At 42.9% G+C, this 121,924-nt stretch overlaps 7 protein-coding genes across 8 annotated transcripts; 3 read left to right on the top strand and 4 right to left on the bottom strand.

The window, feature by feature from the left end:
* The first annotated feature begins 2,043 nt into the window (after nt 1-2,043).
* On the top strand, nt 2,044-9,855 carry pdk3a (pyruvate dehydrogenase kinase, isozyme 3a). 2 transcript variants are annotated; one of them, XR_011585863.1, is made up of 12 exons: nt 2,044-2,424; nt 4,172-4,313; nt 4,431-4,502; nt 4,954-5,138; nt 5,252-5,341; nt 5,713-5,790; nt 6,000-6,076; nt 6,199-6,300; nt 6,395-6,502; nt 6,651-6,764; nt 7,046-7,265; nt 9,207-9,855. XR_011585863.1 is itself a non-coding variant. In XM_070852658.1 (12 exons), exons 1-12 carry the CDS (start codon nt 2,322-2,324, stop codon nt 9,239-9,241), a joined length of 1,227 nt encoding a protein of 408 aa, XP_070708759.1. In that variant the 5' UTR covers nt 2,044-2,321; the 3' UTR covers nt 9,242-9,855. The 2 variants fall into 2 exon arrangements, 1 of the variants encoding a protein (XP_070708759.1); XM_070852658.1 differs by having other exon boundaries at nt 7,046-7,166.
* Nucleotides 9,856-11,611: 1,756 nt separating this feature from the next.
* Nucleotides 11,612-18,155, bottom strand: LOC139220843 (choline-phosphate cytidylyltransferase B-like). The gene is made up of 8 exons (XM_070852696.1): nt 18,117-18,155; nt 14,978-15,077; nt 13,688-13,804; nt 13,373-13,524; nt 12,643-12,721; nt 12,402-12,544; nt 12,042-12,230; nt 11,612-11,836 (listed from the first exon to the last, which is right to left on the bottom strand). The coding sequence occupies exons 1-8, from the start codon at nt 18,153-18,155 to the stop codon at nt 11,612-11,614; spliced, it is 1,044 nt and encodes a 347-aa protein (XP_070708797.1).
* Nucleotides 18,156-20,969: 2,814 nt separating this feature from the next.
* Nucleotides 20,970-69,867, top strand: pola1 (polymerase (DNA directed), alpha 1). Its single transcript, XM_070852695.1, has 37 exons — nt 20,970-21,046; nt 21,591-21,718; nt 22,136-22,232; nt 22,316-22,393; nt 22,503-22,618; nt 22,773-22,835; nt 23,077-23,178; nt 23,301-23,454; nt 23,539-23,704; nt 23,829-24,001; nt 24,121-24,233; nt 24,350-24,463; nt 24,571-24,645; nt 24,749-24,887; nt 25,025-25,179; nt 25,331-25,415; nt 25,594-25,655; nt 25,795-25,884; nt 26,019-26,135; nt 26,215-26,390; nt 26,598-26,727; nt 27,112-27,231; nt 27,314-27,404; nt 27,498-27,622; nt 27,712-27,861; nt 28,383-28,505; nt 40,426-40,458; nt 40,995-41,087; nt 41,173-41,378; nt 41,487-41,619; nt 41,718-41,849; nt 43,359-43,533; nt 44,153-44,334; nt 47,474-47,605; nt 54,697-54,813; nt 61,758-61,854; nt 68,812-69,867. The coding sequence occupies exons 1-37, from the start codon at nt 20,998-21,000 to the stop codon at nt 68,946-68,948; spliced, it is 4,428 nt and encodes a 1,475-aa protein (XP_070708796.1). The 5' UTR covers nt 20,970-20,997; the 3' UTR covers nt 68,949-69,867.
* Nucleotides 69,868-75,057: 5,190 nt separating this feature from the next.
* arxa (aristaless related homeobox a) lies at nt 75,058-81,014 on the bottom strand. The gene is made up of 5 exons (XM_070853134.1): nt 80,786-81,014; nt 79,947-80,505; nt 78,445-78,490; nt 76,419-76,750; nt 75,058-75,723 (listed from the first exon to the last, which is right to left on the bottom strand). Exons 1-5 carry the CDS (start codon nt 80,973-80,975, stop codon nt 75,462-75,464), a joined length of 1,389 nt encoding a protein of 462 aa, XP_070709235.1. The 5' UTR covers nt 80,976-81,014; the 3' UTR covers nt 75,058-75,461.
* Nucleotides 81,015-92,015: 11,001 nt separating this feature from the next.
* hgd (homogentisate 1,2-dioxygenase) lies at nt 92,016-99,134 on the top strand. The gene is made up of 14 exons (XM_070853186.1): nt 92,016-92,158; nt 93,362-93,433; nt 93,693-93,781; nt 93,865-93,970; nt 94,643-94,702; nt 94,783-94,874; nt 95,013-95,047; nt 95,173-95,252; nt 95,536-95,635; nt 95,902-96,026; nt 97,760-97,864; nt 98,040-98,166; nt 98,541-98,722; nt 98,852-99,134. The coding sequence occupies exons 1-14, from the start codon at nt 92,144-92,146 to the stop codon at nt 98,996-98,998; spliced, it is 1,335 nt and encodes a 444-aa protein (XP_070709287.1). The 5' UTR covers nt 92,016-92,143; the 3' UTR covers nt 98,999-99,134.
* A 482-nt stretch (nt 99,135-99,616) lies between these two features.
* ndufb4 (NADH:ubiquinone oxidoreductase subunit B4) lies at nt 99,617-102,325 on the bottom strand. The gene is made up of 3 exons (XM_070853097.1): nt 102,112-102,325; nt 100,791-100,934; nt 99,617-99,757 (listed from the first exon to the last, which is right to left on the bottom strand). The coding sequence occupies exons 1-3, from the start codon at nt 102,286-102,288 to the stop codon at nt 99,695-99,697; spliced, it is 384 nt and encodes a 127-aa protein (XP_070709198.1). The 5' UTR covers nt 102,289-102,325; the 3' UTR covers nt 99,617-99,694.
* A 7,632-nt stretch (nt 102,326-109,957) lies between these two features.
* On the bottom strand, nt 109,958-114,323 carry LOC139221289 (uncharacterized). The gene is made up of 6 exons (XM_070853227.1): nt 114,069-114,323; nt 112,489-112,536; nt 111,253-111,363; nt 110,863-110,979; nt 110,522-110,602; nt 109,958-110,435 (listed from the first exon to the last, which is right to left on the bottom strand). Exons 1-6 carry the CDS (start codon nt 114,189-114,191, stop codon nt 110,364-110,366), a joined length of 552 nt encoding a protein of 183 aa, XP_070709328.1. The 5' UTR covers nt 114,192-114,323; the 3' UTR covers nt 109,958-110,363.
* Nucleotides 114,324-121,924: the final 7,601 nt, after the last annotated feature.

Genomic DNA, 121,924 nt, shown 5'->3' with positions numbered 1-121,924 from the left:
AATGACCTGCGGTAGCGTTCCTTCTTGCAGGGTGGGTGCCTCAGCCTGCTGCTGAAAGAGCTGCTGAGGGCCCCCACAGTCTCATGCAGGGGGTGAGAGGGGTTGTCCATGATGGACTTGAGTTTTGTTAGTGTCCTCCTCTCACCCACCTCCTCTATGGAGTCCAGGGAGCAGTCCAGGACAGAAGCGGCCCTCCTGACCAGCCTGTTCAGTCTCTTTCTGTCCCTCTCCGTGCTCCCTCCTCCCCAGCAGACCACTGCATAGAGGACTGCAGACGCCACCACAGAGTCATAAAAAGTCCTGAGCAGAGTCCTGCACACTCCAAAGGACCTCAGTCTCCTCAGCAGGTGGAGACGACTTTGGCCCTTCTTGTACAGGACGTCTGTGTTGTGAGACCAGTCCAGTTTGTTGTTGAGGTGAACACCCAGGTATTTGAGGGTCTCCACCCTCTCAATGTCCAGTCCCTGGATGTTCACCGGTGCAGTCTGGGATGTCTTCCTGCGGAAGTCAATCACCATCTCCTTTGTCTTGCTGGTGTTGAGCTGAAGATGGTTTAGCTCACACCAGTCAACGAAGCTGGAGACGACCTCCCGGTACTCCTGTTCGTCCCCGTAAACCCAAGTAAACCTTGTTGTATTAGCAATTTATTATCAGAAATTTTTTTTTTTTGTGTATATAATTTTGTATTTTCTGCATACCTGCTGTGCACCGACTAAAAGACTAAACACCAACTGAAGAACTAAATCACTTTCCCATGAATTTACAGTTAAATATCAGTTCAGCTCTGGGGAATAACAAGAAGTAACTGAACCCCAAATAAAAAAGACATCGGCTATAAATAATATAGCCGATGTCTTTTTTTTATGAGGCATTACATGTACATTGTAAGCATTTTGTTGCAGTTAAATTTCAGTCCCTGTATGACTCTTCTGTGGTGTTATTTGTTAGTGTGTTCAGTTTTTTTCATCCTTGTGCCGCTAGGTGGCAGTAAAACCAAAATCTGTTAAACGCTCATTAGCTTCCATGTGTGACTGAACTGGAGCCATATTATCATCAACAGGTACTTGACACAATAATTGTCTATCTACCGTCTAAAAACGTACACATTAAGCTATAAATGTGTTCAATGAATTAAGTGCACAACACATCCCCACTGTCTGTCTGAATGTGACTGTGTGTGTGTTACAGTAAGTCGCTGCGGATAAACAAGCTAATGGAAAAGATGTTGATTGACAAGCCTCCGTCCAATTGGGTTGTTGCTGTTTCTCACTTCCTGGATTTAAGCCAATCACCGCAGCGCATCAACAAGCCTGGGCCAAGTGCGGTTGACTGGAGACCTCCGAACGTACGTGCAGCAAAACACGTCAAGACGCTCCAATGGGCCGGAAGTTCGGAGATTTAACTTTCAAGATAAAATGTTTTGCAGTTTAAATTTAAATTGGGTGATTTAACACCGGTCTGTGTTTTAATCCTTCTACCCTTATTAGTTAATATGTTCTTTCAAAATAACATTATGTCTAATGGCACTAGCAATACCAGGCTATTTGAGAAAATACTCAAATAAAGTACAAATACCTCAAAATAATTCAAAATCATTTCAGAACACTATAGAACAGTTATAAAAAAGAGGTTAATTATAAGAACAATTTATGTGTTGCCAGGTTAAGTTAGTATGTCAGCCAATTGTTTTACTCTTTTCTATCATGGATAGTATTCTGTAATTGTTTGTAAACTGAAGTTTGGAAGGGGAAAATGCAGAAAAAGGGCAAAAAAACAACACATTAGATTGATAAACAGAATTAGGATCAGAGAGTTTCAAGACATGGCAACCCAAACATTTTTCTTGTTAATGGGTTATACTGATCTAAAGGGGTTTAGCAAATTAACATTAAACAAAACATTATGCACCATTTACAAAGGGTGTCCTCTTAATAAAATGGTACTAAATTTTCTATCTGTGCCTCTTATTTATCGCCCCCAATACTTAGCCTGTTGTTTTATTCTGGAAAAACACAACCGGAAGTAGCCCTCAGATTCCGACTAGCTTGCCTGTTTTGAGCCACTCTGAGCGTACAGCGATGTAGACCCAGGAAGCCCTGCTGGGAGCATACAGTCGCTGTCCTATCATGTAACCTTATGGACATTTATTTATCTCTTCGCTTGGGTTCCAGCGGAGGCCCGCGGCCTGGGGCGGATGCGGACGCCGAAGAGAGAGAAGGACTGTCCGGGTGGCTGTCAGCGGTACCGCGGATGAAATGGTCGCGTTCTCACTGAATCTCACTCTCACGTTCACATCCAGGCATCACCATTAAACTCTCAAAATGAGGATCTTCGTGTCTCTGCTGAAAAACACTAATCCCAAAATCGAGTATTACTCCAGATTTTCGCCGTCTCCGCTCTCCATTAAGCAGTTTTTGGATTTCGGTGAGTAGCAGCGCGGGGCTGACATCTTAAAGGATTGACTAACTGATGAGGAGGACGAACAGGGGGCCTTCATACTTCCTTGTGTTTTCCCATTTTACGCACCATCTCTGTGCATCTGAAGTGTCACATGCAAGCGCTGGACTGTTATTAATAGTCAAAGTCTCCTTCAAGCTGCCAGGAAACGTTAGACTTTGTTATGATGGGATGTGGCATTTAAATGCGGTGTTTACTCTCAGTAGCTCATCCATAACAGCTCTAACTGCATGTGCATGAGCAGACATGTGACACACTGCTTAATGCATGCTGCTATTCTTTCTCTCTCAGACTGGCACAGCAGCACGTATGTCAGGAAGGATGGACGCCCAGACTCCTGTTACACCAGCTTTTCAATTGCTCAACAAGCTTCACTCACATGTTCACCTCTATGTCAACATTTAGGAGCTTGTTTCCGAGTTTGAGTCATTGCAGTGTAGGGTTACACACATGGATGTTGCATGCCATGAGTCTTGAAAGAGATGACAGTGTTGGTAGCCGCACTCAAGGCTTTTTTTTTTTCTTAATCCATCTCTGATTAAATGCAGTCATCTCAGTTACGTAATTTGTTCTACAGCTGTGGATGGGATGTGAGGCACAGGAAGCACGCAGCACTTGTTTGCATGAAGGAACACAGCAAGGATGCTAAGCGTCCATGTCAGAGGGACAGCGGGACGAAGCATGTTTGTGTGTTTCAAAAGGGGAACGAGTGAGACATCATTTTAAGGATGGTCAGCGTCTGCAGAGTGTGTGTTTGCTGTTCCAGAGCTGAGTCAGGATTTGGTGTTTTCACTACCCCACATTGTCCTTTATGAACCCTCCCTCTTGTATTGCTGAATCAGGGGGAAGCTTCCCCTTTGAGCAGAGATGATGAGACATTTCCTTTTATTCTGCCTGCACTTGAGGATTTGCACTTGAAGACTTAACCATTGTTCTGTTTTTAACAGCAGGGAGAACCTGCAAGCATTTCCCCAACAGATTTTCTCAGTGTTTAGTGTTTTTTCTTCCCACACATGCACACATAAGAGTCCGGGCTACTTGCAGACTGTATGTGTCACATTTAGGTTGAGTTAAGGATGTAAAAATGTAAGGTCTTTTTCCACAGAGTCATTTTCGAGAAATGCATTTAACTTTACGCTGACCGAAAACATAAATCCCACTAACCTCGCCATGAACCCCTCACTCCCGCCCCTCTCTCTCTGGTGGGTAACACAATTTATGATTTCCTTGTATAGTTCAAGCTAAAAGCGGCGGACGGTAAACACAGCTCCAGCCAGTTAGCAGAGTTAAAGGTATCAAATTAAAGGTTGAAAATTGAAACTGACCAAAGCTCCCAACCAGATACTTCAATTTAAACTGAGGCTGGTGCGTTCACTTTCTCTACCAGTCATTGTGGTACAAAAGTTCACATGTGAAATGGTTTTTAATCTGACAAATCTCTCATCACTGGGAAACCTTTTCAGCTCAGCAACTCTATTTGCTGAGAGAAAGGTTTGTCCAAGAGTTGTGGCAGTTTTCTTAGCTGACTAAAAGGATACAATAGAAGTTTTATAATAGGTGATTTTGAGCCAGTATGACTAATAGTAAGACTGGAAAAGGAAAAAAAACTAAATCCTGTCTTAACAGCAAAAGTGCCAGCGACACCAGGAGCTCCAGATATCCCGCTCACTTTCATTGGTGCGTCTTTGACAATCACTGCTCATTTCTCTTTCAGGCAGGGACAATGCCTGTGAGAAAACGTCCTACATGTTCCTGCGTAAGGAGCTGCCAGTGCGTCTGGCGAACACCATGAGGGAGGTGAACCTGCTTCCTGATAACCTGCTCAGCCAGCCCTCCGTCAGACTGGTGCAGAAATGGTGAGACACCTCCTGGAGAGATACACTTTATATGGCTGCGAGGTGATAAGGGTGACAATAGGAGGTATTGTTAAGAGTGTGTAATAGCTGCCTTTTGACCTGTGTTTGCTCCGTTAGGTACATGCAGAGCTTTGTGGAACTGCTGGATTATGAGAACAGGAAGCCAGAGGACCCTCACGCTCTGAATGAGTGAGTGGATAACACCTTAATTAGTGATTCATTAAGGAAATTAATACCTTTAGTACTCATAGATCTCTGCTGCCTGCGCCGCTAACGGCGTGTATTTATACTATAACAATGCCTGTGTGATAAACAGCCACACATGACTGATAAACAGACAGGCATGCGGATAAGGCAGTCTGTTTAGAGAACACATTCACAGGAATTGTTCAGGTCACTGAACAAAGAGGAGCAATATTAACCTTGGTATTCATCCTGACTGAGCATAGCAAAAACAATGTGGGTCCAAGAAAAGAGACGTAAGGCTTACAAATGACTATTATCTTGATTTTAAATTTGGCCCTATTGTTATTAAGCGATAGAAATATGTGTGTTCATGAGATTCAAGGCTCAATGTAAATTTTTAGAATATTTTTTACAGTATTTTCCTGCTCATTACATTTTTTTATTTTCTCTTCAGTTTCCTGGAGCTCTTGATTGAGATCCGTAACCGGCACAATGATGTGGTTCCCACCATGGCTCAGGGTGTCATAGAGTACAAGGAGAAGTTCGGCTTTGACCCCTTCATCAGCAGCAACATCCAGTATTTCCTGGACCGCTTCTACACCAACCGCATCTCCTTCCGCATGCTCATCAACCAGCACAGTGAGTCTAAAGGGGAAAAAAAAACCCAAAAAACCTGTTTGGCTTATTTGGATCACAAGCATACTGTTTCTCCCAGTTGATTCTTGTTCCTGACAACTTGTCTTTCCGTGCAGCTCTCCTGTTTGGCAACGACACCAACCCCGCCCATCCAAAACACATAGGCAGTATCGATCCCACCTGCAGTGTGGCCGAAGTCGTCAGTGGTGAGTTACAGGAGGTCCTACACGAAAATCACCTGAGCGCTGAAGTGTAATTTCTATCTGTGGGAATGTTTGGATATCTTTGTTGCAAATATTTGCATAGTTCTTACAGGAAATGGTGTGCTATCAAACCAGCCGAGTCACAAATCAAACAAACACAATCAACAAAGAGTTGATTTCTGCTTTATGGCATGTTTACATAATGATGGTTTCTAAAGAATTCCAGCAGCGTGGATCCAAAGCTGCACTCTCGGTGACCCCGTGAGGAACAGAAGCCGCTTTGGTGACCTGTCGCAGGAATCCAAATATAAACAGTGCACATATTCTGCTGGTTCTGCCCTCACTGACTCACGCTGTTTTGCCTCCTTCATCAGATGCCTATGACACAGCCAAGATGCTGTGTGAGAAGTACTACTTGGCCGCCCCTGAGCTGAAAATTGAAGAGTTCAACAGTAAGATATTCCTTTTGTTGCTTCATGCATTTGTGCTGTTTCTCCCTATAATCCGTCACACTGCTGTAGTCAAACAATGTAGTCTGTTACCAAGTCTATTCAGAGCATGTGGGTGTGGCTTTGGAGTGCAAATGTACTGCTGTGATGATTACAGTGTTCGCCATTTCTCATTAACTTCAGAGGAACCTGTTTTCTCTCTTGTCTTCCAGTGAAGGCCCCTAAAAAGCCCATCCAGGCGGTGTATGTGCCGTCACATCTGTTCCACATGCTGTTTGAGCTCTTCAAGGTGAGCAGAGCCGCTAACCTAGCTAGTTTGGCGCTCTTTAAATGCAATTAAATGGTAATGTGACTGCAATTCTGTAAGGAATTGTGCTGAGCTGAGTTGTTGAACTCTGTGGGTGTTTGTAGAACTCAATGAGAGCCACAGTGGAGCTTCACGAGAACAGTAAAGAGGGGCTTCCACCAGTAAAGGCCAAAGTCACTCTGGGCAAAGAGGATCTGTCCATAAAGGTAAGTCAGACACAAGCACACACACACAGTTTTTTAGAGCTTCTCGTCTCCCTCTGGCCTCGGCTCAAATCTCAAACCCACTATCCGTCCTCAGATCAGCGACAGAGGAGGAGGAGTTCCTCTGAGGAAGATAGACCGTCTGTTCAACTACATGTACTCCACTGCCCCCACACCGAGCCTGGAGCCTGGAGCTGTCCCTCTGGTACATACACACACACACACACACACACACACAATCTAATGAGTATTGACCCCTGTGACCATTTCGACCCTTTTTTAGCCAATGCATTAGTTACATACGGCATGACATCTGGGAAATTACATTCCGCCGCTCTCCCTCCCCCATCCAGGCTGGTTTTGGCTACGGTTTGCCCATTTCTAGGCTGTATGCCCGATACTTCCAGGGGGATCTGAAACTCTACTCCATGGAGGGCGTGGGCACCGACGCTGTCATCTATCTGAAGGTAAAGTGAGCTAGTCACATGTGGAGTGTGTTGTAATGGTTTGTCTGCCCTCCAAAGACATTATGCACAGCTACGTCAGAGTTTACAGGAATAGTTCCACATTTTGGGGAATTGTTTCCTGGCTGAAGTTAAAGTTAAAATCTGAGAACCTCTAAGGCTCAATAATTAACATGTTGTGTCTTGTCCTCAGGCAAATGAGAGTTGTTTTTTTGTTTAGATTTTAGACAGCTAAAAGTAAGTCCTTATTGGCTCATGTTTTTCTTTTGTTCCTCCATTTAAAGGCCCTGTCCAGTGAGTCCTTTGAGCGCCTGCCTGTCTTCAATAAGTCGGCGTGGCGGCATTACAAGACCAGCCCCGAGGCAGACGACTGGAGCAACCCCAGCAAAGAGCCACGTGACGCCAGCAAGTCCAAATACAAAGCCAACAGATAACTCTGCCTGACCCCCGCTGACCCAGCCCTCTGCTGGGAGCCGAAATGCCCGCACTCCCTGCCTAGAGCATGTACGATGAAATGTTGCCCTTGGGTAAACCGTCGGTTTAGGATGGGACCTGCTTTTACAATCCAGTGGTTAAAGTTTTGGAAAAGATGGATGACCTTGACTTGTATCTGTACCCAATGGCAATGACATTCATCAGCGTAGCTTTCGTTGTTGTGGCATTACCACTGCCTCTCCCAAGATGGAGTTTAAAATGAACCTCTTCCAAACTTACAGATCCTCACTGTTGTTTAGTCAGGTGACTCTTCGCATCTTTACCAGTGTTGACTCCATTTTCTCCTCTATCTGGCCATTAGTTCAAGCTAAATTCACTGAGCTACTCTTAACTCTCCCTCTGTCTCATGCACGGTTTGGCCTCGCTCGTCTTTGCTGCTCCCCGTGGCTGAACAAACCACAAAGTGGAGATTGAGTGTCTTTCTCACCAGTGAAGGCTCGTATTCTTTTTTTTCTTTTTACCTCCCTCAAACACAAGCAGAGTCAGGGGGGTTTGAGTTTCAGTGCAAATGGGAAGAGGACAAGGTTGCATTTCCTTCCTTTGGGAGACACTTTTCACTGAACGCACAATTAGGCCAGTGTGCCATTGGCATAGTAAAGACTTGGTTTGGACTCTGTTTATGCCTGGGAAAATGACAGAGGATTGCTAATAGATGAGGGAAAAAGCTAATTCCTTTGTAGAGATTATAGGGAGCAATGCATCATGAGTATACATTATTTTTAAAGATCTGAAGGTCAGGATTTCTATTTTATGTCAAATAGAGAAAGCCTTATTTCTGGGAACTTCTGGCATATTTAATGTTTTAAAAAGTCTGCCTTGGAGGGCTCTACTGGAACTTGAAGTTCATTTATAGTGGGAGAATGTTAGAAGAAGTGTTTTAAGAGTATTTTGTTTATATTTTACTACTTCAGTCATAGAGGTTAACTGAAGGCCCACCCGCATAGAATTGACCAGCAATACTGATCCTGACATTTCCGCTTGCAAGCCAGCCCTGCGCCCTGCTTTAACAACTGCTAAAGGACCAAAGGAGCGTCTGTGGGATGCTCGCGAAAAGGCCACCGTGCCAGCTTTGTCTGTCACTTTAGCTTCAGCCACACCAGCATGATGTACTGTATGAACCCTCGCAGAGAGGGAAGGACCTGCTGCACCTGACGACGACTGTAAAAGTGGGAAAACAAAAAACCATCACATCAGCTTTCCACCCCGCATCCTGCAAACATCTCACACCAGCCGCCGTGGAAACACGACATCACCCTAACAACGCTTCGTCCACTCAGCCTTGCGTCCGCCTTGTAGTGTCACTAATCCTCACGGCCCTCTGAATGAGTTTGAACAAAGCTTGTGTATTTTTGAAATGTGCTTTTATTTTTATTGTCATTAGTGAAAAGTGACAGGACTAGAAGATTCGGTTGAAATGTAAAGGATCTGATGCCCAATAGGTTTTAATTTATTTTATCCCAGAACAAACACAAACTTAAAGATGTTCATGCACTGTTTTCTTTTACTTTTAATCTTTGACATTGTGACAGGATTACTTTTGATAATCTTTTAATGATTTTTCGCTAATTATTATCAGTACAATTATTAATATAAGTATGTGGACAGTCCACTCCATTTGATTTATTTAAACTGTAGGAAATCAAGCAGCATTTCAGGAAGTCGACAGGGGAAAACTTGGTTAAAGGAGCCATTGCTTTCCCAGTGTATTGCGTCCAGCCAAGTTTTGTCACATGACTCATATTCAGGAACTTTAGTGCACTTTACCAACCTTACACGTCTTTTCCTTCCAATAACTTTCATACCATTCAGATCTCTATCAACAAATTCTTAATAAATATGAGATTAATTAGGACCAGGTCACCCTTTGACCAAACCTGGTACCATGTGTTAGCACCAGACGATGGGGAATTTCAATAATCTGATGCAACTTCCTTTTCTCATCTCCTTCAGCTCCATCTGATGTAAAAAGAAAGGAGTGTAAATGAAGAATTAAGCATGGAGGGCTTCTTCATCCTTTCCAGCCTCACTGTAAGATTTCATCACTGCCAATGCCTCCATAACCTGCCAGTGTCACTGAGTGATGCTCAGCGACAAACCTGCTGTAAAGACAGAGGCAGAGACGACGCTCCTCCTCATTTAGATGCCCCAGTTCACCATCCGTAACATTTGGTCTCACTGTACATCAGTCGTAATCACATGTAACAGCCGGTGACTGTGAACAAAATTCTTTGTCGAGGTTTCATTTCCAGCTGTGTGATTTAGAGGCCCAGGGAACTTCCATCTTCAGTAGTTGTCATTCTTCACTGTTAAAGACCGTCTCAGTACCTATGGTATTTTAGAAAATGTTATGTACATAACTATTATTGATGTGTTTGCTGTACATGCGGCCAGTGTGGAGTGATCGCTCTGTTTTCCATCCTGTTGTACTTCCAGCTTAAACATTTGTATGCATGAACTCCTCGTTGCGGGGGCGCTCGTGCAAAGATATGCAATTAACTCAGCATCATCACATACCAAAAAGGCAGTAGAGTCTAATGATGTGATCCAGCATGAGATCAACCTACACTGTCAAACCTGACATTAAAGGAAATTGCTGTTGTTTGCGATCCATCTGTGATTTTATGCATCCTGCCATTCGATAAGAAGGCGAGCTGCACTGTAATTCACATTCAGTTATAGATTTTTGATTTATTTACATATCAAGCCGTTTGACATTAAAATTTAGAAAATAAAAAAAGAAACACATTCCCAAAGTTTTTACATATAGTGCAGATTAACATGTAGTGCGTACAGGGCGTTAAGGTCTCTACGTTGCATTAGGGTAATTATTGTATTGTTGGTGGGTGGAAGAGAGGTCTGCTCCGGCCTGGCGCGAGTGAGCAGACCTGAGCAAGAAGATAAGTTATTACATACATTTTTAATAACAGCAAATCAAACGTTAGGGTGATGCTCCGGCTTTTGAGGACCTGACCGTTCACCTGGAGGGCTTCAGTTATTGTATATTTCAAGTATCATCAGAGTCCGAGAGAAAGGCTTCATCTCCAAGTTTTCCGGGTTTGATTAACAGCTGACATCATATTCCAAAGAGCAGTGTCCGCTAAACATTGATAGATAAAACATGGAAAACTGATAAGAAAATGCATGGCTTTTCATGCTGAAAATTCACAAATGTTTCAAATTGATTGGTTACTGTTAGACACGATACTCGTTTGGCCTACTGAATGGCTGTGGCGATGAAGGGTTTGTGTGTTTCTATGACTAGAAATGACTAGAAGAGTGATGATATTTGCTGTCTCTCAAAAACTCAGTTTACATTCAAGAAGCTCATAAATGAGAGGCTGTTTTTTTCTGTCTCATCACAATCAAACCTTTGGGGACTATCTGACAGTCATTTTAAAAATCAGGCAGATTTTAACGGGGCCAATTTTATTGTCTAATTTTATGACAGTTTGATATCATTATTTTTTTGCACCACATCTCAGTTTTGAATTTTAGGACATACAGGCTGCCATTTCCCCAGACTCATTTTAATTTCACATGATTCTCTTAGGGATTAGTTTTAATCTGTCTTAAAGTGGTCAGAACTGTAGCGTGGGTACAAGCGAATTAAAGATTGTGGATCGCTGAATTTTACATTCCTTGCCAATCGTTTATGCTAAAATGGTGCGAGCTAGCACTGACTATGTGTTTAAGTGCCAAGAGGTCGTCCAACGCCCCACCTCTGCTAATCTAGGGTGTGCAGTGTCTTTTTCTTTAATTCCTACCTCTCAGTGAAACAAGCACAAAATTACACAGTGATGGATGAATCCAGTCCCCGCTGAACTGAATATCACACACGGTGTTCTGTAACATTGTGCCTATTCACATCTAGTGGTCATAGTAGTTACAAGAAATCTTGGCATCTTAAAAAAAAATGCTAAACTAAAACAAAGAGGACGAAAAAAAAACAATGAGGTGATATTCTGAGCAGGCTGTTGCACAGTCTCTATCAGCACTGGACAATCCAAAGCCAAACGATGCTGCAAAAGCATTCTGGACCCTCTTACGATATGTGACACCATGTACTTAAATCCTCCCCCTGTGTCTTTCTTTTGTCTGCTTGGCTGCCCAGACAACAGAGACAGTCATGGCTTCTTGGCTTTGCAGCACAGAACTTCATTTCCCATGATCACTGTCTGCCTTGCATATTCTCAACTTCCTTGAGGAGAACTGTTTCAGTATCCAGCCAGTGTTCGTAGGAGTATGTGTGTATGGGAGCAGTTCTCAGGCAGTGTGCTGTGAGTGAATTTGTGTGTGTGTGTGTGTGTGTGTTAGTGTGTGTGTGTGTGTGTGCACATGTGTGTTCGACAGTCCGTCTATTTCTCATCTTCATCACCTTCACTCATGCTGCTCATAGAGGCAGACGCTCCTTTAGGGGAGGTTGGGGGCGAGGGCCGTGCGTTGTGCCAGCGTGCGGGGGGAGACGGGGGTGAGGGAGAGCGCAGGGGGGACAGTTCGCGGGGAGGACTGTTGCAGGGCGACTCTCGGGGAGACAGAGCGTAAGACAGCATGCGTCCACTGCGCTCCTGAAACACTTGTTTCTGTAGAGGACAGAGGGGAGAGAGAGTGAACGTTAGCTCATCCGGCACAAAGGTCCATGCAGAAGATACTCTCTTTTATTAACACTATCAGACAATTACTGCCAGTACTTTCTGGTATTTTTATGGAAAAACTGACAATATGCAACATCTAAAATCCACAGATGAAGATGATAACACTTACTGCCTTTATCAAAGAGTTACCTACCCAAGTCCCATCAGGTCCAAACAGTTCTAAGAAGTTGCCGATAAACTCTCTGGATTTCTCTTCCCACTTCTGAATGAGGTCGTGACTCTTCTCTTCGACACGATAAACAAAATGTTTGCTCTTCTCCTCAACCGTGCGAACCTTCTCCTTCATTCGATCCACTTGGTTCTGCAACCGGTACTTCTTTTCCTGAGGGGATTAAATGTTAAGACACATCACTGAAGAAGTAGAACCTCAGTCAGAAACGAGTCTTTGTACCATTCCAGTTAATGAGACAATGTACTCTGTATCATAATTAATCACCCCCAATTAAGTGGGAAGTATCAATCCAAAACAAATTTGCAAATTTGATTTTCTTACATTGATGTAGCTGACGTTAAGCTCCTTGGCGGTGTAGCCACGTTGGAGGTTGCGTCGGGCGTAGACGTCATAGTCTCTCACAATTCTGGTGATTAAGTCAGATGTTGAGATTCCCTCTGTCCGTTGTGTGGGCACAAACATCCCTGGTATACACAAGTACAAGTGATGTGAAAACTAGTGTCTTTTTAGAGGCCACACACACACACAAAGTGACTTTGTCTTCCTGGCATCACACACTGACCTGCCTCCTTGATGTGTTTATAAACGTCCTCGCTTCCTGCTGAGGAGTATGGGATGTCATCATGAGCCACAAAATCGATCTGAGGAGCAATCAAAGGACACATACTGCATGGCAGAAAACACTGCACTGGCACACAGACAGGAAGTAAAAAAAAACTCAATGAATTATATTAAAATTATATTACATTTGTATCATAATTATGTTTTAGTAAAACTATAAATACATTTCTATATTATTATCATTATTATATCATATATTACTATTATTATTATTAAAAAAAAAAAATTTTGTGACTGAGCTTTCTGCAGATATACAGATGCAGATGGCCATGAAATCAGCTTTATTTATTTATTTATTATTTTGGGTGTCAAGAATAATTCTCACAGACAGCTGAGATATTTCAAGTTCACCAACACCAACTGCATTTTTATAGTGTCCAAGTAGGGAAAAGTTGTGCAAACTGTCACTGCCACGTGTTATTGGATTGTTGGTGAGCTGATTTGTATTAACTGACCCTCCTCTAATTTCTCTCAGACGTAGGACCTACTTTTTGAGCTAAAATGCTCCAGCTAGTCCCAAAGTTAGGAGAGATCTGCCCTGAGTTTCTCCTAACTCACTTAGGATCTACTTTTGGCCTTAGGGTGATTTGTGACAGGCCCTGGATGACTCATGCACAGTCGTATACTGTAAAAAAAAAAAAAAACACACACATATGCACACAAAGACACACCTTGTGTTTCTCTAGGAACTCAGGCGTGAGAGTCCAGGGTGCGTCTCTCAAAATCTCGTCAACGTAGCGGCAGTGTCTCAGGGCTTCATAACGCTCGATCTCCGTCATGACTGTGAAACCTTTGTACTTATGGGTGAGCTCATCACTACACACTGTTCCAATCACGTGGGAGGGAAAATGCACAAGAAACACAGAAGCATGTAAATCACTTTCGCAATCAGACAAATGTGTATGCAGCGGCACTTCAGGGTGCATGCATGCATGTGTGTGTGTGTGTGTGTGTGTGTGTGTGTTGTCTCAGTAGGTCTGTCCTACCTCCTACTATGAGGTAGGTGTTGGGGAAGAGGTTCTTGGCTTGCATGAGAGCACGGGCGTGGCCAGAGTGGAACAGGTCAAAGATGCCATCTGCGTAGACTCTGACTGGTCGATCCACTGAAAACACACGGCAATACAACAGCACATTTATCAAATCTAACTGAAGTGGTTTCACAATGAGAAGAGTGAGACATAACTGAGCCGAGAGTCCATATGCTTCGACAGAAACACCTAAATCTCTTTTTGGGCTGTATTGATTTGATTAAAATGTATCAAAAACATTCTTAACTATTTTAAAACACAGTTTTAATTAAATAATTCTGCACCCATAAAGTTTTATTAGCAGTAGTAACGGAACCAGAGTTGTCGTCTTTTCTATATCATTCGTTCTACGTTGCCCACAATGCAACTCAACTATGAAAAATTCAGTTGAAGATTCAAGTGTGCATCTTGACACCCTTAAATAAACACAGTAAATCATGTCATTTATTGTGCTTTGGTGGTGAATATTACTTTAAGTAATGAGTGGGTACATTAGCAAAAAGCAGCTGATACACAGGCAGTCTGATGCCAGGCTGTTGGCCCATTGGTAATCCACCCTCATTACTCACTAGTTATTGTAGGATTATGTAGTATTCATCATTAGTTATTAGTAGTAGCACTGGTAATACTACTGTCATGAATGACTTTACTGGGGAAAACAGGAGCAAACATAGCCGGAGGGGTAGAATTTGAATAGTCGTGGCACCAGATAGTTCTAGTAATAGATCTAGCAGGAGGACTTATGGTAGTGGAAGCCATGGTAGTAGTTAGTAGTAGTGGTGATGATAGTGATACTGTAGTAGTTATGGTAGCAGACGTAACTTCAGAGGTGCTGGTAGTTGTGGTACAGTAAATTCCTAGAAGGAGTATCAGTAGTAGCAGTAGCACTTGTACTGGTAATAGTAGTAGTAATAGATGTAGAAGTAGCCTCAGAGGTTGAAGTAGAAGCAGTAGCGGTCACACTAGTACACTAGTAGTTCTGATGATATTGATACTGAAGGAGTTGTAGTAAGCAGCAGTAGAGGTAGTTCCACTGGAGGCAGTAGCAGCAGCTGTGCTAGCAGTAGTTGCAGTACAATGTAACAGTAGAAAAAGTAGTAGCAGAAGCAGTAATATCAGCAGTATCGGTAGAAAATGTAGTTAGAGAAAGGGAGGACTGTGTTGGGGAAAATGACAGAGATAAGCATGAAAGCTGGGAGAGAGAGAAGCTGGAGGAAATGGATCAAAGCGGGGGGAGGCCCTCCGTACCTGGGGTGCCTCTGCGGGCCTGAGCGATGGTGAGTTTCTCATGAGGGGCGCGACAATCACAACTGGTCTCCCTGGCAAAGATGGCAGGTTCTGTCAGAGTCTGAGACACGGAGGGGGAGAGCGAGACTGGGTTACAGACAAAACGCAGCACAGATATCTTATTTCGATGTTAGGTTTTAACAACATCTAAAACACCTACACACCTAGAAAGACAGCCACTCCTTCAGTGATACACAATATGTCTCCATTTCCACTCTCATCCCTCTTACAGCAACCTCCATTAAGTCACTGACCACCGTGGACGCCTGCTCCATACACACATAGAGCTGCACTCAGCATTATTGATCACTGTGTGTACGGGCAGACATTTACCTGTGTGTAGCCTGTGTGTGTGTTAACATATGGAGGAAAACAAGAACACAGCTATTGATCTGCTGTCGAAGGCCCCAACAAAATGAACTAAAACTCAAAGGGAAGGACAAGAAAAGGTCAAGATGCAAGACAGAAAACAAGCGGATTTCAGATTTTCAGATACATAAATGTAAATTAAGCAGGTAAAGAAAGAATAAAAATAGTGGGACATGGAGACAAAGGTAGACAGAGCAAGAAAAGATAAGTAGATTCAAAAATGATGTTGTTAGTACTTGTGAAAAGCTACATCAAGGTTAAAGTGTTGCAGTGTGAGCCTGCCTGAAAATTTGTCTTTGTGTGCCATCTGTTGACTGCAGGGAATATTCACAGAATCTCATTCACGGCGCTAAAAGAGAGTCAGCACAGAGCAGAAAAGCTGTGGGAGTGTGAGAGGAGGATAAAAAAATGGAAACATATTCAGTCTCTGTGGACAACTGACGTCAACATATCCTCCAGAAACAGCAACTGAACCAGAGTCTGGCATAACAACATGCTCCACGGACTCAGACAGGGACAGACCGACGACCATGAAGGGAGAGAGGAGAAGCTCTCAGTCAGAGACTGAACAGGTGCTTTTGTTTAAGAAAATGAGGTTTAAACACAGAGCTAAAGGAAAGAGATTTTACTAAATCTGTCTTTCAAATATTTTCTACCTCACATCCCGCTCAGGTGGCATCTCATGATGCAGACACTTTTGGTTGTATTTGCTCAGGTCGTGAGATATTTCATATATATGCCTCCACCCCAGTGCTGTGGAGGTGCTCAGGGTATTGAAAAATGACATTTAAAAAAATTAATCAGCAACATTTCGTCCATAAATAGTCCTCCCATTAATCCAGATATTACATAGACCTCATTGTCAGTGGTTTTCAAAGGGACTATTTCTTCAGGAGAAAGTCATTTCAATAATGGCTATTAATTATTCTGAGGTGTAAAGTGATTTTTCGGAAATTCTTACCATGGTGTGTTATAGCCTTTCTGATGGGGACAGAAACCTGCCACACTGAGGACAGCTCTTGTGCCCGTTAATACTGCTTGGGACCCTGGAGACCACAGGGCGTCTTTAGCAGCTCCAAAAACATATTTCACATTGTTTTGTCAACTTGATGCTTTATGGCTTTTACTAATTTCATGAGAGTTCCTTACAAACATGATTTTGAACCAATGACATGCTGCAGAAGTCCACTACACAAACTGACTCTAGCTGGGAAACAGGTTGAAAAACGGTGGATTTACATCTGCTGGATAAATTGGGGCGTTCAAAAGGCCTTAGACATGACTAACATCACTATGTAGGATAACTTAATGTACATTTCTCTGGCTGTGGATGACTTTTTGGCCAACAGAAGGAATATACGTTCATGCACAGCTCATATAACACAAAGTTACCCCTTATCTGGTGTAATTTAGCTAATTTCTGTATTTTGTCACCTTCATTAAGGGGAATCACTGGAAAATCACTGGTTTGACACCCCCAAACAAGCCAATGTCAGTGACACGTAATTGTTACAAGAATCCAAAGAATGCGGCACTATAATACAGCCAAAACTTTATTGTGAAATGGAGTACTATTATTTCCCATGCAGGATGCTGCAGCCAAAGTGTGCAGTTTTTTTGGAAAATAAAACTCTATCCACCAGCAGCTCAATTTGTTAGATTTTCATCACAATCATTTTGAGTTCTGCTGCTAATCTGCACTCATTAAACACCAAGCGTTCCCAAGTATAAAGATGATTAAGTCACAACATAATGAATTGCCTTTTCTCTTTCACTTCATTACATGAATCGCTGAAGAACCAGAGATGTGGGCAGCCATTTAGAGGTCTGGAAACAGGCTATTTAGTGTGGACAAGTGGATTTTAATTGGCATGCATGCAACTGGCTGTGAAAGGGAACGTCTGAAAGCAGCAGGTAAAGAACTACAGCTACAGGAGGAATAGAAGAATGGATTCATTTTTAACATTGCCATAGATGTGAGGCTCTTCTCTACGTCCCATTTACTTGCACATCCTTCCCCTGTTTTTGAACATTTTGTCAGGTCATGTTAAGCGTGTCATGATCTGTCCTGTCTCGAGGGACCATCCTCATCACCCATGATTCCTTGGGCACGGTGAGAACAGAGGGGTGACATACAAACACTTAGCGCAGAGCAAATGGCAAAGCTTAAACCAAACAACCGGGGGCACGCGGGCCTATCAGGACGAGTAAAGCCCTCTCTGGCACAAGCAAAGAACATCTGGCATAAGAAGGATTAAAGCTGGAAAAAAAGAGAAGCACAGGGACACGGGGCACGAGAAAACCACAATAGTAAAGATGAGAATGCCTCACAGGAGTAGAGAGAGCTTGGAGTGGAGATAGAGAAGAGGAAAAGGCAAAGATGGACCGGTTGGAGGAGACAGACATGAATGCCAGGATGAAGAATTACACCACAGAGGAAAAGAGAAGGAGAATCCAAACACAGGAGGCTCTCTGTCCTTACTGCCGCAGTGTCCCTCCAGCAGGACATTCATGCCATGTTGTCCACTGTGTGAACCCCCTCCTTCATTCAAACGTGTCCACTCAGCATTCTGAGCATACCCCACAGCCACATGCTATAGGGGATCTGTTTCGTAACAGGGGAGGAGGCAGGACCCTTTGTCTTCCTCCTTCTCCCTGTCACACGCACACACACACACACACACTGCAAGACATGGACACACAAGAAAACACACACAGTCAACTGGCCTACCGTCCGGGGATGGGGGCAGGTGTGCTCAAGCTCCTCCATGACTCCCAAAGACTCATGGGATGTGGCTGTGGTCCCACTGTTATGTGACTCAGCATCAGTGAGACGATACCTCTCTCCTCACCACTCAGTCTCTTTCTCCTTCCTCTGTTCCCCCGCCCACCCTCTGCTCTGCCTCTCTCTGTCTGTCCTCCTCTCTCCTCCTCCTCCTCCTCATCCTCTCTGATCCCCTGCTGCAGAGAGGAGGTAGTGAGGAGGTCTCACTCTGAGGCTATTGCTTGGTACCACAAAAGGGATGAATTATGCCCTTGATGTGATGCTGATGCAAATATGTTCAGTTTTATTTGACTTAACTTACATTTTTGCTTCTCTATAGATAGATTTGAACTTATTCAACCTATAGAGGCTTTGTATTTATCCTCCAAACCTCCAGACACATCTGGATTCAACGCAGGTGTTCAGTAGCAAGGGAAGTATGCAAAAACCAGGGATGGAGACACCTAAAGTTGAATGCCTTGGTGTCAATATATGTCTTAATATAATCATGTGGAATGGACAGAGGCAACACAGATGATTTGAAGTCATCAATCCTATCAATCAAAAGAAATAGTGTTTATCTGTATGGGATCAGACTTCTACAAAGTGTGAATGCACCATGTCTTTAATAGACGATCTTTGTTCGCAGAGCTGCTGAGCTCTCGTCATGGCGACGGAAAAGAGGAGAGAGCTCCGCAGAAAGGACCAATCAGAGAAGAGCTACAGCAGTCCAGCAGTATGGGGGGTGAGGATTGGTGGAGCGGTGCATAGCGCCATCAGAGAGCTGGTACTCGGTGTCACCACTTTGCTTTAAATTTGAATTGAATGTGGTGTGGGAAGATCTTTGCAAGGTTATGATGGTTGATAAACAGGTCTGATAGAATAAAATATCCTGGAGGAAAAGGCTATCGACATCTTGCAGAGCCAATTATGGACGATATTTGGCATGTTAGACATTTCATGTAGTACCCTGATGAAGATATAAAGCTTTTATAGTCTCATCCATATGTAAGTGGTCTGATGTCTGTCAGGATAGTTAGCAGGGTTAGGGTTGAAAGTGGGTGTGAGCTATGCTTCAAAGTACACCATAGAATAACAGTCCACCATAGGACAGTTGGCAACCTTTCTGTTGTCGGGTTATTTTGCTGCATACTGCCAATAAAGAGAATTGGATCGATAATTTTCTGTCGTGCATGCGCTGATGAAGGTCTGATAGACAGAAAACTTAAACCCTGCCTTGATCTAAGTATGTGGAAAGCTATTATATCCGTTGTCTTGTCATTAAAACACGCAGCACCCTGACTATGTAAACTACGAATGAGTTTGGTGAACAGGAAACGAATGCTCTGAGCAGGGATGTGGTGGATGGGAGCTTACCCTCAACGCTCCTCTTCTGCAACAGAGAGGCGCAACAGCTGCGCAGCAGGAATGCGCTCTGACGCGCCGCCGTTTCACCATACCGTCCAAAGCCAAACAGTTACATAAAGTTAAAAAAAAAAAAAAGTCTGAAGAGGAGAAAAGTCTGATTTGCTGTTTAGTCTAAAAGGCAGGAGTCTGCCTTTCTTCCAGCGCGGCGGGCAAGTGCAGCAGAGCGACCACAGCGCGTCTGTCCAGCCTGTCAGGAGGACGGATCAGCTGCTCACTGCTGATCAGCTGCGACAGCTGTGGGCCACGGTCCATTAGACCGCACAGTGCGGCCAATAGGCTATACATTCATGGGCCCTACTCCTATTCTACCACTGTGGATGACCTTATGGGTGAAATCTGCAACTTACAGCATCATTTAAAAAGTCTCTTACAAAACATATATGAGAAAACATTGTTAAAGCCAGACGTTAATACATATTCCCAAACCTAAACAGTTCATACTGTACACAAACTGTTGCATTAGTATTAGTATTAATTATACTACATTGAAGAGATACACAAACTGTGACCACAATGATAAAGATAATAGGATAATGCCGCTCACCATATGTAGTCCAATATGAGCAGGCTAATATATGAATAATACATGAATTACCACATTGATTTATGGCATAAAAACCAAAATAGGCTGTGGGGATGGAGGACAAACCACGCTTTGTGTTTTCATTGTTGGGCGCACTGTAGTGCCTCTGTGGCCCCAATCTGGGACAGGATCCCATTGTGCCCTCCAAAGTCCCGCCTGGTCACCATGGAAACGAGCTTCATCGGGATACACAGGCTTAGACATTGATTTTAGAAAAGGAGGGAGACTGGTGTTAGCCTATAATCCTGGAAATTGAGAGGATACGATTGTAATAATATATTCTCTGGAAAAAACAGACACCATAAGCTCATTATTATTATCTGGAACAGAAAAAGTACCTACCTTACTGAAGGTTTCATTGTCCTACAAGAAACAAAATCTAAGGTTGCCTTTATTTTTTGTTATCTCATCTGCATGCCAAATATATAATTATAACCAAACATACAAAAAAGCTGGACTCACATTTTAGCCAGTGGTTAAAATGTTTAATTACTGAGGGTATTTTAAAGCACAGCATCATCTTGTTTGTCTAAAATAAAATCTTGATTTACACAGTAATTTACTACACCTGTCAGATAAATGCACTAAAAAGTGAACATGCCTCATCTAGTGTATAAGTGTTGTGCTCATACAGTCTATGTGGTCAGTAAATAGCACGGTAACATTGTACAACACTGCCACCGCGCGGACAGAGCGCTTCGTTTTTATTGGCTGACAGCGCTGTGATGTCACTTCCGGCATATGACTTTCCCCGGGAAGACGATTTGGCGCGGAGCGTCCTGTTGTGGTGTTGAGCAGCTGTCAGTGAGCAAACGTTAAAGCCGAAACTTTAAAGTCATGGCTCCGGTATCAAACACAGACAAAGACATGGACGCTGCGGACTGTGGTGAGTTTTTATTTCGACTTTCGTACGAGCTGACTTTAGCGGACTTGTGCAGGAAGAGCGAAGATGTTAGCTAACATGTTAGCTAGCTCACACTATCATACTTCAACAAGTTAGCTTCGGCCATTAATACTGTATGTGTATAAAAATACGTTTACTAGCTAAGCTAACAATTTGTCATATGAGTCTAGTATTAGGTTTGAGAGAAGCTAATGTAAGCTAACTGCACCGCTGTCTGTTATTTTGTGATTTGTCTCTGCTGCAACATTTCTTGCCGCTGTGTGAAACATTTAAGCTAACAATGAAGTAACCCTCTATCCATTACAGAAATAATGTGTTAACCTCAGCAAACAGCCACTAAGTAGTAAGAAGTGCTCTCCTATTCAGAGAGCAGGTGTTCTGAGCAAAATAAACAATGCTGTGCGCCTGCGCTAATCAAAAGATTTCCCACAAATGTGACCTTGGTATCGTTTTTGTTGGGATAAACACCTGTAAACTAAGCTGTCGTGCTCATACCGTCATCATGTCGATGTGTCCTCCTCCTCAGACGACGGAGGGGATGCCTGCGGCCTGGCAAGGTCTCGCTCCAGACGGGAGAAGAGGGAGAAGGTGGGGAGGAAGTCTGCACTGGAGCAGCTCAAGAAAGCCAAGATGGGGGAGAAGATCAAATATGAGGTGAGACTCTTAAGTGTTGTGCATGTGGATGTGCACAACCAGTGTGACAGCTTAATGTTACCTTACTAAATGATACAGTTAATCTCGTAGCCATAGCAATGAATTTATTAGGCTCCATTAGCAAAGCCTGTGCAGCTTTGACCCAAACAGCCTCTTCTTGATTGACACTGTGCCTAGAGGAAGTTTATTGCACAGACAAAGGGGCTAAATGGATAGTTTTGATTTTTAGTTTTTCTGTGATATACACATATACATGTGAAACTATTTTAACAATGCATTATGTAATGGAAAAAGCAGTAAATTATATATGTCTTTATTTTTTCTGCTCTTATCCAACATTGCAGAGTGCCGTGTCTGATATTTATTCAGCAATGCTCGTTTCATATGTCATAGTCATCTAGTGTCAATGTTTTCCAGGTTGAGGAGTTTACAAGTGTGTATGAGGAGGTGGACGAGCAGGAGTACTCAAAGATGGTACGAGACAGGCAAGAAGATGACTGGATTATTGATGATGGTGAGTCTCCGTCTCCTGTATCCATTGTGGGAATATGAGGGATGGAGAGGTCTGATGTGAGAGCTTCCTCTGTTTTCTCTCAGATGGAACAGGATATGTGGAGGACGGAAGAGAAATCTTTGATGATGATTTGGACGATGATGTAGTTGAAAAGAAAAAAGGTAATCTTTCAGACAGTGTTGCATTACATAACTATTATGTGTAGTCTGAGTACGAGATGATGTACAGTAAATAGTTTTGACCAAAGACATTTTTTGTCTCTCTTTGCAGGAAATGCAGGTGCTAAAGGAGCAGACTCGAAGAAAAATGTGAAGAAATCTGCTGTAGCCAAACCCAACACCATTAAGAGCCTCTTCATGAACAGTAATGTCAAGAGACCTGCTGAGGTTTGTTTCTGCTGGCATCTTTGACTTGCTTTGATGTTTGCTTCCATTACAAATGCCCCCTAGTGCGCATTTTAACTGCAAATAAGCAAAATGCTTTACGCTTTTTTTCTGGTTCTTGCTTTAACCACAAGTTTCCTAATACTGTCTCTTGCAGAAAGACGTAGATCTGTCCAAAGATGATCTGTTGGGAGATATCTTACAGGACCTGCACTCTGAGGTTGGTACCATATTCATCTAGACAGGAGAACTTTAACATAGTAAGACACAAATTGACTTTCTCTGAGACAGAGATTTTTCCAGCAATTAACCAAATGATTCCAGCACATTGACATTTAGGCTTTGAGCAATGTTATGCAAAGGGATGAATAAAAGGGACAAAGTGCCGATGCAAGAATTTATTGTCCATATGTTGTGATATTTTCTGTACAAATGTGCATCTTGCTCTTTTTTCCCCCCAGAAACCAAGTCTTCTGACTCCTCCACCAGTGATCACTCTGAAGAAAAAGAAGTCTCTTGGATCGCCCATGAATCCCTTCTCCATCAAACCTCAGATGTCAAAGGTATCCTTTAATCTATTGTAATATTTTGACATAGGCTTCTGCATCTGTAGACTCACTGGCCAAATTTTGAATTTTTGAATTCAGTAATTTTAAAATATTGTATGTCACTTCTGTAACACCAGGAGTCACCCTCAGCTTCAGGGTTAAAGGCCAAAGTTATCAAGCCGCCGCCTTCTGAACCGACCCCCAGGTCATCAGCCCGCCTCCCTCCCACCACATCTGCTCCTCCCGTGGAGAGGCAAAGGACAAAAGTGGAGGAGCACGATGAAGAGGAAGGTAAGAGAGATAGATACATCTGTTCTAGCTTTAGTTTTCTCCATTCTAGCACCGACCTTTTTCTTATCATGATGTGTTTCTCAGCGAATGACGTTCTGGAATTCGATGGGGTTGACTTTGATGAGCCGATGGAGGTCGGGCTCGAGGAGGAGAAGAAGCCTGCAGTTAAAGATGATGCTGAGCCTAAAGCTGCAGCAGATGTGGCTGTTAAAGTGGAGCCCAAAGCAGAGCCTCAAGACCCTGCCTTATTGTACGTTATTTATCTTCTTTGTTTGCTTCTTCTTTATTTGAGCATATCGATACTTCTGTATCCTTATTTCTGTTTTTACAACAGTGTCTTGTTTTAGTATTTTCTTTCCTCTGTCCTCTTCCAGGTCCAGCAGGATTGGAAGCTCTTGGGGACAAGAGGAGGAAGGTGGAGTCAGCGAAGCTCCAGCAGAGGTACAGGTTGACTCCAGCCAACTCCCGCTGGCGGAGGGGGCAGACGGGGAGCAGGTTTTCCGCTTCTATTGGTTAGATGCCTTTGAAGACCCTTACAGCCAACCAGGTAAGGCACATTCACACCCAGATTGATTTTAGTGGATACTGTCATGTAATTCTGTCACCCAAAGGTCCTGTTAAGATCTGTAGAGCACACCCTGATATTTTAACATAAATGTGCTCTAGGTGTGGTGTACCTGTTTGGAAAAGTGTGGATCGAGTCTGCAAAGTCTCATGTCAGCTGCTGTGTTGCTGTTAAGAACATAGAGCGGACCATGTACTTACTGCCTCGTGAATATGTAAGTTATGACATGTGGAGAGAGGTGTCACCTCTGTGTGTTTTTGTGCGTGTGAATGACTTTACATACATTTTTTTTGAATTCTTTCACATGTTTGCTTGTTTTTCCATGAACAGAGAGTGAACACCAAGACTGGGGAGGTGTTGGACACTCCTGTAGGAATGATGGACGTCTATCAGGAATTTAACGAGCTTTCTGAGAAGTTCAAGATCATGAAGTTCAAGTCCAAGGTCAGCGGTAACCTTGGTTACAGACTGTACAGCATGAATGTCATTTTTTAAGTGGCAAGTTTGACTTGTTATTAACTGGTGCTCGTTTTCTGTGTTTCTGACTGCAGAAAGTGGAGAAGAACTACTCTTTTGAGATTCCTGATGTGCCCACTCAGTCCGAGTACCTTGAAGTTAGATATTCTGTGAGTAGACGGACACACATACATCCTAACTATAGTTATCCAGGCTGATGGGTGATTTTAGGTGATAACCTATTTGTCTAAGGAGTAAATATTGTAATTGCAGGCTGAGTTCCCAGCGCTGCCGTCTGACCTTAAGGGGGCAACTTTTTCCCACATTTTTGGAACCAACATTTCCAGTCTGGAGCACTTCCTCCTCAGCAGGAAGATTAAAGGGCCTTGCTGGCTCGACATCAAGACACCACGTAAGCTAAATTGTATTTGAGGATTTCAGATATTTAGAAGAACAACTCATTTCATGTAGGAACCTCTTGTTGGACATCTCTTTCTCTCTCTCTCACACTCTTGTGAAATTCACATGTACCTAATGTGTCTGTGTCAGAGCTGATCAGCCAGCCCGTCAGCTGGTGTAAGGTGGAGGCTCAGGCCCTGAGGAGTGACCTTGTCACTGTGGTCAAAGACCTGCCACCTCCACCCATCACCGTCATGTCCATCAGCCTCAAGACCATCCAGAACTCCAAGACGCACCACAACGAGGTCAGAACACTGACAGCTGTACACACAAACAAATATAGTGTTTCCCTTTTAGCAGGAAATGTACATATGGCCAAGCTGTTTTATGGTATCGCTTAGACAGGCTGAATTACTTAGTGAACAAGGACCTGATGATATGATTGTTCCTCTGCAGATTGTGTCCCTGGCTGCACTGGTACACTATCAGTTCCATATGGACAGAGCTCCACCTCAACCCCCTTACCAGACCCACTTTTGTGGTAAGTTGTTTATACTCCTATTATTGAATGTTTCATTGCAATAGAATGGAAATATATGGGAAAATACTCTTTTCACACATACTATATGTTACAGACCTTGGGCAGCACAAATGAGCACAAAGCAAGTAACTATGCTATAATTATAGGAATGATTATTATATTCTTTTTGTCTTTGCAGTGGTCAGTAAACCTTCTGACTGTATTTTCCCGTACGACTTCAAAGAGGCTGTCAGGAAGAAGGTGAGTGGCCTGTTGGTACCAGTCTTCTCCACAGAAACAGGAAAAAGGATGGGCAAAGGAGAATATATTTTAGTGTCACAGCACTTTCTTCAGTGTACATGACCACAACGCTGATAATGTGACTCCCTTTTTCTGTCAGAATGGAAAAGTGGAGATAGCTGCCACAGAGAGGACTCTGCTTGGCTTCTTCCTGGCCAAGATGCACAAAATCGACCCTGACGTTCTGGTGGTGAGTCGAAGATGTTGGATGGAGTGATTCCAAGCATTTATTGAATCGATCACAGATAAATTAATAGCATTAGTCCAGATGAAATTGCAGTTTTTTTGGGGATAAAAATGCTGATGCTTTTTCTTTTCTTGCAGGGTCACGACATCTTTGGTTTTGACCTGGAAGTGATACTGCAGAGAATCAATGTATGCAAGGTTCCTCACTGGTCTAAGATTGGACGCCTCAGGAGGGCCAATATGCCCAAATTAGGGGTAAGTCGAATAAAGACCCCTGCAGTTTAAGTTTATTTAGTTTCCATACCGTATTTTACATTGTGAAATGTTGTTGCAGGGCCGTGGTGCCTTTGCAGAGAAGAGTGCGACCTGCGGCCGCCTAGTGTGTGATGTGGAGATCTCAGCCAAGGAGCTGATTCGCTGTAAAAGCTATCACCTGTCTGAACTGGCTGCCCAGGTGCTGAAGATGGAGAGAGCCACAATCCCTCAGGAGAACATCAAGGATCTCTTCAGGTTTGTGCGTCCTGAAAGGGTCAATTCAGTTACATCAAACTAAATATAGTATTGAAAAGCTGTGTGGTTTTTCGTATATGCACACGTGTGTTACCTTCCTTGTCCAAGTTGGAGTTGTTTTCCCATCAAACTGTGGTGTGTGTTTTGCCACACTTGTGGACCCCACAAAAGTGTTTCTGCTAACGTGTATATTTGTCTGTGCATCAGTGACTCTCCTCATCTGCTCTACCTGCTGGAGTTGACATGGACAGACGCCAAGCTGATCCTCCACATCATGTGTGAGCTCAACGTACTGCCACTGGCCCTGCAGATCACCAACATCGCTGGCAATGTCATGGTAACGGGCAACAACACCTTTTCCCTTTACCGTTACTATATCCAAAAGCATCTTTTAAGGATGTGGTGATGAACGATCGTTGGGGTTCTTAAATTCCAGGCAGCAACTTTTCTCACTTATTCTACATGTTGAACTACAAACACAGGAAATCGAAGACAGAAGTAAAACAGTTAACAGACAAAAGCAACACTTGCTCCTCTTGTGAATGAACAGAATATTTGAAATTTTCAATCTTGAAATCGTTCATTATGGCTTAGAACCAGCATATTTTGATCAACCAGTGTGTTTAAAAGAGACCTAGAAAAAACAGTGCCGTTGGAACAGTAAAATTACATTTTAGACTTCAGCCAGAAGGGGACATGAAGATCTCTTCTTCCTCTACAGTCTCGTACTCTGATGGGCGGTCGCTCTGAGAGGAATGAGTTCCTGTTGCTTCATGCCTTCCACGAGAAAAACTACATTGTCCCAGATAAACCTTCCTTCAGAAAGGCCCAAATGGAAACGGTAAAGCCACACACAATCGCACACAGCTTCTTTTTTGTAATGTACAATAGTGACTAATTGTTTCTCTGTTCCTGTGTCCCAGGCCGATGGAGAAGACGATGTGGATGCAGGGAAAGGCAGGAGGAAGAAGAAGGCAGCCTATGCTGGAGGTCTGGTGCTGGATCCTAAAGTTGGTAAGTCTGTGATTTTAGTTTAAAGTCTTGTTTCCGGTCTGGATTTGTCTCACACTGTGCACATATTTCCATAACCTCCCTCTCTCTGTCTAGGTTTCTACGACAAGTTCGTGCTGCTGCTTGACTTCAACAGCCTGTACCCGTCAATCATCCAAGAGTTCAACATCTGCTTCACCACTGTGCAGAGGGAGGTTCACAATGCACAGAAGAAGAAAGAGGTGAGTGTGCTCACATTTACTATGGAAGCAGTTTGTGTAACTTCATTAATACATGAATAATGCTAATCTAAAACTATCCATGGTAACAGGAGGACGAGTCGGAGGAGATTCCCGAGATCCCAGATTCAAACTTGGATATGGGGATACTGCCCAAAGAAATCAGGAAGCTTGTGGAGCGCCGAAAACAGGTCAAACAGCTGATGAAACAGCAAGACATCAACCCAGACCTCTACCTTCAGGTACGCACGCACACACACAGTCAAGGTTCACACTTACCTACACATGCACACTGAAACACAGATGCAGCATGTACTGGATGACAGGTTTTTTATGGTAGTATGACGATGTCCACAGAAACACCTGCAGTATAATCAACTTTATACGCATTCGTCTGCATGCTTTTTGTCAAACAGTTACTGTTTTGTTTAAGTATGGAAAAAAAACGACACGCTGCTGTCATCCTTAAAATTCCAACGCACCACAGCAAGTAGCATGTTTACTTAGTCAGCATTAGTGAAAAAAGGCCATTTGGATACAACTGAGTGAACAGATGAACAGAAGTTGGATATATGGATATATATGTTATATGGTCTTCTGCTCTCAGGTAAGATACATTCAATATGCTCCCTCTGTTGTCAGCCATTTTTATTTACCATTGGGACAACTTGTAACTGATCAAATCCTCAAAACCGAAGAGTTCTCAGGACAGTATGAATCCCTCTACCTGTTTTGGCCTAATTTTATTCTGTCTGTCCATCAGTATGACATTCGTCAGAAGGCTCTGAAGCTCACCGCTAACAGCATGTACGGCTGCCTGGGATTCAGCTTCAGCCGCTTCTACGCCAAGCCACTCGCTGCCCTGGTCACACACAAGGGAAGAGAGGTGAGTCAAACACACATTAGAATCAGAATCAGAATCAGAATTCCTTTAATAATCCCCAGGGGGAAATTGCTTTTTGTTACACACAGCTCCAAAAGAATAAGAATAAACTTCAAACACAAAAGTAATAATAATGATAATAATAATGATACAAAATAATACCACTACTACTAATGATAATATATAACAACATGTACATTCAGAGTGAGATGTATTATATAATACTAATAATACTACTAGCTGTTAGCACATCTGTAAGTTTTATGGATCCCCAAAGTGTTGGCTGTTGCACCATTGATAGCTATTACAGATCAAAATAAACGGGCCTTAAAGAAACTTAAGATTAAAGTACACACGGTGCAAGAAAGCAGGTTATACAAAGAAACAAAACACTCATTCTCATGCTTTAATAATGAGGATGTCTTACAGTTTTTCGATTTCATTTCTGATCTTCAAAGTTACCATAATGCCAACAAAATACTTACGGTTTTCATCCACAAGAGGGCACTGTCACATCAATTTCCACACTGTGCACCACTATTCCATTTTTCTTTTCTGACTTTTTCTGTTTCTTTTTTCTTCTGTCTTACGATTGTCATCATTTCTATTCACAAAAGTATCTTTCTCCCTCACCCTGTGCCTTCCCCTTTCTAAACATGATTATTCCTTCAAGTTCATTTTGTCAGAGTAAGAAACCTGTTTTAGTGTCTGTGATAACAATAGCTCTGTGTAAGTCTTTTCCAGTGACAAAAACCCACAGGCACACACATGAAACTCGCGCTCCCTTCATGTAAAGTCTGATTGTGTAATGACTTCTTTCAACACACACAAATGGAACAACAAGGGCGTGCACACCCAACAAATTGGTGCAAAGAGGCATGTGTACTGCATGACATAAACGGCTAAATCTGGTATTGTAACTGAACACCACACACACACACTCTCCCACCATGTCAGCGGTAGTACTCAATGTTCATTTAATGAGCTCTAACAGTACACATCCTCAGCAGAGGCGTCGAGCTTTGCCTCAGGGGAGTCCTTCATTAAGATCCCCTTACACACTCATTGTGCTCCCTAATAGAGGGCAGGGCGGAAACTGTGTGTGTGTATGTGTGTGTGTTTTGTCAGTCCGTTTGTGCCCCCAGTCACGCTTGTTGTTTGTCTGACAAAGCTACATTGTAAAAGGTGCACATTTGATTCGCAGGGACAGGTGGGAGTTTCTCTCCCTCCAGACTTACTGCTTGTGTCTTTGTCAACAGCCAGACGTGGATGGGTTAATTACATTTTACCTCGTTCTGGCTTTATTTTATCCAGCAAGCTTAACTACTTTCAGCCAAGAGGTCAGCTGCATTTCCATGCTGAAATGGTGACATTGCTGCGCTTTGGAAGTTGTCTGCAGGTCTGTTAAACTGAATATTTATGGTGGAAAGAAATTAAGGTATATTAACCAAACACTTCTTTTTGGATTCACAGTTGTTTAGCAGTTGGGTTATGCTGCACACTCCTCCTACTTCAGTGGTTTAAGAACATGCTGACATGGATGTACTGACACTTACGTATGTTATTAAGTGACATTTTGTTTTGAGTTTTTATCAATCAAACAAAGAAATAAATATACATACAAACATGCATAAATAAAATAAAAAAATGTAAATTTGTTGTAGAAAATTGCAATGCAATGATTTACACAATACAATAAATTATATAGGAGCAAAAACTGTGAGTGAGATAATGGGCCTCAGAGTTGATGTGACTGGATTTCCGTTGTGAATGTAGGATGAAAAGCTACATTTGAAGGTTTCATGAGAAACTGTCAATCTCAATACAGACGCTACTGCAGCGGTTGTGGTAGAAGTGAAGACTGTAGACATAATAAAAGCTGTTTGTCCAGGGGGCTCAAGGTGAGCTGGGGGAACAAATCAAAGACCAGTGTCAAGAGTTCAAGAGAAAGCTATCTCACCTGACAGTTTCAGGTGATCACGTTGACTGGTTTGAAAACAAAAAAAATGTTAGGGTCAAAACTAAAAGGCAAATAAGGGGCCTTTTTATAATGGGTATAAATTGAGCATTTGCAGAGCTGACATGCATTTTGTATAATACAATCATTTTGTTTCTCTGAATGTACCAACTGCTTCATGAATAATGACTTTTGCCTTGACACACTATATTCTAATAGATGGATTTATTTAAATTGAAATGCGTCAATGATAATTTAAAAAGCTACCTTTAAAATCTGTCGATGGCCTACTTTGCCTCCAGTATTTTCTCAGCCCTCTGAAGTTGCTGATGGAACAGCTAACAAATTGGATTGTGTTTTATTAGGACTTTACTGGCGTGGGGAGTGACATGACAAATAGGAGAGACGTGCATGAAAAAGGTCATCAGTCAGATCTGAACCCACAGTGCACCGAGTACACAGTCGCTGAGGTAGCAGGAGATCCCACTTTGCACAAACTTAGTGTTTTGTTTACTCTGTATCTATGATCCTAGAAACACATCTATTTATACTGTAGGTTGTTTGGGGAGAGCACGGCATCGACACAACCAGGGAGTCCCACTGTAAATAAGACACCGTAAAAAATGTTGGTGCAGATCATGTAGTACTCTATATTTGGACAATTATTTGTTAGACATTCTGCTTAAAATCTTTAAATCAAAACCTCAACTTAACCATTCAGTATCTCCAAACATTTGTACTCAGCAGACTGTTCCCACTACATGGGTCATGGAGTGCGGCTTGCTTAAGACAACAACTGAATCATAATTAAGCAGTTTTATTGACTGAGATCTTAAGTTAGATAACCGTAAGCCAAGTAGTTCTTGGTAGTTTCCGACTACAGCGAGCCAGAAAGGCCAGCTGGCATTTATAGAGAGGTTTCTAGTGTATTTGTGGGTATTGCCGTTTGCACCCCTGCCCCCGTTTTAATCGTCACATTTGCACTCTACTTTCATATCATGATTTAGGAGGCTTTTTATTTTTGTAATTGTAACACGCACACCCACCACCACTCTGTCCGCAGTGTAAATCCACCCTCCCGCCCCTCAGCGCCTTCCCTTCATCTGTTTGGACGAGCGCGCGGGTGAATGTGCATGTGTGCTGTGTATTTATTGATTGGCTTAGCTCTCATCTTTCTCTCACTCTCGTTTTAAATTGAGGCCTAACCCCCCTGTGGCAGGACGGGTCAGACCGGGGGCCGCAGTGGTTTCTCGGCCCAGGGAGGGTTCAGATGAGGGCCTGGGGGCTTAGAGGGGGGATGACAGACCCTTGGCGGTTGCACTTCTGATCAAACTTGCCAAGTTAAGAGGGGAAAGCCCCCACTTATCTCCCCTCCCGACTCTCTTGTGTTTCTTGAGTATGTCTTGCATCTATCCTTGTCTGCATTTATGTGCTGATGTACATGTGTCTATGCGTGTGTGTGCACAAGTGCTACTGGCCGAACTCTGCCCTTTGTCGGGGCACCATTTGTTGTGGCCTTACTCTGTCCTGGTATGCGTGGGTATTAAGGGGGGGATGATGGGTATTAAGAGGAAGGTGAAGGTTTAGGATTACACAGCCACAGATTGATGTCCCCCTCAACCCCTCAGCGTTATTTTGGGTTCTTTTGTATGTTCGCCAGAGAACAGTTGGGTGCAGAGAAACAGATACATGAAAAACATACAACGTACACGCTTGTGGTTATAATAGGCTGATAAATGCATTTGTCATGCCAGGAAGACTTTTATTGTCTACAGATGAGCGGCTGCCAGATCCCTGACTTCAACTGATAAATAGAGAGAATTAAGCTTAGAGAAAGGAGGATTTTATGTAGACGCTCTTGTAGATCAGAGATCAGTTGCAGCATTTGGCCGGACGTTGGTGTTAATTTTCTATGCTGGTGTTAATGTTGCTAGTCATAGCAAATAGAGAAGTGACTGGTAACAGTCAAGGGCATCACAAAAGCTGTGCACTTCATCTTTCTCTTTAGTGTCTTTAAATGAATCAGAAGCTCTTTTTTCTATTCCAAAATGTCTTAATTTTGCCACTTTCATGAGATGTTTGATTTGAAAGTACGTAAACCTTCTCTTGTACGTGTTTCACTGTGTGCACGTCCTCCTAATCGAGTGATGTTAACAACAGAGGCCGCTGATTGTTGCGGAACGCAGATTGGTTTGACCTTTCACCCTTTTGCCAGCAAATCTGACAACCATTAGCAGGTGTGTGCGTCTCAGGATGGAGGGTGACTCCTGAAAGCCATTCTGCTGTAATTGAGTCTCTGTCCTTGTGTTTAAAAACAGCCTGACAGGAGCTCGTAGTTGACATTATTGGATGGCACGCAGAGTGAAGGATAGAAGCGGGCTTGGATAACAGAGCCGAGGGTGCAGAGAGGTCAAAGTTTGGTTTAGGTTAAACCTCTATGTGCGCTTGTGTGCGAGGATGAGTGTTCTTGTAATGAAGTCTAAGTAAATATTGTTGCCCCTGGTGTCCCTCATTCAAGTTCTGTATCATTCCTCTTGTCTCAAGAATCGCAAATCATTTCCCCGAATTAGACATGGGGATACTTAAACCACCCTATCATGCCATGTCTGTGTGTGAGTCTATGCTGTGATGATGTGTGAGTAAATGTTGCTGCCCCAATTTCTTTCATTCGGGGTCTCAATCGCTGCCGCTGTCATCTCAGAACCACAGGGGTCATTTTTACATTTCCCCGAATCAGACATAAGAATACATAAGCCTGCCTACGCTGATGTGTGTGTGCGCTCATGTCTGGGGAAATGAGGGCTGCATGTTTCCATGGTCCCGTAGTCCTCTTAAAGAGCTGGCTTTACTCCTGATAGGAGTGGACTTAACAAATAGTCACATGGGAGCAGCGCTGCTATTTTGGCTACATTAGCTTGTCTGTGACGGCTGACAGTGGACAGGACAAGGTTTCAGAATCTAAACTGCGACTTTGGTAACACCTACTAATGAGGCCATGTGAGACCGGGCTAATGGCAGGGATTATGATTTATTATGGATTGATCTAACACATGGTGTCTTTATCAGGGCCACTGATGGAGTTGTAAATGAGAGGATAATTAGTAGATGGTTTTAGCTGACATGGCAAGTAGGTGATACATGCATGTTTAGTTCTACTGAAACCTTAAAATTTCTCTATGTAAGACCTGATGAACTTGATCCTCTAATCCACTTTACTGCATTGTAGGGATGAGAAAGGCGTCAGCAAAATGACATCATGTAGCTGGAGATGGTAGTTTCTGAATCATTTCGCATTGGGTTTCCTGCTGTAATAATTAGTCAGTTGTCAGAAAATTAGTCAATGACTAATTGATTAACATTTTGTCATGATTTATCCAATAAAAATACCAAATGTTTTTTGTCTGCAGCCACGCTTGTGTGAGAGCTGCAAGTAAATGTTAATTTTATATCCTTTTTTTAAAATCGCTTGATTTATTTGCAGGAAAATAGACAGTTCAGACACAGTCATTTATAATATCAACTATGTCTCATAGCACAAAAGACTGGTCAAAGATGCAGTATTATCATATAAAGTTTTTCTTGATATGAGAATCAGTCCTATTTGAAACTATTTTAAAATATTTTCATGCAGCTTTAATGCTTTTCTGGTCATAATGACTACTATCTCATCTCATTAGACTGTTTCATCACGACATCCACATCTTATATTACCTTATAAATACCATCACTGTCTTTTAGCTCTGTTTTTGGTCTCCACCAACTCCTGAGGGAAATATCTGTCACCATGTTCACCAGCTAGTGACTATTTCTCCCTGACGTTTGGCGCTGAGCAGGTAGTGTACAGTGGATTTTCAGGGCTTTTTTCCTGCAAAGCGGTTCACAAAATGACGCTCTGAGAGTGAACCAAAACAGTAAAGTTGCAGGCCGGACAGCTGAACAATAAGCTGAAACTCACCGCAAACCTGAGTAAAGCTTTGGGAAGCTGCATATCCAGGTGGTAATTCTCTGTTTGTTCGTCACTACACGCCACCCCTTTCATATTTGACTACCTACATGTGCATTTGTTATTTGCCTGACAACGTTTTAAGGATTCATTGGGGACTACTTTGACTGTGCCAGGGGTGAAGTGACACACGAGCATGTGTCCTTTCCAGCTATTAAAGTACCATATTTTTAATTGACCAGACAGCAGGATGATTGTTGTCATTGTCGCATTATTTTCAATGAACGCCTCATTTGTGACCACAGCCGGTTGTATTAAATCAGACACAGCTTTACAACAGATTGACCCTCCCAGCGGCAGACATGAGAACACAGCTATGGCATCTGCCAGGACAGGTGCGTGTGTGTGTGCGTGTGTGTGGTGTGTATCTCTACTCATGCATTCTTGCATGCAAGTGAAATCATTTTAGTGAAAGGATTTTCGTTCTCTGTGGGTGTGTATGGAGGCGTGTGTACATGAGAGCTCACACTAGCAGAAGAGAGACCATAAATCTTTTATGCATCTTTGTGTGAGATTGTGTTGGTGAAAAAGTGTTTGTGTGTGTGTGTGTGGGGGGGGGGGCAGTCTTTGTATTTGTATCTGTATGTGCCTTGTGTACGTGTTATGCCCCTCCGTCCTCCCCCTGCTCTGACAGTGGTGTGTTCCTCCACAGGTGCTATTTCAGTCGGCCGACTGTCATCCCAAAATGCTTTTCAGCTGAGTGCTTTTCAAAACAATCGTCACTGGTGCCCCAGGCTCTTTTTACAAGGGCCCTCTGCCGCTCTGAGGTTTAACATGCTGCCTCTGATCTGCTGATCAGCGGAAGGGTGTATGGTGTGTGTGTGTGTGTGTGTGTGTGTGTGTGTGTGTGTGTGTGTGTGTGTGTGTGTGTGTGTGTGTGTGTGTGTGTGTGTGTGTGTGTGTGTGTGTGTGTGTGTGTGTGTGTGTGTGTGTGTGTGTGTGTGTGTGTGTGTGTGTGTGTGTGTGTGTTGGGGTGGGGGGACTTGGATGCCCTTTAGATGAGCAAATAACTTGGTCATTTGTTTACTTAGCATTCTGTCTGTATTGTCTTTATTGCTTCCTTCCATTCTATAAACCATTTGTCACTCAACAAATGCAGGTCAGTTAAGACCCACGTTCTGGCAAAAACAGACGGACAAAAGATATTTAGAGGAGGAGGCGGGGGGAAGTGGATTGAAATAAAGAATACACGAGAGCGGCAAGACAACAAGACACATAAATCCCTAATAGAAGAGGCAAACAAATGGCAGAGCAACAGCTGGGGAAAGGCGGATATCACAACAAGGCTGAGCCGCTCATCAATTAGCATGACAGGGTGCAATAATGCACAGCTAATGGGTACAACTCATGTGAAGGCACACAGGTGCACATGCAAAGATATGAGACATTGTTAAAAGCACTAAATTAAAAGTGATTACAAGCAGTGAATAGTCGGAGACAGTGGGTAACTGCATATTTTACTGTGACGTATTAGGACTTGTTATTACAGTGTACAAAATATTGTGTTAAATGTAAAAAATATCAAACCGCCAATCCATTTCACTCTGTCCACCTTAATTTCTGTTCTGAAAATCTTGATTCAGGTTTAGTTAACTGCACTACTCCGCTGGACAAGTGTGTTTTTTTTTGTTTTTTTTTTCTTTTATATTGTGCGTCTGTGCTCCTGCAATTGTGTCCCTCGGTCACTTCATGGCAGCTTTGAGTGTTACAGACTACGGTAGCACCACTTAACCCAACTACATCTTTTAGCAACATTGGCAGGGTCAGGGGCCCTTAAGTCCTCTGGTCTCAAGGCAGATGGGTTGGGTACATTATTATTTTTTTTTTTTAATGGGGAGTGCAAAGGGAAAATGTCACCCATAAGCTGTGCAAGTCAGTGTTGAAATACAGCAGGAGCTTAAGAACTCAGCACTCATATATACTGCAGTCAGATCTCCTGGTTCTTTTTAGTAGGCAGGGTTTTTTTTTTTTTTTTGTTAGATGCAATTTGTTTTAACAAATTAGGTAACAAATTTAACCTAAATAAGAGTTGCCCATATTATTGGTTGGCTTGTTTTGCATGAGTTCAGTGTTTTGTTAGAGATTTCCTTCCTTGCCTTACTAATGCATGCTGTATTTAACGTTCTGCATGTCAGCTTCATTGTTGTCTAAAGAAATGTGAGTAGCAGTATTCGTTGTGGTGTATATGTGTGCAAGCAGCACACGCTCATTTGACCTCAGAACCCCCTTGACCTCTCACAGCCCAAAGAATGCAAATTGACTCCTGAGCCCCTACAGTATCCTGGTATGAAAAATAGAGATGAGGTGGAACAGGGATTACAAGTGTTTAAAAAAATAAAAAGGTCTTAAAGTCTTTTCTTCACACATAATCTAGTCCCTTACTCTGCAGGAGCACTTATCAGTGAGCTGCTCAGTTTCTGTCCAGTCTAATTACGCTGTATTCACACCAAGGAGCTGAGAAGTGAGAGAGCTGGGAGCAGTAGGACACCTAGTGATGTTTTACGGTGTGAGGACAAAGAGGGAAATTGTAATAGGAAGATTTTACCAGATTTACTGACTCATTGTAGATTCTAACTTGGGGACAAAGGGGAGATTGTTTAACAATGCCTTACAGAAATGGAGAAATATATAATCTTCACAATTTAAAGATATACTGAAATAAGGTCAATCATTTGGTCTGTTTAATGTCAGCAACTAGAATAAAGACAGAAAGAATCATAAGTTCCTAAAAACCCACCGTGATGTTTTCAAATGTCTTGTTTTATTCCGCCACCACCTCAGAGCCCAAAAATACTTCACTAGATAATTCGCTAGAATTTGTGAAACAAATCATTTGACAGGCTGGAACCAGAGAATTTTTGCTGTTTTTAAAAAATATTTCTTCATTTATTACAAATAAAATTGACTAATTGTTGCAGCTCAACGTTAATCCATCTTCGATAATCTGGCTGATGTGAAAGAGTCAGTTATATTACTGAAGAAGGTATCACAATATAAATCGGGATAACGGTAACACGAGTCCTCTGTCGAGCTTTTTCAGTTGTTTGTCCCAGTATGAGCGGCATGCACGGTGGTGACTAGTGTAGTCATCACAGGGAAGATATACACACATTCTTTGTACCCCCTGAGGCTACGTGTTTGCATTGGTCCATATAATATGTGTGTGTTGGTATGTGTTTAAAGATGAGCACTCAGAAGCGCACACACAGGCACCATCAGTTGCACACATCTCCCCATGGTCAAATGACTTGCCTTTCACACGGTTCATTCCTTAAAGCAGTCGGTCCTGCTGGAAGTGACAGCACATGGAAAACCTGTCTAAATGAGTCCACACATCAATTACATCAACACATTCTCGCCTCGCTCGCCTCCCCTCCTCGCCTCACTTTGCTCCGTCCCTGTCTTTCCCCACATCTCTCTATTCATCACTTCTCTGCCCTTTACTTCTGTCTATTCTCTGATCATTTCAGACTCGGCCTCCGTCTCTCGCCTCTTCCAGAGCCTCTCTTTTGCCTTTTTATCAAAGTGTAAAGTGTTAGTGAAGAGCCCACTCTTCATAAGGAAGGCTAGGGTTTAATGCAGATTTGTCAATATTAGATTAGATTAGATAGACTTTATTGATCCCCCATAGGAGGAAATCTACATATATGATGATATACACAGTGTTGACAGAAGGGGTTGTGTTGTGTGGGCCTGCTGTTTAAAGTACGAGATAATTAAATACAATCCTGGAAGTTTGTTTCAAGGTCTGAGTCCAGTTAGAAGGCTTATCAGATGCTAAAACACAGTTAACAAAAGACCAAACAAGTCATTTTTACCGCCATTTTTTAAAATTGTGATCGGGATGAAACCAGTAAATATACAGTGTCCGCATTACAAAGTAATCTGCTAGGAGTGTGCACTTGTGTGTGTGTGTGTGTTTGATTTGCCACGTTGCAGCAAACGTTGAGCCAGATTAAACGTTTTTCTGCCTTTATTTTTTTTGCCAATGGGACCATGGAAGGGTGGCCTAGGCAGTGGTCCCATTGAAATGAATAAAAGGGCTGTGTGTTTTCCCTACACTGCTGTTATCTGTCTGAACACAGCTGGGATGTATTAGTGTTTTCAGGGAATGTTCCATATCAATGAGTAGGACTACTCTGTGGCTATTTTTTGAAGCACGACTTGTCAAATTTGGGCTAATCCGTCAAATCCATAAATACTATGTTAACTTAGATTTCCAGAAATATCCCTGTTTGTCATTGATACAGTTATATACTTCAGGTGCAGGTTGAATTGCTCAAGCTGCAGCAATGTACCTGGGTTTTTACACTTCCGATGACCCTGTACCTGAGATCTCTGGTTCTTTGGGACAATACATTTATTCAGTTATTCAACAAGAAGAAAATGCCTCCCAAAAAGTAGTGGGCAGTACATCTGTTAGCTCTCTGTTCGGCCAGGCCCAGACAAGAGCGCTCTGCTGCTTCTCTTTTCGTTTGTAGTGATTAAAAAATGCTCAGCCATTCTGGCCACAGTCTCCCCACTTTAACAGCGCGCTTTGTCGTGTGTGTTTTACTTGAAAGTGAAACCAAAAATTCTATTGGATATTTGCTCAAGAGTTTCTGTTCAGTATCTACAGCCCTGATTTTTCATAACCTGACATTTACTGTATTATATCTGTCAACGTTTGTGTCAGTATCCTGCTTTAGACTCCAGCCATTCTTAGTTGTAGCGTTTGATACAGCGTGGACTGGGAGCTTGTAAATTTGACCTGGTGTGTGATTGAATGAGTGCTTGTCTACTTTTGGCTCAGTTTTATTGTATATCGCTCAGCAACGATCGTTTCGCAAGCTTCTTCTTGTACATTAAATAACCCACTTACTCGATGCAGCTGTGATTCAATTTGTAACCTAGAAGATGAAGCATTTTCATTCAAGACTTTTATGCCAAAGTGCATAATTTTCAGCTTTTAGAGGTATTGAAAATGCCTCAGATCATCTTATTAGTAGTCAAAAATGATGGCAGTTGTGTGTGTGAGTGTGTGAGAGAGTGAGTGAATTGGTGGTGAGACCTTGACCTTGACTGTGGTCCCTAATGGAGTAGGCTGTTCTGTGAATGACTCAAACCCCCCCGCCGTACAGTGGTATGTAGCAGCCCATGAAGCATGCTTCAGTCCCACTCTGGTTTCAGGGAGTGGAAGCCCCCCCATCCTGCCGCTGCCCAACCCCGCCCCTTCCTCACACTCGCAAATAGCCACGTCCTTGTCCCCACACGGAGCACAGTGTGAGTCGGGTTGTGTATATATATGTGACCGCGGTTGATTGAGGAGCAGATTGCTGGTGACAGGTCACACTGCGTTCCTTCCCTCCGACCCCCCAGATTAGCCACCCAGAGCCCCCACCCTGCCCTCTCCTCCACTGGGCCCCCACCTGTTGGGATCCCTCTGCTACTCAGATCTCTAACTCTCTCTCTCTCTCTCTCTCTCTCACACTCACTCACACGCACGCACACGCACGCACACACACACACACACACACACACACACACACACACACACAGAGAGTGGACTGCCGCGTTAACAGTATTCTCTTATTTGTCCGTCACTCACTCTGCGGGTGATAAAGGCCATTACGAGTCATTAAGGTGAGTGTGTGTTGCCCAGCCGGGATGTGTGTGGGTTGAAAAGACGCCTGTCACAGCACGCTCTCATAATTGCCCTCTTTGCCAATTATCCCCCATTTAAAAGCAAGTCACCTGCTCTGCTCCCATGTCCACACAAATGTGTGCGCACACACGCACACACACATACAGACACACACACACACACACACACACAGAATAAATACCATAGAAACTTAATGTTTAATCATTGTTTGTTCCTAAGTGATATGTTTGTTTACTATGCTGGGATGCTGTAGGTGTTGAAATGCGTTCTGTTGTTTGTGTCAGTCCCTATTTATACAGTTGTCTGCTTCCCTCTTCAGATTCTGATGCACACCAAAGACATGGTTCAGAAGGTGGGTTATTAGCAAGCTTTTGTTTGATCTGATCTGTTAATATGATACAAAATACAGTCATGAAATATTAAAAGAATTTGAATACTTTTGAAGTACAGCTGGTTTGACTAGAATCTATATCAGGTTAAATTAGCTCAATAATGGGGAATGTAATGATAACCATTTCTTTTGATTCTTCTGTATCATGCTGAATTTTTCCTTCTATTAGATATTAGCTGATATAAAAGCTATATACAATTTATACATTACCTTAGGCTAAAATTAGATTGGACAATATTTGTTCAAAAAAGGCCAGTAGTGCAGCTCTGGCAGCCATGATGTGTGTGAGCTATGTGCAAGTATATAGTGTGTGTATGTATGTATGTGTGTGTGTGTGTGTGTGTGTGTGTACAGTAATAAAATAATAGTAATAAAACAAAGCTATGAAATGTATATTATTGAATAGGACGGGAATATCATGATTTAGTTGAAGCTAATAAATTGTCTTATCCTCCTTACATAACTTTTCTTTGTCATTTTCCTCTTGTGTGACTCAGATGAATCTAGAGGTCATCTATGGAGATACTGACTCCATTATGATCAACACCAACAGCAAGTCTCTGGAGGAAGTCTACAAACTTGGCAATAAGGTGTGTAATGGGAGAAGTTGCATTTTCCTTTTCTTCAGATATTTGCCGTTTTTTCCTAAGGCATACATGTATTTATTGTTCCCAGGTGAAAGCAGAAGTAAACAAGCTCTACAAACTGCTGGAGATCGACATTGATGGTGTGTTTAAGTCGCTTTTACTGCTGAAGAAGAAGAAATACGCTGCCTTGGTCGTGGAGCATCTTGGCGAAGGACGATACAGTGTCAAGCAGGAGCTCAAAGGCTTAGATATCGTCCGCAGAGATTGGTGTGACCTGGCTAAAGAATGTGGCAAGTATGTTATATGTCCCATGCTAGTGTTAGCGCTTTAACATGCTAACAATTCTACAGTGAAGCAGTTGCTATGCAGGATTAAATGTGCTTCTCTCCTCCGCTCTTGCAGCTACGTGATCGGTCAAATCTTGTCGGATCAGAATCGCGATGTCATTGTGGAGAACATCCAGAGACACCTGGTGGAGGTGGGAGAGAAAGTAGCAGGTGGCACTATATCGCTCAACCAGTATGAGATACACAAGGTGAGGACATGGGACTCTGCTCAGATTGTAATGATACAAAGCCAGTTGAAAGTCGGTAAATCTTTCTCTCTCCTGTTGCTGCGCACTCTTTCCATCAGGCTCTGACCAAAGATCCTCAGGACTATCCAGATAAGAAGAGCCTCCCTCACGTCCATGTGGCTCTGTGGATCAACTCCCAGGGCGGTCGCCGGGTCAAAGCTGGAGATACAGTCTCTTACATCATCTGCAAGGTGTGTGTATGTAAGAGAAAAAACATCTCGCCAAACACAGGTCCACTACTTATTTTAGAGTTTTTATAATAATATTTCAAACCCAATCACACTTTTTCATGAACACACAATGTTTCCCACAAATTGAACATTTATTTGTGGTGTTTGGTGGTGTCCGGCTCGGTAAATGAAGGTTGATAAATAACCACCTGTCAACATAAATAATATATGAAAATAATTTTTCGCTTTTCAACACTGTACACTGTATTAAAGACCAAAACAGAAAGATCTCTGCTTTGTGTGGAACATGTCAAAATAAAGATATATTGATAAATAACTATTAATAATAAAACACATTTAACATTTTTAAAATGCTGTATATTCTAGAGATCGAAACTCTTTAACTCTATCGGTCCAGAGTTTTTCTCCCAAGCCTTTCGCCATGTTCCTATTTGCAGAGCTGGCATTCCCTGTTGTAACATTTAATTTTCTTTGCTTTGGAAATAAACATTAGTAATGTCTGTCCGGATCATTTACAGTACAGCACAGTCCTTTCAGCTTGTTTCCTGGGTTAGTTTTGACCTGAAATAGAAACAAACTTCCACAACCATTTTATATACAACTATTTTGAAAGACGGCACAAGAGAAACGTTGCAGATAATTTACACATTGTGCTCTCTTCCGTTGTTTTAAATCACATACCCTGCTCCCGCTCACAGTTCACATTGGAGACAGAGATGACCGGGGTCACTGCAGCCAGTAGACTCAGGCCGACAGGCCGACTGTTGTTATCTCTGCTTGTTTTATGTCCTACAAGGACAGTAAAGAATAAAGAATATAATCCAGATTGTCACTCTAACTTTCTCTGGGACACTGTGATACCTGCAGCTGTGGTGTCTGCTGTGACAAACTTCACTCCCATCTGACCCTGCTGCCTCTGCACTCTGCCCTACTGCGTCGCCACTTGGCCCTGCTGTTTATCTACTAACTGACATCTGGGATTGAAAATATCACTTGAATTATCATTTGGTCTCCAATTTCCAATACATGTCATATTAAAATCAATGTTGGCTGCTATCTGAAATTATCTAATTTTCTTTCCCAGCAGTACATTGTCTGACATTTGCATTGTTAGAGGAGTTTGGATCCTTCCTGTGGTGCTATGTGGCTCTTTTTCAGCTTTCTGAAAAGATGTTTTAATGGGCCTCATGGATGGTGAAAGAAAGAAAAAGTGTCACTCAGCCTGGTTATATTTGTCCAGTTTTCCATGATGTCACATAAAAAACGGTTGGCAGTTGTACCCCCATGTTAGTGTTATAAACATTAGTTAGCTGTTGTGTTAGCTAGCTCCTTACTTACTGCACTTTGCTGGTCTGTGAGCTTTATGAAGGAATGAATTGAAAAAAAATTGGAATTCAGATTTTGCTGCTCAAGTAAAGCCTGTGTATGAGAAACGCTGACAGACCTGTAGTATAAAGTGCAATCTACCACTCCCTCACCTGTACTTATTGTCTTTTCCTTCTCCCGTAGGACGGCTCCACACTGGCAGCCAGTCAGCGAGCCTATGCTCTAGAGCAGCTGCAGAAGCAGGAGGGCCTCAGCTTGGACACTCAGTACTACCTTGCCCAGCAGGTCCACCCCGTGGTGTCCCGTATCTGTGACCCCATTGAGGGCATTGACGGCGTGCTCATCGCCACATGGCTGGGTAAGTAAATGACAGGTTATGTTAGACTGTGGATGACTTTAGTTTCATGAGAGTAAGTGACCCAATATTGATCTGGTGATAAATTATAACATGAGGAATTTCAGGTCGCCCTACACTTTAGAAAAATGACATTACAGAAATGAATAGTCAAAGTCTTCAACTAAAGTATTTAACATTAAATGAGTGGAAAATGTTTAATCAACTTGCATAACACATGAGATTAAATGATTTGCAGTTTAAAGACATACTTTATAAATAAACACTGGCCTTGAGATATTTGTGGGACACAGCTTACTTTGAGTGATAGTACTAACCCCTCTTTATGTATGTGTTAGCTTTAGTCATAATGCCTGCTTTACAGTCTGTTGACAGCTGGGGCAGCCAAACATAGAAAAGTTGTCATACCTAATATCACAACAGCCCAATAAAAGTACAAAATAGATGTTTCATTGTTGTCTAATAGTCATAAAATTAAGTGCTTTGGATGGAAAGTTACAAAGTATTTGCCCACTCTGCCCTGTCTGTGTGTGACTATTTGTTGTAAATATTGGAAATTAATGTAAAGAAGAGCTACGAAACGGTAAAGCAATCCATGGTAACAATCTTTTGTCCATACCAGGTCTGGACCCGAGCCATTTTCGTGCTCAGCAGCAGTATCAGAGGGAGGAAGAGGCTGACGGCATGCTGGGAGCTCCGGTCCAGCTGACCGACGAGGAGCGCTACAAAGATTGTGAGAGGTTCACCTTCACCTGTCCTCAGTGTGGCACTGACAACATCTACGACAGCGTCTTTGAAGGAGCTGTAAGTAGATGCACACAGTGTTAGTCATCACTGAAGTCCCCTGTTGATTTTCAAATGATTCCTATGGCCATGGAAAACACATATCATAAAAGAATAGTGTTTCTTTGCTTGTGGAAAGTTAAGGAAATGAGGGAACATGTCTGTATATGACACCTATGCATGTGTCTGTTTTGGAGTATATCCGTCCCTTTATGCTTAAGTTTGACAGCATATCGATCAGTTTGCTAATGGCAGCCTTTCGACCATGCTACCATTGTTTGTTTTCTGTCCAATTCCCACGAAGCTTGCAGCTGCAAGATATGACAAATATTCTGTCGTGGATTACTCATGGAAAAGTCTAAAACATAGTTTTAGCCAAAATGTTTTCAATGTTTTTCACTATTAATTCTGCAGTTTTCATTTTTCAAAAGATTTGGCCAGTCATTGTTGTCATTCATTTGTCCAAAAACCCAGAGTAATTCTTGGGCGTGTTTACAGTTGGAAAGGGATCTAAACTTAAGTCACTGCGAACACTTCTTCTCCAAGAGGAATGAAAAATATGTGCAATCTAACACCAGAGTTTACATCATCCCAAAGGAAACGTTTCCAAAACGTCTCCAGATGATCCTCTGCCTGAGAATCTTCTTGGATCTGAGGCTCGCATTTGAATTGCACTCAGTTGCCAGTTCATTAGGAACACCTACAGCTAAGACTAAAGTAGATTCGCCGAGTACATAGAGATTTGTCTGTTATTTAGCCTGCCCTCTGTTGATATAGATGAGGTGGACTAAATAATCATACAGTTAAATCCACACCTCTGTAAAACAGTTTCAACACACAGATACTCAGAAAGACTGGAATGAAAAAGAGAAGATTGCTTTCATCTCAAAAAGAGACAAAGATGAAGAGTCTAAGAGTAGAAGAATGGTGTTTCCGAAGGCATTTCGGTCAAACTTCCTGCACAGGATTCATGCCTTAGTCATCCTCCATATTGTGTCTGTGTCTGTATTTTTAGACAGCTGCCTGGCTCCAATACGGACTCTGTTTTCATTGGCATAGTTTGGACTCCACAACTTGAAAATCCTTTCCTTAACCCCTGCTGCTCTATGGACACACACACACACACACACACACACACACACACACACACACACACACACACACACACACACACACACACACACACACACACACACACACACACACACACACACACACACACACACACACAGATATCCAACCATTTGTCAGGCCAAGGTCGTGTGTGTGTGTTAGTGTGTTATCAGCTTCTAATGAGCAGCAGGGTACACAGCTTTTTCTTGTCTGAGAGACAGTAATAAAACTGACAACCCTCTGTCCTGTGCTGGCAGAGAGAACTTGCATTAAATTAAAAAAGGAGTATTATAAACACACTCCATAAAAGGTTGATACCATCACGCACTTCAGCAGATACACTGGTGTGGTTTACTTCGAGGCATACACAGATAAAGATACCAGAAAAGCTCTCTCATCCATTTTAAGTAAAACGCTTGTGCACATGTGAAAAGGAAATGTGCAGAGGAATATGGTCTTTAAGATGTTTATTTAAATGTTAGATTCAAAGTTTGGGCCAAGCTAACTAGGATTTGTCTGATTGCTGGTGTTAATATACGTACGTTAATGTTAATGTACGTACCATACGTCACAAGCCGGTATGCACGCACACAGAGAAACTGATAAGACAGGAAGTTAATTAGGGTGGTGAACATGGTCTAACAGCTCAGTGAGAGGGGAGGACAGATGGGCCTTGACTCTACCACTGACACAGAGCCAGAGATGGTAGGAGGAGGCGGTGATGGATGATGGAGGACAGACAGAGGAGGAAAGTTGTTTGATGGGGGTGGCGGGAGCGGGATGAAAAGATTAACTATGGAGGAGGGAAAAAAAGCTGGATAGAGCTGTAGGGATTTCCCTGAGTGCAGTTTAAATAGAGTGTTGGGTATCCCACATGGGGAAGTTGGCTGCACATTATTAGAACAAGACGTGGATGAAAACAGTCAGTTTACAGTCGGTTTACAGTTTTGTAGAAGAGTGATGAGTGCTAAAAGATACAATCCTTGGATTGTTTGAGCCTCTCTCTTACGTTAAAACAAAAGACAGAAACCACTTTAGGTGTTTTCATAGTTTATTTTAATTGTTTGTCCTTAAAGTAAATGAAAAGCAAAAGTTGTATTTTTTCTAGTATAGATACAACTTGTTTGGGAGGGAGATTTCTGTTTTCAAAATGAACTTTGGCATGAAACAAGCGAGATAAAGGAGTAGGAGGAGGAGTGCTCATGGAGAGAAGAGAGGGGAGGCTGCTTTCATCCTAAGAAGAAGAAAAAAAACGAAGGAAAAGGAGGATGGACTGAGATGGAGAAGGTTAATGTGTGTAGCTGTATGTTAAGGGAGTAAAATGAGCGAATGGACTTGATTGGCAGAAAATCTGGTTTTTCTCCAAAAAAGGAATGATGTAGTCAAACAAAAAACCTGTATGTGGCTGGTTGGGGGGTGTCACATGCATACTTGTGTCATTGACTTCCCTGCAGTAGCCTTTTTTGCTGCTGTCAATGTGACAGTTAAATGGAGTTTGGGTTTAAAGGAGTGAGTGTTTAAAGCCGTTATATTTAGTGTAATTGTTGCTTCATTGCATTAACTATAAGCCTTGCTGTCAAGTGGACAATTCAGGACTACTGAGGTCACATTGACCTGTTTCTCCAGGCTACAATAATGTTAAAATTTACTGGACAGAGGTGTGCTTTAAGCCCTTACACCTTCTACACTTGTGACATGTTATTTGTGGAGGTTTAGAGGTAATGGCCAAGGTGCTATGTTAAGTGCACAAACTGTATATTTATGCTCAGGACATTACATTCATGAAATGTAGTGGGAGTGGAATTGTAATTATTGCAGTGAGAATAAAGTGAATGTTTTCCCCTAACAGCTCAGTTTGTTTATGATGCTCAATTTATTTATCACTCACAAGTTTCCCAGATTATTGAGCAGCACATGGATGTAGTGTTGTAGACGTTTGAAACCAGGAATTGATTGTCTACAACATGGGTTTTTGCTTAATGGCTACAGCTGATGATATCGTGTGTGTGAGTGAATCTCTCGTCATGACACACGTTCTCTTTTTCAGGGATCAAAGTTGGAGCCTAGCTTGGTGAGATGCTGTCACGTCCCCTGCGGGAGCCGCCCCATCGACTACGCCATCAACATCAGCAACAAACTGCTGCTTGACATCCGTTGCCATATCAAAAAATACTACTCTGTGAGTATGTCTTTGCTTGAGTGAGGTTTAGATCAATCCTGCCAATTCCTCCAGAAAAATGCTGCTTCACAAACGCCCAAAAACACAAGCGCACAAACATTAATGCATTTACTTCATCACCACCTGCAGGGCCACAAATGGACTTCATTTGGCCAATTGAGGAGTTGCCCTCTCTTCTCCTATTTTTTCCTTCTTTTTTTAAACCCTTTTCTCCAAAGGTACAGCGTTGTTACAGTTAGTGTACTAGTGCAAATTTCCTCAGAACATGTGCTTCATTTGATCAAAAGCATACACTAAATATAATCTTTTGGTCCGCAAACACTACACGTAAGCTTCACACACAGTTAGGCGTTGTGGTTGTTTGCATACTGCAATGATTAAATTAAAAGTTGAAGCAGTTAGAGCCGCTGAACTGTATGTGATAAAACTTGTGGAAACTGACCTTCCTCAGTGTGTCTATAATAGTGTTGGACTATGTTTAATACAGCGTGGGTTGCAACAGTAGCTGTAACGGCGAGAGAAGCCGTCAAAAAGATGCTGGACGAGAGATGAAGGAAACCTCAGCAGGGCACTGCACTGACATTTTCAACCAAAGAGCACATTATGCCAGCAAAATGAAAAGAGCACCAGAGAGATTTGAAGGAACATGATCCATGAAAATACTTTAATGGCCATTCTTACTTTGAATACCAAGTTAACGTGCACTCTTTGTCTGCTTTTTTAGATGATAAGGTGAAATTTAAATGGTATGTCTAGGAAAACTGATTCATTGGAGAAATTTAAAAATGCACCGACTCAAATGTATTTGACTGCTAGTACAGTGCTACCCTTGGCTTGAAAGCGTACCGTCTTGGATTGTAAGCTTTTACTTTTTGCAGTTAGATACATGTACAGGCTATCTCAAAAGCTTGTTTTGCAAGCTCTGAAAGCATGAAGTCCTGGCTCTCTGCGTTGTTAGCTATTTACAAAGAGATGTTCAGGTATGCAAATGCCCCTAGCCACATAAGCAAATACATGATGAATACACATTAATGCCTTGAAGTATTCGTTTCTTGATCATTTTTAGCTTAATTGTTAAGTTCACAATATTTGAGAAGCTGTACCCCGCTAATGTATGTTCATCAGATCAACTGCAAGTAATTTAAAATGGCATTTTATATATTTGGTGCACACTTTACCCTGTGTAGGGATAAGACACATCCGGGTTGGCAACAAACCACTTACCCATAATGCATCTGCACAGACAATATGGTGTGGTCTATGGCGGTCCTGTAACTCTTTAATGGCTCTACCATCAATCCAGTTAGTCCAACACTTTGTTTTATGACCTGAAAAACGAATAACCTTCCTAGCATTACCAAACATTAGCATTCTAACTCTGAACTAAGGTATGCATTGTCGGCTAAACATTAGCATGTTAGCTGCAAGTGTGACTGTAGACCCTCAAACCTGTTTGGGTAGAATACAAAACTTTACCTCAACGTACACTATCAGTGAGTTGTTCAGCCAAGGTGGTAAACCACTTGGATCCTGATCCATCTCATCTTGTGATCAGCTTAGCCATCAGAAAGCGTTGTTTTACTTCTCTGTTGCTTTTAAGAGTTGCCCATGCAGTGGTTGTCTGATTTATGTCTGTACACTGTTTGCAAACAGATATCCGCAGACTGAGATTACAGTGATGGATTTCTTTCAGACCGAGTAGAGAAGGAGGATGTGAAGCAAACGGTATTTAGGGCAAGTTGTCTCTGTACTCTGTGCCCAAGGAGCAGCCTGAGAGAAGTAAAGTGGATTCCTGTGTTGTCTGTCTGTCTCTCTCTCCCTCTCTTTCTCTCTCTCCTGGTAGCTTCTAACACCTTGAGTGAGTGGAATGCACTGTCTGTAAGAGTGTGTGTGTGCATGCGCAGGGGTTACTCTCCCACAGTGCTGAACAGAAATCAATTAGTTTGGTGAATGTGTGGGGAGCGAGCCCCCCTCAACCCCTTTGTCACGATGTGTGAAACAGCTGCTACCACTGAATACTTACACCTCACACAGCAACACACACACACCACTGGGGGCTGAACAGCAGTGGACACAGCACACACAGCGGGGCAATGAAGAGGGGTAATATTGTGTAATTAAGGATTCCTTTCAGGCCGAGGGAGAGTTCAAATAGAGCTGTTTGTCTGGCCAGATAGAGTGAAAGCTCTGCACCTCTGTGTGTGTGTGTGTACACTAATATATGTGAGTTGGCGTCCTAAGCTAGGACCACAGAGACATTAATCATTACCGAAATTACCTCCTGTCCCCCCACCCGCATCCCTACCATTATCAATAAACCAGCACCCTGAGAATGGGCAAACACTTGTTCACTCTTCACTCTCGCACTCACACACACAAAACTCTGTCATCCTTTCCTCCTCTCATCCCACTGTCTTTGGCAAAATGAGAGATTCGCTTGTTTCCTGAACCACCCAATTCTTCTTTTTCCTTTTTTTTAAAAACCCCTCCCATCTAACCACCGTTGCCATGGCATTTAACAAATTATTGCAATTACCCTCGTCATGCGGGTCGCCCCTGGAAACAGGCTGAGGGGCAAGAGAAGAAAGGGGGAGGGAGAGAGAGAAAGGGTGAATGAAGACCAGAGAAGGTGATAATCCTGTTTTGAACAAAAGGTCAAATTGTTGAATAGAGAAGCTTTGATTAAGCGGAGGAGGTACAAAGTGGAACCGTTTGAGCTCTATTCTGTGTGTGTGTGTGTATGAGAGACAGAGAGGGAGAGAGAGAGAGAGAGAGAGAGAGAGAGAAGTAGATGGATTTTAGGTCTATTCACTTTAGAGCTGGAAGTGTTGACTGCTGAAGGACAAAAAACACTTAGAGCTTTTTCTGGTGTGTGTGTGTGTGTGTGTGTGTGTGTGTGTGTGTGTGTGTGGCGCAGGTGGATTCCTCTGGAACAGGAGTCATCTCAGAGAGACTTCTCCACTGTTAACATTAACAATTGATTGTCATTTTTCACACAAACATTTCACTAGTTTTTGCTTCTCAAATATGAATAATTGCAGTTTAAGTGTTCAAGTGCAATTTGAAGGTATCACTTTGGGCTTTAGGAAATTGCAAAAGACATTTCTAACTATTTACTGACACTTAATAGACCACATGATTTAAATGATTGGAGAAAAAAAATGATTTGAAGATTAATTGCTGATAACAAAAATAATTGTTAATTGCAGCCCTAATTAACAGCACCTGACCCAGAAAAGTTGATGGAAGGTTGAGACTAGGTCCGCAACTAATGGTAATTTTCAGAATCAATTATCATTCAGTCACTAAAATGTAAGATGCACATTGCAATTTTCCAAAACCAAATGTGAAGCCTTCAGCCATGCTGAAACAATGAGTTGATTAATCAGTTGGTCTGACGTTTTGGGTTTTTGGATTGTTGGTCGATGGGGAAACAATTTGGTGACATCACCTCGTGCTCTCAGATATTACAATGTGCATATATATCACCGTTTTTTTGACAGAATTAGAGACCAAACAATTAATCGATTGATTGAGAAAATGTGCAGCATACTAAACGCTGATAAAAATAGCTGTAAGTTAAAGCCATAATTTAAACACCTTAACTATAGATAAAGGCACATAAAAGACAGAAGATTTACAGAGCAAAGATGAGTTAATCTATCATCAATCAATTAAGCCTTTAGCTAACAAAATGTCGTAAATTGTGAAAAATGCCCATTGCGATTTCCCAGAGTCAATGTTGGTCAAACACAACAATGAATCTGAGGATGCCAACACTCCAGTGTTTTGCACCAGACTGCAGAGTAATTTTAAACTATTAAAGTATTTACAGTTTATACAGTTTGTCCCTGCAACTCCAGTAGTTCAGTAATAAAGAGGATGGTAAGATATCAGACTCCAAACTGTAAGAATGAGAGGTGTTGGAAGAGATGAGTGTTAAAATAAGCGAACACACAAAGAAGAGGAAGCAGCGAGAGGGTATATTTCGCGGCGGGCCCTGTCGTGGCCTGGTCTTGCCTCTGTTTGGTTAAATTATGTGGAACCATTTGACGTCTGCATTCAGTGTGTCAGGTATCCACTGCTATAATTATGCAATTATGAGCCTTTATTCTCTCGACTGTACACCCCCACCCTCGCTCAGCCAAAATGCCTCAATTACATTTTTTTTTTTGTTTTTTTTCCCTGCCTGTTCCTCATGCACTCCTTGTTTTTAGTCTTTTCTGTGTAGCTCACACAGGTCTGCTGCACTTAATCTCAATTTATTATTTTTCTGAGTGTGTGTGAGTCTTAAGTCATTTTAATGCACGTGAATGGGGAACGATTAGTGCGTGTGTGTGTGTGTTCTTCTTGTGAGTCCCATGGGAACAGCAGTGTGTGCCAAGGCTTGTGTCATAAGAAATACACTAAAAAAAGACAGACATCAAACAGCCGCTGATTGAAAAACACACTCTCATACTCCTTATCTCCCACCTCCACGAACCATTGTCCCGGACATGTCTTTATCAGAGACGCTGAAGCAGTCTCATTTCCCATGATGCTCAGCTCTTTGTACATGAGCGCCAGAGTGTTTAGATAATTAGTCCTGGAGCTGGGGTTTGTGGGTAAAGCTGTGAACTTTCTAATTGATTTGGGACGTTTGTGTGGACATGTGTGTTTGGCTTTCATTTAGAGGAGAGTGTGTGTGTGTGTGTGTGTGTGTGAGAGTTTCATAAATGATAATAATGTTAACATTTATCACATAATATGTAGTTTCTGTACAGCTCAACATCCTAAGAGCAGAGGAGGATGTTGTCTTCTTTCAGCTGTGATTATGGAGTGTGAAGGGTTTCCTTTACCATCAGAAAGGCTAAAGACAGCTTTTGAATGTAAATATTGCTCCATCTCAGACACTTCTGCTTTGGGCAGCTTTTTCTGGGTGTGTTAGCTTTTCTTACACTGATCAACATAAGGAAAGAGTATTTCAAAGTGGCCTAAGATAACAAACGCAAAATAAATGTGACTATGACATATGCAAATCATCAGTGGTGCAGCCAGTTGTTTTTAGAAGTCACATATTGCATTGGCTGGGGATCATCTGTATGTAATCGAGGTGTGACGAGATTTGAGCTTGAATACACATGCATCTAGAAGGAGAGGCTACATCACTCGTTATGGTCACATGAATGCAACAAAATAGAAATCCTGGAGGGAAACTAGTCTACAAAAGAAAAGCAACAATGTCTCAAGACAACCACCTCAAACTTAAAGCCAAACCTAAAATGTATTGATTAAAAAAAACTAAGTTGGAGTAAATACAGACTTTTCTTTTGATCCGTTTTGTTGATCAGTGTCAAAGATTAATGACACCAAATGTGATTGAAAAATATCAGTATCTTCTGCAACTTCAGTAAATCCATTTATGTGATTGTACTTTTGTCTTTTAAGGCTGGCTTTAGACAGTGGAGTGCAATGGAAACAGATGCAGGAAGCCTGTCCTTCTAACCAGCCTCTGTTTGTTCTAGTTGGTTCTTGCCATGAGAGGTTATTGAAGGTTTCCGTTAAGAAAAGGTTTTATGTACCGTAGAGTAAGTTGTAAAGAAAATAAATAATCTTTACCATTTCTTTTGGAGCCGTAGCTGCTCAAAACTGATCAGGAGACAAAGCCAAACATAAAAATCAATCGGAGAAACAACGCGTGCCTGTCTGTGTGAGGGGGATGTGGATAGAAAGACAGGTGCAGTGGTTATGAGGGGTTTATTTTGAGTGAATGGAAGGAAGGAAGGATAGATATATGTAGGAAGAGAAGCAAAGGCGTTGATGGCGGTGGGTCTTTTGCCCTGTCATTAGTTGGGCATTAACCCCCTCCCCTTTAAACCCCCTTAAGTAATGACAGGGCATAAGAAGCAGAGGGGGTGGAGGGGTCTGAAAGAATATGGGGAGATTGAGAGGGTTAGACCACAGCACCTGCCCAGGGTCACTACCTCACCCCAGGGGGTCCTAACTACTGCCGTTTTGGCTGTCCTCTGCTCTGCCTGTCTGACAAGTACTCAGAGAGCAGGACCCCGACACACAGCAGCAGCTGAAGATACATTCAAATGTAAAGACGGAGAGAAAGCGAGCAGGCTGGGATGTGAAGTCAGATGTAAACTTGTGTTCTTTTTCTTCTGCCTGTTTCTTGTTGTATTTGTTTTCATTTTACAACCCCTCTTTTTTTTTTTTTTTCCTTCCTGCAACTACTTTTCTTGTCACTTCTGTTGTGCAGAATTAGAGCACCTAAATGGAAGCAACAATTTTCAGCAAAATTTGCTCATTACCAGACACAGTTTTAAAGTGTCTTGAGGCAGCAAAAGTTTTTTTTTGGTCAATTTTTAAGAAACACCTTTTATCAACAAAATAAATGGTATTCACAGAGGGTAGCAAAGGCTGCTATGAATGTTTTTCTTGAATGGAAACCCTTCTATGTTCATCTGCCTGGTGGTAATGCACCTTTGTTTGTGTCAGTGTTTTGAGATATTTGCATCAGGGATACATTTGGACATGAAAAGGTTAAGTTTTAAAGTAGTTTCAAAGCATCATTGCAGCAATAAAAACTCAGGGAGTTTGCTAGATGTTCTGAAAACTGTAGAATGGGAATTAAAAAATGGGCCAATTTAGCAGAGAGTATTTTAAAACTTGTTTTTTGACTTTATCGCTTATTAATGTGGTTTTCAGTGTTCCGTTTCCTCTTCAGAGCAGTTCAAAACCAGACAAAGGACCTAAAGTTTAGAGATGCAGATAAAGATTATTTTCATCAACGATTAAATATTTAGTCTATAAAATGTCAGATTGTTGTTAAAAATGTCCAGCATACTGTATTTTCCAAAAGTTAACACTTTAAAATGTCTTGTTTTGTTGGACCATAAATCCATGAACCCCCAAATATTCAGTACAATGATATAAAAGCAGCACATTTAAGAAGCTGCCACCAGAGAACGTTTGGAGTTTCTTCATATAACTTAATCATTTGGGGGAAAAAAAAAAAGCCATTTAGTTCTCTGTTGTTGCAGTCATGCTAAAGTTTGGAGGTCTTACAGCTGCTGAAGGTTATATGTCTGCTGTGTCTCTCGTAGGGCTGGTTGGTGTGTGAGGACCAGGCCTGCCAGAACAGGACCAGGCGCTTGCCCATCGCCTTCTCCCGCCACGGACCCATCTGCCCCACCTGCACTCGAGCGACACTCAGACCAGAGGTAAGGCAGCCACAAACATCCACCCTTTTGGTCAAAGAAGCACACACCAGACGGCTACACACACCAAAGCGCCTTGTTGAATTCTTGATGTTTTGTCCAGGTGATGGTGCTATGGAGCTGAAGTTGCTCCTCTCATATGCACTGTACATCTTTACTCATTAGCATCACATTTCACCATACACACACGCACGACGCCGAATGTTATCTCCCCTGTGTCGTCCAGTTTCTGTGTGTTTGTGTGACAGTGCGTCCGTGCACTCACATGCCTGCCTTCATGTGTTTGTGAGGCACTTAGTGCTGGTTGGTAGTTATACCATTAAAAGCATCTGTCTGTCTAGCTCTGGTGGCCGCCTTATGAACGCTTTGTTAGCTTGACCACTGGATTTAAAAGAAACACTCTCCCTTTCAATTTGAGCGTGACGGTTCAATCTATTTTTTTTTGTCCTCGCTTTATCTGTCTCATTCTTACCATTCCTGTCTCAACCCTTTGCCATAACTCTCTCTTGTCAATTTTGTATCTAGCATGCCCTGCTCCTATCTGTCCCCCATGGCTGCTTTGCTGTGTCTGACTCTGTGGCGACAGGTTGTAAACCAGAAGGCCAATTTCTGCTGTCACTGTAGCCACTTAGGCGGCCATTGCTGTGCCTGAGGGCCGTGGCACTTTAAACTGCAGGCTGAATAAAACATTTAACTCTCTGTGCTCACTCACATACCTTTTCTCTGCCCTAAAACATGTAGCCTCTCTTCATTTTACCTGCGCCTCAACCACTCTTCACTCTCCTGTAGCTTAGTCCGTTTATGAAGAATGGCGATGATGAAAATCTAGAAGAAACCTAATCAGTGAAGTTTGAAAGGTCTTCCCACCATCAGCAGGGCTGATATGTACACTGCAGGACCTTTTAATGCTTAAACTGGTTCACAAAGGATAGGAGCAAAATAAGCAGGAGCATTCAAGATGATATGTACTTTGCCAGCTTGGCTAACTCCTATGGAGCCTCTCATTCGCTGATCAGATTGATTAGATGCATTAAAATGTTCTTAATTCAGGTCATTTAAATTCACTATCCTTTATATAAACCGTTGACTACATTAAATGGACGTATGAAATGGGGATTCCCTGTTGTAGCTGCACTGTGCTGGCACTCAGTCAGGAGGCCTCCATCTGCTTGAATGATCCCCGTCCTCGACAATATGCTGGATCGGTCTTGTTAGCACTACACTACAACCTGCTGACTGCTACAGGGAATAAAACTCTTGGCATGCCGTGTAGGCACTAATGGAAAAACAGAAAACATCGTGTTTATCCATTGAAGTGTCATAAATTCAGCTTGTGGAACATTTAAGTACAGAAACTTTGAAATCAGTCATGTTGGCAGCCTTGGCAAGAATTCAGGAGGCTCTTCTTCTGTGGTGTCCTGATTACTTCCAAATAATATGTTTTGAACTGTATCTCTTCAATAAATGACAACTGAAGCAGTCTTAAATATGTAAACTGGCACTCTGCAGGCTATTCTACCTTGTTGAGAGAGAGGGCCGCATCTGCCCCACTGACGGCAGGACATTTAAACCCTATTAAATGCTGTGGACCCTTACATCTGACCTCTCTCAGAGAAGAGAGAATTCCCTCCCAAAGAGATAGTCAAACATAATTCACATCAGGCTAACACTGACTTTTCAGTATTAAGTAACACAGCTATCTGAATCCAGCCAGTGCAGGGAGATTAATAGCCCACAAGCTTACATATTAAATTGCTGCCAATTATGCAAAGTACTCAAGAGGCCATTCATTGCCGTTTGAGCTAGTTGTAGACAGACTGTGACTCAAACAGCTAGGGAGGAAAATGAGGCGTCCACCAGTCCCCACTGAGATGTCTTTTTTTTTTTTTATTATTAAAGTTTTTGGGCTGTTGGAAGTTCCATCAGGTTTCTGTGCGTCCAGCCAGGCTGTGCCTGCTGGATCACTCTGGCGACATTACCTTTATGCGTTTAATCTGCCAGTGTCGCCTCAGATTAGTAAACTGATACCAGCTCCGTCCAGAGAGACAATCAGGGCTTGTTTCTTTGTGTGTGCTGTGCGCTAAAACCGCTTGTTTTTGCCAGTGCTTTTGCAAAGGAGCATCTTGTTTGTGACTCTGCGCTTCCTTTTCTCTCTTGCATCATGGTACATTTACCATCGCAGTGGGCGCTGCCTCTCCTCTCTTCTCCGCCCTCCATCCGTCTCTCTCACTTTGCCTCTTCCTTTTTTCTCCCTCTTTCCCTCTCTGGACACAGATTCAGAGCGTGATCTGATCTCCATGTAATGGGAGAGTAATAGGCACTCTGCCTTGATTGGTTGGTAATTTGGGGGAGTTATGCACAGGTGCAATTTGTAATATTTTCAGTAAATTAAATTTCTTTCTCTTCCTCTCCCTCGTTCTTAGTCTCTCCCTCTCTCTTCTCCCTCCCCGTACAGCGCTTAACTCAAATGGGCTATTTTTTTTTTCTCACACTGTCTCACATCTCTGTCCTGACTTTCCTTTTCTTTCTCCCTTTCATTCAGCGCTTTCTTCCTCTGCTCTTTTCTTTTCATTTTCTTTCCCTCCCCTCCCTCCTTAGCTCTCACACTCATTCTCTCTTCTCCTGGCTTGCTCTTTCTCTCCTCCTCTCACCCTCCCTTTTTGTCTCTCTCTTTTTCTCCCCTCGTTTTATTGATGTACGCTCAGGCGCCCATTAGAGCTCCCTTTTTCCCTCTAGTGGAAATTGCAGCATGTTAATTTTCACACAAATTACGGCAATAGCAGGTATCTCTATTTGATACATTATAGCGGGAGCAATCAGAGATAATTGAGTGCCTTTCAGAGGGAGACGGCTGCATTCACTGCCGGCTCAAAGCTGCCCCATTATCGCCTAATCGCTCTTTAAACACTGAATTTTGCCGAACAAAAATTCTTGTCATAATTTTGCTTAAGTGTATTTGGAAATCACAGTCCTTTGAGCGAGGATAATTGAAATCAAATCCCTTTCACTGGAGCTGACATTTCTACATTTCCCTCCAATTGAAATTAATTTCAAAAATTGAGCATGAATATCTTCAAATAGCAGGCAATTATGCCTTTCAATGGGGAGAAATTACCGGTGCTGAATCGTTGGAGGCTTGCGGGCGAGAGCACCAGTTAAATGCCTTTGTTTCCCGCCGTGTTTGCCTAGTAAAGATTTACATATATTGACTCATTATGGTGTCTTGTGAAGCTGATCGGCGTGACTACCACAACCGGCAATAACGCTCATCGCATCTAAAAAGCTCAAGAGTTTTAAAGCCTTGTGGCCTCACAGCTGAGGGAAAATGTATGTTTGTTTCTATCAGTCTCCCTCCCGCTCTCACTCCCTCCCTCTTTCTGCAGCTGCAGTTGTGCGAGGGCTTGGATATTGTAGCTCCGGCATTTACAACGCGTTTTTGTAGAGTATGGAGAAAAGTGTGTGACGCAGAGGCCCTGTTTGTGTCACTGTTGCTGCGATATTTTATCCCAAGCCATATCCATGTCAAGGCTTTAAATGGTCCCAGGTTTTAAGCAGCTCGCACACTTTCCATCCTCTATAAACTCTGTGTTTTTGTTTTTCCTCACACACAGACACAGACAGATGTATTGTCTGACTGACTACCTTTTCATTAACTGCTTCACTGGTGTACTTGAGCGACAGTATAGTGCGCAAAAGTTCTTTGGAGGTCGGTGGTGTGTGTGTGTGTGCGTGCATGTGTGTGTCCGCGTGTGTGTCTCCTAAAGGATGGAGACAGGTGTTTTTAAGACTCTGAGGAAGTCTTGAGTGCTCGTTTTATTGTGTGAGCCATTTTCGACTGTTGCTCTGTGATTTGGATCAATTTGTATGATTTAGCCTCTTTTTCTTATTTCTTACTTTTTCCTTTATTCTATACATTCTGTTTCTCTTTCTCTTCTCTCACATACACACACATCCCTCTTCCTTTTTTTTTTTTGGCTTAACTGCGTTTGGCTGTGTATATGTGTGTTAGGGGTTGCGGGGGGAGTCAGTCGGGAAAGAGGGAGGCAAAGGAGTAAGGGGTATGAGGCGGGGGCTGGGGGGGTCCTACGCTCCCGGGAGAGAGGCAATTTCACAGCTGGTTTGCTCCTTAGGCAGTCAGGCTGAAAATGCTGCAGATTTGTGGAGCAAATTGAAATGGTGTCAGTGCAGGAACAAAGCGCCGAGCTGAATGACGAGGTAGGCGTGTGTGTATGTGTGTGTGTTGCTGTGTGTGTGTGTGTGTGTGAGAGATAGAGAGAGAGAGAGACTGAGGTGGGGTTGAGGGGCCCTAAATTCAATAACAACCCAGTAACATTTTAGCCACGCCTTTCTGACACCTGTCAGTCAATCAGTATGCAGCAACTGGCCCGCCTACAATCAGCATTATATTGTGTGTGTGTGTGTGTACACGTGTGTGTGTGTGTGTGTGTACGCCTCGTGTGCATTTGTGTTCTGTGTGTGTTTTATTTCAAGAGGAAGAAGTGGTGTGCGATGTTTGTGCCGACCGAGCTTGTTCAACCTTGGCAACCGTAACCGAGGCTCCATTATGGGATGTGCATGGTTTGGTTGTTGACTAGGCAGTGCATCAACGGTCAACAGCTGTGCGTGCCATGTGGGCAGCCTTAGAAAGCCATTAAACACATATACACACATCCACACGGCACATAGTTTGCATTTAGTTGCATTAGATACTCTTGCCACTTGATTATGCCACAGCAGTAAAAACTGAAATTACAATTATGCACATTGCCGATTGGCAGGTATAATGGGCACACACAAACTCACTTCTCACACACACACACACACAGATACTGACACACAGGAATTGTCAGGGGATTCTTCCTGGTGGTAATAATAAAGCACTCGGCGCACACCTGATGGCAGTGTGGGGTCGGGGCTTAGCGTGCCCTCTCCAGCGTAGCAGGGAAATGACGAGCCAATAACTGCAATTAAACATGCAGTATAATGGCTAATCAAATTGACAGCCTCGGCTGTTCGCATGCCTCTCTCACAATGGCTTATCACAACAAACTATTATGAGGGAGGGTATTTCAGGCCCGATCCCCTCTTTTCTTTCTCTCTCCCTTCCTCACTGTCTCTGATTCTATCTCTCTTCTTTCTGTATCTTTACCCTTTCTCTTTCACTCTCTTTTTCCCCTCTTCTGTCTTTCCCTCCCACCTCCCTGTCTTGCTCATCCTCTCTGTCTCTTTCCCCTCTCTCTCCCTCTGGCAGGCTGTCGTGTGGCTCCAGCTAATTGCAGTGGAGATTAACAAAGCAAGCAAATTTGTTTTCTTGCTGTACTGTGTCACACAGAGGAAAGGAGATGTTTTCAGGGAGGTATAGTTGAATGAGCGGAGCGCATGTATTTAGAGCCAAGTTCAGTTTTGTCAAATAGGTAAACATGGTTTATCATTTATTATTATTCAGGATGTTAGTCTCCACTCTCATTAGGCTAAAATAATGAGGATTAATAACTCACTTACAAATTTACAAACAGGAAATAAAGCTCATTAGTAGCATTGTTGGTGAGTTAATTTTATCCGACATGTGCTGACGCACTGTATGCCACTGCAAGTCAAAGGGAGTTTGAAAAGGGAGAGAAATGCTGCGTTCACACCCAGTCAGCAGAATTGGAAGAGCAGGAAAACTTTATGATTGTTACTCAAGATTTATAATCTAATAAGACAAAAAAGCTGCAATTATTCGATTAGACCCAACAAAAGTCTGGGGTGTCTGAGAACATTTATTAGCATTTATTTTGACCATAAATGCTAATAAATGTTCTGTTGATCAGCTATTCGATTTATTAAAACCATTTTAGCTTCACATGCAAATATATATATTTTTTTTTTTGGTAGAAGTACTTTGTCTTGCATAGAGCTCACTAACCTGACTCCTGACAGTTTGATTTTAACTTTAATCCTACTATGAATTTCCTAAAGAATTAAGGTTCATTGGTGACAGCTGATATGACCTATAACCACAGTTTGTCGTTTTAACCATTGAAATCGGCAGTCAGCGGCAGCTAGAAAGGAGAAGCTGCTAGCTGAACGTTTTATACACTTGGGTCTTTTGCTTTTGAGAAGGTGCGAGGAGAAATAACAGATTCTTTATTATCAGAGCTTAGCGAATTTCACCAGCCAGTCAGAACAGTCACTCAAATCATTTGTCACATTCACACACTCTAATTTTCCACTCTTATATGCAATGAAATAAATCCAGCTGTCATTTTGGATATCTGTGCTGCAAGACTAGCACACTGAGGTGAACAGAATTTAGTAAAGAGAGGTTTGTGTTTGATCAGCTTTATTACAGCCAGTACCGATCCATTAAAATACATCCTGATCCGACTGGATACTGATACTTAGGATCACCTCAGGACATCTCTAGTTAATATACCTAACTGGCATTTGTGGCATTTGCAGCTGTTTTGCAATCAGGCTGTTGACACTTCTCGTAGGTATGCACCGATCTGGTAAGCTTGATCTCTATTGGCTCCATTGCTAATCGAATGGGTATAAGTGATCCAATGACTGGTCCAAATGAAATGCATGTTACCTTTTATGCAAAAATGTTTCATGGGTTTCATGCAGTGAGTTACATGTAGTTTTAATTTGGGAAAAAGAGTTCCAACAAGTGAGGTACAGATCACTGTGAACATGGTATTAGAGCTAAAGCAAAAGTGAAGAAAATGATATTTGGAACGTGGTGAAAAGAGTGTGGGAGGGGAAGTGACTGGGCACAGGTTAGCCGTTTCATAGTATGAGTAATTTTTCCTCACAAAATGTAAGCATGAGCTAACCGAAGCTTGCCGTCCACCATAACACGGCAAAGTTCTTCCAATATTCATCAGATTGTGCTTCAGGTGTTGTTCACCTTGTGGTACAATGTTTTAATCTGTGTTGCTCTCTGTGTGTTTTCTCTACAGTACTCGGAGAAGGCCCTGTACAACCAGCTCTGCTTCTACGGGTTCATCTTCGACTGGGACAACGCAGTCGCTAAAGCACTACAGAGTGACGAGAGAAGTAAGACTGTGCATACACACACCTGCTTATTCAACTCTCAAAAGTCTTTTTCTGTTTGTCACAGGATTAATTTCTAAAGTTTTGTGCAAACAGAAACTGCCCTGCTTTTTTAAATCTTATATTTTATTCATTTTTTTGTGCTACTTTTATTATTCTGCAGCACCACCTTTGAAACAGAAATCAAGTTACTGGAGCCGCTATTCAAGCTTGAATTTTGATGTCCAAGAAATGCTTCCTCACAACAACACATACAACATAGCATTAGCAATCAATGGCTATACGTAAACCTTTTACCCAGGCTACACTTACAATATTCACCAATGATGTGAGACACACACACACACAGACTCACACTCACACACACACACACACACACTCACATGAGTAGCAGAGTATGGGCATTGGATATGGGGAGGGGGTTAAGGACATTCAGCTCCTCGAGTCGACAGCCCTAATTTAGGAGACGGATTCAATCACACACACATACAGAATGCAAAACGCTCCAATCACTGAAAGAAAGAAGGAAAGAGCCCTCGATCACTCTCCCTCTACCCCTACCCTCACTGTCCATCTCTACCGCTTTCTCTCCTTTGCTCTCTCTCTCTTTTCTCTCTCTCTCTGCCTCTCTTGGACAGGCACTCGTTTGGCTGTGTTGATTGAAAACAGGTTTTAGATTTGGGGAAATGATAGGGGGAGTAATGGGCGCGCTGACGAAAGGATAGCCCTTCTCCTATAATGGGACATGGAGCGTATATTTCCCCCCTTGGACTCAAATAGACGCTACTCCAGCGCTCTGGGCGCGCTCAGTAGGCGTCAGCCACAAGGCCTCTTTACCCATAGTTCTCCCTGATTGATGTCACTTGATTAGAAAGGGCCGCTGGGCCGAGTCATTTATTTATTTTGATTAAATATTTATGTATGTATGTTATTTATGTATGTATGCCTGAATGCTGCAAGTGAGTGTGCCAGCCAGGTCCCAAGTGAGGCAGCGAAAGAGTGAGACAGCAGAGGTAAATATAACGTGTAATCAACAGATGACCACTCAGAGGATGGAGGGAGCTGAAATAGAGGGATTGGACCGGTGTAGAGGAGGAGAGGGGGGCAAAGGGAAAGAGTACTAACATGATTATAGCCTCCATTTTTGCTTTCTTTTATTTCTGTCTTAGCCCAGATGCAAGAAATCATCGCCAATCAATTCACGACTCTCCTCTTTTCTATATGTGCCTGTGCTTTGCAGCTTTTCTGATCTGCACCAGACTTTTCTCTTCCTGGGTTTCAGCCTTATTTTGTATCGCAAAATACATTACAGTACATTCTATACTCAGTGGTAAAGTGTTGGAAATGTGTTGTCTGTTGTCTACAGTGTGCAGTGTTCAGTATACAACACATGGTTGGGGAGCAGTTTAGCATCTTGTCTCGTGACGAAGTCAAAGATTTTGTGGTCCGCTGACACCAGATCAGTGTCTTTCAGTAGGAATCAGATGTGTAATGTAAGCAGTCTGTGCACTTACTGTTTCACAATCAGATACACTTCTAATGCAAACTGTTGACCTAGCACGATATCTGTTTTAAAGTTAGAAAATGTGACCACATCCAAGCTGAAACACCCAGTGTTGTTGTGCAGCTAGCGTTCAGCACCGCCTAGCGCTCTGCAGTTACTATTCACAACAAGTTTCCCCTGACTTGTCACAGTGACGGCCATAAAAAATGTGTAGCTGACTGATGTTCTCGACAATCTCAAACAAATGATTCTTAATTAACAGACTGAATTAATTACATTGGTGGTTGTTTGCTTTAAGTGATTTCTGTATCGTGTAGGTTACAATTTAAAATGCCTCATCCATGCCATAATGCCAGATTAACAACAGGATGAGATATAATTTGCTGCAAGGCTGACATGGAACTCATCATAGCACACAGAACGAACTATAACTGAACTAAAATTACTCATGTTTTGTACATAAAAACATAAATTATTTTGATACTGACTGATATGAAATTCACAATATTGTAGTTCTACTTGTACTCAGAAGGTGCCATGGAGTGTTAATCAGCAGGTTTGGGTTGCTGTCTCTGGATGACCACATCAGTTAATCTTATCTGACAACACTGACTGACTTGTGTCTCCACCAAACGATTAATATCCAACAGACACTCGTTCCACTGCTTTCCTCAAATGGAGGATGATGCATGTATACACACACTCATGCTGCTATAAAATATAGGTTTAAGGTGTTATCCCTCTGTCCTGGGGCAGTAATAACACATATTACTGCATTACACACCCAGGGCCCACACTGTTCAGATTACAGGGAGGAGACATACAATCCTATACACCCTACCCTACTCTGCTGTGTGCGCCTGTCCATTGAGTGTTGTCGACACTGTTTGTGCATATATACCTGTCTGGTGGTGACATGTAGTGAGCGTACAAAGATTCATCTGCTTCTAGAAGAGCTGTTTATACATTATGCTGACAACTTGAAGTTTCGAACTCAACCTTCCACCATTTAAGATCATAAATCTAGAGAGATCTATAGATCTTAATTCTGGTCATCAGTGAGCTTTGTATATGACTTTTGAAGCAGAAATAAATAGGCTGCTGAGAATACTTGCTAACTTGTCCCCAACAAATGCACTGATTCCTCTTGTTTGAGTAACGTTTGGTAAAAATCTACCCAGCTCAGCTGCTTAAGGGAATTATTTTGCTTAAAATCTATATAGAATTTGTCGTTTTTTTAGCAAAGTGTTCAGTAGGAATGAATTGGCTTGGAATTGAAGGTGTTTTCAAAGCAATACTTTGTGCCGTATGAGTCAGTGGATGAGTTGGTAAACTTGGTAAAAACCCACACGAAATTAAAGCGAAACAGGATGCATCACTGAAAGCTACATGACCTGTTATTGACGCTCCTGCCTCAGACGCATGTAACCAATGATATCTGCTCAAAGCGCACTCACCTACGGGTGGGATCGCTTTCCCCCCACTGGACCGAGACCAATTCCTCCAAAGAGTCTCTGCGCGGTTCTTTTGGCCTGCATCAGAGTGTGATTACTGTGCTCAGATCAGCCCAAACGAGTCACACCATGAGGGAAAAAACGAACCAGAGTCCGATTCAACCTGAAGGTTTAAATGTGCCCAGAGAGCCACAGACGGGCTGAAAGTATTAAAGAAGACTAACGCGTTGTTTATCTCTCTGTGGTAACAGTTATGGATGATACCTGAGTATTTATGGTTCAGCCATTCACCAGAGTCTGAATGTACATGTTTACATTTGTACTGAACACACACAATAAAGCACATTTAAGTAAAATAGCTTTACATAAAAGAGCTCTGAGTCAAGGCTGAATGTAATTGGATCAGCTTGTGTGTGTGTGTGTGTGTGTGTGTGTGTGTGTGTGTGTGTGTGTGTGTGTGTGTGTGTGTGTGTGTGTGTGTGTGTGTGTGTGTGTGTGTGTGTGTGTGTGTGTGTGTGTGTGTGTGTGTGTGTGTGTGTGTGTGTACACCGCAGTGCCGCAGCGTGTTTGTGTGCGTGCACGTTTGCAAGCGTGCGCCTGTCTTATCTACATGTACATTGCATTTTTGTGCCTGATTGCTGCGACTGAGTAAAACATGGAGGTAATTTCATCCGCTGCAGGAGATCTCTAATAGATTATACAGAGGCACACACACACACACACACACATACACACACACACACACACACACACTATGAAAAAAACATGCTGTCCGCTCCTAAGCTGGGAACATCCCGTATCAATGACTTTCAAATCATTTCATGTCACTTTTCTTCTCTCCATCTCCCCTGCCCTCCCTTTTTATCTCCCTCCCTCCCTCCGTCTATCTGTTGCCTTTCTCTTCCCTCCCTCACCCCTCCCCTCCAGGTCTCAATCTTGAGTGTGGGCAGTATGATTGCGTGTGTGAGCAATAATGTAATTTTGCCGCATTGATAAAATATAAATTGTCCTTGAGCTGCGCTTTTCTAATGATCCATTTACCGACAGCTTCCCTGCCACCTCTCAGCACTCTGCATTTGGTCCTCTTCTACCCTCCCACTCCTCTTCCTCTCGCTCTGTCCATCTCTTCCCTCTCCATTTTCTTCCCCCTCTCTTTTGCTCTCTCTCTCTTTCTCTCTCTCTCTCTCTCGCTCCTCACCTTCCACGCTCACCCTCCCTTTCTCCGCCGATACAAAGCGGGGTGGCAAAATCCGCGGGTGCGATTGTCAAATCAATTATTCATTCTGTGCAATTACACTCACACAAAGAAGTTTCCCTGTGCTCCGAGTGGTGATTAAATTAACTGCTATTCCAGCTGCCCGTCGCCACCAGCCTAATAGAATATTCATGGAGGCGGCCGACGGAATGGCCGATCTCCATTAACTTCATCATGCTCACTTAATTACAGGCTTGTTATTGTATTTACACCTAGTTAGAGCGTGCAGAGCCCCGATCTACTCATGCCCAGCACCGCCAGAGTATGCGCGAGTGTGTGACAACACCTAGTTAGAGCAAAGATAACCCCTGATACACTCCCAGTGCGAGTGTGTGTATGTGTGCGAGTGGAAGAGAGAGATGATGTGTAAGGCAATCAATTAGGCAAAGTTTTTGGGATCCAAAGCTACATTTGTGTCTTCAGTGTGCTTTCCATCCATACAGCCTTTTCCATCTTTAATTCCAGGCGTCACCTGTCGTTCTTGTTATTTCCTCGCTCCTTTTCCCCTCACATCTAGGCCTTCCCAGCGACGCCGTCTCCCCTCTCCTGTCTCCTTTCCGCCCCACACTCGCTCTTTAAGGGAGGCTATTTATTTGAACTGCACTCCCCACTGTGCTGCGACTTGCAGCAAGGTCTCTCCCTCTTTCTTTTCCTCTCCGTGACTCTTAAATCATTCTTTTATCTGTTCGCCACACAGTGATTGAGGTGGAAAAGAGAAAGGAGTGAGGAAGAGGGGAAAGAGGAGAGGAGGGGGAGAATTATTTTCTCCTACCTTTCAGAAATGATGACATGATTGCTTTCGCTTGATCATGCATCATCACCCCCCTTCTATTCCCCAGATAAATAGACTAGTTTGCCTCTCCCTGCTTCTCCTCTCCCCTCTCCTCTATCTTTCCATCCTTGTCCTTGCTAACATGAGGATTATCTGGTAATAGTTGCTGCTGGCGTTTCAGTCAACCACACCATCGTCTGTGTTTGTGTGTGATTACTGTTTGTCACATGGATGTTTTTTAGTCGCCATGACTGTGACTTAGTGTGCTTTTTAAGTGTTTAACTACCATCAGTTGTCTGCGTGTGTGTGTGTGTGTGTGTGTGTGCGCGCACCTCACTGTAGACCTCTGTGTATCTAACCTTTGTTCCCTTGGGCAGTCAGTGGGCTGGTATTTATCCAGCAGCCACTAATGCAGCAGGCAGGAAGGACACAAGAGGAGATGGGAATGAGGAGATGGTGGGGACATGACAACTGGCCATATGGAGTGTGTGTGTGTGTGTGTGTGTGTTTGTTTTATATACAGTATGTGATCTAGATAGATAACAGGCAAGTCACCATTTAGAACAAGTTTTTAATTTATTTGTTTGTCATAAAATACGTAAATGTGACGGTCATCGTGGTTCTTAATGACTCTCTCTCTCTCATGGAAGGATTTTCTCTTAATGTCATTATAAATTCAGTATCTTTGGTTTTTGTACCGCGCGTCAGACAAAACAAATAATTTCCTCATTGACTCTGGGAAGTAGTGATGTAGCTGCTGGTTGTCCCATATTAGTGTTCTGTGGATCGACTAATTGTCTCAGCTCCAGTTGCCGCCCTAATTTTTTGCAAATTTAAGCACTCATTGTTCATTTTTTGTGGTAAGTAGTTATTTCATGCATTTGTTTATTAGAAAAACCTTCAGACTTTCATCAGGTAACCTTCATAGAACAAAAGCATTATTACAAATACATAAGCGGGAAAAGGAAAAATAATTATACACTTCATTCACTGATCAACATACTATTGTATGTATTAGGCTTATGCACTGACAATGTATTTTCCTACTGTGTTTCTGTCTGGTTGAGTTTTATATATTTAAGTATTCTATCTGATGATGATATGTCTATGTAGTTTATCTCTTGAGGTTTGTGAATGTACTGCTGCTTACATCCTCTGATTGGTGGGTTTCTCCGGTGCTTGGTTTAGACAGATGTGGTATCGCTATGATTTATACCTGATAACAGAAAATGAACAGGTAGAAAAACCTAAATTCGTGTTCAACATGAGTGAAACGAGGTGAATTCTGTACAATCCGATCACTTGCCAACAAAACAAAACTTTCTCTCTTTCCCATTTTTCTGCTTCTTCAGCAGTGACCCCGCCAGTCAACACACCATTAGTCCTGGTGCAGCTTGCTGCACTCTTTGGTCTGATAGACTGTTATTACTTGGTTTCATGATACTTCATCTACACTTGGCGCTCAGTATAATACTGTAAAGATTTGGTTTTGGTTGCCACCCTGCCTGGGATAGCAGCTCTCAGTCTTCTCTCTGGCCTTATTACGGCCCACCTGAAGGGATAAAAGGGACAAGATATTGACTTCATGCTCTCACTGGGCTTTTCTATCGATCTCATGATCCTGTGTGTGCGCACATACTGCCATCGACCCCTCAGTCCAATTCTGCGATGCCCCTCACGGCCCTACAAGTGATAGCATTATCAGGAGATGGCATTGGATCTGTTAAAGGTGAAACTCTCCTCTGTGTTTATTAGCGTTGACACAAAGCCGCCATGCGCTCCGCTCCTCTTCCAGTAGGATCTAATCACAGGGATGGAGGGGGATGAGAGTCATCTAGTGAGCGAGACGCTACTTTGAAATGCACACGGTGCAGTAGCCTGTGGTATTGACTTTGATGCAGTTGAGAAGCTGACCCGTCTTCCATTGAGCTCTGGCGACGATAACTCTCCTTTTTTCTCCCTCCTTCACCCCCAGATCAAGCAAAGCAGTGGAAGAGAGAAAGAGAAGTCTATCGGAGGCTGAAGGAAGTGCCAGACAAAGCCTTGGCCACCAGCGGCTACTCTGAGATTAACCTGGCCAAACTCTTCCAGGCCTTCTCCTCCCTCAAATAAAAGGACACAAACACACCTGCAAAGACGACGACACCAAGAGGCGTCAGCGTCGGACTCAAAACCGGAGATTTGCACATTCAGTTACATCTGTTTTCTCTCCTGCTGGTTTCGGAATGGATTGGCGATTGTGGACTTTGACCTTTTAACTCCCCTGAACCTAATGGGCTTGTTATATGACCTGAAACCCAATCACACCCTTTCACCCTTCCAGTTACTTCACATAGACACTCTTCATATGGACACGCACTCTCATGACATGACCCCATCACACTGACTCTGTATGGTAAAAGGGGAGTAGCAATCACACCTAAATGGTAGTCTGATGATAGTGTGTGTGTGTGCGCGCGTGTGTGACACGCACAAATGACTTATCTTCAGAGCAGCCACTATACTCCAAAAGACGCTAATTAGCCAATGATAGTGACCCCGACCACTAAGACCAGTGGATGCCTACAGCGATCGGACACTTGTTCTGATTACCACCATTCATCCTGTGTGTGTGTGTGTGTGTGTGTGTGTGTGTGTCTGTGTATGTGTCTCTGTGTGTCTGTGTGTGTGTGTCTCTGTGTGTCTGTGTGTGTGTGTCTGTCTGTGTCTGTCTGTGTGTGTCTGTGTGTGTGTGTGTCTGTGTGTGTCAGATCAGAGGATGAAAGAAAGGAGTGAGGAGGATGCAGGGAGTGATGGGGTGAGGGAGGCCACACGCCTCGGTCTTTTGTCTCCATATCGAACAGCTGATTTCTCCTCCACTGCCTCTGTTTAACTGATGTCATTTCATCCCTTTCAGTCTCTCTCCCTCCTTCCTCTGTCCAGATTGTGTTTTAACGCCTGTAATTTTCTATGTATCCAATTTGTATTGCTTGTTTTTTGGGTTTTTTTTGTAATGACCAGAATATTGCGTATTGGGTGTTTTGATATTGATGAGAACCTTTTTTGATACTGAAATCTAAATAAAAAGCTAAATGGATTAGATGTTCATGTTGTGTTATTTGCATTGTGGCAGGGTGATAGAAATTGGTGGATGGATATCCTGCAGTGTCTTCATGTTTCCTGTTACCACTGCACTCCGTAACACAACAAGCACCAGCAAAAGTAAGTAAACATTTCATTGTGTGGGGGCATCTGGTTTAGTAAATTAAGCATCACTTCACTTTATTTTAACAACACGAGTCTGGTGATGTTCTATTGTTTTCTTATTTTCAACAAAGATAGACAATTGTGACAAAGTGAGGCCCGTGTAGCCGAAGCCTGATCCGACAGATTTCATTCCTCTGTGCCACAGAGCTCCATTGTTGTCCAAAAACTATTAAAAACACACCAGAGTGGCAGATGTTGACATGCTCCTACATTACCCATGAACCTGAGTTGATCCCACATGCATTGTCCTGCTGTAAATACTCGCCAAATGTGTATCACTCCACCGCTGCAAATAGTCTCCAACAAATATGTTGTTCGTCCTTGTTTCAGTAAAATGATCTAAAAAATTGCAATGCCCAGCTGTTTTGGGGAATTACTTGGTGTTTTTGAAAATTAAAAGTACATAATTACGATGTATTTTAAGAGACTTAGATTTTCAGAGAGTGAATGGGCACGCAGGCAGAGAAGCTGTAAAGCATTAAGATACGGACTAAAAACATTGTTGGTTTTTATCTTTTAATTAGATTTGGTGACAAAAACACTGATATGGAATGTCCCTAACTTTACTCATTAAATATACGGATGAGATTCTGTGAGTTTAACCTGATTACAGGTGAATAAACAGCCCCTGTTGGTTCAGTTATTTCTAAATAGAGGATTTTATCTTTACCGTCCACTCCTGTTACGACTCAGGCGGGAATGTTTGCTTTCAGCTAATCCAGCGTCTTGCTTTACCTGTCACATCAGAGTGACGGCTGATCGTGGTGACATCATGGCCTCACATAAACACACTAAAGGAACTTATATCTTCAGTCACTTCCTGAACAAGGTATGCATTTCCTCTGCTGTAGTTAAAGTTCAGTCTGTAACTCGCTCCATGAAGTGTTTCGCCATTTCCATCCAAGAATTCTTCTTTGTGTTAATACAGTTGAGTGAATTTTTTTTTTTTTTTTTTTTTTTACTCCATCCTGCAGCGTGCATTTCCATAAACACTGCACGCCTCACAAATCACTTCAAACCACTGTGACTTGTGAAGGCAACCTTAAGTGGGCTGAACACTTAAACCATGATTCACTATGCAATGGATAGAACATGCTGTGTGTGAGAGAAAGTGTCTGGGCGCATTTACAGCCTATTGCTCATAACTTAACATATTTATTAAATCATATCAGCTCCACTGCTTCTCCCGCAGTTGCTTAGCCTCTTTCTGCTTCCATTTTCTGCTGGATTCAATCAGCTGCAGGTCCCAGTGGATATGCACAGGCCTGCTCTTCCCACTACCAGGCTGCAGGTTTCTCTTCCAAGTGAGGGCCCCGTTTTGTCCTCCCAGTTTGGACTAAACCCAGTCAAATTGAGTCCCTGCATTAATTCGACCCTGCTAAGCTAATAAGGTCGAACAAGTCTCTTTGTATTGTCGTGTTAAGCTTTATTGCTTGTCGTTTTGACCAGCAATGGACAAGGTAGGCTTTGATGAGGGAATTAGTCCCCTATTCTGTCCCTGTTATTCATAGCGCGGTGGAACATACAAGCACCAGAAAGGGTGTCAAAAGGAGAGCTGGTCCTATTGCAAAGTGTCTCCCTTGTTGGAGCTGAAAGGGCGGTTATGAGACGATAAACCGCTTAATACACTGAGCTAATTGGATGAGAGCAAGAGAGACGGGGAATTAAGGGGCGATCCGAGAGGGGAGCGGAGTGCCGTGGCCCTGCTATTCAGGTCTTTCATCGGGGCCGGTTCTCCGCCTGGGGAGGGAGGGAGGAATGGAGGGCGGGGGGGGGGGGTTCATCAAAGCGCCTTTTAGAGCTCCTCTCCCGGGGACTGAGTGAGGACTGATCCGGCTGAGGCTGTGGAGTGATTGGGCCTATTCTCTCAGGCGCGGACGCGGTGGGAGAAACGAGGCCCGGGAGAATCCAAATCACGGGCCAAATCAAGTCCAACAGCTGAGGGGGGGGGGGGGGGCGGTGGTGATGAAAATGGGCACGATAAATCAGTGGGAGGACATTTTCTGGACACCTGGATTAACCTGTGAGAGGCGGGCAGGAGCATTAAGGCCCATGCACTGACACAATCCACCAAATCATGCAGATTTTTTTCTCCTTATTTTTGCAGCCAATTTGCAGGAAAACGCCGCATGATTGGACAGTTATTCACCTTTTTTCATATCAACATTCATTATCTTGATCATTCATGCAACAAGAAACCTCATGGGCCTAATCCCAAGTGCAGGCCTGTCTTGAATGAAAGAATACACATCCAACAAGTGTGACTTTATAAATCCAGAGCCACTGCCCTGCGACAGCATTTCAATTTTCTCGCCTTTTTGCGCTGCAAAGAAAGTTTAAGCCTCGCGCCCAGCAGGTCACCCGCCTCCCGACATTCCCCAGATATTAGGGACAAATTGGTTTGCCATTCATTAGTTGTATTCACAATAAGATTAAAACTCCCCGGACAATCTCATCAAAACCCTACAGGAAAAAAACACACACGCTCCACTGGGCTCGGGCAAAAGAACGGGAATTTTAAAAAACATGGAGCTCTCACATCGTGGATGATGGTTTGGGGCGCACAAGAGAAAATTGGTTTTTATCTTCTTTTTTTTTCCTGTTTTTTTTTTTTTTTTAAAGCATTATGCAAGGAGCAGTTGGGTGACTTTGCGCGAGGCTGCCAGGGCGAGCATATTGTGTGTGTGTGTGTGTGTGTGTGTGTGTGTGTGTGTGTGTGTGCGTGTGTGTGTGTGTGGACACATACATTAATGTACAGAAATATCTCTCCATCGGACCTGACTCCTGCTTTTTTTGGGACTAAATTGGGTGATTAACAGGTAGAGGACCTGTAAAACAAGGGGGATAAGAGGAGGGTTTTCACAGGTGCAGACAATAATAAAAAAAGAGGGACTACATTAATCCGCGGGGTAATTTCACGCGGTTTGGTCGGGCACCATGGATGGGTCAAACGGAGGAGAATAACCATTGATTGCTGTAATAGTCCTGCATTAGTAGAGAGATCCAATGGAGAGAAAGAGGGGGGGGGGGTTCAGGGGAATTAACTCTATGAGGTGTGAGTGTGAAAGCCGTTTGATGAAGTGGTTTGTTACTTCATTAATGACAAAGGGGACCCGCTTCCATCGACACGGCATTACAGATGTTAAGACCAATTTAGCGCCTTTAAAGGCTTTTAAAGGAAGTTTTGTGACGCCCCCCCCCCCCCCCCCCCCCCCCCCCCCCCCTTCCTCCTCATCCTCCTCCTCCCCCAGATAAAGTGGGCGATCTAATTGAAAACCCCTCGCCTTTGTCGCGCGTTTCACATGTTGGGGATTAAGCTCATGAATATATGGTCAGTATTTTGTCAACTCTGCTGAAGAGGATCGACGCACGCAGCGCGCTGGATTACACACCTAATACATGTTCCCTCATTCAGGTGGAGCCTCCTGCCATGAGTTCCTCTTTGGAAAGATTAGAAAAAAATCGTGTTTATCCTCCCTCAGCAGGCACGTTGAACATCACACACGTCACTGAAGTTAGTATCTATTTATTTTACCTCACTATTTAGTCAGTGATATTTATCTAGAATGAAGGAATTAAAAGTTTTCTTGCATCTTGCAGATTTACTCTTCAATGTAAGACAGCAAACACGTTTTCTTCATAACAGCTTTTATTAATAGTTCTATAATATTCTATTTCACATTTTTATTTTTTCCTGGTTTAGGCCTATTTGTCAGTCCTAAAGGAATTTAAAATAATAAAAGATAACTCGTTTTACCAGTGTAATTTATTCAAATTAGCATTATTAAACCAGGAAACTTACAATCACTTATTAAGGAAAAAAAAGCGTTCCTTCACTCAGTTCCTGGGGGAAAGTGTTGACATAAATAATGATCTAAAAACCTAATAATTCATAAACACAGGTGAAATTCTACACAGGGCGACATTCATTTAACACTACACCGAGTGCAAATTATCAAAACACGGTCTCCTGAAATATACACGACTCATCCCTTCTTGTGGTACTTTTTTTTTTCTTTTTTACACAATATGTACAGTTTTTCTTTCACACAGTCAGAATCTCGGGTCTCAGCTTTGCTCACGTGTCCCGGAGTCAGACTCAGCGGAAATGCCACTGCTGTGATGATGATGATGATGGTGGTGGTGGTGGTGATAAAGGTGGTGGTGGTGGGGGGCAAATTTACAGAAATGTGTCGCTGACAACGATGGAAACGAGCTAAATGAGTGCGGTGTGACGTGGAGACTTAAACGTGTGGTGTGCAGCGGTGTGGCTGAGTGTGACTGCGGACAGGAGAGCAGTGGAGAGGAGTCAGGCCTGCAGAGAAGGCTATGGAAGGTCTATGGACAGTTTTCCTTTGGTTCTGGGGGTGAGGGGGGGAGTGAGAAGGTGGGGGGGGGCTCCTCCAACTCGCCTTTATTATACAGACGCAGACTGGCTCCGCCCACATCAATGCATACAGATGAAGCGGTGTTAATGTCGAGCACTCGAGTTGTCCACATAGGAATCCTTTCCAAAAGGCTGGGCTCCCCTGCGGCTCTTCGGCTCAGTGTGTGTTTGTGTGTGTGTGTGTGTGTGTTCAACCGACAGCTTTTTGCTAAAGTAAAAGTAGCCAAAACACTCAGTTACATGTAAAAGTCCTATTTTGTAAATATTACAGAAAAAGTATGAGCAAAATTTAGTATCAAAAGCAAAAAGCACCCTGTGAGTGTCACTGCAATATTTTACATTACTGATCTATTTTAACTTTGTAATGCATCGGTGCACAAGTAGCATGTTGTAGTTGGTCTAAATGAATGTAATTTTAACTTTTTATATATTGTTTGACAGTTTAACCTGTAATAATGCTTAAAATATTTAACTATATCAACTGTTTTTTTTAATGTCAAATCCTAATTTTCAAGTAGATAATAGCTGATGAATAAAAGTAGTGGAGTAAGAAAAGAAATGTAGCAGTGGAAGTATGTGGAAGTGGCATCAAATGGAAATATTTAAGTATAAGTGTCTCAAACTTGCACTTGATGTTTGAAGAAATCTTTAGAAATATATATCTTAAAATACAGTAATTGTTAGATGAGTGTAAAATATTAAAATAATGACATAACTAGACTCAGAGAGGTGTGTGTATGGAGTGTAAAACCAATGTCACAATAACTGTGATTACCAGACACACACACACACATGCTTTTTTAGCCAGTGCTCTTTAGAATTTGGTCGTGCTATTTTGTTGGGGAAACGTGAGGTAACGGGGTGGTTGAACAGGGGGACATCAGGACATCAGCCTCCAGAGGTATGAGTGGGTTTTTTTGGGGGGGTGGGGTGGGTGTCATGGAATGGGACGTAAGCCCAGGACAGGGAGGCCTAGAGCTGGTGTTGAGTGTTCAGCACACCTCCTTCCCTGCGGCTCCGGTGGGCAGGATGTTAAGCTGGGTGAGCTGAGCCGAGTGTTCCTTGGCCTTGAGGCGCAGCGCGGCGATACTGGAGGCCCTGCGGTCTGCTGAGGAAGAGGAGGTGGAGGAAGAAGAGGTAGGGTCGGGGAGGACGGGGCCCGCGTGGGAGGGGTTCTCTACAGGAGGGGCGGGCTGGCGGAGGAGAGCTGCGGCGGTGGAAGCACTGGTCAGGGGACCCATACTGGAGAAAAGTCTGAAAGGAGACAACCTTAATCAGCAACATTTATGGATTCTGCACACAATATTCAACCGTCAATTATTCATTGCAAAATAGCACAGACGTCTCATTTTTCAAGCTAAAACTGGCTCTTTGCTCTTTACATGAGAGCAATTCTAACTCCTATTATCCTGTCTATGGAACAACCCCTGCCTGCTAATTAAGATTTTCACTGTGCCAGTGTTTATTTTTTCCTCTTAGTTTCCTCAGTTTTTAATCCTCCTAAATAGATTTAGATCATGTTTTGCGCGCTGACTTCCCTAAAATAAACCTTAACATGGAGAGCAGTAGGTTAATGATGTTCTTGTGGCATATGGAATGTGTGCCGTGTCACCCCTCCTCACAGCTTTTCTCACAGGATCACACGTTTGGTTCGTCTATTAGGGCATCTGACATAGAGATTACACACCACTGTGAATGGTTAACAGTGTAACACATTTCTAATCAGACACTGAGATAAACAGTAGGACAGTGTGACCGACATCTGTCATTAGAGTTGCATTATGTTTTAGCTGCTGTGCCTTTTTCTGTCTGCAAAATTGTAGTGATTTACTGATAATACAGGGATGAACATGGAGTCCTATGGGCACAGAGATTGGTGGTCACGGCGTGGAGAAGTGTAAAGAGCAGAAAGCAGGTCTGCTGGAGGTCTGTGCATGGGTGCAGCTTACCTGCCAAAAGTGGGTCCAATGAAGGCAGGGTGGCGAAACATGGCAGCCGTGCCCAGGAAAGTGCCCAGGCCGAGCGGGGTGGCCAGGGGTGGAGCGGAGCCGTTGTGGGGCGGTGGGGCCAGGCCCGGGAAGGCAGCGGCTGCGGCTGCAGCGGCTGTCCAGGCGGACTCCAGGGCAGGGTGGTGGTGGTGAGGGAAGGGCCCTCCCTCCAGGTAGTGGCTGAGGGGGTGGCCCGCTGCCAGGGGGCCCGGGAACGGCAGGCCTGACGGGTGGGCCTGCACCCCGGCCTTCTCACGCTTCCTCCACTTGGCCCTGCGGTTCTGAAACCACACCTGAGGAGAGGTGACACAGATTAATATGTGTAGATATTAATGCGAGGAAGATGACAAAGGCAGCACCAAACAAATCATAGTTTAAGGAAGATAGACACACGTTCTAAGGAGGCTGCATAAAAAACAGCTGAATCAATATACAAAGAGGCCACTTCTGCTGCATAAAGGCTCCTCTCTAGATGACATGATGTCCACCAGGAGACAAGTCGCCCTTGTCCATGTAACTGTTTGGACGTGCAGGTCTCTCATGCTGTAAATAATGAGAACTCCCTGTCCTGCTGACATCACAGCCATGTGTCCTTGTGATTAACATGACTAGACTCTATTGAATGTTGTGTCAGTGTGCTCTAATAGTTGTCTAGTTCAGGTGGTGGCCAATAGGCGGAAAGTCAACGGTAATTACATGCAAGGTAAACCCTGCCGCTCACGGCCCCCTTAAATCTACTTTCTGTCTAATTAAACCCCCCCAGTCCCTTTAGACGGGCACCGGGGTGGTGGTGGTGGTGGGGGGAGATAATTAAGAGCGGTGTTAACAAAGGATCCAGAAAATTACCGCTGAACTGGCTCCAATAACAATTAATGCGCTTTAAATTAAATTCTTAAGAGATGTAGAACAAAGTGACTTCCATCCCAGAGAGTATTTAACTTTCCCACGCATCCACTGTTGCACAGTTTGCACTGCAGAAGCACGGGGCTCTCACAATGAGCAAAATGTCAACATGAGGGAAGTGATTGAACGGGCGAGCTTGAGCGACAGGGACTGCACACACACACACACACACACACACACACACACACATTATTCCCAGAGGGCTGTTTAGCATTACACAGCCCCTCGGGAATTTATGAGTTTTTATCACCTCCTGATGGCGCCCGTTAAGTGATTTGTTCACCTACGGCCCCTAAAGAGACATCTGTTGTTTTACCGTCGGCCATAACCTCCCGGAGTTTCCACCGTGTTTGAACTGTCTCTCTGGTTATGAACCCGAGCTTTCGACATGCAAACCACGCTTTCAGAGCGAGGGAGGGAGGGGGGAGACAGGGGGGAGGGGGGGTACCGGGAGGGGAGCAGGGGAGCAAACACCTTTAATGGTCTCTCATTCGCTCCCAAGTGCAAAGCATCGGATCAATGCAGGTCTATTGCAATCACATAATGGGAAATCAAATAGCATTATCCCTCCCCACTTTCTCCCCCCTCCCCTCCCCTCTCTCCCTCCCTCCCTCACATCTTTTTTACTCACACACACACACACACACACACATGCACACACGGATATCTCGGCCTGGCCCCCTCTCTGTCCCCTCTGATGGGAATTCAAACACCATCTCAGCCCAGGAATACAGACACTGTTTGCTCCTGCACTAAGTGAGCTTTTTATGAATCGCCAGCGTCGCTTTAATTGCCACTAAAACGTCCACGTTCGTGAGTAATAACATTCAATAACAGGAAAGACCTTCCCCGCGCAGCGACTGAGGCCATTTAACACATTTTACTGTAATAAATTACTGCCTCAAATTGGCCCGTAATCGCTGATCCTCAATCAGTGACGCATATCACCGGTTATTATCCAGCGCTGAGCACCGGGGACATTTTGAGGGTGCTGCTTTTTTTCTTTCCCCCCTCTCTCCTCCCTATTTGATTTACGAGCCAAAGGCTTCTCTTTTTAGATACAGATCAACAGAGAGCCACTTACTTGAACACGGGCCTCGGTAAGATCCAGGCGCATTGCGAGCTCTTCTCTGGAAAGCATGTTTAAAAGAGAGAGAGAGAGAGAGACAGAGGAAGAAAGAGGAAGAAAGAAAAGATTCAAGGTTACAGGCCACAGCTTGGAAGCGATGCAGAATTGCTGTTTTGTCCCCTCCTGTTGTTCACTGTCAACAATAGACGACGAAAATAGGCTTGATTTTTTTCCCTCCTCCCTGGCATGGGCTGCAGAAAGACGCCATGGCCATATTCTATTTTCCCTGTCACGGATGGGTAGAAATAGGCCTAGTGATTGTTAGATTTTCCTTAGCACAGGCCTGTCACTGTAACAACATAATGGGTGAAATAATGACATCTAAACTAGCCTGCCACAAAGCAATTGACGCTCCCTTCAGCTGCGAGATGGGCTTGCAGTGTAAATTAGACCTACAAGTCGCCTTTAAGTAAATCGATTGGAAAATATGAATAATCCCAATGGTGAGGGAAATCGAAAATGTAGGTTCTTGTGTCTTGTGGTGTCAGAAAAGCTCCTGTTTTCCAGCACAAAAGGCGGATGTATCAATCAGTTATTAATCGAGCAGGAAATGTTGTTTATAGGTGAGATTATTTTCTTTTTCAGGCGCTGCTGCGTAAAAATCCTAATGTCATTTTCTAAAAAAAAATTTCTTCCAGCATGAAACCCTCAGAGAAACAAAACAAAACATGGAAGCTCTTAAGTTCTCTGAGCGTGTGAGCACACCTGCCCTTGGGCTTAAGGTTTGGCCCTCAGTTGTTCTTTTCTCTCTCTCTGTATTCAGTATCATGTCCAGCAGGTAACGTGAGCTGCAGCGGTTAATTCTTCCTCCTGAGAATAACACTTCTTCTGTATCAGCAGGAGCGGATGGATGCAGGTAACAAAACGTCCTCAGTGTTGGCACTTACAGGCCTATTGTGTCCACTTAGGCAAAGCACGGGTCTGGTGTTGGGACGTTTTATGAGGTGTGATCCGCACAGTGTTAGACAGTTAGACATGTGTGGAATTACTGGGACTGTTTCTGGAAAAATGTTTCTGGGGCCAGGAAGTGTTCATTTGAAAATAAATGCAATTAATTATCACCTTTATTCACGGAATCATTGCTGAGCATTTTTTTGTGTCTTAGTGCGTTTCTTGGATTTTATTTAAAGCTCAGTGATCTGTAATAAAAATATTAGTAGTAATAATAATAATAATAATAATATAGACTATATACATATATGAACAAATATGGGCTATTTGTTATAATACAATTATTGTAGACTAGTGTATACTAATTACAGACGTTTTGAAGGCAATGTAAATTAAAATAAAAGGCCTGTTTTTTTTGTCGTTTTAAAATTGTACACGCAGATAATTAAAAGCTGATATAATAATTATGATAATAATAATTTTAGGGAGGACAAATTTTATAATTTCACAGCAAAGTTTTCCACGCTTCAAACCATCATATTTTGCGCAGTTTAAATGTTTCTTACCTGGTGAAGACGTCGGGGTAGTGTGTCTTCTGGAAAGCCCTCTCCAGCTCCTCCAGCTGGTAACTGGTGAACGTAGTCCTGTATCTTCTCTGCTTCCGTTTCAGCATCCCCTCCTCCGAGTCACTGCCCGCCGACAGACACACGCTGTCCTCCCCGTCCCTCACGTCCCCATCCCCGGCGTTCAAGCTCTCCCTCTCCTCGTCCTTCGGGGACAGAGCGGCCGCGTCCCCGCAGCTCTCCTCCTTCCCCGCGTCCTCCTCGAACTTCAACGGGCCGAGCTCCACCAGTCCCAGGCTGCCGTCCTCCGAGCCCTCCCCGGGGCTCTGGTCGCCCTCTCCCCGGCTCAGCGACGCGTTCTCCCGGTAGGACTTGCTGCGGCTGATGCTCACCTGCGGCGCCTGGCTGATTTTGAGGCCGTCGCCGGCCTGCTCCAGGAGGAGCCGCTCCCTGTCCAGCGTGTCCGCGTGGTCGTGGAGGTACTTCCCCCCGGGGCCGTACAGCCGGCGCAGCTTGGGCGGCAGGTGCATGTCAGCGCTGAGGGAAAGGGGGTCTTTTGGCCCTGGGAAGGAAAAGAACCAACGAATAAGAAAACGGCGAACCTTAAAAGACTTTTGTAAGCCTGTGAACGATCCTGCCGGACTCTACAGCAGCTCTTTAGTCCAGGAACATTTATCACCCAACTATTAAAACCATCACTACTAAAACACCGTTGTTCACCTGTTGGCTGCATAAAACGCAGCACGAAGCCAGCTGATTTCCTACATGTTTCTCCCACACACTGCTCCCAAATAACCAACATGGACTCCCCCTTTTTTCATCTCAGCTGAGGGAAAACTTACTGTCAGCCGTCTTGTCGAGCTCCCCTCTGCCGGACAGACCCGTCAAACTTTGCGCCCCCATCAGTCTGACCTTACAGGGGCTCCGGCGGCCCAGAATGCTGTCTATGCAGTAAGAGGAGAGCAGCGTCGGGGATTTACTGCTCTTCCTCTCGCCCCGGTCGTGTATGTCTTCCTCAAACTGACCGCTCATGTCGGCGCTTCGGATCGTCTAGTTTCTGCAACCCCTGTCAGTCTCCCACTCTCTCTCCCTCTCTCTCTCTCCCCTCTCTCTCTCTCTCTCTCTCTCTCGCCTGGTCCGGTGCTCTTCTTCTTCTTCTTCTTCTTCTCCTTCTTCTCCTCCTCCTCTCAGGCCGGTGTGTCTGTTTGAATCCGCTCACTCCTCCTCCCTCTCTCCCCTCTCTCTCTCTCTCTCTCTCCTTCCCTCCTCTGTCACCCTCTCAGCTAATGACAGACAGCGGTTTGACTGCCTCGCGCTGCGCTCCGGTCTGCCAGGCGCTCCTCCGCTCCGCGCGCTCGCTCAGCACACGCGTGGACTGTTATTGAGCGCCTGATTGGCTCGTACGTGTGTATGTGGGGAGAGAGACAGCGAGGAGCCGCTTTATATATTTTACGATTAAAGTTAATTTGAGGGAAAGGCAACAAAACCTGACATGGACTGCGTTTCCCTCCGCGGAGCGAACTGCCGAAGCGAAGCACTTTAAATCACTTTTTATTTTCTGCTTCTTTCGTTTTAATTTGAAAAACTATTTCAAGCAAAAAAAAAAATTAAAAATGATCTAATAATGCAAAAGTGGTGCAGTGACTTTTTTTTACAACTAAAAACAGGTGTGTTTTATCTATACATGACACAATATCTTAACACTATAGGCTTTTTTTTCTTCCTATAATAAACATGTTGGCCTGTCAGAGTGTGAAAAGCACAGGTGTAAATGATAAAATGAGTGATGGCTGAATTCCATTTAGCTGTTTCAGTGTCAGGGTCCTGGCTTTGTGCATGCTTACTGAGGCACCTAAATAACACTAAGCCATTCTTAATGTTAGAAATGTTAGAAGCACCTGAGCTCTGAGTCACAATGTGCCTCACATATGTAGGGCTACAGTATTACTTTATTATTACCTGAATGCAGCACAGTGTTAACTATCATACCTGGTAGGACTCATATTAGATGTATTATTACAATACTACTATGTCTTTGTGGGCACACAAATGTGTACTTTCCTAAAAAATATATTTAGACATTAGTATAATCTAGATAATATTACTACTACTACAATAATAATAATAATAATAACAACACCACACTGGAATATCAACCAGAATATAATGTAATCTTACAGGCCTGTTGTCAGTTTTTGTGATGATTAGTCTTAATTGCTGTCCATCACTATAGCTGCATGAACAACCACGTTCCTTTTTCTTTTTTTTCAGACTCTCCTGAATCCTTGTGCCAAGAAGAAAAAATAATCTGGCGCGGAGTTTGCGCTCAACCTCAGACAGCACCTGCGAGAGCCATGTCAGAGCCAGACAAACAGAAATATCAACACCGGCATCACAGTATCTCCTAAAACAGTTTAAAGGTGCAGCATTTAAATAATATTGTGTTTTTGCATGAATAGGATTAACATCTATCTATCTATCTATCTATCTATCTATCTATCTATCTATCTATCTATCTATCTATCTATCTATCTATCTATCTATCTATCTATCTATCTATCTATCTATCTATCTATCTATCTATCCACCTGCTCTCTGCTGGGGTTGCGGATTGACTTAAAAAGTGCGGGTGGTGGCGGTGGTGAGACGCCGCACGGGGAGCCGGGATGGCACGCAGGGCCTCCGCTGTGGAGAGGGGGAGAGACGGAGAGATGGATCGAGAATGTAATTTTAAATGAAAGTCTATTTAACCCGCTGTGAATGGCATGACCCTTATCCTCGCCTCAGAGCCCATCACTGTTAAAAGGATCATTTTCAGAATTCAATCCAAAAACTTCAGCAAGCTGCAATTTACTCTCTCCTTCTCTCCCTCCCTTTCTCTCCCTTCTTCCCCCTGCGTTATGTATCTGCCCGGGCTGGAGCATCGCAGCAAACGAAAAATAACAATAACATATACAGTATGTCCAGAAAATTGCACATGTTCTTCTTTCATTTATTTCTAAGCGGTGGCTTTACAGCCCTTTTGTGATTGAAACTGAAATAGGGGCGCCATTGATCTGTTTAGTTAAGGCCGCTTAGTAGATTTAGAGAAGTTAAAATCAACTATCTCAGTTTCAACTATTCGTTTTTAAATTCGCACACATGTTGCGAAGTGTCTCTGTAAAAATGAGAAAATAATGTATTAACCTTCGTGTGCAGCACATTTCCTCTGTGATCAGACGGTTCATCTATAAAACCTGCTGTCCCCTGCTAGTGCTATAATAAGCAGATGCGCACGGATGGTGTTTGAGTCGATCCATCAGCAACTTTTTGTGGTGTCACAAACTTCCGAGCTTGTTTATTTGCACGCAAATCAATGTAATGAGTGTAATAACAATATAAAATGTTATGCCTTTTCCTGCGCGGTCACAAACAGACGTGCGTAATACAGACGGGTATTTAGAGTCGCTCTGTAATTTGGGGGCCACAATTTGATTCATTTATCCGCACACTGTTATTAACCCTGTGGAAAAAGAGATGTCAGCCGCCATTTCAGCCAGCAGGACATCCGCGCTTTGTTTAAATGCACTAATTACGCGCATACATTAGAGGGGGACGGAATAGAGAGCAATTTTCACATTTTCAATTTTCCGTCTATTTAACGTGCAGGTGAAGAGATGGCGGAGAGAGGCCGCCTTCCGTTTCAGCGCCACCACCGCCTCCGCTGTATTTGCATAACATCCTAACTTGATGGCACCCAAGGGAAACACCGGGCTGCTCTCTGTTCCCACACACCGTCGCTGTGCCCCCTGCGCGTTAAGGCTCAGTCCGTGGGCCTTCCTCGTGTCATGCATTCATCTTAAACACATTAAAGCCAGAGGGAGGATCTGTGCATCAAAAGCGAGCTGTGAACACACACGTTTTACCACCTTCCTCCTGTGCTGCAGGCTGCCTCTGCACCCCTTCAGCCCACGCCTCGTGCTCTCCTGTGAAGGCCGTGGAGGTGATGCTGGTGACAGTCCATCATGTAGGACCTGCAGACTGCGCTTCGCCTTGCAGGTCATTCAACTGGCGCCATCTCCTGGATGGAATAGCGAATTGCTCTGACAGGTAAGAGCCACCTATTATCCCAGAATGTGAACACACACACACACACACACACACACACACACACACACACACACACACACGTATGATTACTCATTTGCGTGCGTGTTTCGTGGGAATTAAAGTCATTTATTCACAGTTCATCCCCCCGATCCTATCCTACCCAGGCTCATTTTGCTGTCAGTATTCTGTGATCCCACAAGTGTGTCCTTGTGCAACACGTGCAAACACTGGTCCTTAACGTGCACAAACTGCCTCGTGGCCTTGGTGACGGCGACTCATCCTCCATGCGTCCTCGCGCTCTGACATAATTGGACACTTGCTCCGCTTGAGGGGCCAAGCAGGAAAAGAAGGAAAAGGAGGGAGAGAGAGAGAGAGAGCGTGTGCTGGGGAGGGGTGGGAGGCTTTTAAGGCGCGCGTAAGCAAAGTTAATTAGCGGTTATTAACAGCCCGCATAATGAGAGCGAGAGGGAGTCAATTTAATGACTTTGTTAGCGCGAGTTCAGAGCGACAGGCGATGATCGAAACAACAAAGGCGAGCGCGCACGCAGCCATCATCCGTAATTTCCAGCGGTTATGCGGTCTGATCAGAAACAAAGGGTTCTAATTTCGTTCAACTGACTCGATAATTTGTCCTTATGTAAGGAAAATAATTAATGACTTAATGCTTGAACAGAAGTAGCTTTCCTTTTTTTGGGAAGGGGGGGTTCGGATGCCTCGTTTGCTGGGGAAGGTCGTAAGGAAATCAATTTCCAGGCCTATAATTATTTACATGATGAATTTAAAACGTGGACGTGTGCCTTCGCTTTAGTTAGTGCGCAGACGAGTGAGAGTCTATTAGGAGAAGAGAGAGGGAGTCTCCAGATCGTCTTCCCTCAAATAAATTGTGTGGCAACAAATGAGCCACTTGTCATAATGTAGCAGACCTATTGCAGATTTTGGCGCACAGAAAAATCGTGCAGAATTAATAAGAAATGTGGGTTTCTTACAGCCATCAAACCAAAAGATACATTGTGATGGGGTTCTAGTGGCAGATTACACCTGATCACACACCTTGGAGCTCAGATGGATTGATGGCCCTCACGCCTGAACCTGTTCCCGACAATGCGCCAGGTTATTGTGGCTACTGCATTGTAAAATTATCCGAGGCGTGCGCGTCTTTACGCATGATTTCATCATTCCACAGATGGAGGAAAGATGCGAGCGCTATTATCGATTGTGGGAACATGAGCCGCCTGCGGGCCACTCTTGGATTCATGGCAGGTGGATAGGTCACCCACACGAGAGCGGCAATTTCACGACCCCCATTGTCTCCACTGATTACTGCTTTGATCACAGGAATCAAGAGCCCGAGACTCTCGTAAAGCTACTACGGCGGCCGGGAGCTCCTGAGCTGAAGAGGTCATCATCATCATCATGACCATCATCATCATCATCATAACTGTCATCATCGTCGCTAGTTGACCATACAAACCTGGGGTGCTGTGTGTTTTCACAGCCGCGTTGCCCTTTTATTGATTGCGTGCCTTAATTTTAATTCGATTGCGCGAGTGTCAAAAATTCCGCAAGAATCATCCTAGTAATGAGATAATCAAAGTAATATATGCAAATCAGTTATGTTGCCAGCTTATCAAAACCGGAGTGCCCCCCCTTGAGTCTGAAGAAGTCCATTTATTCAGTTAGTGGCAATACCTTGCGCAAATGGCGCGATGCAAATGACAGTTGATTAGACTAAATTAAGAACCTCGTTTCTCCCTGACCTTGTCTGAGTTTTATGTAAATTCTTTTTTTTTCTTGCTTTAATGTGATAAAAATGCATTTTGCACCCTGATCTTTATAAATTTGAACAATATTTTCCATGAGAGAAACAATGGGACGATGGCACAAATAACTCACTGTGTCAATAGCTTGGATGATTCCCTCTGTCTGTCTGTCTGTCTGTCCCTCACAAATCTCAGTATATCTTGACCCCGGCCCAGCTCCCACAGGGACAGAAAGTGTGCCGCTATAACTTCCTTGCTGTGGGGGAGTGTGCCTTGAAGATAGACTAGGTGTGTGTGCCTCTGAGTGTGTGTCTGCCTGTGTGTGTTTACAAGATTATGTGTACTCATGTGTGTGCCATAACATATTGTCTTAGGGGACAGAGAGAGTGCAGTTGAGACTTCCTCTCTGTGGGGTGTGTGGGGCCTGTAGATGGGAAAGGAATAAATCCAATATAGATTGCAGGGCTGCGCTGCCTCCCGCTGGGGACCCTCAGACTTGCAGGCCAGGATCGAAGTGCTTTTCTCCCCCTAAATTGGCCTGAGAGGCCGCAGGAGCAGCCAAGCTACACCCCCAACACTGGGACTGCCTACGACCTAATGATGGTGCTGGGGACAGACACACATATACAAGTGCGTGCACAGAGACACCGAAACTCACACGCAATCATTCCCAGATTGATATAACATCGGTCACACACTTGCACCAGTCAAACGCGAACTTGGGCAAGAAAACCACACAGATATAAACACACCCCCCTCGTTCTCTGATGTTGAACACACTCATTCTTTGTCCAAAGACCATTCACCTCAAGTTTCCCTCTTCACGTCTCACACCACCCCTCAAAACTACCTAGCTAAGCTACAGAGTTAGAGGAGGCATCCTCACTACCTGTGCACACACTCCAGAGGGAGGGCTGAATAGTATAACTGGCACCACACTAAGTGTCTGGACTGATACACACTGCTGCCCTTTGGTTCCCCTACAAGGAAAACACCACCAGCACCTCCAATGCCATTACACTTCCTGCCAAACACCCAGCCCCTGTCATTTTGGTTCTGTCCAGGGAGCTAATTCCATTTGTGATGAGGTGTCTGATGTGTTGCTGGGTCGGGTACACAGGCAGTGTGACAGAGTATCCTATAGCTGGACATTTATGGCTCAGTATGCCCCATTACCTGCTCACAGAGCATTTTATGTTAACTACAGCATGCCATTACACAGCTCATCTGCAGAGGGTAACAGGTTTCAGACATGAATACAAAGATACAGAGCCATGCATTTTGGATGCTCGCATGGTGTGAATGCCATATTATTCTTTCAGGAAGCTAAATAATACATAGAAAGATGCAGACACTGCACCCTGCCCTTTAATAGTCTTCTGGGAATTCAAGGAGGAAATGCAGTATCTGCAAAAAAATAAAATTCTCTTGCTTTTGTTGTTGTTGTTGTCATTTTAGCAAATTTTTCAAAGAAAATAAGTAAATATTTTTAGTTTGTCTGTTTTGCTCGGTGTCTGTCTGCCTGTCTACTAATAATGTGTATTCTGAAATCAGTACAATTTATTAATCTATTATCGAATACGTTGAAATATGTGATTACAAGGTCGCTAAGACTAATAACATCAAATTACATGAATCCAATGTCAGATCCAATACGCTGCTAATAAGCTAGTTAGCTTCAGGCGAAGTTTAGCTAACACCTTTGGTCTCCATCCTGACTGAATTTACCCACTGGCTTATTTAGTTATGTTTATTGACTGAATTTCCAACGTAATGGTTCATTAAAAGGGATATTTTTCAACAACAGATAACAGCAAGAGGAAAAATCCATCAGTAAATGTAGTTTTAGCTTTAGCTAGTCATGGCTATCTCTCCCGTTAGCTAACGCTTGACTTAGCTTTGGTGCTTTAGCTGTCGACCTGGTTGGCATTGCTGTTTTGTTGTTGGTAATTTGGCAAGTTTCTGCATATCCACCACGTGACTTTCTCCCTCAAGTTGAATTTTTTTTCCCATAGGTCAGCCCTGCATCACCTGGAATCCCATAATGCCTTGCAAAGCGATCGTCTCATACCACGTCACAGTAGGTCACGTCTCATCGTGCACCGTCTCCTTCCTTGTCCACTCTGACGTGTCTTTGCTGTACCACCTCGTATCTTTTATCTCCTTCTTTCTTTCTTCTCTACTATTTTCCACTTTGTATTTTCTCCCTTTCATCTCCGTCAAGCCTCTCTCGTCTCTTGACGCTGATGCACCTTTCACCTTGTTGTCTTCAATTCTCCACTCGTGTCTCCGCTTTGGTGCATTACATTATGTTGTTCTTACATCAGCCAAACTGTTTCCTTCTATTTCCATGTCCTATTTTGTTTAATAACTCATCTGTGGCTGTGTGGAAAGCAGCAAGTCATTTGGAGATGGCTATTAGTGTGTACAGTAGCCCATGAATTATTATAAAGTATAATTCAGAACATATACACAACAAGAAAGATGCAAACTAACTACCTTGAATGCACATGCAGCACATAAACACAGGCCACAAAAGATACCCAACAAAATCCTTTTGACATCAATAATTGGTAAATCCTCTGATTAACTTGTAAGAATTGTCCTTAGAGTGCTTAAGTAATTGTGTTTGTGTGTGTCCTTTTTTTATTGCATGCACCCCCCTCTCTTTAAAGCACATCTTTATAACCAAGCAATTCCAAAGCAATTTTCTCTGTGGGAGGAGAGTGTAATTTTCTATTCTGTGACACTGTGATGTGTAAGAAACTGGGAGCTGGCGCTAAAAGGCGTCTGCAGTGTGTGTCTTGGTGTGGGTGTGAGCCGCTTTAATGGCCAACGCGGGGCGGGTGGCGGTGGTGGTGAGCGAGTGCATGTCAGGAAGGCCATCATTTAATGACTCCCAAATAGTGCCCTCCTCGTTAGAGCTATCGTCCTGGAAACACGAGGCTGTGAACCAGGAGAGCGCCACACGCTGCAACAGTCTTTTATCTTCATATTAAACCATTTGCATAACATTACTGCGATAGATAGGATTCAGGAGATACTCAACCTACTCAGGGAGAGACAGAGAGGGTATACTACATGTCCTTGCAAATCTAATCAGCGTTAAATGGAGCTGTCAGATGTGTGTGTGTGGTTGTACTGGATGGCTCATGTCAGGAGTCATTTAACATTAAGCCGTAATAGTGTGTAACAGGGCTGTAATTACAAAATACAAGAATCCAAGCTGTTTCCTGTTAGATGTGACATCCAAATACATCAGTTACCTACCAGTGATACACAAGATGAGGCCAGGTGGTAACATGTGCACGTATGTCCTTCACAAAGTTAAGTTTCAGTGTTCTTTTCTCGGCATATCCAGCAAATTTTATGCAATTGTAGCAACTCTGCAGAATACAAAGAAGTTGCCAATTAGAACAAATCGCATCGCTGCCATTTTTTAAATTGCTGATGCGGTTTGCTTGAATTTTGTGTGATATCACCAGGCCAACAAAAGACTCAATTACATATTTTGTGTAGAATCTACGCCTATCGATACTGTACAAAGTGGTGGTTTGCTTTGCTTTGTGTCAAAACGAGCATGCCTGACAGCTGCTTTCCCACTGCTCGAAGAAGAATAAAGACAAGATGAAAGAATCTCATTAGTGCGAAGAAACAAGAGCAGGAAAGTGTGTAAGCACACACTAATTAGTTGTTGCTACTTGCAACTGCCTGATTAATTTAATCAAAAGTTCACATGATCTATATATAACTACCAATATGCATGTAGTAAATATGACAAATTGACAGGTAGAGCACAGTGCACCGCTCAGACTCTGGTAGAGGAGTTTCAACCACTATAACTTTAACCACTATTTGGCTGAATGAAGTCTGGACTATATAAATTATACATATTGTAAAATATACTGCATGGTTGGCATCACAAAAGCTATGCAGCACGCCGGAAGTCTCAATACTGACTTGTTAAGATATAATACCATGGTAATGGACATGTTGAAGGCCTCATGATTTTAATTATCTTGCCTGATGAGACCTCCTCTCTGGGCTGCGTGGTCAAGCACAGGCCGTGCTCGATTGACATTCCCCACCTATTGCGGTGGGACATATTACACATTTATAATTTTTATTGGTGCACTGAGTTTGGAGAATTAACCTCATTTCCAGGATAAATTCGCCCAGCTTTAATCTGAACTGGGGTTTAATCACCCAGAATAACTGACAACACCTGTGTGCGTGTGTAGGGCCTTTAAAGGATCAATTCACCAAAGTAACATCATAACGGAAAAAGTAGATTTTCTAAGATACCCACAACAGCACATACCCATGCAGGTAGACACTTCTTGATGATTTGAGCCGGACTAATAAGATTCCAGGTGGTGGCCACAGGCTACTAGGGGTAGGTGGGATACTAAGTTTTGTGTGTGTGTGTGTGTGTGTGTGTGTGTGTATTTTAGATGAAGTGATCCCTTAAAGAAGGTTAGAGTTTAGAAGGAGGGTGGGGGGTGGGGGGGTTAGAAATAGCACATGCACTTTCATACCTACTTACAATGCATGTGGTATGAAAGGCTGAAGATGTCATCACACAACAGAATAAATGTGACTGTGTGTGTGTGTGTGTGTGTGTGTGTGTGAGACAGAGAGAGAGAGAGATTGCTTGTTTATGAATATGGGGATAGACTGTGCCAGGTGAGTGTACCATTTACCATCAAGCCATTGAGTTCAGCAGGCATCTAATAACAAAGCATTTATGGCCCACTTACGCATGCATAGACATAACTGTCAGTAGGCAACAACAGGCTCCTCTCCGCCGTCTCCAGCTATTCCCGCCTCTCTTAAAACACACAGGCACCATCCGGATTGGACCCAAATACTCTAGAATTCTATCATCAGACTCGGGGATGAAATTAAAATCGCTCATTTTCTTTCTCCATGCAAGGAGCGGATCAATTTCCGGAGACTGGGACGTGATATTTTCCTGCCATTGGGCTTTCTCGTCTCCGGCGCAGCACCCTGACTGGCTGCCAGCGGGGGGCCCGGGCCTGACTGCACGCCTCGCCGGAGAACAGTTACTTCTGCCGCGGCGAGTTTATTTGCGCCTCGCTATGAGAATTGCCATCATTTACCCTTCCCCAACACCTCCCAAAAAGAAAAGAAATAGACAAGAGGGGAAGCGAGGCAAGAATGAGAGAGTCGAAATTGATTCTTTTTGATACATGCTGCACGGGGGACATTAGGTACCCCTCGTTTGACCATCTATTCCAAGAAATGAACTGAATAAATTTTGCGTAAAGACACGTACAGGCCCTCTGGAGGCCTTTTTTTTCTCCTGCGGATCATATCAAGAAGGAATAGCTCACTGCAGCATGCAGGGGTTAGTGCGTGTATTATTCTGGTTTTAAGAGAAGTCGATTAATTATGCAGCCGAACAGGAGAGATAACTCGCTTAAATAAAATTCTAACTCAGCGTGCGTTAAGCATGACAAGATTAAGGGCGGCTTGATGAACCGCTGGAGCAGTAAATCCACAGAGACGGCTGGCCCAGCGGTCAGGTGGTTGGCAAGAATACACACTCGTGTAAAATATGTTTTTTTTTTTTTTTTTTTTACAAATATGCTTAAAACGAGCCTTTACTGTTGACTCCAGGTTACTACGTAGATGTGTTTTGTCTAGATGTTTGTTTTGCAGGACGTGAGGATGAGCATGAAGTCCAGTGTTTGCACAAGCAGTCCCACATGAGGTCACTATTTGACCATGATGAAAGTCGCTATAACAGACTAATATTGCGTCTGTTGCACCACCATGTATAGACTGAGAATTGTGTATGGACCTTTATAACCTACCTAAGTATATCTACTATAATTAGTTTATCATACACAAGCATCCATAGTTTTGTCTCCCTTCACCAACGTTAGACTAAAAGACCATGTCAGGATTACTCTGTGACCCTATAAACCTGTGATTTAGCTTCTCCTTCCCTATTTAACTGTATTAATGAGGACCTTTTTTTACCTGTATGTTGCACGAAAAGCTTTCAAATGTCACTTCGGTTCTTGTTTGTCTTGGCACTGACTCTGGACTTTGTTTGCTCACATTTTGCGCCATCTGACCCGTCCTCCTCACTTAGCCCGAGACCCTGCTGTTGCGTCACGGAGCCCGTCAAGGCCTAATTAAACCCAGATTGAGAAAGAGTAGAAATCCAACCCCCTCTTTCCACTCAGCTCATATACCGGCACACACGCGCCCTGCAGTGGATTTTGGCCGATGGGAATGCGTTAAGAGTCAGCGGCAAGTTAATTTGTAACCACTGAAACACTTTGAACAGCTCCGAGGGAAGTTTTAACAGAAAGCACAATGGCTGGACTCAAGGTAAGGCAGCGTGTACTTCACTTAACAAATAGTTAGAAATGTTTAATCACTGCAGTGTTTATGAACTGCGCTTCTGTCAAGTCCCAAAAGTTTCAGATTACTGCGTAAAAGTTTGCATGGACGTACAAACATCCTAATTCTGGATTATTCAGAGAATAAAGACCAGGAGCAGATACTTTATATCTTGCACCAGAAATATGCAAAGTTAAACTGTGCGTCGAGCCATCATTTACCAGGACAGAAGCAGGCTGAAGGGCGGTGTTGGCTTCGACCAATCACAGTGCTGCATTCAGCAGCTGCCCAGATGTGGTGAGAGACTCTACAGCTCCACAGAAGACACATTTAAGTGGAGAAACATCATTTAAAACGAAAGAAATGTAATTTCCACGTAGTTTTGCACTGACCACCAAACCAATTAGTCCACCAATCATTCTCTCTGTATAGTATTTCACTGGTTTTCCCATGAAAGCACTAGTTTAGTGTAATGTCTATATGAAGAGGCGTTAGGGACACATGGGAATGTGATGAGGGATTTTAAGGACGAGGTGCCAAATTTAACTTTGTGCCAAGCGTTGGACTTCATATGTTTTGCCCGTCATGCTACCCTGACACGAAATAAACGTCAAAGCTGAATAAAGCCCCACTTTACATAACAACCTTTCATATCTGACGCCTCAAAAATGTTTTTTACGCACGCACTTTAGACGTCACAAAGGCGCATGAACGCGCACATATGGAAACCATCCATCCCCGTGAGCGAGCTTTTCTGCAGACCAACAATGACTCGGCAAGATTTCTTCATACTGTGTCAAGTTCATGTTCTCCTGCATAGAGGACACATGGTTGCTGAAGGATCGTGGAATAACACCCCCATCATGATTGAAATATTGACTAAAAAGTTCTGTGGAGGATGTTGGTGTAATTAGTCTGTTTCTGTAACACAATAAGACAAAAATAATGGATGACTGCGAGGGGGGAAATTTGGCATTACTGCAGTTTGTTTTATCATAGATCTAATGTGAATCAATATGACAACAATTAACAAAAAGACAAGCCTTAATGACAAGCCTTCAAATTTAATTATAACCAGCATGATCACATTTATCCTGCATTACAATGAAGCTGCATGGTGTTTACATGTGTAGTTTTTTTATTTTTTACTTAAGTGAACTCCAGTGTTGAGCGTCTGTCTGTCTCTTGTAGTACCTGAGCGGGTTTGGGAACGAGTTGTCCTCTGAAGACCCTCGCTGTCCTGGATCCTTACCTGAGGGACAGGTAACACACCCACAAAACAACCATTCAGCTCATTGTGGCATCTATTCATTCAATTGTTGATGCATTGATTTTGCAAGATTTTTGCTTAAGTGAATCACATGAATACTTAATGCAACCACCCAGGGAGTTAGGAGGTGGGACTTTTCCTTGTTTTTCAGGAAATTATAAAAATCTGATCCCAAGAGTCTTGTAGTCAGCTCCATCACATAACACACAGCATTAACATCCACTCTTAACACGCAGTATCACGTCCCTACAGAACAATCCTCAGGTCTGTCCCTACGGCCTGTATGCTGAGCAGATCTCCGGCTCGGCCTTCACCTGCCCGCGGCCAGCCAATAAGAGGAGGTATACATCTGTTTTGGACTCATGGATCACATGGAGCTTAGACACAAGGCATGAGTTAACATTGGTCCCTTTTCTTTCTCCAGCTGGTTGTATCGCATCTTGCCGTCTGTTAAACACAAGCCTTTTACTCCAGTGCCCTGTGGAAGTCTAACAGAGAGCTGGAACGAAGTGGAGCCAGACCCTAACCAGGTATATAACTGCTCAAAGGGAGCGAGTTCCTCCTCATGATGCTTTTGCTTCATGCTGAGAAACTGTGACTCTTCTTAAAGCCCCTGAAGACTAGTTTTCATGTTGTGAATATCAAGATTAAATTACCACAATTAAAAAAGCAACGATCAAAACTTAAAGTTTAGAAAAATGAGCATTCTTAATTATTATTTATTAAGAATTTAAAAGAACAATTTGGCATTTTGTATGTATTTCACAAAATATTGAACTGTTCCTTTAATTCTGAAAAACCCAACTCATCTCCTTCATCAATACTGTGTGGGTGTGGTTTGATCACATTTGAGTGATAGTTCTGGCGATATAAGCAAAAGAACTGTCTCATTAATGTTCAAATGTAGCTTACCTCTGATTGGTTTACAGACAGAGCTTTTCGAACGAAACCCCGCCCACTTCAAACAAGTTAGAAGAGCAGTCAGAAACAGAAGTAGAGAAATCTCTCACGTCGAATAACCAAAGCTGTTCTAAGTTTGGTAGAAATTTTTGTTTTCATGTACGTTGTCATCGCTCATTATGCTGATCAAACTGAGAAAATATGTATCAAGGGCCTTTAATATTTCTCTGCACCAATGAATTTCTTTAATTTCTCTTTTTATGCTGAATAAATCGATTCTGACCCTGAGGTCTCTCTCACAGCTGCGCTGGCTGCCATTCACCATCCCCAAATCTGCACAGAAGAAAGTGGACTTTGTGTCTGTGAGTATTTTTGCCATATTATTTTGTCATTAAAGATTCTCAGTTCACTCAGTGGGCTCCCTGACGTCTGTATGTTACAGGGTCTGCATACTGTCTGTGGTGCTGGAGATGCCAAATCTCGCAATGGCATTGGCATCCACATATACACCTGCAACACCTCCATGGTTGACAGGTGTGTATGTATTTATGTGCAAATGTGTCCTTTCATGTAACAAATGGATGCATTTTCACATATCAAACAGCTACAAAATCTTTGGTTACGCTGTGTGATGATCATTTCCAAGCTCATTCTTTTTTTTCCTTGTTCCAGGTGCTTCAACAACTCAGATGGAGACTTTCTGATTGGTGAGGAAAAGGGCTGTTGATGTTTTCACTGTCATCTATCACAAGAACAATGATAGCTCAATCCTCAGTGATTCCTCTCCCTCAGATTTTCTTTTCTCTGCCTCTATTTGTCTGTGTGCCTGTAGTCCCCCAACAGGGTGAGATCTTGATCACCACAGAGTTTGGGAAGATTATGGTCGAGCCGAACGAGATCTGTGTCATCCAGGTGAGGTCTATGTTTTTCATTTCCCCGGTTTTCACACAGAAATCCACCATTGTGTCTGCCGCCACAAACCACTTACCATATTTAGAAAGACATAGTTTGGTACTTTTCAAAAGTGATCTTAAAAAAGACAAAGCAGAAAGCTGCAGAAATCCTGACCACAAGGACGAGTGATTGTGTGTTTTCCCGAACCGCCTTGAACCCATAAGTCCCCTCTGCATCCCACTGTTGATCCATAACAGCACTAAATTTTCCTTCATCACCACTTTTTATGTGTTTTGTCCAGCAAGGGATGCGCTTCAGTGTGGATGTTTTTGGAGAGACCAGAGGCTACATACTGGAGGTGTATGGAGCCCATTTTGAACTCCCTGACCTTGGACCCATAGGTGTGTTTGCACAATGTTCTTTAGTGTGAATGCGTGTCGTATATGTTCTTCCCTCCTTGAAATCTGCACACCAACCTCTTATATCTGTCTGTTAGCATGCAAACGTGCTAACATTTTCATGCTAAATGGTGAACGTGGTAAACATCATACCTGCTAATCATCAGCATGTTAGCATGCCTCACAGAGCCTCTAGCGTGACTTTAGTACTATTTATAATTTTTTTGTCCATGTGTGCATATATATGACTTTGTATGTATGTTCTGCAGGAGCCAATGGTCTGGCCAACCCAAGAGATTTCCTTTGTCCAACTGCTTGGTACGAGGATTGCAAAGTGGCCACAGGTTACACCATCATCAACAAGTACCAAGGAAAGCTCTTCGCCTGCCAACAGGTGCTTTTTTTTAATGACATTTCAGCTTGGGTGTGTCAGTACACTAACGTGTGTGTATGACAGGAGCACACACATATGGCATGCTTGCCTTATTACCCTGTTTAGGTCCTCTTTTTGCTTCAGTAAACACCATTGAACCGCAACAATGGCTAACAGGAAGCTGTCCAAGTGAAGCATATGACCCATTAGCTGCTCCTGCCGATTGAATTGCCATGCCTGATGATTTAATATTGAAGCGTTAGCTGTTATCCATTCAGCAGGTTTCCGCCTCGACTCCCTTATGAGTCTTAATCACTCATAATTAGTTAAGGCACTCTGGAGTTACAGACAGTGTACCTGTGAAGCTTTGCTTTGTAGGAAAAACCTTTCCCAAGTTAAGCATTAATTTCACCGTATTTCACTCAGGGAATGATCCTGCCCCTCCCGAAATGTCCTGTTGGGCGCATAATTGGATCGACACATAATGTCTGACAGGAGGTTTTTTGCAGAGACAGGGAGGAGGTGGGAGGAGAGGTTTGTCAGGGGTGGGGGTTGTAACCGTGGAAACCATGTCAAACCACACTGTTATTATTCATAGTAGGAAGTACACAAGGCCAATATACTGTTTTTTTGTAGCAAAACAAACATTTTTCCATCTCTCTAGTTGAGTATCCGCCCCTGTTATGTGGTGGGTGTCAGAGGTGAAGGGTGCTGTCTGCACCTGACTCTCTTTTCCCCGAGTCCACCCTTCCCTAAGCCAGGAGGGTGAGGCTACAGGGGTAAGAAAATAAGGTGGGGGATGCGGCCCTCATCTCAGGGAAAGATGCTGCTGCTCCCGTCTGGTCCTGCTGTTTTGTTCCCCCGCAGAGCGCTGAAATTGCTCAAATTAACTTATTATTTGCTTGGCTGGGCCAATATGTTTGTGTTTTGTGTGCATGTGTGTGCAAGTGCTTGCTCTCCTCCGTTTTTCCTTTCATTTTAATCGAATGTAGTGGAGTTACCACAGATGAATGTCCAAGAGATTACCTGCACTGGGTTTCCCATAGGCCTTTTTGTATGGTAGCCACTGTAAATAGTGTGTGTGGTAGACATTTTTATATTGGTGTTTATTAGTTATGTAATGTGAATGAATTTACATGTGTGTGCATGCGTATGTGCTTGTGAGGTTTCATTGTTAGTGTGCATTAGTTGTTCATGTGTGGAAGTGTATCTGAGCATGTGTGTAAGGAGCACACAGGTCACTCAGGAGGCAGCTTGAGTTGTAATGAACTATATTGATTTTAGAGCTGCTGTTGAATGTCTTTTTCGCAGTAACATTATCAGAACAGAGAAACTATATAAAATTGCTGTGGTTTTAACAATCAAGATAAAGAAATATCTCTGCACCCACTGTTACTGCTGCTCCCTCCCCCCTTAACTACGCTGCCGTGAGCGTCAAAATGCTCAAAGTTTGGGAAAGTTTGATTGTGAAGCCAATTACCCCATAATACCTGGAGCCTCGTTTCACAAAGAACAGGGGGAATGAAAGAGAAGAAAGACTGAAAGAAGCACACCCTCTTTCACAATCAACCCTTTTCATTATGACCTGTTTTTTTTTTCTTTTTATGTCAAGAAGTACTCTCTCTGGGAATTTAAGATTACAAAGACATTATTCATTATTCCCTTTTCCGCGTGAAAAGCTCAATTTAAACTCTTTTGTGTTTGTTGCTGGGGTAGACTTGTCATATTTGTTTCGTTCTGTTCTCTGCACGTAGGATTTCTCTCCTTTCAATGTGGTGGCTTGGCACGGGAATTACACGCCTTACAAATACAACCTGACGAACTTCATGGTTATCAACTGTGTGGCCTTTGACCATGCGGTGAGAGTTTGTGGACACAGATGTACTCCAGTATACTACAGTACTTTTCAATATATATGCAGCAAATTCATAAATTTTTCTTTGATTTCTTCCCTTGAAGTGAACCAGTCCCAATACTAATGTACTAGCACGCCCTTACAGGTCACATATTATTTTCCTTACAATCCTCTCACAGGATCCATCTATCTTTACTGTGCTGACTGCCAAATCCACTCGACCTGGTGTGGCCATTGCTGACTTTGTCATCTTCCCCCCTCGGTGGGGCGTGGCTGACCACACCTTCCGTCCACCCTACTATCACCGTAAGACCACCAGCATCAGTTTTCGACTGCTTTGTTCACATTTTGAATGAATCAATTTTTAGAACTACTTTAAAATGTGGCTGAATTTGAATCCTTATTTGGATGGCTACTTTTAATCTATTTTGGAATGAAACAAGCCAATCAGGAGCTATCGTGCCCATTTACCCAACTAGTGTCAAGACAGTAGGTGATAACACTCCACTTGTATTTTGACTCTTTTCAACTGAGGCATGGCCACAGATGCCTTTTGTCTGTTTTTGACACAGATCTATAAGGCCATCTAGTGGAGATCAGTGTTACAGCTTGTGCAATAGAAAGCAAACTGCAGCCCCAGTACATCGCTGTGTTAAAGCTCCTCCTGCTTGTCACCTTAGGTAACTGCATGAGTGAGTTCATGGGTCTGATCAAAGGCCACTACGAAGCTAAAGAGGGGGGCTTCCTGCCAGGAGGGGCCAGCCTGCACAGCATGATGACCCCACACGGCCCGGATGCGGAATGCTTTGAGAAGAACAGCACTGCTGAGCTCAAAGCTGAGAGGGTGGCTGAGGGAACCATGGTAAAAATATATATATATATACACAACTCGAGCAGCAGCGTTAATAGGCCACCATTTGAATGTTCTAATGTAAAAAGTGGGAAACCAGGTCCATGCAATCAGTGATGACATGTCTTTTCCTTCCTTCAGGCTTTCATGTTTGAGTCATCCTTCAGTATGGCAGTGACCAAGTGGGGTCTGGAAACATGTCAGAGACTTGACAAGAGCTACTACCAGTGCTGGGAACCTCTTCGCAGCCACTTTGATCCCAACTGGAAGCCCAGCAAACAGCAGTAAAACAGCACAGCAAAACCCCAAATAAATGTTGTACACAGATAAAAAATTGCAATTCTGCATAATCAAATATAACTACCATCAGTGTAGCATTTGTGGAACTGGTGCTGTTTGTTTACGTCTGTTCATGAAATTATAGAACAATTCATTTATTTCATGCGGACAATTAAGTCAATTAATTAAGTTAATTCAATAAAACTCGTGACAAAGGTTTGCCGTTTGTCATGTAGGAAATGAAAATAACAGTTTCTGTACATCATACCATGAAATGGTGAGATGGGCATATATAAAAAATAAATAAATAAATAAAGACCTTTCTCAGTTGAACACACTCAGGCATTGCTGGTAACATGGTCTGGTATGAGTAGCACCTTAAAGCAGCAAATCTTAGATATTCCTGTATAAGGGATTAGTCTTCAAGTGACTGGAATATTCTCTACCTGTGCCACTGACATTCATGTCATTATTTCATAATTTTGGGACTTTCTGAGCAGGATTAGAGGAAAACTGCTGGTATGAGTTTCATGAAACTTGATGGTAGGCTGTAGCACAACTGACTGACAAGTAGTTAATGATCGGCACCACCGTCCACATTTCCTTCACCAATCAAAGCCACGTCACTGTTTTTGACAATATCATTTTATTTGAATAATAATTACACGCACTGGCATCATAAAGGTGGTCTTTATACATCTGGGATCATGATGACAAACAGTATTTACGCTCGGCGGTTCCAGCCTTAATCTGGTCCTCCTTCCTATCCTGTTAAACAGACGACAAACAGATGACGGGTTAATGCAGTTTCCATGGCAACAAAGTCATATCACTCTCACCCTCTTCACCTTCCAGACATTCTCTCAACTGCATGTTATATGGACGAACGCTTAATGATTTTCAAGCAGGTTTTTTTTTCCCCCAGTGGAGAGAGGGAGACAAACATGATAGCACAGCAGTGTGACAATTGCACCAAATTCTCACTGGAATATCTATTGGCAAGAATTTAGAGGGTACATCTCCATGACAATGGGGAGGAAAATGGAAGCAGGCAGCTTTTCAAGTGAGGCATTCATTTCTGATGTGAATGGAACTGTGACAAAAAAAAAGAAAACCAGATCAACTGTGCACCTACAAGGGTATAATGAGTACCAATCCTCAACTAAATAGCTTTTCAGAAATCTATGATGCGGTTCGGGACCACGTGTCACATTTTAGCATTCTTTTAGGCTAAACTAGTCTTGATAATTGTCATTATCAGTGTATTAGATTAGCAAATAAGCCTCATATTAGTGCTGTAAAAATCCTTGTGCTCACGTGTCACTGCTGTGTTGATCACATCATTATATCAAGTAAAGTCAATGTTTTGACCACCACTGGCACTGAGTATTGTCAATATAATAGCAGATAGATGCAAAGAAAAGAGTACAGCAGAGGGGATGGGAAATAAATCTCAGACTCCTACAACAAAATGACACACATTGAAAGAATAATATGAAACATATGCAGGCATATCCTGTTTTTTCCATGTTTATTTATCCTATTTTGGGTCTAGTCTGCCTTGCTCTTTATGTAACCAAGAGAAGACCCGTGGGTCCAAAGTCTGAATAAATGGTTCCCAAAATCCCAAAGTCTTCGTGCCCAAGCTCAATGCATTTTGGGCTCTGGGTATAAACATTAATATGTGCCACTGCATCTGTAGATTTTTAGTAACTAGTAGTTCTCAAACCTTGTGACTGTGCCATTCATTAAACACATGTGACAATCAAGTAAAGAGAGGTCGGTGCATCTTGGCTCATACCCTGTCAGTCTTGAAGATGAAGTAGAGGGCGAAGAGTGGAACAACTCCAAACATCGCACCCAGCAGAGATGTCTTGAATGTGGGCTTGAAGAATGAGTAAGGGTTGCCGCGAGCATGCACCCAGCGTGTCAGAGCAGGGTCTTCCTGTAAAGACAAACGAACGCTTTTAAATTTCAATGATCGATCATTATAAACAGAATCTTTTCAGTAGACTCAGACAGTTAATTATGACTTATTACAAGAGCAAAGAGAAGAGACTAAGTATGTTATCATGATTAAACAAAGCTGTTGGCATCAAGTTAGTTTCCGTCATACAGCTCAAAATAACACATTTATCACAGAAAGATTTCTAATCTGTGCGACATGTGAAACCCTCTCCTTAAGCTCTTAATTTTCATTAGAAAACCTTTACACTGGAAAAAAAAGGAAGGAACCTCGTGATTTGCCTCTGTGGAGGCATCCCTCTTCCAGAACAGCCTTTTTCACAGAAAACATTTTGACATGTCACAGTAGAAAGAAATTAAATTAAATTAAATGAAAAGAAATGAATCATGGCTGAATTCCATTTTGCTGCTTTGGTACTGGTCGCCAGTCTGTCCGTCATGCTGTCATTGCTTATTGGAGCACTTGAATAAAAGTTAACTACTTTGAGGAGTCGACCTGTCTGATGTGGAAAAGGCCAAGTGTTTACAGAATAACTACAATACAGAGGGAGAAGATGACAATATTAGGTAACTTACGTACATGAGTGTGACAAATTGATCAGTTTCAGGTAAAGTGTAAGACAGCTGTAGGCTGTTGGGACAAATTTCGACCATATGACTGTCAAATACAAATGTGCTACTGCAGACTGTCAAAATCTGATGAATTGCAGTTTGACTTATTGAGGCAGCTCGAGATTAAACAGTCTGGACCAGGGTCAGCTTACAGCTGTGTAGCTTCAACTTTGTTTAAGGTAATATTATCATTAAAGATGCATTTAGTCGACGTCTAGCACTTCAACTTCAATTTACTTACACGGAAATATTAAAATCGTAAAATCTAACAACGTACGAATTTAGGCGTCAGAGTAGGAAAAAGGCATTTCTGAAGTCTGACCGGGTTTTGAATCACTACACTACACACAGCAGTTAAACTGCACAGATAACACTAGTGCCATCCAGCCCTCCATTTGAACACAAAATGCACATAAATATGTGACTCTATACTTTAGTAAAACTGGCTTCGTGTCGTTTATGTGCCCTGACATGTTTCTGTTAGCAAGTAGCCTCAGCCATTTTCAAGGGTGACATTGTTAGCTAGCAGGCAGGCAGGCACTTACAATGAGCTCTTTTCTGTGCGGATTGTTGAGCTGTGTCATATACTGCTTCTTCAGACTCGCTCGTAGTGTTGCCCTTTCTTGTTCGGCACGTCGATACTCCGGCGAGAGGTTGAAATACTCGTTTGGATCCAGTGTTTTTGGCCGGGTGGCCAAGGGCGCCTCTCGGTACTCCGCCATGATTGTTTGATGACGAACGGGACTGGGCGGACGTGAACTGGTGAAATCTCGCGTTGAATGACCTTCACGTCGCCATGGCAACACCAAACGTTCTCTCTCGCTGGACGAGTGAAATGAGACGATGAGCGCAGCAGGCAAATATCAAGAAGAGGACCAGAGTGACGATGGCTTCCAGTATGAAGAAGTTTCTCTCGAGGATGACTGCAGTCATTTGGCAGAGGGGGAGGAAGATTTGGAGGCCACGCTGAAAGCTATTAAAGAGCGGCCAGAGTCCAGTGCTGCTGCTCCCAGACACAAAGCAACGCCCGTGGATGACTTTTTACGCACCTTTCTCCTCCAAATGGGCATGACAGACACACTCGACTGTTTTCAGACGGAGTGGACCGAGATGGCGCACAAAGGCTTGGTGGATACCGAGCGGGTCGCTGTGGTGCCGGACGTGTACGCTGAGAACCAGCGTCTGGCCAGCGAGCTGAGAAACGCGCAGCGGGAGGCGGAGGAGTACCGACGGGCAGCCTCCGCCGCAGCCGACACCCTGGGGACTGTCCAGAAAGCCAGAGACCTCCACCGGCTGCAGCACAAGCGCGTTGTCCAGGAGAAAAACAGCCTCGTCGAGGAAATAAGGAAGCTTAAAGTGAGATGCGACAGCTACGAACCTGCAGTGAAGCGGATGAATGAAAAATACCAGGCGGCTTTAAAGCAGACCATGCTGCTGTCTTTGGAGAGAGACCAGGCCCAAGGACAGGCAGCCCAGCACCACCTCCCCCTCTGTGGAGAGCCGGGTGTCAGAGGGAAAACCTCCCCAGTGATCCAACCAAGACCCCCTACATCTGCAAATAGGAGTCAGACCAGGGTGCAGTCAAAGAGGCAAAATATCTGCTGAAATAAATATTTGGTCTCATGTAACTTTCCTCTTTTATGTGGATCAGTGTCTTTGTACAGACACCATCACTTTGCTAAAGTTGTTTTTTTTTTCAAGATACAACAGCAGACCTACACCTTAAAGTGCGCCAGAATTATTGACTATCGTCAAAGATATGTGAAAAAATGAGATTTTACATCCCAAAATAGTTTTTTAATTGTTCCATAATAATATAAAATATCATGCACATATATTTGATCCTGCATATCCATTGGGATATTGATAAATAGACCAAACCCACTGTATTACATTAAGTACTTTTTTATTTTGATTCTACACCGTTCACTCCCTTGCTCTTAAAATGCGTGACTTTAAATTTACACTAATTGATTTGGAGAAATTTAGACACAAATGTATATTTTAGTGATCGTGAACATGGGTAATCAATCAGAGTGAATTCTATGCACTGAAATTCAGCTGATCTCTCTCCAGATGAGAAAAGTGTACTGACTTACTGCTCTGTTGAACAAGTTCACACATGTTGCATAGCAGAATAAACCCACAAGAGGGCAATCTGTAGCCAGCTTTGGTCACACTAGCACACAGTGACTATCAGCGCCATGTTCAAGGATTTGTAACAGCGGGAGAGAGAAATCTGCTGAGCTGCACTCAAAGATAAACCAGTGAAGTTACCAGTGGCGTTCCTCCTCAAATGAGAACTCATTTTCCCCTTTGACAACCACAGCGATGGTACCACTTGTCAGCATGGGGTTTGGACTGAAATAAGCCACTAGATACAACAACCAGTCCATATTTCTGCACTTTCTGCAGAAGCTGCATGTACTGCAATTACATTAGAATCCTTATGCAAAGATAAAATGTTTGCATGACATTTTCAGCTATAACATTCACCTGTAGATGGTCAGAACAAGAAATCCTGGTATTTGCACTGTGCATATTTGCAGCATCACTTTCTTGCACATGTATTACGTTTTGTAAGCGTTTATCTGGTCGTTGTACTTCTTTATTACAGCAGCCTGTTCACAGATATTTAAATGGCTGATGCAACACTTAGATATAATGTCTCACACGGGAGTTCTTTTTCTCTCCCTTCTTGCACTTCATGCTTGAGCTTGAGAGCACAGAGATGCTGAGGGAGCTCTTTGATCCGGAGAGGCCCGGGCGTAGCTGCAGTACGTGTGACCAAATGATTTATTGTCCTCTCAGGACCTCTAAAGCGCCACCCGCTCTGCAGTTTTGAAACATCCATTTAGGACTTCAAAATTCAATGTGAGACCACACTCTGGGGCCAACGAGCCTGCCCCCAACACCCCCCACCCCCCACGCCTCTTTCTCTCTCTCCATAATGTTCAGAGAGAGATTTAGCCTCAAATGAAATATTAATACGTTTCTGCTCTGGCTGGCACCCGGCAGACCTCATGGACTTGGAGTTGAACTTTAGGAAGTTTCTTAGCTGTGAGCACAAAAAAGTCTTTCTTTCCTGGCTTCTTTCAACTTCTTGTCGACTTCCACTGTTTTTTTTTTCCTCCACAGAACGTTTGGTATTTTATTCGTTATCGTACATCTGTGATGCTGACTGACGTTTATTGTTCATGCACTCACTGTGCAAAGCTTTTGAGAGATAATAAAGAGATAGAGATGTGATATAGAGATGGAGGCAGTTACAGACTGAGTGATAAAAAGGTTTGAAAAGGCACAGAGGGGATGTCTATCTAGTCTGCGCTACCTTGCAAGACTTAATCACTCCAAGCAATCAGAAGTCATTTTGTGCCGCTTTGGTCTTGAAAAATGACTTCTACATGCGAGCCTGGCTTGGAATGTGGAAGTCGGTATCTTTTCCAACCACAAATGAAACGCACTTTTCTCCTTATTCTTCACCAGATGTCCCTGAGGTGGTTTGTAGACTTAAGAGACAATGACCTAATGTGTTATGCTGCTTTTATACTTTCAAAATATTTCCTGGCCCGGAGATTTCATTACTCTGCTGCCCTTGAGGAATGTAACTGAGGAATGTAATGTTCCCTTCCACTCTTGTTTTCATCTACAATACTTAATTGTAGCAATTTAGAGCCTTTGTAATTTTCACAAATGATTACAATGAGGTGGTGGCCAGAGGCTGGAGGAGGCGTGCTATTTCCAGCCAACATTTTCTACCTCCCATGCCCATATGACCTATTCCAGCCTGCCCATCCCTCCATCCCCACGGACTCCTCAGAGCTGAGCAGACACGGTGGTTTTTCACAGCCTATACAAGAAGTTTTCAACTTTGTGGCTCCATCTTAAATACCTCCAGGCTGATCTGAATTCCTCCCCCTGCCTGTCGGACTCCCTGTGCTGCCCTCTCAGCTCCTCTCTCCACTGACAGCCCTGTCCACTTCACAGCCCGCGACGACCTTCGTGTCATACCAAAGAGGAAGGAGAATGGGAGGGAGAAGACTCACGCTTTAGCCCACTTTGCTCCGGCTGAACTGAACCTGCCTCACTTCCTTTTATCTGTTTCTCATCCTAAATCCTTTGTCATGTTTGGGCAGCTGAATTACACCAGGATTTGTGTTGATTCTGAGCAATTGTTTAAGTGTAGATATCAGCCATAGGCTTTATATGATACGTTGAGATATTTTTAAGAAATGCTGCTTTCTCAATTCATCATCAATTCCCTCTGCCATCCTACTCTAATCTATATCTATGAAATTGATTCATCCTGTCTGAGAGTATTCCCTTCTTAATAAATCAGCTTTCTGAGGTGCTATACAGTGGGCAGTGGCTCAAACTCAGCAATATTTCCTGCTTTAATGTACTGAGCAGGGCAGAGATTGGCCCATGGCAGTGACTCAGCAGGCATCCATCATCTTCAAGGAGAGCTAAGCAGATGAATTGCCCAGAGATGGAATTTGACAAAATTTTGCATTTTTCTCTCATCTCAGTGCTCGGCTTTTATGACAATTTTCGGATAACTCTAGCAATATTCGCTCCAGACCGAAAGGCATTGGATGCCTGTGAATTACTAATGGTGAAGGATGTGGGGACTCATGATGCCTGGAATGTCAAGATCGGCATCCGGCATGGTGCTATTGGCACGAGAAGATCTTGTAAAACCAATTTTGGTAAAGACTATGATTTCTTCTATGTAGTTGATTGAAGAAATTCTTTTAGATATATTAGATAAACTCAAAAATGCATGGCAGTCAAGCTTAAACCGACACTGTTTTTCCTGACATTTTATGATCAATCATTTTCTAATCATTGACGGTTTCCAACCAGGCAAAGTGGGGCGTTGGGGCCCCAGAATCCCCGGATCAGTCCATATCAGTTGATTGCACATTGTTCTAAAATAGATTTCCACAGCTTCAGAGACTTCTTGTAGACATTTGTTTTCAGTGACTAAATGAAGGGATTGCAGATGGCAGACTGCCTCTGGACGTGTAGGCGAAGGCTTTGTTTATAATAAGAAGCTGACAAAGTCTGGAAAAGTCAATGAATTCTGCATTGGCCCATAAATAACCCTCCCGCTGCCATACATGTTAAAAGGTCAGCAGGCTGATATATTGAACTGACATCACAACACTGTTACTGTTACATACACACACAACCATCTCTGTTTGTGTGTGTGTGTCTCTGCCTTTTCTTCATTAGGGCCTCTGTGATGTGACAGCAGTCAGAGGAAGTTTTGACAGGAGGAGTTAGGGAGCCTGTTTGGGGGAGGTGATGTCAGGCCAGAGAGCAGTGACACGAGGTGAGGGAAGACAGCCAACGCCCTGTATCTGATCTGATGGGAAGTGGCAGGAGATGAAGAGAAGGAGCCAAATTCAGTCTGAAAGCGTGGTCACAGTCTGAGGTCAGCGGTAACAGAGAATAGATGAGGAGAACCACTCCAGGAATATTGAGCAGGGAATACCTTGTCTTGACTGTCAATAACACTTTACAGAAAGTCAGCGGTTACTATTCATAACAGCGCTACAGCCTCGTGCAATGAAGCTAAAAGATCATTCTGGTTTATTAACACTTGGGTTGATTTATTTTGGTAGTTTTGGCCTTCATTTCTATCAGTTATGATTGTATTGACCTAAGTAATTGCTGTGATCTAAGCACACAGCAACATTGCTGCCATGTGGGCTGCTGCTGTCAGACTATCAGACAAGCTGTAAACAAGCCCTCAGTGTAGCCAGATTATCTAAACCTCTTGTTAAAATCTAAAACCAAAAGTAAGCACACCCAAAACGAATGGGAAAACCATGTGCACGAACAACTATGCTAAAAAAACCAGCCTTTGCACAAACCCATGTATCAGACCCTCATATATCATTCTGAAAGCTGCTGTAGTGGTTTCTTTTTCACATGAATGAAAAAGCTTTTTGGGGAATATGCTCCTTTCGGAGAGACAGATGAAAAGATGGATGCCACACTCACATATGTACACTAACAAGAAGATACATTGTGTTAATTACTGAGCCTCAGAGGTGCTGATATGCAGGTATTGGGCGCTTTGATCAGAGCCAGGCTGGCTGTTTCCTGCAGTTCAGCGGCCACTTCTGTGCTAGTCGTCATGTTTCTGTCACGGTTTTTAACAAATGCAGCTAAGTATCTAGCTAGCTATCTAAGAAGCTGATGTCCTTTTCTTATCATCACCTTCTCAGTTTCTTTATATAGGCACAACAACAGAACTTTGAATAAATCATCTAGGAGCTCCTTTAAAACTTGTATGATCATCTGACTGCTTGTGTGTCTTTACCACCAATTCCAATGATGCTACAAAAAGACCTATTTTGTAATACACTGGAATTATTCTTTAGATGGAACAACATTGTACTTTACATCGTAATGAAAATAAGAGACACAGTGTTAGACTGTAGTTCCTGACTCAGATTTGATCCCATCTTCCTTAAAGACAAACTTGCTCTCCACTGCTAACATACAACTTGTTTGTGAGGCTCCTTTCCCACATTGCATGTTGTTTGGGATGAGATGCTCCTGTCAACAGAAACTAATACTTACACTGTGGTTTCTTGAAAAGGATGTTGACCGAAAGCCACAAACTACATATGAACCTGACTGAGCTTTTATGGGAAATTCTGACAGTCCACTCTGCTTATTTCCTACCACAATCTTATAGATTGAAGGCTTCCAAATGATTTTCTTAGGAGCGATTATCATCAGCTTTCTTCTCAAGGGGATGACTGAACCCAAAGCAGAGCGGAAACAATGCCACACATCATTACACAACCACAATGACTGAAAAAAAATTGAAGGATTCCCTTTGTGTTGACCACACACAGTGACACATGCTCCGACTGAACTTTAATTTAGCATTTACATCACCGGAGTAAACGGGTTTATACGGTTAATGTCTATTTCTAACCTGTCTGTGGACAATGTGGCTTTTTTTAGGATGGATCTGTGTGTGTATGTTATTTTCAACTGATACACACACAAACTCGGATACTTTTGCCTCGTTCCATCAGGTCATCAACCGGGAGTTTCCCAGAATGCATTAGCCCAGGGGTAAAGCCAGTCAGTGATACACTGCTGGCAGCCGTCACAGCGGTGTGTGTGTTTGTGTGTGTGTGTGTTCGAATGTGTGACAGGGATGACAGGGGTGTGACAGAGGCTGTGTTTCTCTTGTTGCGTCTAAACAGAAATAATAAGGTCCTGGTCTTTATCACGGCGTTGCTGTTTCGCAGAAATCAGAATGGCATCCTGGAGCTTTGTCACCAAGACGACAGCAAGACAGTTCACTACCAGCTAATCCAGGTTATCTGATGACTGTGTCAGCAGCTCGGGACCCAACACTTGTCTATATTCCCCCGGAGCGAGCTGCTGAAGCATATTCGGCATCAATTATGTGCTTCAGGGAAAATGGTTGGTTTATAAATAACATTTTGGTGTGTTATTTCTTCCTTTGTGCGCTGTTTGTGTCTATAAAACCAGGAAGATGTGACTGAGCACTGCATATCTACGTCATGAGCTGAGAGCTTTGATCAGAAAATGAGTGGAGGATGAGTCATCCCATTCACTTAGATTGCCTTACACTTTTAGACAGGCTCATTGTCCTCATCAGATTGCCTCATGCTCTGGATTTTCTGGTGGCATCACTTTGGGTGGGCCTGAGTACAATTTTAGGTTTTGTTTTTTTTCTCTCATTTTTGCTGTTTTTATTTTTAACCCAGCATACACTCATCACAGCTCAGTGCCGTTTTTCTTGTTCCACAGGTGTTTTGTTTAATGTGATATGCTATAAATAGGGAGAGACCCAGATGCAGAGCAGCCCACAAAGATCAGATTTTGTGCACACATTTACGTCAGTGTCCTGCAGAAACACTCAAACAAATCTTCTGGTCCAGACCACACTGTGTTTCCATTCCAGGCCAAATGAATTAAAAATGACACAAGATATTTAAATAGACAAAGTTTGACTCCTCAAACAGATGGTCTGGACTACATTTGGACTTACCCTTGGCTGCTGTAGTGTAAATGGATGAGGGCCTCTCATAAAAAAGAGGTTCCTGTTAGTTTATCCTGCTGCCATCTTTGCAAATCATGCACGATTCATGCAACACTTGCCATCAGTAATTGGGGACTTAGTGGTGTTTAACCCCCATGGTGTTTAATTTTATGAATCAGTTGTAGGCACTTTCGCGGACCCATGTGTGGGTGTTATTCTGGGAGAGCGGGAGGGTAGGACCGAGCTGCTGCAAAACGCGAGAGTGTAAAACTATTATACAGTTTTATAGAGGAGGCTCCAGTGGAGCATAAAGTGCTTAATGTTTTAAGACTTTCACACCATATGTCTCCACTAAACTTTTATTGAAATCTGATACAACAACACAAGAAATATTTCTGCAAAAATATACCCCCAATCTTCATAAGGAATCTGTGATTAAATAGGTTACAACACAATGGCAAACTAGAATATTAATATGGGATCTTTTGTGATGTTTTATAACATGCAGGAATATATTAGAAACTTAAAATAGTATATAAAAAGTATCCTTAAGTGCAGACTGGCTGATAAAAGTAAGATACAGTTAAAACAGCAATGGTGGACACACACATGAGAATTCCTCAAACCAACTAAACACAGTTCTTTTTCCAAATGTCCGATTTAAACTCCAATCTTCAGCCTGTTTACATGTTTTTGGGCACATTGTACTGCTCACACCCCTCATTAGGCTTAACCAACATGAGAGAGAACATCTTATTTTGTCGCGCTCATCTTCTCTATGCTTCTTTTGGGTCTGTCGTTCTGTCCGTCATTCTGTGGATCTCCCTGCAGACCACACAACACATCATATAAATATTCATCAAAGGCAGTACATTTGTGTTTAGGAGAGTAAACACTGGATAATGACTCACCAGGACAGAGAATGCACCAGAACGACCTGAACTCCCCCTCTTGGGTGGGTCGGCCTTCACCTGTCTCCTCGCTCTAGTCACCTGGAAGTGAAGTCCCACATAGAATAATTATTCATTTCTTCCAGCACATTGAAAGAAATTATGAGGGACATTTTCCGCTGCAAAACTGAAAGGATATTGTTTGTATGATGTGAAAAAGCGATTTCACTGAACAGATCATACTGGTGAATAGACTCGGATGACCCAATAAAACCAAGTAAGGTGGCCTTATAACTCTGCCTCCACATCCGGCCTCTTTGCCCCAGCTGTTCCTCTACTCAGGGGTTGCCATGGAGACTCACCTGTAGGGGGGTGGATTTCATGTCGTTGGTAAGGAGGGAGAAGGATCCAACGCGTGATTTACGCTTGTTCTTTTTCTTATTCAGAACTTGCACCAAGTGTCTCCTGGACCTGTCAGCCTAAGAGAGCAGAGGATTAGTCTATACACTGATACATACTGCACGCACATTCTGAAATAGATCCTCTTATATGGTTTTTCTTAAATCAGTTCAGTGACCAAATGATGTGGTTTCTGAGTCACTTTTGCATTTCGGCGCACACAGATGACACATTATGACTAAAACGTCAGTGGACCTTTGGCTGCAGCAGCCACCGCTGTAAACCAGTCCCCACCTCCCCCGCGTTTGGCTTTTTGCTCTCTGACTCTTGCGTGACTAACAAGAGTGGTTTACCTGGATGAGGGTGTTGGGGAAGCCTTTGACAGAGACGGCCCCAGGCAGGCTGGAGTGGCTCAGGTGGGTGGGACCCCTCCGCTCCAACTGTCTCTTACGTCTGAACAAAACCTACAAGGGTGACACAGTCACAACCACATCCACAACCTCAGGGGGAAACAGCAGTTCCTGCACGTCTGACCTGTCTGTGTGCAGTGGATGCTGAGTGGAGCACGTTGTTTTGCCCTTGCCCTTTTCTCACCCTGTTGTCTCCTGCTCTGTACTGTCCTTGTCACATTCAGTCTAATTTTTACTGGCTGTTAAACTCAAACATTAAGGGGAAGAAACAGGAAAATTATTATTGTCACTTGGCCCTCCATTTCCTGCATTTCTCATTGATCCGCACATAAACCAAGCACTGCCATTGATCCACTCGTTTCCTTAATAAATGGACTGTCACTTTGAGAAACAACAGGTTTCAGTTTGCCAATTAGGACTTTGTGGTACATTTACAGGAGTTCTGCAGGGCCTTGACTCCATCAATTCATTTTCCCCCCAAGTTATATAAGTGCGGAAAAAAAGACTGCTTCCAATATTGGATAATAACTTCCTTCTCTTTCTCATTTTCCACTCTGTTGAAAACAAAGACGACTACATTAGCTACAAAACATTTGCCTCGCAATCATTTGCGATGCCATTTGAAGTGCTTGCGGTGATTGCTGTTGACCTACATTGCGTTGATTGTTGTAGTTTTCACTCTGGAACGAGCTTTGTGGAATATTTGAGAATTCAATGTGGCACAACAACTGTACAGTTAAGGGCTGAAGGGGTGATTGCAATATAAATATGTTATTGGAGGGATGCACACATCTCCACTGTGTGGAAGGGACTTCATCAACATGTGTTTGTCTGTTTCTCTCAATGTTTCCATGGTAGCTTCGTTGTGAATACATCATATAGTCATTTCTATCAGTGTTATTCAGTTTGCAGGATTAACATAACTGTGTTTTGAGTTATATAAGAAAGAAAGAACTCATCCACCCATCATGACCAACCTCCCCTGTCCACTCCATTTAATTCCCTCTGTTGTTTGTCTCTTCCTACAAACATGACGTCTGTCCTCTCATCTTATGCCTGTTGTGGTGTTCCAATGACCACGACCCAGAGAGTTTTGAACCTGCCCTCACATGGAAGAGCTAAAGGTTTCAGACTGGACCAATGCCCTTGAGTGGGACAGGAGTGGGTGGTGTCACATACCAGTCCTTCAGGTAAAGGCAGCGCCCTCTGCTGCTTCTGATCGTCATACTGTGAGGAAGAAGAAGAGAGGACCAAGAGTCAAAACAGACGCTGCTTTTTTTCTTTTTTTTTTAATCTTCCCCAAGACGCATTGTCTTGTCTGACAAAAAGTTACAATTTATGTCATAACTGCACTTGACAAAACAAATAATTCCTCAGCACTCAAGTCACCAAACATGGCAGCATTACTGGGTGGAAGCAAGACCTGTGATCTTCTGATCTTGACAGCCTCATAAAATTGAGCTGTATGTTTTGTGCGTGTGTGTGTGTGTGCGCACACAGGATTTTAGGGGGGGATAACCTGCCACAATCCATCTGGCTTTCTGCTGTCGTGCACGTTATGTGTTGACGAGTTCCATAAATGACAAATTTAAAGCATTCTACCTCATTATAAACACAAGTGACCCTGGTGGGAAAAGGCAAAACATAAGTAAACAAAACCAAATGGAGCCTCTGACAAGATGCTGCATCGGGTATTAGTTAGTTTCCACCGCATTTGAAGCTTCAAATTGCGCATGCTATAATTACAATACAAATGACTGCTACAGAAAAGCACATATGTGGCACAAACTCCCTCAGATGGAGCAGAATTCCCAATGAAAACGCTTTCATGTGTGGGTGAAAATGCTCTTGCAGCTGTCGAATCCGTTGTCCAGATGAGGGTGATTACTTTGGACAGAACATGAGGACTGTCCACAGAAAAATGCCAACCGCAAGTTTAAAGTATAACAGCCGCCAGCCACATGAAAATCCAAAAAAGGAGCTGAAAGATTTTGTTCCACGGAGGGTGTATTTTTGGTGTGGTGGCTGTATAAACCATTACAATGAGACTTTGTCTCTGTCAGAAAAAAAAATTATATGTCTCCACAGGTCAGGGTTAGACTGTACACGTCTCCTACCCTCCTGAAACACACTTGGCCACTATCATCGTCACAGCAGCCTCTTTTCAAAGAGTCTGAGTGGACTCACATTCCAGCAGAGTTACAGGTTTCCTCTGAGCTGAGTTACTGTATAAACACTGACCACACTACGTCTCAACAGAGACTGTACTGATAAGGATGAATCCTGAATGATTTCCTTTATTAAATCTATGCCAATCCCGTGGATCTTTGTTAAAAGAGGAAAGGAGTGATAGACAAACTGTCAAGCTTTGAGTTCACTGAGATTTGGCTTGTACAAAAGAGACAGAAATGTCTATTTTGATGATTCACAATTCACATTCACTGTAATTTTCAAAATTTTAAACATATTATCCTATTAGAAGTAAAATCAAACTGACTTTCCACTGTCGGCATGCATCGCATAAAGTCTTCTGAGGCGTCTTTGCTGGCGAAAATGCTGATAATTCAGATTTTTCTTCTTTTTGATTTGAGAGAAGGGTAGTCATCATGCTGCTTGGTCCGGCAAACGGCATTTAAACAGGCTGCATTCACCCCTGTAGCCCCTGTAGTGTCACAACAGCAGATGACGACTGATACCTAATGAACACCTTGGTTACCACTGTCCTTCCCTATCCCACCCATTAGAAATGCGCCTCTTACCTGTCCGTCTGCAGTCTGGCTGCTGACACACAGCTCTCCCTGTGTCGTCCCTGAGCAGTCGAGGGCGTGTGACAGCAGGCTCGCCTGCAGGCAGAGCACGCACAGCCAGATAGTAAACCCCATGATCCAGGCAGGAACTCGAGTGTTCCCAGCTCCTGTCAGCTCCCTGCTTTATACTCTCGGCTCCGCTAATGGGGAACAGATGCAGGGGAACGGGAGGCCATGCCAGCTTCACGCAGACAAACAGCCCACCACAAGCCTGTGCTCTGCGCCAGCCAGTGGCCTGCGGTCCTGCAGAAACATGTCAGACATCTTGAGGGGCCTCCCCTTTAAAATCTCCCCCAACCCCTCTAACTCTACCCAAGAATGAAGGACATTTTCCACTTATGCCTGCATTGTAGCTCCCACCAAAGTGTGTGTGTGTGTGTGTATAAATAAGAGTGAGCTCAGAGAGGGAGAGAGAAGAAACTTGAGTTGTCAAACCTCTGCGCATAACAAATGAAAAATTGGTGGTTTGGTTCTGGTAATGTCTTGAAGAAATGCTGGATTATGCAGTCAATTTGGCTCCTGGCTCCGTGAGGATGAATCTCTCTCCCTGGGCTTTCAATATGCGTACGTACAGCAGCTGTTATTACAGCACTGCACTGATCCAAACACTTCAATAAGCCTTTTAGAATTACAGTAATCACTCCTCAGTAGGCTTCTCAGTGGAATATACAGCAGACATCAGCGCTGTCAATCCATCTTCTGGCCCAAAGACTTCTGTTGACTGAACACAGGATATAGAGATGAAATCACAATTGTCAGATGTGGATAAAAATCATGATGACTCTATAATGGTTTAGGGGAATTACTCATGATCAACCAAGACAGAGAAAGCTTAAAAACAAAGAAAGAAACTTAGTGTTTTGAATTCATTCTCTCTTTAAATTGCACAGTATGTTTTGCATTATCTGGAAAGCATGTTGGGGAGGGGGGGGGATTAATGCACCTCTGTAGGAGTTTAAATAAATGGCCTTTAAAACACAGAACACCATAAAGAATGCATCTCCTGATGGGGCAAGTTGTACATGAATAGGCACCCTGTCTCTAGGTGTATTACAGGATGGAAAGAGTGAGTGGGAGTGGGAGAGGCGAGAAGCCTCAGGCTCTGGGTCACAGAGGAATTGTCTCCCGCTACGATTGAAAACATGCACTGCTGTGAAAATTGTAGAGGTTTCATTTCCGGTCCAAGACAAGCCTATATACCACTTTCCTGTCCTCGACCATATCAGTGAAACATGTTTCTTCTTACTCAACAAGCTTGAAAAAGATTGTGAAAGCATCTGTAATGTCTAATTTCCCACTGAGTCACAGTTTGAGGTGGAAAGATGGTTATTCATCTTCATGCTCCCGATCCCCCCACCTCTGGTTTTAGACCGATGTTGCAAACTTCTCCCTGGAGCTTAAGCAAGACCACTGGCTGGATAGCTGCGGGCTAATGATGTGAATTGAAGGACAGGATGTTTGGTCAGGAGACAAAGGAAGGGAAGAGTGTAAAATAACCTCAAACCAGCAAATGGTGCTTTACTTGGCAGCCAATCTGAAATGGACTCAAGTCTATGAGTGGACAAACATGTCGGCCATTTTATTGGACAGAATAGTAATTAAGTTCACCCCACTCCTACTGAAAATCACAATCTGTGCTTTAGGTTAACAAAACATCAGACGACTTCTTGTAGGGCATGTCGAAATCATGTTACCAAGGTTAGAAGTTTACATTAACCTCTCAGAGACCACAATGTGGCCATCCAAGGAGGCAGCAATAATAGCCAGGGAGGGTTATTTCATACTCCAGATCCCTGTTATTCACTCTACACTTTCAAGTTCTAAGTAACTTTTCAAGGCATTGCAAGGAGTTAACTGTATAGAATTACTATGCAGAGCCACTCTCAGTAGTCACTTCCCTGCCTTCCTATGGAAAGTGTCATTCATCAGCGGCTCTGCTTTGAGCTACTGTCAATGTGTCTGAGGATGATGCTCTTCGGCTAGAAGCTGTTGACGCTGCATGCTGTTTGCCGTGGCCAGAGACGAGAAAACAGGTCATTTGTGACACATAAATACTTATAGAAATGTGTTTGTGTCTGTGTGTGAGGCTAGGCAACAAATGTGTTTGGCAGCAGCATGGCAGATGAGAGAAAACAGGAAATGTGATTTAGGAAACAACATCTGGATTAGGAGACATGACTCATAAAGTAATGGATGTTTTGGATTAAGTAATTGAAACGTCGTCTCTCTCACTGCATCATATGTTGAAGGATTGGTTCACCCAAATTACAGAGAAGCATTTTCTTACTTAACCCTGATGGTATCTATTCATGCAGATAGTTTTGGCTCTATTTACCCATAATTTGAGATATCTGTCTCTCTACTCCAATACTATGGATGTGTATGGATGGTATCATGACTGAAAATCATTTAAAGACTTCTCTCCAGATTGTCTCTGTTACTCTGTATAATTCACAGCCCTCACTGTAAATAATTTTTCATAAGGACTATTTTTTTTTTGGCAGAAAGTTGTCCTTATTAAAATCATTGATATAGTGGCACTTGGGGAAAGTTAAAATATTTTGATTAAAACTGGTGATTCCATCCATGTAATTAAAATAATTGTTTGACATTCTGGGAAATACCCTTATTTCCTTTCTTGCAGCTGCAGCCTAGAGACAGGTAGCTTAGCTTAGCTTAGCTTACCTTAGCATAAAGACTATAAACAGCTAGCTACCAGCACCTCTAAAGAAACAAGATGTAACATGCTGATTAGTGAGGTGGTGCTAGGCTAGCTGTTTCCCCTCTTTATGCTAAGCTAAGATAGTTGGTTGCTAACTTGATATTGAACAAAATGACATTGAACTTCTCATTCTCATCTAACCCTCAGCACAAAAGCAAATAAGCACATTTTCAAAAATATCGATTTTATTAAGATATCGTATTCCTTCAAAGATGTGTTTAGACATAAAGTGATGTGACCTGAAGGTCACTCAACAGTATATTAGCTAGAAGCTAGCTAGCAACAGATGCAGCAATGTGCTTGTGTGTTTGAGTTCAGCTCAGCATCTGTCTGAACTCAAAGCTCCAGTTCTCTCTGTTATTTGCCTGCAGTCTCTCCCCTTTTTCATCTCTGTATGTTTGTGAAGAATATTCATATTCATCATTTTCAAACTCTCACAGATGTATGAATTTGCTTCTAATAGTGTCTTTCCATTGACTTTGTATGCAGTTGTGCTAACTCTAAAATGAAAAGTCACAAAAACAATCCAATATAAAAGGATTTCTTGCTGTAAATAACAAAAACGACTGCTAACATTTAATAGCTATACATATATGTGCTTGTGAACACAAACAAATAATAGGCAATGTGAGCGGATTTGCTTCACCCTTGGAGGTCACATTATGTGCTTCCAGATGAAATGAACCACTGACAAACAATCAATTAGCCTTGTGCATCAAAATGAAGTGTGTCCTATTCAGGCCTCCGTCTGACACCCCAATCTCAGTCATGCTCCAAATAGCACTTTCCAAATATGTCTTTTATCGTTATCGTTATCGTACACTGATACTGAATGCGTGTGTTACTGATGAGAGAACTCTCATGTGTATGAAGGCATGAACCGTGTGCGTCCTTTATTCAGGGATCACGTAGATCAAAACCTGTTGCAGAGAAGGAGAGACTGAAACTCATGCCAACTCTCTGGACAACAGGCTTACAGGTCTGATTGCAGATCAATACTCCACAACGGTACATTGTCCTCTTCTTCTACCTATTCGGCTGCTTTGGTAACAGCGTTGTGAAAGGTGTGAGGGAGAGAAAAGCAACGAGGCTCTCAATCCTCTCATGTGGAAACAGCAGAGGCAGCCAAGGACGAGGCTGAGGAAAAACAGAACGTCTGTGCTGCAGTTTGTGTTTTTGTCATTGAACAGAGAGGGATTGTTGTATGGCTTCTTACATTTCACTTTCTGTTCATATGTCCTTGGCTGTTTGAGCATTAGCATGCTCACAAGGAGGAGTGCCTATTTGACTCAAAGTGAATCTTAAATATATCATCAGTAACCAACAGTATTTGTCTTTAATCCCACAACTGCACTTCAATGGCCTGCGGCGTTTCACTGAATAAAAAGGCAGAAATCAGAAATCATAGCCTGCAATTTCCCCGCACCGCACAGATGAAATAAGGCTTTATTCCACATGCATAACTCAGTTTAGACATCAAAGCTCCGAGGAAGATAAAACACTCAGTCTGTAGATAATCAATGAAATCGTAAGTCAGTGTGTCTGGGCGCTCTGTGGAGACGTGACGCCTCAAATGAGACAACAAGTATACACAAAAATCACGGTGGTCTCAAAATAGTGGGAAACTCCTATCTTACTCCACGAAAGCTAGAAAACAGGCATGTTGAAACATTTGCTGTAATTAGCAATAACTGCTGAAATGATGTTGCTCTAAGGGTTTTGTTTACATTAGTATTTGCTCAGTTAATCCCATTGTCATTTTTTGAGGTTTTGATATCACGACAGACAAAATGTGACAGTTAAACATGGACACTAATGTATATTTTGAGGATATGAATGGTTTGATATTCAGTTGTAAACTGTATTAGCACGTGTATAGTCTAGATGAAAGGCTAACTCCATCCTAAAGCACTTCAACCCTGTTATACAGTAGCTCTTTTCATAATGCGCCTTCTGTTTTAAATCTTGATCCTTCAGAATAAGATCATTTAGATCATTCACAATCACCTTTTACTGTTGTATTTGAACTGGAACTTGGCTTTTTTCCAACGAGCTCACGTGGCATCACTGCAGCATTTTACAGCTTTTCCTTGGAGATGTGGCATTCTGGTGTGCAAGAGCTAGTTTCGACTCCCCACTAAAAGCAATAACCCAAATAGCTTTCACTCTGCAGTCTGATTTTTGGTCAGCTTTGGTCAGCACAGGTCCGACCATCTCACACAGGGCTGAGATGTATCAGCATTTCTTTGAGCTCTTACAGTGTGAAAAGTTTGTGCCGCTTGCATTTACAATAATCTTTTCTGACTGCAGTGCAGAAAGCCAGAAAGTGTGTTGCATTAATTTGAACACAGGCCAACAACATCTGTCATGTCACCAATCTTAGCTGCAGCATAATGCACATTTAGAAGTGTTTTTATTAGTTATTCTAATGTTAACTGCTTATTTATTCTGCTGTGAAAACTGTAAAAATGTAGTTGAACAATGGAAATGAACTAATCCTGTAGCACCCTTTGCCTGTCACCCCACTTTGGGAATCACAAAAGGGGTCATTGAAAAGAATATGGGAAATTAAGGAAATTAGCACATGAAGAGGATTAGCCGGTTGAAGGAAATAGGTAAACAGAAGTTAATCCCAGCAGTTCATTACAGAATAATTCTCAGTGAACTACATGGTGCAAGTGTCTGGAAACATGGACAGTGAAGCTTTAAAAGGATAAACTCCTATGTATTTCCTATATCTGTGAGAGGATGTAAAATATCTGCTCCTTTCATGGTGATACTATAGTTGATTTTGTCTTCTATCTCAATGGAAGCAATGACATGAGAAGGAAAGTGCTAATTAAATCCAACTTGCCTGAGTACAGCGACCATTGTTCATTCAGCCAGATTACTAAACACGATATCATGAGAGAGTGTCAGACGTAGTATGGGTCGTGCCCTCTCACTATCTCTCATTTATATCCCTTCCTCTCTCTGCTCTGGTTGCCATGGCAGCAAGGAGTTGGATTCAAACAATGCCACTGAGGGTTGAAGCCTTTGACGAGAGGAGAGAGCCGACTATATCTGTATCATGGTGAGACAAGGTGTGGACGGGCTCTGACATGTACGCTGCTGTACTGCATTATTACATATCATGACCATGCAGCTGACATCTTCATCTGTTGTTATTGGGGCGATATGGATCCATAAAGATGTGCGTTTTCCAGAAGCTCTTTTCTTGCCTCTTTTTGTGTTTGTGAACACTTTTGTCACACTAACAAGCCATCTGGCTTTTTGCTAGCAGAACAACAGTGTTGTAAAAATCATTAAGAATGTTCATTCCATTGTAAAAATAGGTTTAAAGCATTAAGTAGTCACTTAATGCTTTAAACCCGGATGGTTTTTTCATGGTGGGTGGTGGGGGTGGTGTAAGAAATATATTAAGCATATTACAAAGATATTTTTTCTCAAAAATGTTATTTACTTATATTTTGAAACATGTCCCTAGTTTTGCTACCTAAACCTAACCAAGTAGTTCTGTTGCCTAAACCTAACCAAACTGTGACTGAAAAACTAATAATAAAAAATATAATAGATAGAATATAATAATATAATATATAAAAGCTTTTTTTTATCAAGTAGTTTTTAAATGGCAATTAAAAAGTCAATTATACCTAAAAATAAAAGGCAAATGTTGACACATAGTTTCACACAGGACATGAAGCCAAATAGCCGCCCTCTGGCTATTTAAGCCTGGCTGCAAAAAGTCCGTTTTTTTACTTCTTAAATCAACTGTTTTCTGTGGCTTTAAATGAGGTTGATGAAAGCTGTGAATCAAAGATCAAGATATTTTTTCATTTTTAAATCTATTTTAATTAAATCTTAAACATTTTGCATCAGTAAAGTGGTGGTATTATGCTTAAAGCTGCATTTGTGGAAGGTAGTGGTTATGTGTCTTTGGACCAGAAGACAAAATGAGTTGAATCCATTTCATTAATTCATTTACATTTTTTCAGTTTCTCATAGGCTGCTGAAATAACCATAGTCTGGGCTGAAGTGTATATATTCACAGGTGGTTTGTGTTAACAAGTGCTGATAAAAATCTCAGCTCTATTACAGAAATACCTTACAGAGCCGGGTTGCTTGCACAAAAACACCTCTTTTGTTAACAGCTGTGGCTAAACTTGGCTGGAGAAAACCTTTGGCAAGCAAACCGGGAAGTGGAGTGGCTGGCAAATTTACTCTCACTCATCCACATTTGTGAAATAAACACAGGAAAGGAGGGTTAGCAGGCTTCTGTGCTGTGTGACTAATATGGTCTGGAAGGAGACTGACCAGACTGCCAGTATGTTGTGGTTTCTAAACACTGGAAGGGAAAAGAATTAGTGAGGGGCGACTGGAGGCTCAAAGGAACGTCTTAAAGTATGAATGCTAATCTAGAAAGCTTTGCACGGTACATGAAAAACAAGTCAACAGGGACTTGGACAGAAAATGAAGAACAACATTCATATTCTGAGAAGCTTTAAAGCTACGGGCCAGCGTTCCTCACAGGAAAATCTGACCTCCTGTTGTCCAGACACTTTACTTTCCACGACCTGGCATGCTCATGCATTGAATTTGAGTTCACTTGTTTGTGTTCAAATGCAAATCACTGTCAAACTGGTTTCATCCAGCACTAACAGCCATGGTTGAATCATGCGTTGCGTATCCAGGAGGTAAAGCAGTTGTTTTCTTTTAGCAGTGTAATTTTCCTCAGTGTCTGCTTTAACTCATCACTCAACCTAGAGAACAATCAGCCTGTTTATTAGCTGTAACAGGGAAAATGGCTTTATGACTCCCTTCCGCCACTGGAGCCTCATCCACCCTGGGGATTTCTGACGATGCATTTATCAAATGTAAAAATAAGAAAAGCAAAATCCATCTATTTATCTATCAAACGTAAAAAGCTTAAAAGCCTATGAAATTAAATGCCTTTTTCTCTCCTTACTCCACGCTGTGAACAACACGATACAGGACTGAGTGACTCACTGTGTTTGTTTGGTATTTGTGATGCTTTGTTTCCAACACTGCAATGGCCACTTATGGGCAATTAGTCATGCTGAGTAGG

The sequence above is a fragment of the Pempheris klunzingeri genome, chromosome 21, assembly GCF_042242105.1.
Source record: "Pempheris klunzingeri isolate RE-2024b chromosome 21, fPemKlu1.hap1, whole genome shotgun sequence".
NCBI lineage: Eukaryota > Metazoa > Chordata > Actinopteri > Acropomatiformes > Pempheridae > Pempheris > Pempheris klunzingeri.
Note: the sequence above shows the minus strand (reverse complement) of the source record. Positions and strands in the feature narration are given on the sequence as shown.

What these genes read in the sequence shown, in the direction of transcription:
- pdk3a (XM_070852658.1), top strand. Translation starts at nt 2,322, where the DNA reads ATGAGGATCTTCGTGTCTCTGCTGAAAAACACTAATCCCAAAATCGAG. An exon ending in CATGCTCATCAACCAGCACA is followed by an intron (nt 5,139 to 5,251) that starts GTGAGTCTAAAG and finishes CTTTCCGTGCAG; the next exon opens with CTCTCCTGTTTGGCAACGAC. An exon ending in TGTGGCCGAAGTCGTCAGTG is followed by an intron (nt 5,342 to 5,712) that starts GTGAGTTACAGG and finishes CTCCTTCATCAG; the next exon opens with ATGCCTATGACACAGCCAAG.
- LOC139220843 (XM_070852696.1), bottom strand. Translation starts at nt 18,155, where the DNA reads ATGGAGGAGCTTGAGCACACCTGCCCCCATCCCCGGACG. An exon ending in CCTGCCCCCATCCCCGGACG is followed by an intron (nt 15,078 to 18,116) that starts GTAGGCCAGTTG and finishes TCCGTGTCTCAG; the next exon opens with ACTCTGACAGAACCTGCCAT. An exon ending in TTGGACCTGATGGGACTTGG is followed by an intron (nt 11,837 to 12,041) that starts GTAGGTAACTCT and finishes TGTCCTCTACAG; the next exon opens with AAACAAGTGTTTCAGGAGCG.
- pola1 (XM_070852695.1), top strand. Translation starts at nt 20,998, where the DNA reads ATGGCTCCGGTATCAAACACAGACAAAGACATGGACGCTGCGGACTGT. An exon ending in TCATGAAGTTCAAGTCCAAG is followed by an intron (nt 24,464 to 24,570) that starts GTCAGCGGTAAC and finishes TTCTGACTGCAG; the next exon opens with AAAGTGGAGAAGAACTACTC. An exon ending in TCTACAAACTTGGCAATAAG is followed by an intron (nt 41,088 to 41,172) that starts GTGTGTAATGGG and finishes TATTGTTCCCAG; the next exon opens with GTGAAAGCAGAAGTAAACAA.
- arxa (XM_070853134.1), bottom strand. Translation starts at nt 80,975, where the DNA reads ATGAGCGGTCAGTTTGAGGAAGACATACACGACCGGGGCGAGAGGAAG. An exon ending in GCTCGACAAGACGGCTGACA is followed by an intron (nt 80,506 to 80,785) that starts GTAAGTTTTCCC and finishes TTTCCTTCCCAG; the next exon opens with GGCCAAAAGACCCCCTTTCC. An exon ending in TACCCCGACGTCTTCACCAG is followed by an intron (nt 78,491 to 79,946) that starts GTAAGAAACATT and finishes CATGCTTTCCAG; the next exon opens with AGAAGAGCTCGCAATGCGCC.
- hgd (XM_070853186.1), top strand. An exon ending in GTGTGGCCTTTGACCATGCG is followed by an intron (nt 97,865 to 98,039) that starts GTGAGAGTTTGT and finishes ATCCTCTCACAG; the next exon opens with GATCCATCTATCTTTACTGT. An exon ending in CCGTCCACCCTACTATCACC is followed by an intron (nt 98,167 to 98,540) that starts GTAAGACCACCA and finishes TTGTCACCTTAG; the next exon opens with GTAACTGCATGAGTGAGTTC.
- ndufb4 (XM_070853097.1), bottom strand. Translation starts at nt 102,288, where the DNA reads ATGGCGGAGTACCGAGAGGCGCCCTTGGCCACCCGGCCAAAAACACTG. An exon ending in CGCACAGAAAAGAGCTCATT is followed by an intron (nt 100,935 to 102,111) that starts GTAAGTGCCTGC and finishes TTGTCTTTACAG; the next exon opens with GAAGACCCTGCTCTGACACG. An exon ending in TCATCTTCAAGACTGACAGG is followed by an intron (nt 99,758 to 100,790) that starts GTATGAGCCAAG and finishes TCTGTTTAACAG; the next exon opens with GATAGGAAGGAGGACCAGAT.
- LOC139221289 (XM_070853227.1), bottom strand. Translation starts at nt 114,191, where the DNA reads ATGGGGTTTACTATCTGGCTGTGCGTGCTCTGCCTGCAGGCGAGCCTG. An exon ending in GCCAGACTGCAGACGGACAG is followed by an intron (nt 112,537 to 114,068) that starts GTAAGAGGCGCA and finishes TCTTCCTCACAG; the next exon opens with TATGACGATCAGAAGCAGCA. An exon ending in TGCCTTTACCTGAAGGACTG is followed by an intron (nt 111,364 to 112,488) that starts GTATGTGACACC and finishes TCACCCTTGTAG; the next exon opens with GTTTTGTTCAGACGTAAGAG.